Source organism: Heptranchias perlo, chromosome 15, assembly GCF_035084215.1.
Source record: "Heptranchias perlo isolate sHepPer1 chromosome 15, sHepPer1.hap1, whole genome shotgun sequence".
Taxonomy (NCBI): Eukaryota; Metazoa; Chordata; class Chondrichthyes; order Hexanchiformes; family Hexanchidae; genus Heptranchias; species Heptranchias perlo.
The window spans coordinates 30,577,296-30,687,984 of NC_090339.1; the positions used below are offsets into that span (position 1 = coordinate 30,577,296).

The 110,689-nt window shown below is 43.1% G+C and overlaps 1 long non-coding RNA gene across 2 annotated transcripts; it reads right to left on the reverse strand.

Annotated features, from left to right (window-relative positions):
* Nucleotides 1-827: 827 nt before the first annotated feature.
* On the reverse strand, nt 828-76,416 carry LOC137332715 (uncharacterized). 2 transcript variants are annotated; one of them, XR_010965724.1, is made up of 3 exons: nt 76,257-76,416; nt 26,043-26,149; nt 828-3,888 (listed from the first exon to the last, which is right to left on the reverse strand). It is a non-coding gene; the product is annotated as an uncharacterized lncRNA (long non-coding RNA). The 2 variants fall into 2 exon arrangements; XR_010965723.1 differs by lacking the exon at nt 76,257-76,416 and adding an exon at nt 35,827-36,045.
* Between the last annotated feature and the right edge of the window lie 34,273 nt (nt 76,417-110,689).

Here is a 110,689-nt window from a genome sequence, read left to right on the forward strand (position 1 = left end):
TATTGCCTGAAAAGGGCAGGCATTTTGGAAGGGCAGGTATCTTCCAAAATAGAGCCGGTCGCATCGCCAGCATTAATGGGGCGGTAAGGCTATCGACCCCACTTTGAGGCCGTTACCACCCTGTTAACGCCAAAGGGGGTGAAAATTGACCCCAATGAGTTCCTCATCAAAGCCACGTTAGAAGTGAGTTTCTAGGGAATTTCTACTGGACTGTAATCCCACCCCCTATGCAAAGCGACAAGTGACTTCCCTGACTGTCCTAACTATTCTGTCCATTCAGAAAATCCATTTTACTGTTGTCTCGGCCGTACTGGAGAAACCAATTGGAGAGGTTTGGAGTGTTGTTCATTTGTCGCCATTTCAGGTTTTATTTTACGCTGATCCTGAGGATAGGAAGCAGCACATATTGTAACATCTGCAAGCTTGGTATCTATGCTCGAGTCCCAGGGATGAAAGACGGGGGGAAGGGAAAGTAATTGATGTGTTGGCATGTGTACAAACGTTAAGTTACTAGTTACACTCCCGGTTGCACAGCGGAGAGGACTGGAGTGTAGGAAGACATCACGTGAAAGTGGCAGGATATAAGAATGAGAAAAGCCATTCAGCACATTAGGTGGCTCCATTGTATTGCTTCAACACTTGATTCACAATTGTGGAAGATGGGTGAGAGTAAAATGATTTTAAGTTAAATATGATCAGTAATCTTTCTCTGGAAATACAAGTTTATGAAGTCTAATAAATCAGCCAATAAATTACTGTGTGTGACTTTAGGGTATGAATGCTTACTGTATTTGTATGCTAATATTTCACATGGCAATTCCTGGGCTATGATTACCACAGAACTATTTCACACTTGTACTGCACAAAAAAGTCTCACACACTTGTATGGCATTAAAATGTTTTACAGTAGCATGTATAATATTGTCTGATGTTAGGTTGGAAGATACACACTGAGAACCTGTAGTTAATGAAGGCCACCAAGGGGCATCAGCCATATATGTACCTTAAATATGATTGTGTAATGGCAACCATAACATGAGTGATTTGTTTAGACTAAATCACTGGATCCAATTTGTACTCTATGACATGATACAGTTGATTTTTAATGATCTTTCTTAGAGAGTTTAATGACCTTTCATGCCTTTTTTCATCAATTTTAGGTGGGCTGAACAGTATGGATTTAGTGAGAATCTGTGGAGTGACATGCATGTTGACATCAAAATCAGCAAAAAAGTTAAAAGAAAGACTTCCATTTATGTAACAATGTAATACGTCTCTCGAAAATGTCCCAAAGTGCTTCACATACGGTAACTAGCTTTGAAGTGCAACGACTTCATATAGGCAAATATGGTGGCCATTTTGAGCATAGCAATCAGTAATTATATTTTAACATACACATATTAAAATACAAAGAACAAACCTGATTTTGAAAAATTAAACAGGTCCTATACTGAGGACTGGGTAATGCAATTTGTAAAGACACGGGCCTTTCACTTCTGGAGCTAGGTTGAAATATAGAGCAGACTGCTGGATTTCATTATTTCTATGTCTGCTGGCTGCAAGGGTTTTACATGAAATGACTTTTGGCTATCTCCATCCAGTTTCCAGTGAGCAAAAGCCTTCAAATCAAAGCTGGCACTAAATTGGCAAACTCACTCAGACAGGCCATGTGATGGCTGGTATTGGAAATGGAAAATGTCACGTTGGTGCAGTATGCAGTGTTCTTCTGAGATTGGGGCTGAGGCCCATTTCTGGGGCAAAGTAGAAAGAGCTTAAATCTTCATTTAATCAATTTGTAGCTGATTTAAGAATTAGCATGATGCTCGAAATGCAAGGGTTCCATTCAGTTTAATGAGCATAAGATTTTTCATTGGTTGGCTCTGAAAAATATACGTCAACCACTACTTACTGTTTTCTGTCCTTTAGCCAACTTCCTCCCCTTGCTGATTACTTTTGATTGTTTTTTAAAACTTTTCTCTAACTTTCTCCCCTTCTCTCATGAAGCAGTTGGTTCTTGCTGGGGTACAGTTCCACACGAGGCAAACTGTAAATAAAGAGTTGAGGAGTGTGTCGGACAATTCCGGGATCTGGATCAGGGAGAAAAGAGGGAGGCATAACACATGGCGAAATCGATCCAGAGGGGGTTTCCCTCATCCCCACCAGTGTTTGTATCTATGGTACCACAAGTAATGCCCCCCACCCCCTCCCAACCTGGAACCTCACCTGAGAACCTGTTCTTCAAGTGTGAGACTAGACAGCAAGTGTCAGCACCATTCAATCTCTGTGGGCTTTACATCCAAACCTGTTCCTGTTCTCACCTGTATACTTTCCAGTAGTACAGTGATTAGGAGCAGGAACCTTGGATAATTTTAACTAAAACGTTTCATTTCTTTTCTCCTGCCATCTGTGATTCTCATAGTTTCACAGCAGGGACGCTTTATATTTTTGTTCTGTATTTTTCCAATGTATTCCTTTTTCCTCCATCCTTTCCCAAAGGTGCTGGCTCATTATGGAGTGTGGATCTATGGACACCAGCAGCCCTCCAATAATTCACCCAATTGGCCATTCTTTATGTCAGAACTTAGACAATAAACATCAGCAGACTATTGGACTGTGGAGGGCATCACTGCCAAGCCCAACCTTGTTCTCCCCGATGTCCAGACAGACACTTACCAACAGGAGTTACTGGAAAGCAACCTAGAGTGGGAACCCTGGATAAATTTTCCCCTCAGCCCAGGCATGCTATAATGTCCTAACTGACTCAGCACAGACCAGAGATCTTCTGGTCTTCATGGCTTAGTTCCACGTGAGTAGATGTTAGGTCAGAATAGGATCATTCTTGGCCCTGATGCTCTCCATAGTAAAATAGCCTGCTGAGACTCACTGTCCGAACTCATGCATGAAGGATGGCTGCTTTAGCGAGGTTCCAGAGGGCTGCCAGACTGCCAGTCCTTGTGGAATTGTATCCCAACCAGAGTCAACACCTTCAGGAGAAACAGTGGGGAAAAATGAAGGTACTCCACATAGGAGAGATAACATCTTTACAAAGATTATTTTCACATGGCTTCCCACATCAGTTCAGAACATAGCATTCAACACATTTTTAAAAAATGTTATAGACTTCTTTGTACTTAATTACATTTATTTTTAAAAAGCTGTCCTGAGACAAATCCGTCTCGATTTCCGGTTGTCACTCAATTCATCATGCAGCTCCAAGGGCGCTGATATACTGACTCTGATCATCACCCATCCACAGTGGCGAAACACTGTGATGGGTGATTGCCAGGTCCCTCTTCTCATGCTGTGGTAAAATGCTGGAATATGGTAGTTTCACAACCATAGCTGTACTTACAGCCCACTGCATGAAACTGATGCAGTAATCATGCATTTTAATTCTGCACAGCTGCCCAAGCTTAAATTAATGAAACAAAAAATATATATTTATATTGAATTATGGAGTGAAATTCTCATTCTGGCTCAGTAGCTTATTGATCCATGTTTTCTAGACGATGCTTCTTCTTTCGTATGGCAGCTTGAAATGCAACATTAAAGGTTGATGTCCAAGTTCATCATCCACTCTATGGCCTCTGGTGATACGGAGTGAATAGAAGCTATTCTACCAAGGAAGGATCTTAACGAGCAATGGTTCACAAGATGCTCCATGGTTTGAATAGCCTCTCCACAGTCATGCAATGGGCTATCCTTCAACTTCCATTTATGTAGCAGGTGGTTGCAGTGCCCACATGAAGTTCTGATGTGGTTCGCAGCAACCCATATTTTGCGTGACCTGGTGAAGCCAGGTGGTTCATCCATGGGGTCCATGATCAGGTCCTGATTCTTGACCCTGCCAATCAAAGCTGAAGAGAGGCAAGAAGCAGCTCAGATGACCTAATGAGAAATAAAACCATGTTGTTAGAGTACTATTTTAACACTGGTGCAAAGCAGTTTTGGATGCACATTGAAAAATGAACAACTTGCAAGACATACATCTCAGTACACCGAGTATGAATTATAACAAAACATTTGTAATTATTAAAAGTATTTTATCAAGAATTGATTTCACAAGTAGATCTGTTAATGCACCACAGATTATTAACTACAAGACGACAGTACTCAAATAATATTTGTGGACATTTGCAGCCTGCCAATGCTTCATCTATCGACTTTGGCAGACTTGCTGTTCTATGTGTCTCTCAGTCTGCATTCATGACCAGTAGTGGGTGTTGGCTGAGCTGGGATTCATTACTGTTCCCTCTCCACTTTTTGTTCTCCAGCCGCGCCTTGAGCCATCTAGGCCTTAAGCTCGGGAATTCTCTACCAAAACCCCTCCGCCTCTCCACCTCCCTCTCCTGCTTTAAGGCCCTCCTTAAAACTCACCTCTTTGATCAAGCTTTTAGTCACCCCACCTAATATCTCCTTCTTTGGTTCAGTGTTGATTTTTGTCTGATTTCACTCTGAAACATCTTGATACATTTTTTATGTTGAAGGCTCTATATAAATGCAAGTTGTTGTTGATTAGGTACTATATAAATGCAGGTCTTTCTTTCTTGGCATATCCCCAGATCCTGTCTTTGAATGCAAAATTGCAAGCAGCAAGAAACATGGTGGAGCATAATGACTTCACTGTATTGGAAGATAATTGAGGGACCATGCCCAAGACATGAACTTTGCACCTACACCTTTCCACCCCAGCATTTTACTGTATAGGTGTAAAAATATTGAACAGGCATTAAAAAACACCAATCTGCCCTCTCAGGTGAACGTAAACAATCCCATGGCACTATTTTGAAGAAGAGCGGGGGAGTTCTCCCCTGTGTCCTGGCCAATATTTATCCCTCAACCAACATCACTAAAACAGATATCTGGTCATTTATTTCATTGCTGTTTGTGAGACCTTGCTGTGTCCAAATTGGCTGCAACATTTCCTACATTACAACAGTGACTACACTTCAAAAGTACGTCATTGGCTGTAAAGGCTTTGGGACGTCTGAGGTCATGACAGGCCCTATAAAAATGCAAGTTCTTTCTTTCTAGTGTCAGCTTAAATTTGTTTTACAAATTAAAGGCAAGTGTACATTGGATTGCATGGTGGTTTTACCTTGCTTATTTGCTGTTAGAGGCTGTCCTCCTATCACCACTGAAATTTGACAATGTAATGGAGCCAGATTCTGTACCTCTGACAGCGCCCAAGAGTTGAATCATGGTGGGTTAGGGTTAGGGATAGGGATATTGGAAGCAGTTCTGCTTTCCCAGAGCTCCGACCTATAACATCAAAACAGCCACAGATGCTGCAGTGAGACAGGACTATCTTTAATCACACCATTTGACCACAGGTATGGTAGCTCCGAGTAATGGGAAAACTGAAGAAAAAGATTAAAGAACAGGGTGGTGGCATGATAGCTCAGCACATGGGTACAACTGTAGAGTGTAGAACACAAGTGTGTGTCTGTAATTTCCCACATGGTGTGTTCCCATTCCTAACTGCTGCTTTAGGAAGTGTCAAGCAGTGATCAGATGCTTCCTCAGGGAAGGAGCAATTTATTGTGAAGGGCCAACTTGGGACAAAGTTTCACACCAAGCGTCCAGCTAATCAGTGGCATTAACAGAGATTTCCAGCTCATTCCTTCAGCCTGGCAAACCACATGGTATGGGAAGGTACAGAAGAATTGGGCTGAAAGAAAAACGAAGAAATATGAAACGTACAGACAAATATTGCAGAGGCACACCCGGGTGTAGAGTTGGGTGGAGGACGAGGGGCAATTCGGAATTTGGAGCGGTGCCAGGAAGACCTAACCACGGCAAAAAAAAAACAAATTTGGGCGCACATCACCCTCCTCTCCCTTTGGTTGCGCCTAAATAAAATGAGAAAATGTATGAAATACACAGCAGCTGCTGGGAGAAAGGGCAGTTCAGCGTTTCGAGTGGAGAGCCTTGGTTTGTTCGGATCTCTATATAGTGCTGGTCAGAGTGTTAAAAATCACTCACAAAAAAAATCAACTTCGTATTTTACAAGAAAATACAATTTTAAGATTCTTCCTGCTTTGTAATTTGGAAAATAAATTGAAGGGACAGTAAACCAAGTATTAAATAGCAGCGTCCCACAGCCAACCAATGACTAAAACTGGGTGGCTGCGCTGACCATCTCACCGCTCTTTCCAACACCACTCTGAATCCTTCCTCTATTTGGCGGAAGTAAAGCGACACACGAAATCTCCCGCACAAGCAGAGCGAGAAAAGAAAAGTTTACGATACGACGGACTTGAAACATTGGTTGCAGACTTTTTTTTTCAAACCACGGAAGAAAAGCGGGGCGGTATGCAAGCGGATGCGGGGAAGGAGAAAGGGGGCAGCGGGACCTGAGCCGGATTCCCATCGCCTCTGTTGTGAGCTAAGATCACCCAACTGAGATCGGACACCGATTCCAGATCTAGGTCCATGGGATTAGCTCAGGAAGAATCCACCCCATTCTTTTTTTTTTGTTGATGCATTATATATTGTATATCAATATATTGTATTTTATAACCACCATTTTGCATAGTTTTCTTTTTGTTAAACAGATTTATTTATTGGACTATTTCACAATTCGGACGCTCATCCAATCCTGCGACCCCAGACACACACGATATTGACACCTGACCATCTCAATCTGATCTGCTCAAAGCTCCGGCCCCAGGGTCCTAGCGCCGACCGAACACAATGAACGAACAAGCGAAATTAAACCAATGAGCTGAGCGATCATTCGACAAACCCCGACTCATCCTATGATTTTCTAATATCTGACCGACAGCAATTAAAATCCAGTTTCGAAGCCAATTGAAAGCATTTTTGTTCTTCCGGTATGTAGCTCAACACAGAAACTTGCTAGTAATAATTCGTGATATGGTATGTTGGTTTTAAAACACAATAAAATTTGCATTTGTGTAACACCTTATTACCTAAAATGTTTCAAAGCGTCGCCCCAATGAATTTCAGCTATTCTATGCACAGCAGCATCCCACAAACAACCACGATATTAGGTGAATGACCAGTTTGTTTTTGGTGGTGTTGGTTGAGGGACGGGTGTTCTCTAGGACATCTCTCTGCTTCTTCAGAATGTCATTGGGATCTTTAACATTCAGTTGAATCAGATGCAGTTGAAGTCTCAGTTTAACATCTCATCTAAAGAGCAACACCTCCAACAATGCAACACTTCCTCAGTACTGCACGAGTGTCCGCCAAACTCAAAACAGTTAGAAAGCTTGAATTTATACCCTTTTAAGCAGAGACAAAAGTTCTACCAACTTAGCCAATGATGCTGATTTTATGGTAAATACTAAAAGTTTATACAGTATATATCTTCAATGTAAGAACTTTAATATTGAAATCCATTCTGGATAAATCTGTATCTGTACTCGTACTATAGATGTAATGTGTTTCAATGCTACAACACTAAACTGCATCTTTTACCTATTGAGCTGCAAGCAAAAAAATAAAATGATATATACCGTCAGAACTGTTAAAATGGGCAAATCTAGGGCATGAGAATTTCAGTTACGAATCAACCATGTGCCTGAAGCATCATTTCAGACCAAAAACATAAACAGTGAGAATCAGCAAGCTGCATCCGTCACACGAAACACAAGGGATGGCCTGTTCACACTTTAATCTGAGTTTACTGTCCTATTACCACTGGTGCAGCTGCTTCAGGTCACTGATTTTCATCAGTTATCACTGGACTGACCCTGTCACATATCTGAGTAACTGTTTCAGCCAATTACTTGTTAGAAATCACCTGATAACGGTGGTCTCATCTCAAGAATGCTTGGTATTGTAGTAGTGTAAAAGCAGCTGTTGCAAATCTCCACCAAAAAAAAAGCTTTTAAAGTTAAAACAGAGTCCGATGACGCACAACACCTCCTCTAACATTTTAATTAACAAAAGTACCGACTAGCTCACCAGTTATTGTCAATCCCTAAAAATCACACTGGTGGAGGAAGGCCAATAAACAACTTTCCCTTCATGTATTGGAGTACTTACTGTGTGTGAGGCCACTGATGGACTCTCTCTGCACATGTTGGAATGTTAGGTGTGGAACCCTGCCTTCTCCAGTGATGTGAGCAGACAGTGAAAAAGTGGCTCCTGGTTGCACCACTGTGCATCTTTTAGTGCAGTATAAAAATGGTATTAATAGATTTTCTCTACTCTCTCACCCCTCCCTTTCCTTTTTTCTTATTTGTTTATCCCCTTTTCTTAATAAATATAGATGTAAAATAATGTCTTTGTAAATAGGGGCATTGAATACAAAAACAAGGAAGTCTTGTTAAACCTTTACAAATCACTGGTTAGGCCTCAGCTGGAGTATTGTGTACAATTCTGGGTCCAACACTTTAGGAAGGATGTCAAGGCCTTGGAGAGGGTACAGAGGTGGTTTACCAGGATGAGGCACTTCAGTTATGTGGAGAGATTGGAGAAACAAAGAAGGTTAAGGTTAGACCTAATAGAGATATTCAAAATTATGAGGGATTTTGATAGAGCAAATAGGGAGAAACTGTTTCCTTGGCAAGTCGGTTGGTAACCAGAGGTCATAGATTTAAAATAATTGTCAAAAGAACTAGAGGGGAAATGAACAGAATTTTTTTTACACAGAGAATTGTTAAGATCTGGAATGCACAACCTGAAAAGGTGATGGAATCAGATTCCATAGGAACTTTCAAAAGGCAATTGGACATGTACTTGAAGAGGACTAATTTGCAGGGTTATGGGGAAAAAGCTGGGGTGTGGAACTAATTTGGACAGCTCTTTCAAAGAGCCAGCACAGGTACGACAGGCCGAATGGCCTCCTTCTGTACTGTTAGAGTCAATGATTCGAAGTGGAAGGATTTTTTTTATTTTACTCAGGATGTGGGCCACATTTATTGCCCATCCCTAGTCCTAACAACTGTGTGGTTTTCTACAGCTCTTCAGAGGACATTAAGAATCAGTCACATAGTGTGGGACAGGAGTCATGTGTAGGTCAGACTGGAGGGTTGGGCGGGGGGATGGGGGGGCAGGTTCCCTCTCCTGAAGGACATTGGTAAACTAGTTGGGTTTTTATGACCATCTGGCAACTTTCATGTCTGTTTTTCCTGATGATAGCACACAAATTAACGGATTTATTGAATTTACAATTTGCCATGGTAGGATTTGAATTTACCATCTCTGTTAGTCTAGTAAAAGAAAAACAGCCCAAAGTGCTTTACAGCCAAATAAGTACTTTTGAAGTATAGTCACTGTTGTACTGTAGGAAACGTGGCAGCCAATTTGTGCACAGCAAGATCCAACAAATAGCAATATGATAATGACCAAATAATCTGCTTTTGTGATGTTGGTAAAGGGATAACAAATGGCTAAGACACCTGGAAGAACTCCCCTGCTCTTCCTCAAAATAGCGCCATGGGATCTTTTAGGTCCGCCTGCGAGGGCTGACAGGGCCTCGGGTTTAATGGCTCGTCCGAAAGACTGCATCTCCAACAGTGCAGCACACCCTCAGTAATGCACTGGAGTATCAGTCTAGATTATGTGTTCAAGTCTCTAGAGGGGAACTTGATCCCACAGCCTTCTGACTCAGAGGCAAGAGTGCTACCACTGAGCCACAGCTGACACATAACATAACCAGTAACACAGACATAACCACTACACTCCGATATGCAGATGAGGGATCAGTGCTGGAGGGCACCAGTCATTGCGATCCCAGCACTTACACCGGAATGGCGCTCCGTGGATTTATATCGAGTTACATCAAGTCTGCAGCACTGAAACAGGCCATTCGGTCCAACTAGTCTATGCCGGCGTTTATGCTCCACACGAGCCTCCTCCCTCCCAACGTCATCTAACCCTATCAGCATATCTTACTATTCCTTTCTCCCTCGTGTGCTTATCTAGCTTCCCCTTCAAGGCATCTATACAATTTGCCTCAACAACTCCTTGTGGTAGCGCATTCCACATTCTTACCATTCTTTAGGTAACAAAGTTTCTCCTGAATTCCCTGTTGGATTTATTGGTGACTATCTTATATTTATGACTTCTAGTTTTGGACTCCCCCACAAGTGTAAATATTTCTCTACGTCTACCCTATCAACCCTTTCATTATCTTAAAGACTTCTATCAGGTCACCCCTTAGCCTTCTCTTTTCTAGAGAAAATAGCCCCAGCCTGATCAGCCTTTCCTGATAAGTATATACTCTCAGTTCTGGTGTCTTCCTTGTGAATCTTCTTTGCACCTTCTCCAATGCCTCTATACCCTTTTTATAATATGCAGATCAGAACTGTGCACAGTATTCCAAGTGTGGTCTAACCAGGGTTCTATACAAGTTTAGCATAGCTTCTCTTCTTTTCAATTCTATCCCTCTAGAAATAAACTCCAGTGCTTGGTTTGCCTTTTTTATGGCCTTATTAACCTGCATCGCTACTTTTAGTGATTTGTGTATCTGTACCCCAAGATCCCTTTGCTCCTCTACCCCATTTAGACTCTTATTATCCAAGCAGTATGTAGCCTCCCTATTCTTCCTACCAAAATCCTACCACCTTACACTTATCTATATTGAAATTCATTTGCCAATTACACGCCCATTCTGCAAGTTTATTAATGTCTTCTTGCATTTTGACACATTCTTCCTTTGTGTTAACTACATCCCCTAATGTGGTGTTGCCTGCAAATTTTGAAATTGCACTTCCGATTCCAGAGTCCAAATCATTAATGTAAATTGTGAACAACAGTGGTCCCAGCACTGATCCCTGTGGAACACCACTTCCCACCTTTTGCCAATCTGAGTAGCTACCCTTAACCCCTACTCTCTGTTTTGTAGCCAGCTTGCCAGCTTTCTGGGGCCATTATATTTACTCACTAAGCTTCAAAAAACCTGTTAATTATTCTTAGTGAAACAGGTAGTGAATGAGGCTGTAACCATTTCTGGCTATGATCTCTTCAGTGGGACCAGAATGCAGATAGTGGTGGAAATGGTCTATATTCAAAGCATGGGTTGGCAATCTCTAATAGGCAAAATATAGATGATGCATCTTTGTCAAAATCCAGATCCAGTTTTGAAGAAGGCACTGGTATCAATGCCTATGCACACACAACTGGTTGTCCCCTTGTAAAGGAGTCGAACAAGTGGGACCAATTTATGCGGAACATCTACTCCCTCCCTCCCCCAGAATTGTCTGTTTCTTTGGGCTCTGGAATTTGTGTATCTCCCCCTCCCTTCACTCCACCATTAGAGATGGTGCCTTCAGCCTGAAATTCATTTCCTAAACCCCTCTGCTTCTCCACCTACTTTTGCTGCTTTAAGACCCTCCTTAAAGCCAACTCTTTACCCCTTCTAATATCTCTTTCTTTGGCTTGGCATCCATCTTTTTTGATTACACCTCTGTGAAGCACCTTGGGTAGTTTTCCTTTCTTAAAGGTGCTATGTAACTGCAAGTTGTTGTTGTTGATAACTCTGAGCAGCCACCCATCCAGTCTTCCTGGCTCTTCAAACAATGGTGACGGCATTGATTGCCGTAAAATAAAAGAATCGCGACTGCTACCAGGATTCATGTGTACATATAGTTACAAACCGGCTGCATTTTAATGGAGTGAAACTCCTTCTGTTCATGAAAGGGGTGAGATATGGAATCAGAACTCGTATGGCCACAGATGAGTAATCAATAATACCCTTCACTTTGGGGAATCCTGCCACATGGTAAATGTCAATGTTCTCATGTTGCCTGCTGGTTTGTATGGGGAAATTTATGTCGGAGTTTGGACTGGCAAACAAGTTATCGGTCACCTGCTGTTGCACTGCTGCACTGCAGGTTGTAAGATTTGGCAGATATCCCCTGCTTCGGTTAGAAGGGACCACTGGCGTACACGTTCAACGCACGTCACTTTTACAGCCACTGGCTAATCAGCCTCAAAAACATGGCCACAGGAAAGCAAAAACTAACTATAAGGGCTAGTATCTGAAAAACACATTCCCCTTTAAGAGCAAGCTCCAAAGTGGTTGAAGGGACCTTCCAGCCAGTACCTACTTTATATGGACGACAAAGAACATCAGCGCATTCCCAGCACTGATCATGTGTTACGGGTCAAGTAGCTCATTAATTTTTTTAAAAATTCCTAATTGAGGAAGTGCTTGTCAGGTGCACTCACCCACTGTTCCCATGACACTACTTGGCCACATGTTGATGTGCTCTCATTGCTTCAGGTGACCAACAGGCTTAAGGCCTGTGCACTCAAACCCCACTTGCCTGAGTGTACGCATCACAGAATAAACACCTTGATTCTATACGTGTCCAGCTGTTATGTGACCACAGCACAGCATCATGCAGGTGAACTTCTGCTTCCCCTGGAGCTCTCACAATACCTTTATTTTAACGTAATCATCTGTGCCACCCTTACTTGAAGGGAAAGGAAGAGTGGAAGGATGGCTGCTGGGAGACTTAGACTGCCCTCTGCAGGCCTGGCTCATGACAGTTTTGTGCCAGACATTAACAGAAGCAGCACAGGTTGAATGTGTATTGAACATTTGTAAACAATTTTACAACACCAAGTTATAGTCCAGCACTTTTATTTTAAATTCACAAGCTTTCGGAGGCTTCCCCCTTCCTCAGGTGAACGAAATGAAATCCTCGAAATGAAATCGCATTTATAATTCACAGAACAATGCTTGATGATTACAGACAGTTTTTTCAACTGCCCGTTGCCAAGGCAATCAGTGTGCAGACAGACAGGTGTTACCTGCCAGGTCTCAGAATATACAAATCACCAAAAAAAAACAACAAACAAAAAAAAACAGAAATAGAGAGGTAGAAACATTGAAAAGACAGCAACTGACCCGTTATATTAAAAACAGATAACATTTGTTCGCCGGTGGGGTAACGTGTAGCGTGACATGAACCCAAGATCCCGGTTGAGGCCGTCCTCATGGGTGCGGAACTTGGCTATCAATTTCTGCTCGACGATTTTGCGTTGTCGTGTGTCTCGAAGGCCGCCTTGGAGTACGCTTACCCGAAGGTCGGTGGATGAATGTCCATGACTGCTGAAGTGTTCCCCGACTGGGAGAGAACCCTCCTGTTTGGCGATTGTTGCGCGGTGTCCGTTCATCCATTGTCGCAGCGTCTGCATGGTCTCGCCAATGTACCATGCTCTGGGGCATCCTTTCCTGCAACGTATGAGGTAGACAACGTTGGCCGAGTCACAGGAGTATGAACCATGCACCTGGTGGGTGGTGTCCTCTCGTGTGATGGTGGTATCTGTGTCGATGATCTGGCATGTCTTGCAGAGGTTACCGTGGCAGGGTTGTGTGGTGTCGTGGACGCTGTTCTCCTGAAAGCTAGGTAATTTGCTGCGAACGATGGTCTGTTTGAGGTTGGGTGGCTGTTTAAAGGCGAGTAGTGGAGGTGTGGGGATGGCCATAGCGAGGTGTTCGTCGTCATTGATGACATGTTGAAGGTCACGGAGAACATGGCGTAGTTTCTCCGCTCCGGGGAAGTACTGGACGACAAAGGGTACTCTGTTGGTTGCGTCCCGTGTTAGTCTCCTGAGGAGGTCTATGCGATTTTTTGCTGTGGCCCGTCGAAACTGTCGAGTGTCATATCCCGTTCTTACTAGGGCGTCTTTCAGCGTCTGTAGGTGTCCATCGCGTTCCTCCTCATCTGAGCAGACCCTGTGTATTCGCAGGGCCTGTCCATAGGGGATGGCCTCTTTGACGTGGTTAGGGTGGAAGCTGGAAAAGTGGAGCATCGTGAGGTTGTCTGTGGGCTTGCGGTAGAGTGAGGTGCTGAGGTGCCCGTCTTTGATGGAGATTCGTGTGTCCAAGAAAGAAACTGATTCTGAGGAGTAGTCCATGGTGAGCTTGATGGTGGGATGGAACTTGTTGATGTTATCGTGTAGTCTCTTTAGTGATTCCTTGCCGTGGGTCCATAGAAAGAAAATGTCGTCGATGTATCTGGTGTATAGTGTTGGTTGGAGGTCTTGTGCAGTGAAGAAGTCCTGCTCGAACTTGTGCATGAAAATGTTGGCGTATTGGGGTGCGAATTTGGTCCCCATGGCTGTTCCGTGTGTTTGGGTAAAGAACTGGTTATCGAAGGTGAAGACATTGTGATCCAGGATGAAGCGGATGAGTTGTAGGATGGCGTCCGGAGATTGGCTGTTGTTGGTGTTGAGTATTGATGCTGTCGCAGCGATGCCGTCATCGTGGGGGATACTGGTGTATAGTGCCGAGACGTCCATCGTGGTGAGAAGTGTTCCTGGTTCAACTGGTCCGTGGGTACTGAGTTTTTGTAGGAAGTCTGTAGTGTCGCGACAGAAGCTGGGTGTTCCCTGTACGATGGGTTTCAGGATGCCCTCGATGTATCCAGAGAGGAGGAACGCGATGGACACCTACAGACGCTGAAAGACGCCCTAGTAAGAACGGGATATGACGCTCGACTCATCGATCGACAGTTCAAACGGGCCACAGCAAAAAATCGCATAGACCTCCTCAGGAGACTAACACGGGACGCAACCAACAGAGTACCCTTTGTCGTCCAGTACTTCCCCGGAGCGGAGAAACTACGCCATGTTCTCCGCAGCCTTCAACATGTCATCAATGACGACGAACACCTCGCTATGGCCATCCCCACACCTCCACTACTCGCCTTTAAACAGCCACCCAACCTCAAACAGACCATCGTTCGCAGCAAATTACCTAGCTTTCAAGAGAACAGCGTCCACGACACCACACAACCCTGCCACGGTAACCTCTGCAAGACATGCCAGATCATCGACGCAGATACCACCATCATACGAGAGGACACCACCCACCAGGTGCATGGTTCATACTCCTGTGACTCGGCCAACGTTGTCTACCTCATACGTTGCAGGAAAGGATGCCCCAGAGCATGGTACATTGGCGAGACCATGCAGACGCTGCGACAACGGATGAACGGACACCGCGCAACAATCGCCAAACAGGAGGGTTCTCTCCCAGTCGGGGAACACTTCAGCAGTCATGGACATTCATCCACCGACCTTCGGGTAAGCGTACTCCAAGGCGGCCTTCGAGACACACGACAACGCAAAATCGTCGAGCAGAAATTGATAGCCAAGTTCCGCACCCATGAGGACGGCCTCAACCGGGATCTTGGATTCATGTCACGCTACACGTTACCCCACCAGCGAACAAATGTTATCTGTTTTTAATATAACGGGTCAGTTGCTGTCTTTTCAATGTCTCTACCTCTCTATCTCTGTGTTTTTTTTTGTTTGTTGTTTTTTTTTGGTGATTTGTATATTCTGAGACCTTGCAGGTAACACCTGTCTGTCTGCACACTGATTGCCTTGGCAACGGGCAGTTGAAAAAACTGTCTGTAATCACCAAGCATTGTTCTGTGAATTATAAATGCGATTTCATTTCGAGGATTTCATTTCGTTCACCTGAGGAAGGAGGAAGCCTCCGAAAGCTTGTGAATTTAAAATAAAATTGCTGGACTATAACTTGGTGTTGTAAAATTGTTTACAATTGTCAATCCCAGTCCATCACCGGCATCTCCACATCGTGTATTGAACGTGCAATTGGAATCTTAAAGCAGCACTTCAGGTGTCTGAAACAACTGGGGAGCGTGTTGCAGTACAATCCTCCGGACTCTCACAAATAATTGTTCTCTAATACATGCTCCATAACTCCATTACGCAAAGAAGCTTTATTATGGAGATCGAAAAATCGGATGACAAAATTACAGCAGAGTAAGAAGGTGAAAGCGACAATGAGGAATTCGCTGCCAAACCAGCAATGCAGTAAGGAAAGTAATGCACCAAGCATTAATTTAAGATTCCTTCCAAAGAGTGCCAGAGCTGCTCCGTTTCTCAAAAGCTGCAAACCACATCTGCAAATTAACCTTTCCAAAACCACCTCCTGTGATACCACCTATTCTCATCTTTTGCTGAGCTCCTGCTTTATTCTTAACCAGTGACACATAATTACTCAGCACGTTTAAATTAAGTGTAGTGCATTTATTTGATTAATTGTATGTTGTGTGATTGTGGTTATTGTATTTTGTGACGGTGCTTCCCCTTTGTGGTGTTGGATTGTGTATCATGTCTAACACCTAACCTATTACTTCTTTGAAGTGATTCCCTAGTGGAAGAAGTAAGTTTGCTGGCTGACTGCAACATTTCACTGACAACCTGCTGGGATTCTGGTAGACCTTGACCTCATTTTGGTATGTATTGTCATGACCTTCCATCTGTCTCAGCCACATCTATTGGGGCAGCCTGGTCCTGCTTGCTTTCAGATACCTCTAATGTTAGTTGTGCATTGACACTTGATGGTCGAGATAAGCTGTTGGTTTGAGAGCCAGATCCCTGACCATTACAGACAGGCCACTGCTGGGCACTCCTTCAACCTTGATCTGTCTGAGTGCAGTTATAAAGACTGTGAACCTCTGCCTCATGGAGCCTTTAACTAATCTCCCATCATGTTGAAACTGGCCAAGTGCCGAAGGCCTCTATAGTAGCAGTGTCTGCTGCATCAGGCAGTTCCAGGGTTGGAGGTTGAAGCCATCAGTTCCATAAAGTCAGTACCTCCTCTTCCTCATTCCTTCTAGCAGAACCTCTGTGGCTATGACCTGCACCACTGGGGGCTCTGCTGCACATGTCACAGGAGTCACTACACACTCCATGGCAGACTGAAGTTCAGACAAGCATTCATCTAGGACTGCACAGATCCGGATAATGCTTTCCTCTGGATCTTTTTTTAAAAATTTGATCTCAGGATGTGTGTGATGCTGGCAAAAACCATTTTTTTTGCCCCTCCCTAGTTGCCCTGAGCAGGTGGTAGTGGGACTGTTCCTTGAATCACTACAGTCCTTATGCTGATGGTGCTTCGACAATGGTTTTAGGCAAGAATTTCCAGGATTTTAACCTAGCGACGATGTTGGCATTTGTCCAAGTCAGCATGATATGTGACTTTGAGGGGGATTTGGAGGTGATGGTGTTTCCATGATCTTGTTCTTCTTGTTGATAGAGGTTGTGGCGTTAGGAAATGCTGTCTAAGTAAATTTTGTGAATTGCTACAGTGCATCCTGTACACAGTACATACTGCAGCCACAGTTCGCCAGATGCAAAGGTGGTAGATACTGAGTCTAGTGGCATGGGTGTGAATCAGGCCGGTTGCTCTTGCGGTGTATTTTGCAAGAACACATGTAGACAATCCTGCTCAAACAGCAATCTTTGTTTTTAAAGATGCCTTGTGAGGTCTTATTCCCTAAGGCAGGAATTATGCTGCACCTCCGCATGCAGGTGACTGCTCTTTCGCACCAATTGTTCCTCCTCATCCATGCATTGTGACTCACCCTGTGTTTCCTCCTCAACCTCACTACCTACTTACCCTTCTGATGTGTTTAGCTATCCTGATACTTGGCGGAGATGGTGATGATGATTGTGATGGATGGTGCTGTGAGGTGCAGGTTTCCTTGGGCACTGGCTGTGGCTTAACTAATTTTTCCATTCCTAAGGAAACAGAAGAGAACAAAATGCTGCCTCAAATCACCATCTTCAAGTATTCTTTTCATTGCATGATATTCTCTGTGCCATTGCTCAAGCTCAGTGTGCCTGTATGACAGTAACTCAATAGGACAAAGTATATGACATGATATTATGGTACCAGCCAGGAGCTCAGAGGAAGCCTCCAGCTCACCATCCTCCCACTCCTTCGATGCTTTCCTAGTAAATGATGCCAAGGGTGCCTCTTCAAGACAGGTTAAAGGCTTGAATTGTTTTGGGACACCACGTGCACAGATATTTTTTCCAGCCAATTAGATGCTCTCTTGTCCTGCAAGTAGAATAGTACAGAAATATTGGAAGTATGTACAGAAGCGACAATGTCATACATCTGCACAGTCTCAGGGGAATACTACAAGCTATAAATTGCAGATGCATATTCCTTGTGTGGAGCTCTTTTAAGAATTGTTGGTGTGCACTCAGGTTGCCATATGCACCATCGAATTATAACTATAACAAACATCCTAAGCCTCTTCATTCATGCAAAGCATTTCTTGCCCAGGTTTTATTGTGCCAGTACTGCATTAGATGGCCTCCTCTTATTACTCAGTATCTTCCAGCATGAAAAGATTAAAATATTGGCATTCAGACTTTCTTGCATGTATACCTGTGGCAGTCTGACATTCTTTTCCTAAAATCCTTCCAGGTGCTGCAGGTTCTGGACACAGCATTAACCCTTTCTGTAACTTCCTCCCATGTCTGTTGCACTTGGCAATTCTGAGCTGGAGGGGGGATCTCATCAGTCCTATAAAGTCTGTACCTCCTCTCCTCACTTCTAGCGGGGTTTCCAGCATCTAGTCAGTGAATCATGCTTTCCTCATGTTCAGGAAAATTGATGTGTAAACAGTTGCTCTGAACTTCCCTGTGCTATTTGAGGGTTTAAATCGCTGCTTATTGCACTCAATGGGGTCGATTTTCACTGCTCTTGCCTGACATTAACCGGGCGGTAACGGCCTCAAAATAGGACCTGTAGCCTTACCACCTTATTAACACTGGCAATGTGGCCAACTCTATTTTGAAGGGGGCCTACTGCCGGGTGTCCAAAGCGCCTACCCGTTTCAGGTGATAGGCACCTTTTAATATGGAAATCAGGGTCCTATGATGTAAATATGACCCCACTTGTCATTTTTGGTTGGAAAGGTCAGAGCCTGATGATGGAACCAAAGAGGACCGCCAAAGGTAAGTATCAAATTGTTTTTGTGGGCTCCTTTTTTGGAGTTTAAATGCAGGATTAAACATGGTCTGTTGAAATATGAATAAAATGAAAAAGCATAGCTGTTGACTGACCTCCATTGAAGTGTGAACCCTGGGCAAAGGTATTAGTCCTTGAATTTTTCAGACACAATTTATATTTCAAAGCTGTACTATGAACATTGAGGATGTACCACTAATGCCTATAGCAAATGATTTGTCCATATTGTGGTGGAATACAGGAGCTTGAGTTGACTGAAAGAACTGTGTCATTTTTCTGGGGAGGAATAAGATGAGCGATTATGGTGACAGCTTAGAACAGCCTACATTGTTGTTAATGTTCAGCACTCAACATGTCTGAACATTTGTTTCCAAGATGGCAATGGTCTACAAATCTGCTTCATTCTTTTTCAGCAGTGCTATTTTTGAAGAGCTTAAGCAACCCAAGCGTAACTCTTTGTACAGGATCTTCCATGTGAAAGATTGTGCCATTAAAAATTCTTCAAAAGGAGTATTATTAAATGATCACACAACGCTAATGATCTGCAGCTCCTGTACATGGTATGAAATGAATATTTACATTCCGCATTTATTTACATTATTTACTTACATTTATAAGTAAGACAAAGAACAAATTAATAGATTGGAAAAAAAGCTAATTTTGAGGGGATAAGAATGGAACGAGAGAAGGTAAACTGGAAAAGAATTTGACAAAGAGAGAGAACAGCAGTGGGAAATATTTAAAACGGTGATCAATAGCGTTCAGAAGAAATATATTCCTCGAAAAAACAAGAACAAACTAGCCAATAATGAAACACGACGGATGAATAAAGGTAATTGTAAAATTGAAACTAAAGAAAAAGGCATACTCTAAGAACATAGACAATAAAGGAGAGGATGACAAAAAGAGAATACGAGGAGGTTAGGAAAGAAGTAAAAAAAAACAATTAGGGAAGCAAAGAGGAACTACGAAATCAATATAAAAAGAAATAGTAAAGTATTCTACAGACACTGCAGAGAGGATAAAACCCCTAGTCTGGATGGATTGCATCCGTGCATATTAAAAGAAGTTAGGGAAGAGATAGCAGAGGCACTATTACATATATATAAAAATTCATTAGAAAAGGGAATAGTGCCAGAGGACTGGCGGACAGTTAATGTTATTTCTAAAATTTAAAAAGGGAGATTGAACAAGTCCAAGGAACTGTAGACCAGTTAGCTTAACATAGGTGGTAGGAAAGATAATGGAATCTTTACTCAAACATGTAATAGAAAAACATCTAGAAAACAAAAATATAATAAAGAGTAGTCAGCATGGATTTCAGAAGGGAAAGTCATGCTTGACCAGCTTTATTGAATTCTTTGAAGAAGTAACAGAAAAAGTAGACAAGGGTAATAATAACATAAGAAATAGGAGCAGGAGTAGGCCATACGGCCCCTCGAGCCTGCTCCGCCATTCAATAAGAACATGGCTGATCTTTGACCTCAACTCCACTTTCCTGCCCAATCCCCATATCCCTTGATTCCCCTAGAGTCCAAAAATCTATCTATGTCAGCCTTGAACATATTCAACAACTCAGCATCCACAGCCCTCAGGGGTAGAGAATTCCAAAGATTCACAACCCTCTGTGTGAAGAAATTCCTCCTCATCTCAATCTTCAATGGCTGACCCCTTATCCTGAGACTATGCCCCCTAATTCTAGAATCTCCAGCCATGGGAAACAACCTCTCAGTGTCTATGCTGACTAAGGCAGTAGATGTTATAGATTTGGATTTTCAAAGGGCTTTAGATAAGGTACCGCGTTGTAGACTCATGACTAAGGTCAGAGCATGTGGAGTCAGGAGTCAGGTAGCAGAATGGATAGCAAGCTATCTACAAAACAGAAAACAAAGAGGGGTTAAGGGTAGCTACTCAGACTGGCAAAAGGTGGGAAGTGGTGTTCCAATAAAGATGTGTGAGGTGGTGCATTTTTGTAGGAAGAATAAAGACGCCACATATTACTTGGACAATAAGAGTCTAAATGGGGTAGAGGAGCAAAGGGATCTCGGGGTACAGATACACAAATCACTAAAAGTAGCGACGCAGGTTAATAAGGCCATAAAAAAGGCAAACCAAGCACTGGGGTTCATTTATAGAGGGATAGAATTGAAAAGCAGAGAAGTTATGTTGAACTTGTATGACACCTTGGTTAGATCATACTTGGAATACTGTGCACAGTCCTGGCCTCCAGATTATAAAAAGAATCCAGATGCATTGGAGAAGGTACAAAAAAGATTCACAAGGATGATACCAGAACTGAGAGGATATATTTATCAGGAAAGACTAAACAGGCTGGGGTTCTTTTCTCTAGAAAAGAGAAGGCTGAGGGTTGACCTATTAGAGATCTTTAAGATAATGAAAGGGTTTGATAGGGTAGACGTGGAGAAAATGTTCCCACTTGTGGGGAGTCCAAAACTAGAGATCACCAATATAAGATAGTCACTAATAAATCCAATAGGGAATTCAGGAGAAACTTCTTTACCCAAAGAGTGGTAAGAATGTGGAGCAGCTACCACAAGGAGTAGTTGAGGCAAATAGCAAAGATGCATTAAAGGGGAAGCTAGATAAGTACACAAGGAAGAAAGGAATAAAAGTATAAGCTGATAGGGTTAGATAAAGTAGGAAGGGAGGAGGCTCGTGTGGAGCATAAACACCAGATAAACCAGTTGGGCCAAATGGCTGTTTCTGTGCTGTAGACTCGATGTAACAACAACAACTTGCATTTATACAACGACTTTAATATAGTAAAACATCCCAAAGTGCTTCACAGGACCATTATCAAACAAAATTTTACACCGAGCCACATAAGGAGGTATTAGGACAGGTGACCAAAGGCTTGGTCAAAGAGGTAGGTTTTAAGGACCGTCTTAAAGGAGGAGAGAGGTAGAGAGGCGGAGAAGTTTAGGGAGGGAATTCCAGAGCTTAGGGCCTAGACAGCTGAAGACATGGTTGCCAATGGTGGAGCGATTAAAATTGGGGATGCACAAGAGGCGAGAATTGGAGGAGCGCAGAGATCTCGGAGGGTTGTAGGACTGGAGGAGGTTACAGAGATATCGAGGGGCGAGGCCATGGAGCGATTTGAAAACAAGGATGAGAATTTTAAAACTGACACGTTCCCAGACTGGGAGCCAATGTAGGTCAGCGAGCACAGGGGTGATGGGAGAACTGGACTTGGTGCGAGTTAGGATATGGGCAGCAGAGTTTTCGATGAGCTCAAGTTTATGGAGGGTGGAAGATGGAAGGCCAGCCAGGAGAGCATTGGAATAGTCCAGTCTCGAGGTGACAAAAGCACGGATAAGGGTTTAAATGAAGATGAGCTGAAGCAGGGGCGGAGACAGGCGATGTTACGGAGGTGGAAGTAGGCAGTCTTGGTGATGGAGTGGATATGTGGTTGGAAGCTCATCTCAGTGTCAAATAGGACGCCAAGGTTGTGAACAGTCTGGTTCAGCCTCAGACTGTGGCCAGGGAGAGGGATGGAGTCGGTAGCTTGGGAACAGAGTTTGCGGTGGGGACCAAAGACAATGGCTTTGGTCTTCCCAATATTTAATTGGAGGAAATTTTTGCTGTCGGATAAGCATTGTGACAAATGAGAGTCAGTGGAGGGGTTGAGGGAGGCAGTTGTGAGATAGAGCTGGGTGTCATCAGTGTACATGTGCAATCTGATGTGTTTTCGGATGATGTCGCTGAGGGGCAGGATGCAGATGAGAAATATGAGGGGGCCAAGGATAGATCCTTGGGGGACTCCAGCGATAACGGTGCAGGAGCGGGAAGAGCAGCCTTTGCAGGTGATTCTCTGGCTACGACTGGATAGATAAAACGGAGCCAGGTGAGCGTAGTCTCACCCAGCTGCACGATGGAGGAGAGGCATTGGAGGAGGATGGTGTGGTCAACCATGTCAAAGGCTGCAGACAGGTCGAGAAGGGTGGGGAGGGATAGTTTACCATCGTCACAGTCACATAGGTTGCCATTTGTGACTTTGATAAGGGCCGTTTCAGTACTGTGGCAGGGGCAGAAATCTGATTGAAGGGATTCAAACATGGAGTTGCGGGAAAGATGGGCAAGGATTTGGGAGGCGACAACACGTTCAAGGTCTTTGGAGAGGAAAGGGAGGTTGGAGATGGGGCAGTAGTTTGCAAGGACGGCGGGGTCAAGGGTGGGTTTTTTGAGGAAGGTTGTGATGACAGCAGATTTGAAGGGGAGGGGACAGTACCTGAGGAGAGGGAACCGTTAACAGTATCAGCTAACATGGGGGTCAGGAAGAGAAATTGGGTGGTCAGCAGTTTCGTGGGAATAGGGTCAAGGGAGCAGGAGGTGGGTCTCTTGGTCAAGATGAGCTCAGAGGGGGAATGAGGGGAGGTAGGAGAGAAATTAGAGAAAGGTATGAGTTCAGGGCTAGGCCAGGGGGGAACCTTAGGGGAAATTTGGCTTTGTGGGCTGTGGGAAGGGAGGGACATGGCAGACGCAGCTGAACGGATGGTCTCAATCTTAGTGACAAAGAAGTCCATGAGCTCCTCGCTCTTTTTGTTGAAAGTGAGGGTGGAGGGGGCAGGGGACAGGGGTTTAAGAGGATGGTTTGTAGTGGAGAAGAGAAGCCGGGGGTTATCTTTGCATTCCATGATGATCCTGGAAGAGTGAGCAGTTTTGACAGAGGAAAGCAGGACCCGATAGTGCTTTATATGGTCCAGCCAGATCTGACAATGAATGCTAAACCAATTGTCCGCCATAAACATTCAAGTCTGCGTCCCTTGGACTTAAGAGAGCGGAGATAAGGGCCTTACCAAGGGGAATGACCAGGGTGAGAGAGAGTAATGGTTTTAATGGGGACAAGGGCATCAAAGGTGGAGGTGAGGGTGTGATTGAGCAGATTGGTAGCTGCAGAAATGTTGTGGTGAATGGAGAGCCAAAGGCTAGACAGTTGGGAATTTGAAAATGACGTTTTACCTGGGGGAGAGTTTTTTCCTGGGGCGGACACAGAAGGAAGTAGGGTTGGGAGGGGGAAGGGCAATGTGGGTGGAGAGGGATACAAGGTAGTGATCAGAGATGGCCTTATCCATAATTGATACGATGGGAGTAGAGAGGCCACGTGAGATGGCAAGGTCGAGGGGGTGGCTGTGAATAAGGGTAGGAGAGTTTATATGGAAGGAAAGATTAAGGGAGGCTAGGAGGGCAGTGAACTCAGAGGAGAGACAGCAAGTTGTGTTGAGATGAAGGTTGAAATCACCGAGGATGAGAAGTCACTTGGTGCAGAGGCTGAGGGAGGAAAGCAGTGAAGATATCTCGGTGAGAAATGTGGAGTGGTACCTGAGTAAGCAGTAGAAAACGAGGATTTTAAAGGAGAGGTGAGAGGGGTGGAACAAGGTGAGATGCTCAAAGGAAGAGAAGGTGCCAGAGGAATAGGGGGACAGACCAAGGTGTGATTTGGTGATAAGGGCCACACCAACACTGCAGCAGTCTGGGCGGGGCAAGTGGTGGAAGATATAGCCAGGTGGGGAGGCTTCATAAAGAGGGAAGGTATCATTATCCATCAGCCAGGTTTTCGTCAAGGTCATGATGTCAATGCAATTATCCGCAATAAGCTCATGGATGGCAAAAGCCTTGTTCATAGGTGAACTGACATTCTGGAGGGAGGTGCAGAGAGGGGCGGTGATAGCTGATCCACTGGAAGAGTCCACAGGGTCAGTGCTGGGAGGGATGAGTGGGACATGAAGGAAATTGGCTAGATTAGCCCCTAGCAGCCGCGCTGGGCAGGAAAGTCGGTGAGAGAATAGGATGGGGCAGTTGGGCTTGCTGCTCTTAAGGAGGCAGCGATGAGTGCCTTGATGGGCCCTTCAGAGGATGCAAAGGGATGCACAAAGGGAAGCTGTAGACTTATCTAAAAGGGAATCAAGCCTGGGATGACGGCAGGGGAGTAGGAAGGTCGAGGAGTACTGAAGGGTTGGGGTAGAGATTTAGGGGTCGGGGGGGGAGCAGAGTACCTGAGAGGAGAGAAATGAAAGGTGGCACGGCAACAGGAAAGAGGGGCCTAGGAGGGGTAAAGAGAAAAGAAAAAAAAGAGGAAATAGAAGCGATGGGCTCGGGTCCGGAGCGGCAGCCAAAATGCGCACGTGAATGGACACAGGGAAACCCAAGTTACATAGGCGTGGTTACATAGCAAGATTGGGATAGATATGTTCTGGTAATAAACAGGGAATTAGAGAGGAGAAAATAGGAGGGAGTTTAAGGTTAAAGTCAGAGGTCCCATTGTGAGATAAAGTTGACGTAGATAGGGTGGCATCAGGAACTTCTGGTGATATAGCCCTTATCACATTGTCTCAACTCTATCAACTCTGTTCCCTTTCCAAGCATCTAAACATAACCGATTGGCAACACAAAAGATGGTAGTGTAGGCAAAGATCCAATTTGTTTGGGATTAAATTTTGTGTTCATCCATGTTAGCACTGGAGGATGGAATAGTTTACATTTGAGGCACCCAGTGTCAGCATAAACCACTCCGAGATCAGGTATAACACAGCTAGGTACAGAGTAAAGCTCCCCCTGCTTTTTCCATATATGATCGTGTCTACGTGCACATGGCCCCTATGTACATGTATGTTACCTCCTTACTGTGCCTTCCTACCGTGCTTACCTGTACCTGTGAGTCATTATTTCCATGTGCGGGTGAGTATGGTGCCACTTGTTGTGATTTACGTGCTCCTGTAGGTAAGGGACCAGAAGCTGAGACTGTTGTTGTTCTTGAGATTTTGTTTTTTCTCCGACTGGACTGGCAACTACCTTGATGTCCCTTACTTATATCAGAGGCTCCTGTCCTTGAGGTATCCCTTGAAGCCACTTGTGTAGTGCCTGGTGTTGGTAAGAGTTAATGCTGATATCTATGTCATCTGGCTGTCCCTGTGCTTGACTGATACTGCCACTCTTCAGAGGCACACTCATCAACCAGAGGAGTTGGAGGCTTGCCAAATCTTTCCCATTACAGATGGCAGTAATCTGTTATAGGCACATTCCATGTCATAGGCTACTCCAGTAGCTATCAGATCCCCCCCAACAGTAGGCTCAAATTCAGACAATGGTCCTTACATCCATCCTTTGCATTAAGTGATGGATGGACCCAAGGGACTTCTCCACACTGTCCATGCATTCAATCAGCTTTTTCTAGAACGCAGAAAGAGTAGGCACTGCAATCGAAGCAAGGGCAGCTACTGCAACATCTCTCTACTCTACACACCATGCCCCCAAACCAGCTCTTCTACTCCTTCTTCACCTTCTACTTCCTCACCACAATGCTGTGCAATATCCAGTGCTTCCTCCATCCTCTACACCCCCATAGATTCTGAGCGACTACTATGAGCAGTTGCTGTGCATCATTGGATCCTGCTTCATAATCTGTAAAGCAAGCAGAAGAGACATTTACAAGTGCATTAACACACCACGCCTATTCATCATTGCCTTTGAAAGTAATGGATAAAGGATCTTGTCAGTGTCATTGTCATAGTAGTGAGCCATTCATTTTAGCTGCTCCACAAATCGAGAGAATCTATCGTGATTTTGGAACATATCAGCTGGTGCATACTTCCTCAAAAGAGTGCCTTCCACTGTCTCTCTATTGATATAGACCTCTGATCATTGTGTTGCTAGCCCTACCATTGCCACTGTAGTCCGTACACCACCTTTTTCTGTGAAAGTGGCTTGAGTAGACATTATTACCTAGACCCATTCAGCAGGAACCATATGATGCTGCATTAGCTTTCACGAATTGTTGTGGCATGCACAATTCAAATATTGTGAGGTTCCCCTTTGAAAAAAAAACACTTTCACTGTGACATCTTTGGAGTATTACCTGTATCAATACAATGCTAAGTATGGCTTCCGATGACAACATTTGAGCTATCAGATTAAAATTTGACCGTTCGCAACCTTGGCGTCCCATTTGACCCTGAGTTGAGCTCCAACCACATATCCGCTCCATCACCAAGACCGCTTACTTCCACTTCCATAACATCACCTGTCTCCGCCCATGCCTCGGCTCATCTGCTGCTGAAACCTTCATCCATGCCTTTGTTACCTTTAGACTCGACTATTCCAATGCTCTCTTGGCCGGCCTCCCATCTTCCACCCTCCATAAACTTGAGCTCATCCAAAACTCTGCTGCCCATATCTTAACTTGCACCAAGTCCCGTTCACTAATCACCCCTGTGCTCGCTGACCTACAGTGGCACCTGGTCCAGAAACGCCTCGATTTTAAAATTCTCATCCTTGTTTTCAAATCCCTCCATGGCCTTGCCCCTCACTATCTCTGTAACCTTCTCCAGCCCTACAACTCTCTGAGATCTCTGCGCTCCTCCAATTCTTGCCTCTTGCGCATCCCTGATTTTAATTGTTCCAACATTGGCGGCTGTGCCTTCAGCTGTCTAGGCCCTAAGCTATGGAATTCCCTCCCTAAACCTCTATACCTCTATCCTCCTTTAAGACGGACCTGGAAACCTACCTCTTTGACCAAGCTTTTGGTCATCTGTCCTAATATCTCCTTATGTGGCTTGGTGTCAAATTTTGTTTAATAACACTCCTGTGAAGCGCCTTGGGATGTTTTACTACATTAAAGTCTCTATATAAATGCAAATTGTTGCTGTTGTAAAGTCTGTAGTGTTTGCAATTGATTTCCATATTATCTCTTTGTCTATCCTCATGTCCTAGTATACATATTGTTTCATGGCCTTGGGGTTTCTCAGCTGCAGTGATTTATGCAGCAATCCATTTTCATGTAGCCTGGACCTGAATTTGGTTTGTAACTGCCCTCTGATCTAAAAGAGTTCATCTCATTTCTCATGCTAAAGTTCCTCCTTTAGAACTTCATGCATTTATTTTTATGATGGCCACCTGTCAATCAAACCAGTTGCTGCACCTGGGTTTCCTCTTGTTGGACTCATGCTAAAGCTATGAAGAAGGATGGTGAACTCAGTCAGAAAACTGAGATTTTTGAATGTTCCAATGAACCATTGACTGAGCATTCTGATTTCCACACTGCACAGCTGTATTTACAGTCTGTTCGAAATACTGGTAAGTAAGCAGCTTGGGAAAAGTGAAAATGGGCATCAATGTAGATACCCAGTGAAATTATTGAATTTATGAGGCACGGGTCCAACAGGACGAAACCCAGGTGCAGCAACTAGTTTGATTGACAGGTGGCAGTCATAAAAAGAAACGCTTGAAGTTCTAAAGGAGGAACTTGTGACAGATTGTGTGGTGGTATTTAGATGTTGACTAATGGGTTGATCTCTATAGCTATTGTGGGATATTAAGGTACAAGACCAGTGAGTGCTTAAAGTAGGTTTGCACCTGAATATTTAAGAATTGTTGGAGTGGCCAAAGTCTGTTCAGATATGCAGTTTTAGGCCGATTACTGGAGAGCATTATCACTTGCACATTTTCCACATTGAAACCAATACACAACAGAGAAAATTGCAGTGAAGGCAATACACTTTAATGTTGTGCAATACTCTTAGCTCATCACCTCAAACTGCTTCCACCACAACCACTACCAGTGACAGACCCGTAGCCACCAGTACTTCACCCTAGTATTATATAGCTCAAAATCTTCTCTCCAAACACAACACAAGTTTGGAAGTGCAAAACCTATAATTATACTGCTGGGTGTAGAATTCAAGTGGGCACAGTATGAGAATTTCACACGCCCACCATTACACTTGTCTGAAATCTCAGTGACAACTCTGTGTAATCAACAGGGTGCTACATTTGGCTACTGTGGCTACTACTGTTCATGCTTTTGAATTGCCCTAGTTCAGCACTCTGGATAACGTTATGCAGTTGCCATTACTATGGTAACTGCTATGGCTGTTATAATCTGGTACGGACAGTATGTTGCCTATTCCTCTAAGTTATGTGTATTGCCTATTCATTACATTGTCTTTCATTGGAGAGTGATAAACATGACAGAAGCTGAGGCTCCCTTTTAATTTGGCATTTATTTTTATGCCTTTTAGCTGGATGGGAGCAACCTACATCCACTGGGCTTTATCTAACATGTAAAACGGGGTGTAGTTTACAGAGTTGTGGCTTACACACATGTTTCATTCATGTCATTACTGTTTTTATTCTTTGAAGGCTGTTTTAGCATTTCTGTAACAATGGGCTAATAGTGCTCACCGTTATTTATGCGCCAATGGTACAACAACTTCAGGCAAGGGGCAGATGCGCAGTTAAACGGGGATATCCAAAAGTTGGTGCCTGAGTTGTACCGCTCCACCATCAGCTTCATGAAAACGGCACCTCGCTGTCTGCCTCAGCATTGAAATACATTGAATGGGGTGAAGTTGCTGTATTTGCGCCACAGAAAATTATGTCTTGTCATTTCAAGTCTAAGTACACTTTTAATGATGTGATAAGTATTAATTACTGCCAATCAACCTCTCTGGCACTGAAAATTAACTATTACAACTGTGGAGTCACATTCCTTCAGGTATTAATTGTTGTTGGAGATTTTTAAATATGAAAATTTAATTTTTTTTTCTTTTCCTTTCTGTCTCTTTTTTCTCTCTCTCAATCCAGTCTTTCTTTCCCTCTTTATTTCTCTTTCTGAACCTGATTTGACATTGAATTCACCCATTCTAATTTATACTTCCTTCTCAGTCCTTGCGCTGTTTATTTCACAATCCTTCAATCTGATTGGTTAAGGATATACACAGTTGTTTGCCCTGTTCGCTCAGGTCCCTCGTTGCGATGTTATCAGCTCGCACTTTCAGCAACTTGCCACGCAAAAAAATTAGAAACCTAAACGTGCTAGGGCAAATCTAACTCAAGGCAGATGCCGTTATTTATGTGCATTAATAATTGCTGCCCATGTTAATGCACAGCCCAGTAATTAAAGAGATGGTTTTGCTTATTGTGACATTAATATTGAGCAATTAATGGGAAACATGCAAATTTTCTCAGGATTTACTTCATTCACATATCATGTTTTCCCTAATTGAAGCAGGTATAAAATGAGGAAGCTGGCAGAGTTTGAGGGATGACCAAGCAAGCGGTATCATACAGAAATAGTTAGAGGCATCTTTTAGTGAACACCACAGCATGGTTGCAGCATCAAGTTTGTCATTTCTGGATATGTTGAACGAGGAGAAACAGAACCATCGGGAGAGGACAGCTCAAGGGTTTTGAGGACATCTGAAGAAAACTATCAGGACTCAGTAGTACCCAATGCAGCGTGAAGACTGTAGACATGGCAACTATTTGGAGTTGAACAAGGAACAGTAGGTGCAGAGATTGAGCCACACCAGGAACACAATTAATGACCTGTGCCATCTTCTGGAATTAGACTTTCAGCCAAAGAGCAACATTCAGTCAGCACTACTAGTAAATGCAAAAGTGACTGCCGCACAAAATCTCTACACCACTTGGCCATCCAGATGCCAGCTTGGGACATGAAGAAGGGTCACCCCGAATGTATTTCACTGCTGCATCATAGAGATAAAAGGTCTATTTCATCATGCATCAGTATATATACAGTTCAGCAACAGGAGGGAGCAGCAGCTGAATAGCATGCCCACAGTACAAGGTACTCCTGATTGCATTCATATCACCATTTTGTGTACCTGTAGGCAACACCCTCCCCTTTTATTAACAGTAGCACCTCCATGCCCCTCAAGAAAGTGCCTACAATGAAGTAAGTTTGCAAGGCAGAAATGCAATACAGTATACATATGTGTTCTTGACCACTCTAAAATGCCTTACAGTATGAACCAGAATTAAATGGCAGAATAATTGTAGTATCTTGCACACTGCACAATACTGCAAACAAGGAGCATACATCTGCTTACAGAAGAGGTGCAGTAACAAGTTGAGATAAAGGAACAGTTTAAAGGTTAACATGAACCACCTGCAGCAGAGGATTTAGTGATAAAGCAGTACAAGTCAATTGGTCATTACGGGAAAAGTGTCGGCTGCGCTAAGACAAGTAGGAATGGAACCGAGCTAGAGCAGTGACACAGAGGTGGACCACAGAAGAGAAATGGTGTAGAAGGAATGGTTTAATTTGTCAAATGCTGCAGAGAGGTCAAGAGTGACAAGGAGTGACGGTGTGCCCCAGTCACATTCACAAAGGATGTCCTTGGTGACGTCGACAAGAAAGAAAGAACTTGCATTTATATAGCACCTTTCATGGCCTCAGGATGTCCCAAATCACTTTACAGCCAATGAAGTACTTTTTAAAATGTAGTCACTGTTGTAATGTAGGAAATGCAGCAGGCAATTTTATGCACAGCAAGTGCCCACAAAAAGCAATAAAATAAATAACCAGATCATTTGTTTCGGGTATTGGTTGGCGGATAGTGTTGGCCAGGACATTAGAAGAACTCCACTGCTCTTCTTTGAATATTGCTATGGGATCTTTTACCTGTGAGGGCATTAACATCTCATCTGAAAGCCAGTACCTCTGAAGTGTAGCACTCCCTCAGCACTGCACTGAAGTGTCAGCCCAGATTATATGCTTAAATCTCTGGAGTGGGGCTTGCTAACAACATGTTTGAGGACTTTAGTCAAGGGAGGCTCAAGATATGTGGTAGTTGGAGTGGATAAAGGGATCAAAGGAAAATAGATTATAATGATGTTGAGGAGGAAGCAAAGAATGAGTCAACAAGCACTCGTGATAAAGGGCTGACAGTGGGCTTGATGGGAGGCCTGAGGCTGCCATGAGGAGGTTGAGCATGCTGAGTGCCCCTCCTGAGTTGTACGCATATGCAGACCTTAACAAATATAACTTGGCTTTTTTTCTCACTTTTCACCTTTGTTTGCTAAGCCACTTTTGGAGGCGTAGCAACTCTCAAGAGCATAGACAAATAATCCATAGGATCCACTGACACAACACCACTTCTAATTTTTCACTAAAATTAGTGAAGGCAGGAATTCCACCCCATTGTGTTAGTTCAGAGCTAACTCTAGATGACAGGGGTAACAAAAATGAGCAAGAGACAAAAATCTTAGTTTGCTCCAAATTTTTTCTTTGTATTTTTTTATCCCTTCAATTTTTGTTAGTCCAGTTTTCACTCTCCAGTTATGAAGGTATTGACACTTGCAGATGTATAGTTACTGGGCACTGACCACTCTTAATGAATGAGTAGCAACAGATTATTCAACTGTGGAGGGCATCGCAGCCTAGCCTGATCTTGTCCTGAGAACATTCACATATATGCAATTTTTAGCATGGATCACTGGATAGCAATCAGGAGTGGAAACCTTGGCTAGATTTTTTCCCTTCCTAGCCCACAAATATTTAGGCCAATTATAGCACCTCAACTGTCACCCTGGGTGAGATCAACTAACTCAGCAGACTGGGTTACTTTCAACATATCTGGGTCTTAAAATATTAATTCATGGAGAGGAAGGAGAAAGAGTTGGCGAGACCTTCTCTATCCTTTGCCCTTCACACACAAGCGCACTCATGCACATGTACACACAGACATACACATGCATACTTGCACGTGCACTTCCACATACAAACACGTGCACATTTAGCAGTGCCACTGTTGTACTTTGTTAAGGCACTACTGTCACTGAGAAAGCTGATTGTCTGATTGTTTTTCCTGCAAAATTCCTACTTTGTAGTACTGTAGTGAGCATTGAAAGTTTACAGAAAAGCATTTATTGCAGATGTTGTTTGATCAGTGGCAGCACTAGATTTTCCAAACTGAGTGGACTTTTGTTCCGAACTGCTCAAGGCTTAGGAACAATGAGGTATTCTATGGAAGGAGTGAGTACATGGAGGGATCTCCAGTGACAAGCTGAGGTCATACATTCCATTTCAACACACTTGCAGCATGCTCCGCATTTAAATATTGGGGTCTGCACCAGGCAGATTACCCACCAGTTCCTGCCTTGGCAATTCCCTTGATTTAACCAGCAGAAAATGTGGCTTTATGCCAACATTAACAGATGGAAATAGTTGTTTAGAAAGAAATACTATGCTAAAAGTAAAAGTAATCACAAATAGGGGGGGGGGGGGAATATAAATATAGAGTCTCACAGAATTGCCAGGGTTGGCAAGTTACTTTATGAACAGCCTTATTTGGGAATGAGAGGACAATTCTATAACCTGTATTATTTCACCACAAGATGTAAGAAGTGAATAAGCAGGAATTTCACAGCAAGCCTCCTATACTTTATATCCCTCCCAGGTCAAAGGTTCAAAATAGAACCAGGTCTTTTCATGGTACAGTTCCACTTAATGAAAACATTTGTTCAATATTTAACCCTTTCCACAAGCCCCCAAACAGTCAGCCTTTTTTAATTCCTCAAAAGTAAAAATACAAGGAGCAACAGGCACAAGTTCAGTTGGGCCTATCAGGAGGCAGACTGGGTAGAATTTCCTGGAAAAGACCAGGAGCTACCCCAGCTGTGTCGCCTTGTGCATAGTTCCTTACAAGTGACTTACGAGAGGCACTGAAGGAGCTCTGGGAACAGTTGTCTTCTCGGCCCTGATTGATGCATGGCCTGGAGATTCCGCTGAACAGAAATCAGAGAGATTTTGTCCACTCAAAACTGGGAGATTAAAAATAAATTAAACCTTTCAAAAATGTGTTGCTAATCATTTTTAATTTCTTTACACCAGTAAAATAGTAGGACAATAGCCTCTTAACAAAAAATACTCAAATAAAAACGAAGTAATGAGGCCAGTTTTCTTTTAACTATGCACTGTGGCAAATTTGTAGGTAAATTATGCAATTGTGTGCTAAGGCCCCAAAATATAAAAGTCTTTAAAAAATATCCTTCTCTGCTGCCTTAGTGGAGAAATGCACTGTGTGGTATTAGTGAGGTACTGAGCCATATTTGATTCTCAGTCTGTGCTGCGTCAACTGATCTTAGCCAGAGCAGCAATTGCCATGCTAGAACTGACCTCAGCCCATTGGACTATAAAGATGAAAAATCAATCATGGTTTCCAATCCTGACTGCTACCTAGTGATCCCTGCCGGAAATTGCATGTGTGTAACAATGGGTGAAAATAGGATTGGCTCTGATGCAATACATTGCACAGTCAAATAGTCTACCTTAGCTCACATATTAAGGATGGCTATTCAGGCACGGTACCAGAAGGTGCTCAATACCTGTGGAACCGTACCGCAGCAAAATTCAGCCCCTTCAGGAGAAGAAAACTGCCGAATGAGCACTTTACAAAGCTGTAATTCAAACAGTCACATCTTCAGTCACAGGGATGGTTCATCTAAATCACAAACAGTTGCTGAAACTTCAAATGAAAAATCCATCAACTTGTAAGAGGATGTGGAATATTAATCCCAAGGTTTAGCGGGAATTGAGGGGATTCAATTTGCTGACATTAGAGAAAAAAAGCTGGGAGGCATAGCAGCCAGGAGAAAATGCAAACAGAATCCTATCTCAATTTCAGAAATCCCTGCAAGGCTATCTCATAAAAGGTAAGGAATCACTTCAAATATGTGAAGAGATACTTTAGTGACAGGCATCAGGAGTTTGCCTGAGCTATATTCCACATTTAGAGCCAATAGGAGATATAGGCACCCCAAGGACTCGGGGCACACAGCATGCATTGTAACAGCTGTTCAATGGCAGAACATCCTTGCATCAGGAAAGTTAGTCAAGTAGATTTGCTCTATAGTCAATGTTCTGATTGCATTGCTTCATAATCAGCCATGTTCCTCTGCACACTTGAGGGATGCTTCCAGTCTTAGCTCCTTGGTATCGTCTAATGGCTATTCTTGCAAGATTGAGCAGCTGAGACACTCCGCTCTAAAGTACACCTCATGGAGGTTGCTAATGCGATTTCAAGCTTGCAAATACTCTGAGCAGCTGATATGTTATCTCATCAGATGCATAGAGCCCACTAGGTTGGATTGAAAAAAAAGTCATAACTTTGACCTAATCTTGGATGTGAAAAAATAAAACTTCAATGTTCTACCTCTCTGTGGCCAACCAAACCAGCTTTTAGAACTTTTCATAAGATAGATATGGCTGAGGAAGGGTATTTAGCCTATGCAAGCTCATCCAATTAGAAAGAACCCACAGTCCTTCGCCACAGAATCTAGCAGTGTCTTAAATGATTCCTGAGTTTTTGCCTCCCCTACCTTACCTGGAAATCCACTTTAGGTGAAGAGAACTTCCTGACATCATTCCTAAATCTGCCTTTCAATGGTTAATTTTGAGATATTCAAAATCGAAATGTTAATTAATGTGTAAACCCACAGATTGACAGTTAACATGGGTCCCAGCTCCAGTCCAGAATAGATGAAGGAACAATGAAGGTACCAAAGAGCAAGAACGTTTATTAAAATAAGTAATAAAAATATAAAATGAAAGTTAAAATAGAAAATGTAGGAGAGAATATAGAAGGAAGCGTAGGGAAGAACAAGGAAATAGAGGTAGGGCAGAAATATAATTTTAAAACTTTTATTTACATCTGATTTGTTCACTGTTCAGCAGACCAGTACGCCAGGTAAGTCCTGGCCCGGCTGGTTTCCTTGTTTGGAGTGGGTGGATAATCCACCCTTAATAAGGCCCATTGAATATTGCTAGGGACGGCCGAGACCTGTCTATCTGGGCCATGGCCTTATTTGCGGCACTTCTACCAGAATTATAGCAGGAGCACACCAGAAGCTCTGTGGATTTTTGGCCCCATTAAGGCTAAGCTACTAAAATTAAACACAATTCTTGCCTACTACTATTTATTTAAAATTTTAGGTTTAATTTTACTTTTTTTAAACTAATATACTCAATTCTTCCTATTCAAATCTATATTTAAAATTTTAAAGCTTTCAGTGAGCTTTATTATTCTGGCTTTCTGCTCCAACCGTCCATCTGAGGGGGAGGGGGGGTTAAAGGTTTTCATTGCGCTGAAAAGTACTTTAAAGGCCAATTTCTCAGCCAATTAAAAGGCCAGACTCTGAAGACTAATATGGGATCAGATCATTCATGGTGCTTGAAAGATTAAACATTACTTTACTGTTGTGGTGACCTGCCATGATCGGTGGTAAACATGCAGTAACATTGCTCCATACAGGTCAATACAATTATTTTAACTGACCTCTGCTGGAGCACAGCGGGCGGTTGTCGGAAAATCTCCCAGGTTGCTCATAGCAGTGTCAGGGAAAATAATCTTCAAATCCTGAAGACGCCAGGACAATCCGGGAGCGTTGGCAACCCTAGTATCACTAGCTGCAACGTTACTGTGGCTTGTGACTCATCTGAAGGGCTGGGAATCTTTTTAAGATTTCCTTTTTCCTTCATCTCCACTCTGCAAATTAGTTATACTTGTTGGTCTAGCCAAGTCAAGGATTGAATTAACATTAATACTGAGCTCTGTTATTGAAGTTCACGCTGATCACTGGCCTGACAGGTCTTTATTGCACAGGCACCACCCACCCCCTGGCAAGCAGTATTCTGCATACGTGCGCAAAGCAAAGTTTACACGCTGTACGGAGCTGCTTTCCGAGCAGGGACTTTTCTTTGCCGCTGTGCCCCAGAGTGAAACTCTGCACCCTCCATAGACATGAGATCGCGAGCTCAGGTGACAGGCTCTCGTTGAATGTGCAGAGCAGCAGCCGGGCATAGGTGGAGATATACCTTATAAACTGCCGGGATGGTGAAAATCAGCATTGGTTGATAATCACCAATGAGAAAAGAGTAAAAGAAAAATCGAACAGTCAAATCACTCCTTTTTCTAACCGGCACTGAAGTAATAACTACACGTAAATGACTGATCACCCGCTGCTGGAAGTCACGAGATGCAACCTCCCGGAATACGGCCAACCAGAGTTGGTAACCCCTGGTTGTGGGTGCTGTCAATGCGGAAATCTACTGTTAAATTCTGATTCATCAGTCTGTCTGATTTGAACCTAGCTCCCAGAGGTGAAAGACTGGTATCTAACATATTGCGCCACCCGGTCCTCCCTTCGCAAAGCTGTGTTTATTAAATATGTGGACAATGTAAAATAGTATCATTAGGAGTAATGTTCTGCACCAGGATTAAATGTACAGTAAAATTCCAACAGTTAAAGATGTAGCAGTAAGTGTTTTACAAACATGTTCCACAGCTTTGTTTCAAATTCTTTTAAGTCTCTGATAAAAAAGCTACTTGTAATAATCACATCTGCACCAACGCCACTTTCTGCTTGTCACTCACGGCAGGTTTACATTAATATTGTGTCATTGGTTGTATGCGTGCAGTACTCCCTCCCTCAACAGCACCCTCTCGTGTGAAGGAGCCGAAGCCTGCAGCTCAGATGGTGCGCAGGACCTGACTTGTAAAAAGGTCAAGTCGGCGTACAATGCAAAATATTGGCCTCCACCGTATTGACTGTCCAGTGATCCCACGGAGATCAGAGGTACACTGCCAAAGCAAAATGGGGAGAGTTGCATTCATTGGGCTACGGGTCTCCACTTCTGCTCTTTTTTCCTGATGTCCTACTTTTAGGGTGGCGTGTTTATTTTGGTTCTAAACCTATGCAATTATTGCAAATCTGCATTTTGTAATTTTAATTATTTCATACATTCTCTACACTATTTCCCTAAAGGTACTGATTCAGTTCCAAGGTGCTGGCAGCCAGTGGTGAAAATGGACTATGTCACCCCCCTGGACCTATGCAACCTTTGACTGCCACTTTGTAACCCTTAATAATGTCATATTTCAATGTGGGATTCTTTTTATATAAATAAGGAGACTGTCATGTTTTTTTCTAAAGCCAAAGGGGAAACTTGAGTGAATTTTCTCATTGTTGACAAAACAGGCTTACCAATCCCTCAGATTTAGTGCAGAGAATTTACAATAAAGTTTGTTAACAAAAAACTTTAGTTGCAACTTTTCTTCGCTAACTGTTCAACGCAAATCTTCTCTTCATTTCTTTCCGTTTGGCTTTCCTCCCATTTATTATTGACTATGCCCATTCTGTTAGTTATACAATCTGTTGTTATCTAAGTCATTTATTTTAGCCCTACAGTTTTCTACAGTTCACAATTTGAAGATTATGAGCTTTAGGTAAAATTCAGCAATGACATTATTGCTGGAAGTCAAAATTTGAACTTTGGTGGATTCATTTTGTAATACAAAGATGTGGAATTTCTTTTATTTTTTATATTTTATATTTTGTCCTTCCCCACTTCACAGGTGCAGTCTGATTCTGGAATATTATAAAAGACACAAACTGTGCCCCAGTTGGTATTGCTCGTTGTCTCTGCCTCACAGATTACTCATGTCTTAAAAAAAAATACCCACTTATGCTCAAGCTGAATGAAGTCAGCAATGATAACAGGTAACAGGATTCGGCAGCAGTATCAGGCTGAAGCAGGATCTTGGCAGGCACATGCTGGACTGCAGATAGCAGTAAGGGAAACACTAAAAGACTCAAATGCTCAGATCACATACTTGTGTTGTGTCGTAGCTATCTATGGGTCCAGATTGGACCTGGCCCGTGGGGGTGGTCGCTCTGGCTGCCTGCCTCTCTTCCACGGTCTTGTCTGTGTCCGGTTGGCCCTGGAGAAGGTGCACATGGTGTCCGCCAGTACGCTTGAGGCCTTCTGTGACCAGTGGGCACTGCAGGGACTGGAGTGCATAGTGCATACTAGCAACAATATTATTATTTAAGTTTATAAGTTTCTCTTGTTTTTATGACTTAGTTCTTTATTAATTGTGCCCCTCTAAAAAGGAGGCAATTTCGTTAGGTTTTTTGTTTGATGACACTGGGGTCTCCTTATAGATTTTATAAGAAAAGGCATACTTGTGTCTTTTACCAAGTATCACATGAACATTGATGACCAATGGGGAGAAAAGGGCAAATTCATGTGCCTTGCCATAACAAGAAGAACTGAACGAGGCAAGATAGTTTAAGAGCCTAATACCTAACTAGATCATTCTGGCTCACTTTAAGCCCTGCCGGCAGGCTTTCAATACCTTGCCAAAGTAGCCATACTTCCTGTGTGAGCCTGGACAGTGAGTGTTGACAGGCTATTTTATTGCAGAAACTCTCACAGCTGAGCTCAATCCTTTCTTACCCAATGTCCACACACACTCACTTTCGAACAGGGGTTCCTTGATAATGATCAGGAGTGGAAACCACTGTTGTATTTTCATCACCTTAGCTCAGGGGCATTGACGCCAATTGTAAAAGCACAACCTCTGCTCCAGATGATATCACCTAAGTCAGTAACTGGGAATCATGCAGGCAACCTTCTGCTCTGTAAGGCTTAGCATTGCAGCAGACAAAGCCTGCCCCATCAGACTATTGGAGAAGCTAAACAAATCATTTAAAACTTTTAAAAAATAAGAGAAATGTTAAAATATGTAGAACAGATTATATTGGTCAGGAATACAAATTAAAGTTAAAATTGAAAAGGGCTGAGACAGAATATGGAGATATAGAGAGAATATAAGGGAAAATGAATGATTGGGTAAACACATGTTTAGTATTTAATATTTTAGTATTTAATATTTACTTTAGTAATTTAGGGTTACTAATTCAGCAATTTGATGTTTGGAGTATCTTTATTGTTGAACTATTAATTTTTTTCATGTCACAGCGTAGAGGTGAAAAGTTACAAAAATGTTTGGCCTATGGAGATAGAAATTTCTCTGGACTTGACTGCAGCTTAATGCACTCTGTTGGAGTATTACTTAGTAACAAAACTCCCACATGTAATGTGTTAACATACATATCTCTGAGTTACAAATGGAATTCCAATCCAGCCGCTGGCTGCCAATCCCTTTCCTCCCAACCCCCCAGTGGCGGCAGTTCCTGCTCAGAGGCTACCCCAACCACTTTATTAACCCTCTGACAGTATTTCCCACCCAAAGTATCAATTTCCCCCTCTCACTGGCTGCATTTCTCTCCCCCCCTCCCATTGGCTGAATTTTCTGATCATTGGAACTCCCTCCCCTTCCCTTGTACTGAGAGGATTTCCAAGGCACAGATGCCGTCTCTCCCCAGTGACTCCCCTACCCTTTTCCATTACCCCTCCCCTCTTCTCTTCTCTCCCATTCCCCTCCCCATCTCTCCTATGCCCTTCACCTCTCCATCTCCCTTTTCTCCTCCTGCCTCTCCTCATCCTTCCCCTCTCTCCTCCCCCGCCCTTTTGCCTTCCCCTCTCCCATCCTTTCCCTTCTGCCTCCATTTCCTCCTTCTCCCGCTCTCTCACTTCCTTCCTTACGCTTCTTCCCCACCCTCCTCCTTCTCCCACACCCCACCACATCCACTCCCTTACCTCTCCCTGCCTCCCCTCTCCTCTCCCTGTCCACTTTGCTTCCCCACCTCCCTCTCTTTGCCTCCTTTTCCTCTTCCACTCCCCTTCCTATTTGCCTCCTCCTTCTCCACCTCCTGCTTTCCCCTCCCCCATATCAGTTCCATTATCCTCTATTCCTACTTAACCTGAAAAATTCAAACTGGTCTTGACTACCCTTGTACAACACCATGTGTAATCAGCTAGTTATAGTATAAAGATGAGTCAAAGGGACAGTGCCAATATGACCCAAGTATCCAGCTAGATTTAAGAACTACCTGGCACAAGGTAAGCTACTGATTCTTGTATACAGCAGTGACTCAGAAGATTATTGTAAACAATTTTACAACACCAAGTTATAGTCCAGCAATTTTATTTTAAATTCACAAGCTTTCGGAGGCTTCCTCCTTCCTCATTTACCTGAGGAAGGAGGAAGCCTCCGAAAGCTTGTGAATTTAAAATAAAATTGCTGGACTATAACTTGGTGTTGTAAAATTGTTTACAATTGTCAACCCCAGTCCATCACCGGCATCTCCACATCAGAAGATTATAGCATGGCACATGTACCAGAACCCAAGAAAGTGAAAGTGCAGGACAAAGGGTGAACTATCAGTATAGATACCATTTCATTTTTAGTTGAAATGTAAATGGTTTTGCAGGATCCAAGAAGTGATATTACATTTTATTTGAATTATCTTCAATAAAAAGGATTATTTGAAAACATTGGGGAGTTTTCCTTCTTTTTTGTTGTCAAGTCCTTACTGAGATGCGGCTCCATGGGTACAGGTCATCCTCAAGTACAATGCCCAAGTGGCCATTCTTCATATGTAAGTCTCGACATGCCAGCAGGCTGTTTGAAAGTAAAAGATTTCACAGCCGTGCCAATTACATTCTCACCTGGCGTCCACACATACACACACACACACACACACACATGCACTTTCCAGCAGGGATCACTGAAGTTGAACCAGGAGCAGGGGTATCCTGGTGATTTTTCCCTCTCTAGTCTAGGATGCTGAGCCTAATTGTAGCACCCCAACTGAAGCCCATCTGAGACCAGTTAACTCAGCATGGACCAGGAAACCAACTTATATCTTTAAGAAAAAAAATCTTATAAGTAAAAATGATATATTTTCTCCTTATCCCTTTCCCAGGTTTCCAAATGAAATCCTGGCTGGAAGGACAGGCTGCCAACATTTCCTCAGGCCTCTGCCAAAGTCACTGTGTCACCGGCTACGAGGAATTGTGCAAAAGAACCATGAATTACCCTTTGAAATTCTCTCCTTCTCTCCCTGCAGGTCATCTCTATGTCTGTCATTTTCTTATGCGTTTTTATGTATTATATTCTTTGTGTGTTTGTGTTTCTGTCTTGTTTCTGTTCAAGAGACTACTTCATGTCCAGGCACAGCATATTGGGCAGGTGTGCTCTTGTGTAAGTCAGCATGCCTGTAAATTATGCATCTGAATATTTAGTGCGTTTCTAGGTGTGACTTAACTCACTTGTAAACCTGATTTATTTCAGTCCCAGTTCTGTCAAATGATTAGTCGGTTTGGCATTAAATTGTATTCACTAAGAAACAAGAAGTTTCTTTGAAATATGATTACAATTGTTCTGGAGGCACAGTACATTGATGCCAACAGGCTGTGCAATGGTACGCTACAATATAGCTTTGCACCTGCAATTACTCAGATGATGGGCTTCTCATCTCAGTGGGGCGGTCAGATTCACTACAGAGCGGAAGTAGGCTGGGAAAATTGAGAAGAAAACCTGCCTGTAATGCTTTTATGTATCTTCCTGTGTCTAGCTGATGGGTATCACAGGCAGAGTTTAGGAATAGGCCACCTGCATATCCGATCTGGGCTGGGGAATGATGTGTGATACAGGGGAAGATGTAAAAATATATAAATAGTAGCGGGAAAGTATAACCATACATATTTAAAATAGGAAAGAAAGAGAAGCAAAGATTTTAGGACATGAAAAGTGACACAACCTATTCACTGTAATCCCAGCCACCTCAGGCAGTGCATTAATTCCAGCAGGAAAGACAGCATAAATTACCTTAATGACACTTTGGGAACATCATATTGTATTTTGGTGGGACATTCAAAGACATGCAGCAGACCAAAGTTTAATGCAGGGTTACCCACTAACCTTCTGTGAAGGGCAACTATATATATATATCCATTCATCCATCCATCTTACTTATTTAATCAACATGACAGGAACAGACAAAAAAGAGGCCACATGAAAAGGAACTCTTCCAATATCAGCTTTTACAGGAGCCCATGGACTCACAAAGCTCTTAAGGGGCTGCTACTTGCAATTAAAGCTAAGCTGCACACTTTCAAATTTAAAGATTTCCTGATAGAACCTCATTACAGCAGCAGGAATGAGAGGAGCAGATCTGCCCCCTTCGAAGATGCCGCTCTGAAAGTGTTACTCTAGGAAATGCTTCAAAGGAGAGTTGCCCTCTTTGGAGCTGATGGGTATCCTTCAACCAAGAACACAGCTCAAAAGGTCTGGGTGGACAAAAAATAAATTTTCTGTAATCATTAGGATTGTCAAACTGAAAGTACACATACTTTGCTTAATTGTGCTATGAGTCCATTCTCACCCTGGTGCTGCTTCACTAAAGCATTATGCAAAGCCCTTAGAAAACCTTTTAGTACTTACATACCCATGTTGCTGCAGGACACATTTTATTACTGGCACAGAAGAATTCTTCCAATGTTGTACATGAACCTTGCAAGTTCAGACTGCCAAACATGCTGTATGTTTATGGACACACGTGTTTGTGTGTGTGTGTGTAGGGGGGAGGGGGGCACTGTCTGCACTCTTTAAATTCCAACATTGGTACATTTTGTATCTGCTGACAGGACAAGGCTGCATGTAACTAGTGGGAACAAAAGAAGACCAGAGGGACAGTCCGTTGCTATTTCCAGTTGATTCCCAATGAGATGCAAACCTCCAATTTCTCTAGGATGGAGCATGAACCTACAACCTTCTGATCCAGAGGCAAGAGTGCTACCACTGAGCCAAGGCTGACAACTAATAACAATTTTAAGGAACAGGACAAGGCTCAATATTCTTGTCCCTTTTTCAATGATCAACCCAAACTACTTCAAACCATTTTCCTCAGTCCCAGAAATGCATCAATTTGCCTCTTGAACCCGTTCATATTTTCTGATTCAGTGATCTTCCCAGATAACTTATTTCACAACTCTATTACCTTTTAGGTGAAAAAGTTCCACCTGGCTTTTCTTCTCAATCAAAAGGACTCAACATCAGAAGGTAATACCTGACTATGCAAGCACAAATTTTCCATTTCCAACTCTAGCCTTCTTTATATGCTCTCTGGGTAAGTACCAATTTACTGTAATTACTGCTCAGGGCAGAGATTCAGTCAGGAAGGAAACATGGTGGTTTTACTTTGTGGTGGGGGTAGAATGATCAGCTTCTTTTACCTTTCATTCGCATGTCGTTTTCTAGTCTTGGTTTGTTGCCTCAAAAATTAATTTTATAACCCATTTTATTTGATGGGCTGCCAGATTATCATTCCCACCGGTGATTCCACTTTCAATCAGGTACGTATGAAGGCCCATGCTGTCTTGTACAACTTTCTTTGTTTCACTAATACAACTGTCTCTGAAGTATTCCCCAGACTGTTACATGTATAATTCCCTTCTATTTCAACCCTCAATGCATCATTCATTTTTTTTCTCATATTTGCTTCCCTTATCTCCTGTAGTCACTAACTCTTGTTCCACGGTTGACAGCACACCCCAACTACTTTGCCCAAGTGACCATTCTTTGTGTATGAACTTAGACAGCGAGTGTCAACCATACAAGGCAACAAAACAAAGTCAAATCTTGTCCTCCTCCAACATAATACATGCATACTTTCCAGCAAAAATCCCGATAGTGATCAAGAACAGGAACTCTGGCTGATTTTTTTTCCTCCCTGAGAGGTACCAAAGCCAATTGTAGCACCTCTATCATCAAACCATCTGAAATCAGCCAATCCAGGCAGACTGGGAATCAACCCAGGAATCTTCTGCAAAGATAAATTCCATACTGGGCATTGGCTTTACAACTGGAGCTGCTTGAGGAGCTCTGCAGTTTACAGTTTTACAAGGGCATTCATATTTTATGCTTTCACTATGCTCAATACTACCTAATTTTGATATATTTCTACACACCTATCTCACTAACACTTACATCTGCAGGACTAAGAGTGGTGTGCCAAAGTGGAGGACAGAAAATCAGCAGCATGAACTGTGGCTATAGATGGCATGGTCAAAGGTCTGCCATGTGGAGTTGCTGCAAGGTCTGCCATGTGGAGTTACTTTATTTTTCTTTCACTCTCACCTCAACATATTTTCCACATTGCACCACTTGAAGAATTCTAAACTTACTTTTTAAAATGGGCAGTTGTGATCATTATTTATTTTTCGAAATGCTGACTTGCATTGCATGGTTTGAAATACTGCCAGTTTTCCCATGTTAATGTCTATACATATAGGGTGTGGAATGATATCTGCAATTTGTCCTAATTTGGTACTTGTACGCTACATGGTTCGAAATTGCACTGTGTGATATTAGTAACAAACACATTAACATGTTTGTCTGAAATTCCTGCTTATTATTTTAATCCAATGGGTTAATTCCTGTGTTAAAATAGCTGCAATGGAGTTTGCGTTTGTTGTTAATATCAAGAATGCAATTTTGCTCCACAAATGTCTGTCATTTGTGATATATTTGGCAGGTGATTTCAGAGAATGGATGTTATATTGTCTTCTTTCTGAGTGTTGTTCACTGCTGTATAATATTGCATTTATACTATAAAATGCTGTGCAAATGCCACTAGCTCCCAACACACAGGTCCCTCGCAGCCAGCAGCAACACAAAAGTAAAATTGCCAGATTTACTAAAGCTAGTGGTCGGGACGACCTGTTCTTTAATGGGTCTTCCTAGCAGGCTACCTTAGGGAATCTGGCAAGTTTACTTTGGGGATGCAGCCAGGTGCAGAAGACAGGTACAGGTTGGGAGCCAGCAGCACACTAGCACTGGTCTCACGCAATATGAAAGTAGCTTGTGATTACCTTGGCTCCCAGTACTCTGGAATCCATGTCCACAGTTGTTGGATACATAGAGCAGGTTAATGGAAGCCAACAAATGGGAAACTACATTGCTGGCGTATACAGATGGGCAGTGTTAAAAGCAGCCACTTATATCCTGCTCTAGAAATACCAGGGATAATACACCTCTTTAGGTAGATCTTTCATCTCCAGAGACAACAGCATTGCCTCATTTATCTTCTGTGGTGCCACTAAAGGGGGACCACCAACAACAGCATTGTAAGTTAAAGGGACCATCCACTAACTAACCAGTAATTCAGGGAAAGCTTTTGATAGATATTGGATGCCACAAAAGTTTTTCACTAGTCTGTTTCTTGTGTTTGTCTTGAGGGATATGCTAGATGTGCTACGGGATTACTTAGATCTACATAGAATTTACAGCATGGAAACAGGCTATTTGGCCCAAGCAGTCCATGCTAGTGTTTATCCTCCACACAAGCAGTAATCCTAGTCCTGTGTGCCCACCTTGTTGCCGTATCTGTTTATCCTTCTTTCCTTCAACCACCCTTCTAACCTATTCTTGAATGTTGACATGGTCTCTGTTTCAATCACTACCTCCGATATTACATGGCACAGCCTCACAACCCTCTGTGTAAAAAAAAATTCCTCCTCTCTGCCTTGTTCTAGGCCCCTCAGTCACTGGAAACAGTCTGTTTCTATCTACTCTGCCCCATCTCTTCATAATTTTAAACACCTCGATCAAATCACCCCATAATCTTCTCTATTTGAATGAAAACAGCCCCAATTTTCCAAGTCTTTCTTTATATTTGTATTTCCTCATACCAGGCAGCATCCCAGTGGATCTGCATTGTACACTATTGCTTTAACATTACTTCTTATATTGTATAGCCCAAAATTGCACACAGTACTCCATCTGTGGTCTCACTAAAGTTTTACATCTCGACATTTATATTCTCTACCTCTTGCCATAAAACCTAGTATTCCATTAGTTTTTTTTATGGACTTATCGACTTAAAATGATGCTTTTAATGTCTTGTGAACCTGAACCCCCAAATTCCTCTGCTCTTCCACATCATTTAACCTTCCCCCATTCAATATATAATTAGTATTTTTATTTTTTTTACTTAAGTATACCATCTCACATTTACTGATTGAATTCCATTTGCCACTTTTTTGCCCATTCCACCAAATCCCCTTGCAGCTTCCTCAGGTCCTCAGAGTGATAGCACTCTCGCCTCTGACTCAAAAGGTTGTGGGTTCAAGCCCCACACCAGAGACTTGAGCACATAATCTAGGCTGACACTCCAATGCAGTACTGAGGGAATGCTGCACTGTCGGAAGTGCCGTCTTTCGAATGAGACGTTAAACCGAGGCCCCATCTGCACTCTCAGGTGGACGTAAAAGATGCCACGGTACTATTCGAGGGCCAACATTTATCCCTCAATCAACACCTAAAACAGATTATCTGGACATTTATCTCATTGCTGTTTGTGGGACCTTGCTGTGTGCAAATTGGCTGCCACGTTTTCTACATTACAACAGTGACTACACTGCAAAAAGTACATAATTGGCTGTAAAGTGCTTTGGGATGTACTGAGTGTTAATTGTATCTATGTGACTTATATCAATTAGTGTTAATTGTATTCAGGTGGTGGGTATCAATGGGAGACTCTCTTATATCCATTTATAGGAGGGTGTGTAATGTTGAGCTGTGTGAATAAAGGCTTGGAAGCAACTGAAGACTAGGCTCTAGTATTCTATCCTTCACCACCAGGCTATCCAATTTATAACACTGAGGTCATGAAAGGCATTATAAAAAAATGCAAGTCTATCTTATTTTAGTATCATCTGCAAATTTGGAAACTATGTAAACAACATTCCTGATGCTGGGCTATTCCAGAACTCTCAATATTAGCTGTACAACCAATAACATTCCTTACATAGCCCATCAAAAGAGATAGGTGCCAATCTGCAGCAACCCAGTCACAAAAGATTCAACAGGCATCGACACTGTTGCCACAGCAAGCCACAGGAGTAAAAGCAATTCCACTCACCAAAACCAGCCTGCTGGCCATCCATAAGTCACTTTGTAAGGCTCATTCTCTATCATTGGATATCTCTGTTTCATGTACAATAAAACACATCTACTATATACTATATTAACAATGCACAAATGTGTAGATACCAGAAAGATTCCTCTAATTAGTATTTCTAGCTAGCTTGTAAACACATTCTTTAGAAATATGCTACACATACTGAACAGAGGAGATCTTCTACGCTACATGTTGCAATAACATAACATAAATAAACATTCAGAAAGCCTATGACATGATCCATCATGCAGGGCAATGGGGAAAGAGGAAGTGAGGGGGACTAATTGGATCAAAGATCTGGCACAGGCATGATGGGCTGAATGGCCTCCTTCTGTGCTCTACGATTCTACGATCTCACATTCATTACATTCAATTTGATTTCAAAATGAACCTTAAACACAAGTAAACCAGATTTTCTGGACCTAGTTACTCTTAGGAATATTTTAAATGTACCAAATATTCACATATGAGCATTCACATATGCAAAATGTAGATTGATCCCAGAGACTTTTTTAATTGCTCTGGGTCAGGAACAACAGGATTCTGCTGAGGTTAGTTCTAGGTCTGTTCTTTGTGGCCACAACTATTGGTAAAAGCCTTACATTTCAAAGCATTCAAGGTATAATCAGTTTTATCTAAATCTTCTATTTGGTTTACAAATGCATTGTCCCCAAGTAACTTAACCTGCTCCTGGAGCTCTTCTGCCCAGAATTATATTAGTAGCAACAGTTCACAGATTCAGACATGTGTCAGATTCATCCTAATTGTGTTGGCTTCTAATATCTCAGGTAGAATTATGAGCAGATAATCTTCAAATTCAATCATAAAGTCTTGGTCATCTCAACTCTCCCAAAACTCAAATAAAATCTCAACCTTTCAGTAGGTTAGAATGGACTGGCAGATAAATGTCTCTTCCCCAGGTTGGTATCCTCAGTCAGCATTTCTGGCTTTTCCTTTGTTCACCTTCCAAATGGGCTCCAGCACATTCCTAATCTAGTCCTCGCTTTTTCATTTGTCCCATAGAGTAGAAATCATTGATTTGAATGTTGGCTCAGTTCTGTAGTCGTTCAGGATCTGATTTCCTGTTCCTGGATTCTGTCTCCAAGTCCGATGATTTCCTTACATTATTTTTGATAACTAATTGTTTCTCGTTCCAATCATGGCCACCATTTGTCTGGACTTTCCCATTTTATTTGTAGGACCTTAATGTTCTTCCTGGATCCTGGGTTTCGTTGCCATGTCCTCAGTCTCTGAGGTGGAGAGGGTTCCACGGCTCAACCTTCAGAATATCGATTCTAATGTGGTTACATACCCAGGCTCTTCACCCTCTGCTTGTCCCTGTGATGGATCATGTCCCATTTTGATGTAACGCCATGGGGAGATGGAAAATAGCCTTAGCAGGAAAACTGACAGATACTGCTCTTATCACCTTCTATAGCTGGTTTGACTAGAACGTGTCATATCATAGAATCATAGAATAGAATCATAGAAGTTACAACATGGAAACAGGCCCTTCGGCCCAACATGTCCATGTCGCCCAGTTTATACCACTAAGCTAGTCCCAATTGCCTGCACTTGGCCCATATCCCTCTATACCCATCTTACCCATGTAACTGTCCAAATGCTTTTTAAAAGACAAAATTGTACCCGCCTCTACTACTGCCTCTGGCAGCTCGTTCCAGACACTCACCACTCTTTGAGTGAAAAAATTGCCCCTCTGGACCCTTTTGTATCTCTCCCCTCTCACCTTAAATCTATGCCCCCTCGTTATAGACTCCCCTACCTTTGGGAAAAGATTTTGACTATCTACCTTATCTATGCCCCTCATTATTTTATAGACTTCTATAAGATCACCCCGAAACCTCCTACTCTCCAGGGAAAAAAGTCCCAGTCTATCTAACCTCTCCCTATAAGTCAAACCATCAAGTCCCGGTAGCATCCTAGTAAATCTTTTCTGCACTCTTTCTAGTTTAATAATATCCTTTCTATAATAGGGTGACCAGAACTGTACACAGTATTCCAAGTGTGGCCTTACTAATGTCCTGTACAACTTCAACAAGACATCCCAACTCCTGTATTCAATGCCCTACCATTAACGGAGTAGGTCCTGGCCCGGTTTGATCTACCAAAATGCATCACCTCACATTTATCTAAATTAAACTCCATCTGCCATTCATCGGCCCACTGGCCCAATTTATCAAGGTCCCGTTGGACACAGGCCTCCAATTTGAAAAACAACCCTCTACAACCACCGTCTGTCTTCTGTCGTCAAGCCAATTTTGTATCCAATTGGCTACCTCACCTTGGATCCCATGAGATTTAACCTTATGTAACAACCTACCATGCGGTACCTTGTCAAAGGCTTTGCTGAAGTCCATGTAGACCACGTCTACTGCACAACCCTCATCTATCTTCTTGGTTACCCCTTCAAAAAACTCAATCAAATTCGTGAGACATGATTTTCCTCTCACAAAACCATGCTGACTGTTCCTAATCAGTCCCTGCCTCTCCAAATGCCTGTAGATCCTGTCTCTCAGAATACCCTCTAACAACTTACCCACTACAGATGTCAGGCTCACCGGTCTGTAGTTCCCAGGCTTTTCCCTGCCGCCCTTCTTAAACAAAGGCACAACATTTGCTACCCTCCAATCTTCAGGCACCTCACCTGTAGCTGTCGATGATTCAAATATCTCTGCTAGGGGACCCACAATTTCCTCCCTAACCTCCCATAACGTCCTGGGATACATTTCATCAGGTCCTGGAGATTTATCTACCTTGATGCGCGTTAAGACTTCCAGCACCTCCCTCTCTGTAATATGTACACTCCTCAAGACATCACTATTTATTTCCCCAAGTTCCCTTACATCCATGCCTTTCTCAACCGTAAATACCGATGTGAAATATTCATTCAGGATCTCACCCATCTCTTGTGGTTCTGCACATAGATGACCTTGTTGATCCTTAAGAGGCCCTACTCTCTTCCTAGTTACTCTTTTGCCCTTTATGTATTTGTAGAAGCTCTTTGGATTCTCCTTTGCCTTATCTGCCAAAGCAATCTCATGTCCCCTTTTTGCCCTCCTGATTTCTCTCTTAACTCTACTCCGGCAATCTCTATACTCTTCAAGGGATCCACTTGATCCCAGCTGTCTATGCATGTCATATGCCTCCTTCTTCTTTTTGACTCGGGCCTCAATCTCCCGAGTCATCCAAGGTTCCCTACTTCTACCAGCCTTGCCCTTCACTTTATAAGGAATGTGCTTACCCTGAACCCTGGTTAACACACTTTTGATAGCCTCCCATTTACCTGACGTCCCTTTGCCTACCAACAGACTCTCCCAATCAACTTCTGAAAGTTCCTGTCTAATACCATCAAAATTGGCCTTTCCCCAATTTAGAATTTTAACTTTTGGGCCAGACCTATCATTCTCCATAGCTATCTTAAAACTAATGGAATTATGATCACTGGTCCCAAAGTGATCCCTCACTAACACTTCTGTCACCTGCCCTTCCTTATTTCCCAAGAGGAGGTCAAGTTTTGCCCCCTCTCTAGTCGGGCCTACCACATACTGAATGAGAAATTCCTCCTGAATACACTCAACAAATTTCTCTCCATCCAAGCCCCTAATGGTATGGCTGTCCCAGTCAATGTTGGGAAAGTTAAAGTCCCCTACTATTACCACCCTATTTTTCTTGCAGCTGTCTGTAATCTCCTTACATATTTGCTCCTCAATTTCCCATTGACTATTTGGGGGTCTGTAGTACAATCCTATCAAAGTGATCTCTCCCTTCTTATTTTTCAGTTCTACCCATATAGACTCAGTGGGTGAACCCTCGGATATATCCCCTCTCTCTACTGCCGTGATGTTCTCCCTAATGAAGAACGCAACTCCCCCTCCTCTCTTACCTCCTGCTCTATCTTTCCTATAGCATCTGTACCCTGGAACATTGAGCTGCCAGTCCTGCCCCTCCCTTAGCCATGTTTCAGTAATAGCTATAACATCCCAGTCCCATGTACCCATCCATGCCCTGAGTTCATCTGCCTTGCCCATCAGACTTTTTGCATTGAAATAAATGCAGTTTAATCTAGACTTCCCTTGGTCTTTGCCCTGCTTTCTCAGACCATCTGGCCGGTCATGTTCTGTACACTCTCCCTTACTGCCTTTTGTTTCTGTCACCACTTTACTTCCCAACAGCACTAGCAAACACTCCCCCTAGGACATTGGTTCCAGTCCTGCCCAGATGCAGACCGTCCAATTTGTACTGGTCCCACCTCCCCCAGAACCGGTTCCAATGGCCCAGGAATTTGAATCCCTCCCTCTTGCACCATCTCTCAAGCCACGTATTCATCCTAGCTATCCTGTTATTCCTACTCTGACTCGCCCGTGGCACTGGTAGCAATCCTGAGATTACTACCTTTGAGGTCCTACTCTTTAGTTTAACTCCTAACTCCCTAAATTCAGCTTGTAGGACCTCATCCTGTTTTTTACCTATATCGTTGGTGCCTATATGCACCACGACAACTGGCTGTTCACCCTCCCCCTCCAGAATGTCCTGCAGCCACTCCGAGACATCCCTGACTCTTGCACCAGGGAGGCAACATACCAACCTGGAGTCTCGGTTGCGTCCGCAGAAACGCCTGTCTATTCCCCTTACAATCGAGTCCCCTATCACTATCGCTCTGCCACTCTTTTTCCTGCCCTCCTGTGCAGCAGAGCCAGCCACGGTGCCATGAACCTGGCCACTGCCACCTTCTCCTGGTGAGCCATCTCCCCCAACAGTATCCAAAACGGTATACCTGTTTTGGAGGGAGATGACCGCAGGGGACCCCTGCACTGCCTTCCTACTCTTCCTCTGTCTGTTGGTCACCCATTCACTATCTCCCTCAGTAATTTTTATCTGTGGTGTGACCAACTCACTGAACGTGCTATCCATGACTTTCTCAGCATCGCGGATGCTCCAAAGTGAGTCCATCCGCAGCGCCAGAGCCGTCAAGCGGTCAAACAGTAGCTGCAGCTGGACACATTTCCCGCAGGCGAAGGAATCAGGGACACAGGAAGGATCCCTGAATTCCCACATCCCACAAGAGGAACATGACACGGCTCTGGGATCTCCTGCCATGACTTAACCCTTAAGTTAGCTTAACAACAACTACAATGTCAAGAGAAAAAAAAAGGAAAGAAAAACTACTTACCACTCCCTTTAAGGAGTTTACTCCTTTCAATTATTCTTAATTTCGAGAATGTTAACTACACTAGGGACCTTGATTCACTAAAAAAAACGCTACTTGCTATAAGACCTGCAGACCTTACCTTTCTTTTTACTTTAGTTACTGTAGATAAGTAGAAATACTCACCTGAACCTACTCACCAATCAGGTGCCTCCCCTGTGTCGCGTCCCTTTCTGATTCCTGACGTCACTTCGAACTCCGTCGCAGCTCCCTCTGCTCCGATCCGCTCCTCTCAGCTGTTCTCAGCGCTCTGAAATCCCGCCTTTTTATGGGACGCTCCCTCTGCTCCGATCCGCTCCTCTCAGCTGTTCTCAGCGCTCTGAAATCCTGCCTTTTTATATACTTAGCCATTGGTAGACTGAGATCAAGGAAGTTACAACTAGCCATGATGGGAGAGTTAATGTATTAAAGGGATGGTCTTCAAATAGCCAAATAGCCTTTTCTGATCCCTGACTTTTTATGTAAGTTGTGAAAATGCATAATAATCATGGTGCACAATGCTCACAGAACCGTACTCCACTTATGAATATTGTGAATAGAACCATGTGACTGGGACTATTTGTTTTTTTGTTGATAAATCTGACCATTCTAAAGGCTTCAGGTCATTCAGAACATCTGAATAAAGTGACAAGTAGCATTGGTTATATCAATATGTGAGGTATTACACACACATTGAAATAACTAATTTATCTCGTCACTTCATTCAGATGTGTACATAAAACAATAAGACAGCCCGGGGAGAGAGATTTGAAGCAAGTGATTTCTGACGAGGAGTGGGCTGTTTAACCTGTTTTAACCAGTACTAGAGTGAAAGAGACAAGTTAGTACAACTATCTTCACATATTACACTCACCTATACAACTAGAACCCTAGTATCCCAGGCATTTCTAGAGAGGTTATGGTGAGGGAGGTATCGCATGATTCATATTCAGAGCATGCCTGCCTATTCAGCCATATTTGCATTTAGTATAAACTATAATCAAAATGATTACCCAACACCAAGAATGTCTCAAGCTCAGTCTCCAGTGTATGCTCTCACCTGAGTTGGCTATATAAGAACATAAGAAAGTAATGGGCAGGAAAAGACCAGCTGATCCATCAAGCCTGCCCCACATCATGATGAATGTAAGGAATCTTACAACACCAGGTTATAGTCCAACTGTTTTATTTGAAAATCACAAGCTTTTGGAGGCTTTCTCCTTCGTCAGGTGAGTGTGGGATTCCTCACCTGACGAAGGAGAAAGCCTCCGAAAGCTTGTGATTTTCAAATAAAACAGTTGGACTATAACCTGGTGTTGTAAGATTCCTTACATTTGTCAACCCCAGTCCATCACCGGCATCTCCACATCATCACATCATGATGGCCAGAGCATCATGACTAAACATTTCTTCCCTCCCTATCCCTGAAAATCTAGGCCAGTGTTGAGGAGAGGATGGAAAATTGAGGGGGTGTGAGGAAGGTTACCCAGACCTTCATTGAATTTGGCCTAGTGCTGTGTGTGCTACAGATATGCACAGCCTTGTTTAGGTAGGTTGTTGGGTGTTCCTTTCTAGCCTGATGGATTGATACTCAGGATAAACAAAAGTCTCAAAAATAAAATAGATTGATGCATCCTTTTAAATAGTCTGTCACTTTTCATGTACCTTGATTGTGCTCTGTACAAATAATCTTGTTATACTTTTCAGAGTTTATTTATTTTTAAATATTATGCGTGCTTGTTTAAGCAGCACGTGTAATGGTATCACCAGGAGAGTTGTCTTGGGGCAGTTCCTAATTTATTTCACATTTCATTTACAAGACTTATTATATAAAACGTGACACATTCTGTGGAATAGAGGATGTCTTGACCAATTGCTTATTTTTTCCTGTGAAGTCTCACATGTTTTTCATGCTGACAGACAGCAGCACAGGATCAGGCTTGGTTGTGATGCCTTCAAAGTTGACTAGCAACGCTATAGGATTGGCCCCGTGAATATTTAAAACTTTGTGGGAGATTCCCCATCAGGTACTTTTTATGACAAAGTCAAAAGTGTCTGTTTGTGATCTGACCACTGATATGCAGAGATAGCAACAATCAGGAGTACCGGGAGCTCTTTTTTTTTTATTCGTTCACGGGATGTGGGCGTCGCTGGCAAGGCCAGCATTTATTGCCCATCCCTAATTGCCCTCGAGAAGGTGGTGGTGAGCCGCCTTCTTGAACCGCTGCAGTCCGTGTGGTGACGGTTCTCCCACAGTGCTGTTAGGAAGGGAGTTCCAGGATTTTGACCCAGCGACGATGAAGGAACGGCGATATATTTCCAAGTCGGGATGGTGTGTGACTTGGAGGGGAACGTGCAGGTGGTGTTGTTCCCATGTGCCTGCTGCTCTTGTCCTTTTAGGTGGTAGAGGTCGCGGGTTTGGGAGGTGCTGTCGAAGAAGCCTTGGCGAGTTGCTGCAGTGCATCCTGTGGATGGTACACACTGCAGCCACAGTGCGCCGGTGGTGAAGGGAGTGAATGTTTAGGGTGATGGATGGGGTGCCAATCAAGCGGGCTGCTTTATCTTGGATGGTGTCGAGCTTCTTGAGTGTTGTTGGAGCTGCACTCATCCAAGCAAGTGGAGAGTATTCCATCACACTCCTGACTTGTGCCTTGTAGATGGTGGAAAGGCTTTGGGGAGTCAGGAGGTGAGTCACTCGCCGCAGAACACCCAGCCTCTGACCTGCTCTCGTAGCCACAGTATTTATATGGCTGGTCCAGTTCAGTTTTTGGTCAATGGTGACCCCCAGGATGTTGATGGTGGGGGATTCGGCGATGGTAATGCCGTTGAATGTCAAGGGGAGGTGGTTAGACTTTCTCTTGTTGGAGATGGTCATTGCCTGACACTTATCTGGCACGAATGTTACTTGCCACTTATGAGCCCAAGCCTGGATGTTGTCCAGGTCTTGCTGCATGCGGGCTCGGACTGCTTCATTATCTGAGGGGTTGCAAATGGAACTGAACACTGTGCAGTCATCAGCGAACATCCCCATTTCTGACCTTATGATGGAGGGAAGGTCATTGGAACCCCAACAGCAGTTCCTTCATATTAGATACTAATAACAACAACAACTTGCATTTACATAGGGCCTTTAGTGTAATAAAATGTCTCAAGATGCTTCATAGGAGCCTTATCAAACAAAATTTGACACCGAGCCACATAATGAGATATTAGGACAGGTGACTAAAAGCTTGGTCAAAGAGGTAGGTTTAAGGAGCATCTTAAAGGAGGAGAGAGAGGTAGAGAAGCGGAGAGGTGTAGGGAGGGAATTCCAGAGCTTAGGGCCTAGGCAGCTGAAGGCACGGCTGCCAATGGTCGACTAAAATCGGGGATGCGCAAGAGGCCAGAATTGGAGGACCGCAGAGATCTTAGAGAGTTGTAGGGCTGGAGGAGGTTACAGAGATAGGGAGGGGCGAGGCCATGGATGGATTTGAAAACAAGGATGTGAATTTTAAATTCGAGGCGTTCCTGGACTGGGAGCCAATATAGGTCAGCGAGCACAGGGGTGATGGGTGAACGAGACTCGATGCGAGTTAGGATACAGGCAGCAGAGTTTTGGATGAGCTCAAGTTTATGGAGGGTGAAAGATGGGAGGTCGGCCAGGAGAGCATTGGAATAGTCAAGTCTAGAGGTAACAAAGGCACGGATGAGGATTTCAGCAGCAGATGAGCTGAGGCAGGGACGGAGATGGGCGATGTTACGAAGGTGGAAGTGGGCGGTCTTGGTGATGGAGTGGATATGTGGTCAGAAGCTCATCTCTGGGTCAAATAGGTCGCTCAGGTTGCGAACAGTCTGGTTCAGCCTCAGGCAGTGGCCAGGGAGAGAGATGGACTCAGTGGCTAGGGAATGGAGTTTGTGGTGGGGACCTTAGACATTGGCCTCGGTCTTCACAATAGTTAGTTGGAGGAAATTTCTGCTCTTCCCGTACTGGATGTCGGACAAGCGGAGTGACAAATCAAAGGCAGTGGAGGGGTTGAGGGAAGTGGTTGTGAGGTAAAGCTGGGTGTCATTAGCATACATATGGAATCTGACGTGTTTTCGGATAATGTTGCCACGGGGCAGCATGTAGATGAGAAATAGGAGAGGGCCAAGAATGGATCCTTGGGGGACTCCAGAGGCAACAGTGCGGGAGCGGGAAGAGAAGCCATTGCAGGTGATTCTCTGGCTATGACTGGATAGATAGGAATGGAACCAGGCGAGCGCAGTCCCACCCAGTTGGATGACAGAGGAGAGGCGTTGGAGGAGGATGGTGTGATCAACCGTGTCAAAGGTTGTGGACAGGTCAAGAAGGATGAGAAGGGATAGTTTACCATGATCACAGTCACACAGGATGCCATTTGTGACTTTGATAAAGGCCGTTTCAGTACAGTGGTAGGGGCAGAAACCCAATTGGAGGGGTTCAAACATGGAGTTGCGGGAAAGATAGGCACGGATTTGGAAGGCGACAACACGTTCAAGGACTTTGGAGAGGAAAAGGAGGTAGTAAGAGTGAAGAACGAGTGAGACGCTGATTTCTTGATAGCTTGGAGAGGGTTGAGCATAAGGGTATGGGGAAGAAAGTTCTCAACCAGGGCAGCAGTAGAGGCACTACAATTGACCAGTGTTCCTGGGCTAGGGAAGAGAAAATCAGCAAGAGTTTCCTTTCTTGTTTGGTGTCTTATGATCCCTGTTGGAATGTCTGTTGGATCAGAACAGGAGAAGGTTCAACTGTAGTGCTTTCTATGGTAGAGTAGCTTGCAGGCACTTTGCCTGAACTTTCCTCTGTTACACCATCCCAAATTGGGTGGTATAGTGGTGGAAAATGTGGCCTAGCCCTGCCCCAACCTAGATTTTCCTCCACCCAGCCCCAGCAGAAAAGACCTCCAGTTGCCCCTTCACCACCCTGCCCCATGTAAATGATGGTGAGAAGAGGTACCCGGCAACCCACCTGATTTCCTTGGCTTCCACTGCTGATTTGTGCAACCCCAAGGACTACCAGAACTGAGGTGGCAGTAGTCCCTGGAACAGGAGCAGAAGGCCCACTGAGCCTCCTTTTGGAGGGAGAGGACCCAGTAGTGGACACCTCTCCCTCTCCTTTGGTGCCAACAACTCACTTTTTTAGGCTTCAGCCCAGTCTGAGGGCTACAACAAAAATCACTCCGGATCTTCAGGGATGTTCTAACACCTTTAAGTGGTCCCCACCTTGTCTGGTGCTGCATCGGCTGCTTCAACTCTTCAGGATCAGTGTACAAACCCTTTGTGGCTGTGATCTCGAGAGTTTGCCCTGCATCAGTAATGAGCCTTGACTGAGGAAACGGCAGCGGAATCAGTGTGTTGAGCGGAAGTCCTGCCCCGACCCTCCCCCTGCAGGAGGAGCTAAATCCAGGCTACAATGTCCAAGTACAACCATGGTGAATGGTCACTTGGGCGGGGTATTGAAGAGTGGCCGATATCAGTGGAATTGTAATACAGCAGACAAGCAGCCTTCCAAAGAGGAGGAGAGAAAATTGTAAAAAAAATTATTCCTGGTTTAATAGTCTCTGTAAAATAATCACTCTATGGCCTCGCCCCTCCCTATCCCTGTAACCTCCTTTAGCCCCACAACCCTCCAAGATCTTTGTGCTCCGCCAATTCTGGCCCCTTGCGCATCGCTCCACTATTGGCGGCTGTGCCTTCAGCTGTCTAGGCCCTAAATTCTGTATTCCTAAACCTCTCCGCCTCTCTACCTCTCTCTCCTCCTTTAAACCTACCTCTTTGACCAAGCTTTTGGTCACCTGGCCTAATATCTGCTTATATGGTTCGGTGTCAAATTTTGTCCGATAATGCTCCTGTGAAGTGCCTTGGGACGTTTTACTACGTTAAAAGCACTAATATTATTGTTGTTGTTGGTAAAAATTTCAGTCCTTTTTTCATATTTTACATACGTTTGTTTAAGCAATGTGTATTGATGATATCACCAGGAGAGTTCAGTTCAAGATAAAAAGGGAGCCAAATTAATCATCATTAGACATTAACTCACGATCTTGTCACTTCAATTGTGTTTGTGTGTGGTGTGTTAGTTCAGCTCCCTCTCACTGATAGGCACAGTAAAATTCCTTCAAACCAGTTTTCCCCAATGACATTATTCAATATTTAAGTAAGTAAGAACAATTTTTGTTGTACTGGTTGGATTCCCTTCCAGTCTTCTTCCTCCTTTCCTGAAGGCATCTTCTCTTACTGGGGTACAATTTCACTGGTGCTGGCAGCCTTCCTCGCCCAAGTGTCCATTCTTGTGTCCAATGTGTAAGTGAGATAGTGAGGTGGAGCTCAAAGGAAGTCAGGACAAAGCGCCCCACCTTTACATTTATTTTCTCTCCATAGGATCAGCAAGTAAGCTCTTGAAAATCTTGGTAGTTATACAGGTAGGTGGCTAGGACCCTGCGGACACTCACTGAGAATTAAACGGTTGCTGTGTCAGAAGCAAACCCAGCCTCAGCTCGCTGAAGTTTTTTTTCTGCACGCAAGACGATCGTGGCAGTTAAACTGTAAGAACGTGAAAGTAATTTCGTAAGGGGATGTGAAACTGAAACCTTAGATCTTTTTCTTTCATAGACTCTTTAAAAGACTAAGGCCTGCATAAAGAAACCAATGCCTGCTTAAAGGGATCCCTGTGATGGCCATGTCGCTACATATGCCAGAAGTAAGGGATTCCTGACACGGAGGCATTGAGTTCAAACCCCCAGTCTTGCAAATGTGTTTAATGGTGTGAGGTGAGGCCCTTCTGCACTAATCCCAGTGTAGTGATCCAGTCTCCCACTGCTGCTGCAATCTTCGTAGCAAATGTCAAAGAAATTGTAACAAAACCGTCTTTTCCCCCCTGCCCTATACGACTGTTATAAAGCAGCCTAATTAACCCGTTGAACACCAATGCACATATAATTTCTTCACAAACAGAATGCTGGTGTCTGCACGGACACCGGTTAGGTAACACAACTGGACTCGGTCCTTGGCGTAGAGAGTGAAAAAGATCATTTCTGATCGCTATCCAGCGACCCCTGCTGGAAAATGCGTGAATTAGGTCAGGACAGAATCAGGCTCAGCTGACATGCCTCCTGTGGTCAAATAGCCTGTTGAACCCATTTTCCAGGCTTACACCATCAGAATAGTCATTTAGGTGAATTACTGGAGGGCCGCTAGTGCTTGTGGAAGGAGGAGAAAATTAGCAAAATAACTCAAGCCACTGAATATTTTAGAAGTAAAGTATGGAAACACATTATGGGGGTGATTTTAAACCCCATGAACGGGTGGGTTGGGGGCGGGTGGGAGATGAAAATAGTTTTTTGGGTTGCGAATGCAACCCGACTTTATTTCCAGGTTTAACGTTGGCGCGTAAAAGTACAGGCTTCCCACTGGGAATGCAAAGTCCGAAGATTTTGCGGTTGCGACCCAAAAAATCAACTATTTTCAACTCCCACCCGCTCCCAACCCACCCGTTCTTGGGGTTTAAAATCACCCCCATGGGTCAGTTTTTGTAGAAAATGTAAAATTCAAATCTCAAGTTATTATTGATTAAGAATTTCACAGCGTGATTCCTAAAGGATAGACTAGGACAGCCTTCCCCACCAGAGACTTGAGCACACGTCCTAGGCCGACACTTCAGTGCAGTACTGAGGGCGCGCTGCACTGTTGGAGGTGCCGTCTTTCGGATAAGATCAAGACCCTGCCTGTTTTCTCAGGTGGACGTATTATTCAAAAAAGGGCAGGGTGTTCTCCTGGGCCAGAATTTCCTCAGAGTTGCTCCTAGTTTGTCGCTGTTACCTTGTTTACTTCTGTAAACAGGGTTACCAGCAAAGTTATAGCAGTGGAGCAGAAGCAGCTCCGAGGAAATTCCCAGCACTGGTGTCCTGGCCAACATTTATCCTTCAACCAACATCATTAAAACGGAATATCCAGTCATTTATCTCATGCTGTTTGTGGGACCTTATTGTGTGTAAATTGGCTGCCACATTTCCCTTCATTACATCGTCTGAAAAATACTTAATTGGCGGTGAAGCACTTTGGGACATCCTGAGGCTGTGAAAGGTGCTATATAAATGCAAGTTCTTCTTTCTATGTGTGAAGAAGTCTTTCAATGATTCACTTTTAACTGGGTTAGATTCAAATTTAAGTTAATGCCACCTTGTCCTGAATTCTCATATTAAAGAGAAGAATGATTCCTTCTCTATTTGTCAAATCCATGGCACAACTGAAAGGGCTTGAAACTTATAAGGTAGTAAGGGGAAGGGAGTGATTTTCTGCAGGGGTTCTCCTGCATATCCATCATAGCTTCAGTGGAAGAGCTAGGGAAACTCCAGAAGCATAAATGATTTTTCGGGGTTTCCGCAGCTCTTCTGCAAAAGTTACAGCAAATGAGCAGGAGATCCACTCCTGGGCTATTTATATTTTCAAATGCAGCAAATGTTGTCAGAACAAGGCATTTGGCACTGGCTTCACTTTATTAAAGGAAAAACTCCTTGAGTCAAAATAGAAATGGGATTTAGTACCGATCCCTGTCTAACACTGACAATTCTCTGATATTGCATTATTATTTTACCTAAATAGGAATCTGAGGGTTAACTCCACAATACTATTGCTGTAGCTCTATCTCTGACTCACGCTCCCTGTGGGTGTGACTCCCCATTGGGAGTTCTGGATTGTGGAATTATCCCTCCGATTTAAGTCGTTCATTGCAAAATTTCACTATCCCTCTCTATGATGCATTCGAGTTATTTTTTCCACTTTCTGTCCTGCCTTTCCTGAAGGCAATGACTTATGCTGCGGTACGATTCCATGGGCACTGTTAGCCAGTCAGTACCTTACCCAAGTGACAACTCTCCATCTGTGACCGAGACCGGGAGTGCTGGCTGACTATTACACCATGGCGAGACATCACAGTTGAGTCCAATTCTGTCCTCATTTAGTGTTCACACACACTCTCACGCACGCGCACACCCATGCCCCCACACGCACAGACTTCACAGTGGGAAACGTTTGTTAATGATCAGGAAAGGGAACCCTGGCTGACTTTTGTCTTGATGTGGAGATGCCGGTGATGGACTGGGGTTGACAATTGTAAACAATTTTACAACACCAAGTTATAGTCCAGCAATTTTATTTTATTTTAAATTGACTTTTGTCTTTTTAGCCTTTCGATGCGGCGATCAATAGCAGTGTCAACCTAGCAGGGATCGGCTAACTCAACACAAACCGGGGATCGAACTTAGGGAAGGGGAAAAATATCAGCTCGAGTTACTGATCACTGGCGAGTCACCATGTGTCCATCTGCAGAGAAGTGAGTGTATTTATGTACATCAGGTAAGGACACAACTGGACTGAACTGAAATGCCCCATGATCAAATAGGAGGCAAGAAAATTGGAAGTAATAAAAACAATTCAGAGACTATCTCGCTTAACATCTGGAGACTCTGCCCAAGTGGTTCCTTGGAATAACCAGTACAGATGCGCTTGTGCGCCATGTCCTTACAAAAGAATAATTCATGTCTTCAGGTCTTGATGTCCTGCATCCAATAAGAAAATGCTGTTTTTGCACAGGGATAAAAGTTAGATGCCTTTGTGCCCATGGGGCTTCTACCCCCACAGAGGGGAACACTGGGGATCTCATGGCATCAATTAATTGCATTTAATTATAAACCAGCTGCTCACCTCTGCAGTCTACTTAGCTACATTTAAGAAACAAGGTAATGAAGGGAGTACACTGTGTGTATTATATGAAGGAACAGATGGCCACGGATGCATTGTACGTGGTCCCCTTTTAGCTGACAACCAGCTCGGGATCACGTTCACCACTCTAATGCATCCCCTGCCATCTGTTAAGTATGAGATTAAAAATCTAAAGAGTTGACACCCAAATGCCAGAAAATATAATGTAATTTATATATGTAATATGATTAGAAAAGTGTACTCAGATGCAGTGAGGGTTATGTTTGGGAACAGGTTAGTTCATCAGGTTTTGTATATCGATGATCAGTTCTAGTTTTCCTACACTAACAGGTTAGTGCTCGCAAGAGTGCAGATTTAGCACATATTTTGAATAGGTACTGGGTTTTGTTACATGTCCATTAGTGATTTTATCTGTTGTTGTCCCTTCCAATGGCATTTCACAGTAGTAACATATATTACGTAAAAACAGCAATTCACTATAATAAGAATGCAAAAAATCATGGAACAAGAAAAGGCTATTTGGCCACTAATCCCATACCTTCCACAGACCATGTAGACCATCTATAATCCACTTTATCATGAACTCTGTCCAATCCATTTAATTTCCTGATGAAATGTCTGCTAGCTCCCTGCTTCCCCGAAAGGAAAATTAAGCAAAACTCCAGAGTACCTATCTAATCTTCTCACATTGTTCATCCTTGACTGGTTGCCTTCCTTGAACTGTAGCAATCCACTCTGATCTTGTTGTAATTGTGATTGCACCACAAATCTAACCTTTTAGTGAGGGATCACACTGAGCATCTGAGCTGTCAGTGTCCACCAAGCTACCCACTGCCAACTAAAAAATACTATCGTAAGTAGCACTATATATATATCATACTATGAGGGCAATTCTCAGGCAGTTACCTTGACTGGAGGTTTATGACATTATCTGAACCTCTTGATGGGATTACTGCATTTAATCGTCCCCAACTATCCATTATTCTATTACAGAAACCATCTAAACCTCTTGACGACATTATTGCCTTCCAATGACATATAACTATCGACAGTAAAGAGGATCATTTTTGTGGGACTACACTTTCAAGAGAGAAAACTTAATGTTAATTTGGCTTTAGTCCCCCAACCCCGGACCCCCCCACCCCGGCTATTTTCATGCCAGTTTGTAAAAAAAATCATAGAAAATTACCAATGGTTTAATTTTTTTGACAAAAGGGCAGATCTAAAATCTCCGACAATTAAGCGTGAAATTTTTTTTTTATTCGTTCATGGGATATGGGCGTCGCTGGCAAGGCCAGCATTTATTGCCCATCCCTAATTGCCCTTGAGAAGGTGGTGGTGCACTATTATTCTTTATATTACATTCATGCAAAAGTATGACCCATTGTCCACAACATGGACTGTTCTTTCCATATGCCGCACTGTTATAATTAAACACACAAAAATCTGTGACCCTCCCCTAATCTCTGTATATTATTCTTTACCACATCTTATTTTGTAGGTTCAACACGTTTTGGGACAGTGAATGATATTTCCATGTCCCTGAGCAGTTTTATTCCCAAAAGTGAAACACAAAGCTTGAGAATACATGGGTATCTATCACTCAACATTTAGTAAATGCAGTATTCTGAGATTAATGGGGGCACTACAATTGGCCTACAAATCAGGCAGGGTTCCTGCTCCTGATCACTGTTCACTGACCCCTGCTGGAAAATGTGTGTGTTTGGACTGTTACAGTCCAGTATTGTTCCCAACATCTTTCTGTGTAATAGATGATCTGCAGTTTCCATAAGCAGATCAACAGAAAATAAATTCAGGTGCAGTGTAAAATGGGCTGCCAATTCGCTATCAGCCCATTTTGCTCTATTGGGGTTTAGCAATTTCACCCCCCAAATCTTTTATGATCCAGTACCTGTGATTTTATTCTCTGCTTTCTCATCAACAAATAGAGGATTCTCAGTGGCTAACCACAGAACCACCATTTGATATTTATTATTAAGGACTACCACATCATTTATGGTGAGATAAAAATGGATTTTGGTGATGGCTCAGCTAGCAGCCTGAAGTAGTAGCTTTAGGAACAGGTACTAATTTTTGAATTAAATCTCACCCACATAGCCATGAAAGTGAATGTGAAGCAAGGTATAGTTCAACCACACCATTTTGACCAGGCGAGTACCAAAAAAAAGGACTCCCTCACCTCTAAACTTAAAAGAAAACAGACCCAGAAGCTCTGCTAACCAATCGCTTCACCACTACCCGCCCCAGACCAGCCTCCTGCCTGTGCATTCAACAACCATGGGACCTCAAGGGATACCTGTGCTCGCCCCATACCCAGCTCTACCAGAAAGAAGGGAAGAGTGCTTATCTCTCTAGTAACTGACTGTTGCTGGCTGCAAACCCAGGGATTGCACCTGCATCTAACGTGCAAGCCTCCAGCTGGTCCCCATGCTTCTCTGCCACAGCCCACCAAAACCAGACAAGTATGCTGCCTCCCATTTCTGGTACAAATTCCCTACTGACTAAACATCCCACCGGCATTAAAGCAAGCGTTAAAGTAAATAGCTGCCCTGCTGGTTGAGGAAGAGGAGGAGGCACTAAACTTTAAATCAGAGCTGCCTCCCAATACTGACGCAGACCCAACAGTAGGTGCTGTGAACAAGCAGTGTTCAAATGTCAGTGTCCAGCTAGTAGAATCAACATTGAAGAAAACAGCTGCCATGTCAGTGAGAGAAGGTGCAGAGGACTTGTAGAGAAGACCAGTGGCAGTAGGAGGGTTACAGATGGTGGATCTAAAGCCTGCAGCCGTCTCCCTACTTCCCCAAGTTGCACCCAGTGGTCACGTTAGAGAAGCTATAGGGTCCATAATCAGTAACAACTTTTCCTCCTAGATCAGCCCCTTAAATTTCAGGAACTCCTGACTGCAGCTCTCTCCTGAAGACCACCAACTATCGTGGTGCAGCACATTCAAGGGCCAGGACAGTCTGACAAACTGTGGCAAATGGAATTCAATGTAGACAAATGTGAGGTCACATTTGGATCAAAAAAGGATAGAACAGGGTACTTTCTAAATGGTAAAAAGTTAAAAACAGTGGATGTCCAAAGTTACTTAGGGGTTCAGGTACATAGATCATTGAAGTGTCATGAACAGGTGCAGAAAATAATCAAGAAGGCAAATGGAATGTTGGCCTTTATATCTAGAGGACTAGAGTACAAGGGGGCAGAAGTTATGCTGCAGCTTTACAAAACCCTGGTTAGACCGCACCTGGAGTACTGTGAGCAGTTCTGGGCACCGCACCTTCGGAAGGACATATTGGCCTTGGAGGGAGTGCAGCGTAGGTTTACTAGAATGATACCCGGACTTCAAGGGTTAAGTTACGAGGAGAGATTACACAAATTGGGGTTGTATTCTCTGGAGTTTCGAAGGTTAAGGGGTGATCTGATCGAAGTTTATATGATATTAAGGGGAACGGATAGGGTGGATAGAGAGAAACTATTTCCGTTGGTTGGGGATTTTAGGAGTAAGGGGCACAGTCTAAAAATTAGAGCCAGACCTTTCAGGAGCGAGATTAGAAAACATTTCTACACACAAAGGGTTGTAGAAGTTTGGAACTCTCTTCCGCAAACGGGAATTGATACTAGTTCAATTGCTAAATTTAAATCTGAGATAGATAGCTTTTTGGCAACCAAAGGTATTAAGGGATATGGGCCAAAGGCAGGTATATGGAATTAGATCACAGATCAGTCATGATCTTATCAAATGGCGGAGCAGGCACGAGGGGCTGAATGGCCTACTCCTGTTCCTATGTTTCCTATGTTTCCCAGGACTCCCAATCAGTTACTAGTGCCCAACAAAGTACCAACCCCCTCAGAAGGAAGCAGGGTGCATACCTCCTCACAAAATGACATCAAAGAGATTAGATCAATTGCACAGTTATTATTAAACAGACTTGACTAAAATGGCGATCTCCAGAATCTTCGATCATCATATATGGAAATTCATCACAGGACTCTGCAATATGCAAATGTTCCCCATCACCTGGCACCACCCAATCTGCAAACAACCCACAAAACCATACAGTAAACAATGAGGATGGACCCATACCCCTACTTAAGAAGTTTCTAAAGCTCAATTAGAACTTCACAACTGCAGTCAGAAATGTGCAAATGGAAATCTGCGAACACCCAGGTAAAGCATCACAGAAATGAGCTTGAGACCCTTGTCCATGAACTGAAAGTCATAAGAAACCTGACTGCTTTGATATCTTATCTGCATGAGCGGGATCAAGAAACATCCACTAAAGAAACATGACCTTAATAACGGGGGTGACATAACAACATATGCATTTTCAGAATTCTCAAAGGCCATAAAATAGGCAAGTATCCTTGGATGTCTCCTTGAGCTGTACGCTAAGTGGACCTGACACTGGACAGGGATTATAGATCCATAGCCTCCATGCCCTTGGACCCAATTGCCCAAGATACTTAGCATAGCAGTGGCAGCCTGTCAGATGGAGAAGAAGAACTATGGGCTAGCCCACCATTTGTCAGTCAAAGACAATATCATCCTGTTAATGCTACTACACACTCACAGATGTTGCTTGCCCACCGAAACATTGAGGTAACCAACCCTTTGACGATGGTGCACTACCCCAAGGATTAGGGGCCTGCACTATCCAGACAAAGACAATTTTGGACATTTACAGGCATGAAGGGAGAAGTTAGGAGATGAAGGAAAGCAAAGGCCCAGAAATCTAAACACAAAGTAGGTAACCAAGGGGTTCAAAATCAAATAGCACCCAGTCTACAGCGAGTGTGGATACAATATAATGAGGGGATATCATCCAATAAATGCAGAGTCTGGGTGAACAAAGGCAAGATAAGGGCTCCTCCCCTCCATCTAGATACCCCCACTAAGGTCAGCGACTGTGACCCTCCCTTCCCTTTGACTGGGTACATCAATGCTATTCCTACTTAAACTCCTGAAAGTGGACCAAGTCCATTCTGGATCTAGTGCCACAGAAGGCAGCAGCGCAGCCATGAAAAAACTGCTCCACATTCCACACCACCTTGGGTGGGTACCTTATCATAGTTAAAACGTTATGATATCCAGGTTTGTTCAGAAATTGGAATACATTCATCAAAATAATGGACTAAACTCTTACTGCACAGACCATGAATGTTACAGTGACCTTGTTTAACCATCATCAGTTCTCCAACATACTGTTTAACTATGATAAATAATTATCTAGGCTGAAGATGCATGTCATCAACGCTACACAATCTCAAAGGAGCATCAACCCCTGTGAGAGACAGGAGTCAGCAGATGGGAACCTGCAGTTCATTGGCTGTCACAGCACTCTTCGTGAAGTAGGCTTACCTGTCTAGAGTCCACAGTTGAGAAATAGGACTGTTAGCCATTCAGACCATACACCAATCACTTTGCACTCACTATGGCCCACCTCCTTCCCCAACCCCATTGCTGGCTCTTTAATCCTGCCTCTATTGTTACCCCAGCATTCCTAACTTTGCCCTGAGCACAACTTGCTCATTACATGTCAGAGAACAATGGACCTGGACTGTTCTCAATGCTCCTGTGGGAAAACATTAAGGCATAGGAACATAGGAACAGGAGTAGGCCATTCAGCCCCTCGTGCCTGCTCCGCCATTTGATAAGATCATGGCTGATCTGTGATCTAACTCCATTTAGCAATTGAGCTAGTATCAATTGCCGTTTGCGGAAGAGAGTTCCAAACTTCTACCACCTTTTGTGTGTAGAAATGTTTTCTAATCTCGCTCCTGAAAGGTCTGGCTCTAATTTTTAGACTGTGCCCCCTACTCCTAAAATCCCCAACCAGCGGAAATGGTTTCTCTCTATCCACCCTATCCGTTCCCCTCAATATCTTATAAACTTCGATCAGATCACCCCTTAACCTTCGAAACTCTAGAAAATACAACCCCAATTTGTGTAATCTCTCCTTGTAACTTAACCCTTGAAGTCCGGGTATCATTCTAGTAAACCTACGCTGCACTCCCTCCAAGGCCAATATGTCCTTCCGAAGGTGTGGTACCCAGAACTGCTCTCAGTACTCCAGGTGCGGTCTAACCAGGGTTTTATATAGCTGCAGCCTTGTACTCTAGTCCTCCAGATAAAAAGGCCAGCATTCCATTTGCCTTCTTGATTATTTTCTGCACCTGTTCATGAGACTTCAATGGTCTATGTACCTGAACCCCTAAGTCCCTTTGGACATCCACTGTTTTTAACTTTTTACCATTTAGAAAGTACCCTGTTCTATCCTTTTTTGATTCAAAGTGGATGACCTCACATTTGTCTACATTGAATTCCATTTGCCACAGTTTTGCCCATTCACCCAATCTATCAATATCGCTTTGTAATTTTATGTTTTCATCTACACTGCTTACAATGCCACCAATCTTTGTGTCTTCGGCAAACTTAGATATGAGACTTTCTATGCCTTCATCTAAGTCGTTAATAAATATTGTGAATAATTGAGGCCCCAAGACAGATCCCTGCGGGACACCACTAGTCACATCCTGCCAATGTGAGTACCTACCCATTATCCCTACTCTCTGTCGCCTTTCGCTCAGCCAGCTTCCTAACCAAGTCCGTACTTTTCCCTCGATTCCATGGGCTTCTATCTTAGCTAACAGTCTCTTATGTGGGACCTTATCAAATGCCTTCTGGAAGTCCATATAAATAACATCCATTGACATTCCCCTGTCCACTACTTTAGTCACCTCTTCAAAAAATTCAATCAGGTTTGTCAGGCACGACCTACCTTTCACAAATCCATGCTCGCTCTCTCTGATTAACTGAAAATTCTCGAGGTGTTCAGTCACCCTATCCTTAATTATAGACTCCAGCATTTTCCCCACAACAGATGTTAGGCTAACTGGTCTATAATTCCCTGGTTTCCCTCTCTCTCCTTTCTTAAAAAGCGGAGTGACATGTGCAATTTTCCAATCCAGAGGGACAGTTCCTGAATCTAGAGAACTTTGAAAGATTATAGTTAGGGCATCCGCAATGTGCTCACCTACTTCCTTTAAAACCCTGGGATGGAAACCATCTGGTCCTGGGGATTTGTCACTCTTTAGTGCTATTATTTTCTTCCTTACTGTTGCTTTAACTTATGTTAATTTTATCGAGTCCCTGTCCCCGATTCAATATAAGTTTTCTTGGGATTTCCGGCATGCTATCCTCTTTTTCTACTGTAAATACTGACGCAAAGTAATTGTTCAACATGTCTGCCATTTCCCCATTGTCAATGATAATATCCCCACTTTCAGTTTTTAAGGGGCCAACACTGCTCCTGACCACCCTCTTTTTCCTAATATAACTATAAAAGTTCTTCGTATTGGTTTTGATATCCCTTGCGAGTTTCTTTTCATACTCTCTTTTTGTAGCTCCTACTATCTGTTTTGTGACCCTTTGTTGATCTTTGTATCTTTCCCATTCGCCAGGATCTGTGCCATTTTTTGCCTTTTTGTATGCCCTTTCCTTATGTCTTATACTGTCCCTTAACTTTTTAGTTGTCCATGGCTGTTTTTTTTGGCAAGTAGAGTTCTTGCCCCTCAGAGGTAGAAACCAATTCTGTATCACGTTAAATGTTTCTTTAAACATTTCCCACTGATCATCAGTCGTTTTACCCATTAACAGATTTGCCCAGTTTACTGTGGACAGTCTCTGTCTCATCCCATTGAAGTCGGCCTTGCCCAAGTTTAGAATCTTAGCAGCTGATTCACTTTTTACCCTTTCAAACACTACATTGAACTTGATCATGTTATGATCACTATTGGATAGATGTTCACGCACAGTTAAGCCATTAACTAAATCTGGTTCATTACTCATTACTAAATCTAGTATGGCTTGCCCCCTTGTTGCCTCTAGGACATACTGCTGTAGAAAACTATCCCGGACACACTCAAGAAATTCGCTACCTTTCTGACAGTTGCGAGTCTGCTTTTCCCAATCTATGTGAAGGTTAAAGTCCCCCATTAAGACCACTATGCCTTTCTTACACGCTTGTCTAATCTCTGCATTTATATAATCTAGCACCTCAGAGTTGCTGCCAGGGCTCCTATATACAACTCCCACTATAGTCTTAGATCCTTTCCTATTTCTCAATTCAACCCATACGGTCTCTGTTGGCTGCTTACCTCTCGTTATATCCCCCTTTATCATTGAAGTGATTTAATCTCTAATCATTAAGGCTACTCCTCCCCCTCTTCCATTTTCCCTATCTCTCCAGTAGACCTTATAACCCGGTATGTTTAGTTCCCAATCCTCACCATCCTGCAGCCATGTCTCAGTAATCGCTATCATGTCATACCCTCCAATGAATTTGAACCTGTAGTTCATTTAATTTATTCCTTATACTCCGTGCATTTGTATATAGAACTCTTAGTTGGGCCACACACCCTAGCCTGACCTTCAGCTTTGATGCTGGGTTAATCACCTTACGCCTTCTAGTTTTTACTTTATCTGTCGTGCCTAAAGTACACTTTCTTTCCGCTGCTCTACGCTTTTCCCTTTCACTTGTTCTTGAACAACTGTTTGTACTATTTGTATTGTAAATTTCCCCTGGGTCTTCCCCTCTCTTGCTGCTCTCAACTTTACTCCCTTGTGACTCCCCGCTCAGGTTCCCATCCCCCTGCCACTCTAGTTTAAACCTTCCCCAAAAGCACTAGCAAACACCCCTGCGAGGACATTGGTCCCGGTCCTGCTCGGGTGTAACCCGTCCCGCTTGTACAGGTCCCACCTTCCCCAGAACCGGTCACAATGTCCCAGGAATCTAAATCCCTCCCTCCTACACCATTCCTGCAGCCACGCATTCATCCGGTCTATTCTCCTGTTCCTATACTCACTAGCATGTGGCACCGGTAGTAATCAGTCTACCGGCAGTCCTCAAGGGATTATATAATTAACTAAGCCATGGGCAAAAAGAGCCAAAGAAATCTTGGGGTTAATTTTAACTTTTAATGCTGGGCAATAGCAAATTAGCCGCCCGTTTTACACCCTGTCCGATTTTCTTTCCATTAACTTCAGGCAAAAATTAGGCGAGGTGTAAAATGAGCAGCCGATTCGCTATTGCCTGTTCTTTGCCCAGTGATAGAAGTTAAAATTGTCCCCCGAGTGCAAAATAATAGATCTAGAGATGCAACACAAGAGAAAAGATCATTTAGCATGGAATAGCTTGAATTCAAGCTAGAGGGGAGTTAAATAAACTGATGTCCATAGGTGCAGAGAGGCTATTCCAGTTCATCAGAGTATTACCAAGAAGGTGACAAGCCCAGAAAGTTTTTTGCATGCACCCTTGAGCAGCAGCTGCAGAATAGGACTGTTACAGCCATTAGAAAAGCAAACAGCAGCCTCACATCTGACCTCAATAAAATTAACAGGGAGTTTGCAGAATTGTGTAATTCACTGAATACCTCAAAATCTCACGGCACCAGCAGAAAGCCAAAGATTATTTGGCAAACGCCCCCCTCACTCAACTGTCAACTAAAGATGCCTTGTCATTGGACTCCCCAATCCAGGCAATGGAAATTCATGCTGCAATAAATGAGCTTCAGTCTGGCAAAGTTGACAGGTTCCATGATGAATTCTACAAAGTCCTACTCCCCAAGCTAACAACAAAGTTGTGAAAGCTATTGCATCACATACAAGACATAAGCACCCTGCCAGGCATATTCAGGTAAGTGACAATCACAGCGATACTCAAGAAAGAAAAAGAGCCCATCTCATCCGTATTCTACAGGCATGTCTCTGCTCAATACCTACAATTAAAGTACAAATCAAAATCGTGCCTGCCAGACTAGGTTTGATAGCTCTTGAATTAGTCTACTCAGACCAAACCGGCTTCATCTGGGGGTGTTTCCAGGCAACTATTTAACATTGTCTACCATTGTAATAGCCTATCCTCCTGCTCTCACTGGATGTAGGGAAGGCACTCAGTGAAATGGAGTGGGACTGTCTCCTCTCTCTGTTTGTGAGAATGGCACTTTGCAAGGGATTCATAAATTGGATTGGAACCTTCTATTCACACTCCACTTCTGTAGTATATATTAATGGCTACACCTTCTCTGCATTCTCCCTCCAATGTAGGACCAATAAGGAAGACCATGCTTCCTCTTCTTTTGCCTTGGTCATAGAACCATTGGCAACAGCCGAAAGGGCAAATTCAGATATTCATGGAATGCAGGTTAGTGGGATTCAACAAAATAATGCTGCTCACTGATGAAGTGTATGTGACCAGCCCAACTACTTCACCATCTTCCAAATCATCATGGACTTTGGCCAACCTTCATGTTACAAACTTATTTACATCAAAACATACGGCATGTCCCTCAGACAAGGTAGTCTGCACAAATACAGGAATCCTATCCCTTTGCATGGTCAAACACGGGGTTCAGATACTTGGGTATAACAGTAGCCCCTATGCTTTTGACCCTGTACAAAATAAATTATCCTAGACTCATAAAAAGTATATACACTGGCATGGGCAGATAGGACAATCTACCAATGTCATTCCTGGGGTGATAAAATACAATAAAGATGAAAATGCTGCCCTAACTCATATTCCTGCTCCGAGTTCTACCTATCCAAAAGTTGCATGATCTTGAGAGGTGCAAATTGGATTAGTCTGGGCAGGTAAAAGGCCTCATATATGACTAGAACATCTACAACTCCCAAGCTCGAGGGAGGACTGGGCCTCCCAAACCTTAGATGCTATTAGTGGGTCACCCAATTCAGGGACATTATGGATTGGACTACAGCCTCATCACAGAACCCATGGCTGGCTGTAGAGACTGAAACCTAACTACCCACCGTCTAATCTGCCCTTCATGCGTGCTCACAAGAGACCAGAGAGGGTAAGAAAACACCCTGTAGTTGCAATAACATTACTGGTCTGGAAGAAGGCATGTGTATGATTAAACATTCCACTGGGTCTGTCAGCCCTCTCTATAATCTGGCACAGCAAAGAACTCCCAGGTTCACAAGTGGATTCGGAGCCTGGCATGAGAAAGGCATCATCAGGCTTGGTTAAAGTCTTCACAAAAGTGAGCTCTTGTCCGTTCAATAATTAATGGAAAAATTCCACCTCAACAGGATGTGTTCAGGTACATTCCTCCAGGAGCCAGCAACATTCGGCAAACTTCAGCAAGTCCAGGAGCACACAATTAGGACTGATAATCTGTTGTGCGCTACCATGACCATGTATGATTGTCCATAGTGGTCAGCAATATAACCAGTTATATACCATTATTAATGAATTACATACAAAGATAGGCATATGTAATGACCTTGCCCTTTGACTAATGTTCTGAAGCAAAACTGATTACAAATGTTGACTTGTGTTTGCACATGTAGTAAATACATTTGGCTGCATGTAAATAGCAATTGCACATTCTCTTCAAGTGAAGATGGACTTGTCCCCAATAGCACCCATGTTACCATGGTGAAAAAACATTCACTATTCTGTTGCTTAACTTTTGGTACAGCATAAATTGTTAATGTTGAATTCAAACATATAACAGTTAATGTTGAATTTCTACAAGGGTTCTCATGATCGGCCATCACAACTTTGATGGACGATCCGCAGAAATCCCAGAGAAACGGTGTAAATGGTATTTCACTAGGGATTCCGCAGATCTTCCACCAAAGTTACAGCAGACAATCAAAAAGCCCCTGCAGAAACTCAACCCCTAAATACTGAGTTATTAAAAACTACTCTGCTATTGATGGAAAGGTTGTAGCTCCTTTTTTATAATTGTTTTTCCGTCCATTTTTCGCTCCTCGTCCTCCGAAGGTGCTAGAGCCAATTTTCCTCTCAAGGCCCCCATGGAATACCCAACAGGCGCAGTGTATCTGAGTGCTTTGACACCTGTGAGAGGCCCATGATTTCCTGCCCCGGGTTCATTCTGGGAGCAGGCCCACCCCTGAAAAGGCCTTGCATTGGGATTGGGGGAAGGCCAGAAACAGCATTGGGAGAACAGCAGCCAGAAGGGCCCTAGGCCCAGACATTGCCTTGAGCAGTGGTGGGATGGAAAACTCCGGTAAAAACTGAATTTCACCATTTTTCATGAACCATCTTTGGGCTGCTCCTGGGACCCTGACACACTCTCGGATCCACAAAGGTTGCCAGTGCAAGTCACTGTGCCAGGTTTCTTTGAGTTTCCGTAACCATTTCCACTTTACGTTGGAAACTGTGTATTACCCAAGCATAACAAGGAGGAAAATCTCCCCTATTGATTCTTGTTGGGTTACAGTTCCACAGATACTGGTCACCTAAGTACCTGTTGGTCAATGGATGAGTCTAGACAATAAGGGGTTGAATTTCCAAAGTGATTCTCCACCTCTGGCTCCACTCCTTGCAAAGCCGCAGGAAACTTCGGGGAAAGGTTCAAGCCCAATGTATCTGGGTCCCAGCCTAACTTGCGGACTTTTTGCCGCACTCCTGCCAGAGTTACAGCAGGAGTGTGTCACAAGAGCCGAGGAATTTCAGCCCCTGATCTCAGCTGGAGTGGCCAAAGGGCACTACAATTAATATCTCTCTCTCCCGTGTGGAAGAGAGGAAAAATCACCCATGATTTTTGATCACTGTGCACTGACTTCTGCTGAAAAATACACATATGGGAATGTCAAAGGTGAACAGGATTGGGCTTGGTTGCGATGCTCCCAATTGATACAAACCCTGCTGACAAACTGTCTAGGCTTACACACTAAGATTGGCTACTTAGGTGAGGAATGCTGCCAGCATCCATGGAACTGTTCCTCAGCAGGAGTCAGCGTGTACAGGAAAGAAATAGAGAAAATTGGAAGGAAAAAGAGAAAAAAAAAATGTCTTCCCTGAAAACCAGAACAAGACAAGCAGCACTTTCCCTAATTATCATATTGAGTTGTTCCGATGGTAACAATCATGACCTCCCTTGAGGGTAAATCTGGTAGAACGGAGCATCAGTCTCGCTATAATATGCATGGACATCCAATCAAATAGATACTAAGTCCATGGTACAACGCTATCTATAGCAGTCAAATGGAAGTTACTATCGTAAAAGGAACATTATGGACAGGTTTCTTTATGTATACTGTATTAATATGTAACAAATCCCCTTTTTGTTGAAATCAAGGCTCACCACAAAGTCTCCTATTCTATCTCATTCTTTTCTTGGACATCAAAACTATGTAGCCCCTTCTCTCTCAAGCGTAGATTTTAACTTCTGGACAGCTAGCCGAGGAGAGCCACCGAGCTTCCTGCCTGGCTGTCTACGTGGGAGGCTGACCAATTTTAACAGCTGGGTCTCATTAAAATTCCGTCTGCCGGCTGCCCGCCTGAAATGGGTGTAAGAAAGTAGCTGGCCGGCTGCCGGTAGGTAAAGAATGGGCAGCCTTGCTGGCATTCAGATAAGTCGCGGGGGGTGAGGGAAAGAGAAGTTCGGCAGGTTTCACTGGTGAGAAGGGAGAAGGGAGCTCAGACTCTCCTTGTGGAGCCTGGAGGATCACTGCTGCTTCTCTGGGCCCCACAAAGATAAACCTCTCAGGGCCTCCTCTGGGTGTCCGGCAGGTTTCACTGGTCACTCTGACTAGTAGGCCATTAAAATTGCCTGGAGTGATAGGAACTTGATTAGAATGAGATTAATGAGATGTCCGCTTCAGTCAATGGTGTTAAAATCACTGCGGGCGATATTGGAGCAGGAAAAAGAGACTCTCAATTTTAACTCCTATTCCGCCTGGTTTCCACCAGGTAGAGGAAGTTAAAATTTCCCCTTCGGTCTTCTCTTCCGCCTATAATCAACAGACTCCTAAATCCTGCACTATGGGTCTTGGTTCTTCACCTAGATTATGTAATTAAATTTATATTCATTAGTCTGATTTCTAATTATTATTATTATATTGTACCATATCATGTCAAAACATATCTAAGAGCTTCATACAATGAATTTCTAATTTGAATCCTTACCCACCCAAATAAGTTAAATGGGAATTGCTTTTCTGGTAATTTTGAATGGGAAAAAGTCCCTAAGATTTACTGCAGAGGTCATTAGAAGAACATGTTAACTTATATTGTACCTTCATTGTTTCCTAGTACTGTATTGTATGTCACTCACTGTTAACTCTAAGTCAGAACGGTGTAAGTTCAAGGCCCGCTCCATGTACTTGAGTACATAATCTAGACCGACTTCAGTGTAGTACTGAGGGAGTGCTACATTGTTGGAGGTGCCGTCTTCCAGATGAATTGTTAAATCAAGGCCCCATCTGCTTCTTCAGATCCCATGGCACTATTCAAAGAAGAACAGAGAGCTCTTTCAGTGTCCTGGTCAATGTTCACCCCTCAACCAACACTAGCAATAAATACAAATTGAATGGTCACTTATCTCATTTATTGTATGTGGAACCTTGCTTTGTGCACATTGGCTGCTGTGTTTGTCTGCAAAACAGTGACTACATTTCAAAAATAATTCATTGGTTGTGAAACGCTTTGGGACATCCTGAGGACTCTCCATGTAAGGAGCCAATAATAAAAAAAACGCTCATCTTTCTTTGGGGGACTAAGGCACTTCCCTGGCCCAGACCTCCCCCCCACCACCCCCACCGCCACCCAATTGCACCCTCTGGAGGCCTCATCTTCAATCTTATGCCAGGCCTCTGACAAGCCTGGGAAAAGGAAAATCCTGGCTTGGAAGTCCTTGGCCCCATTATCGGCTCCTGTTCATCAGAGGGGCAGCAGAGGGCAGATTTTGCAGGACATCTTCATCGTCTGATCAACTGTAACAGCAGCACCTCAACCTTACCTTCTTCTACTCACCCTACCAAGTGACACTAAAGCTGATCTCTTTGGCCCAGCAGATCCTAGTCCTATGTGAAGAAGTCTGAACCTACTGAATAGTTCATAGATAAAAAATTATGAGACAAAAATGATCCAGTCACTAGATATTCAAAACCCAGATATTTAAAATAAACATATATTGCTAAAAATAGAAAGTGATGCATTTTGCATGAAGAATGAGGAGAAGCAATATAAACTAAATGGTACAATTTTAAAGGGGCTGCAGGAACAGAGACCTGGGAGTTTACCTACAGAAATCTTTGAAGGTGACAGGACAAGTTGATAAGGCTGTTCAAAAAGGCAGATACGCTAAATCTTTATAAATGACTGGTTAGACCTCAGCTGGAGTATTGTGTCCAATTCTGGGCACCACACTTTGGGAACATGTCAAAGCCTCGGAGAGGGGGCAAAAGAGATTTACTAGAATGGTACGAGGGATGAGGGACTTCAGTCATGTGGAAAGATTAGAGAATCTGGGATTGTTCTCCTCAGAGCAGAGAAGGTTTAGGGGAGATTTGTTAGAGGTGTTCAAAATCATGAACGGTTTTGATAGAGTAAATAAGAAGAAACTGTTTCCAGTGGCAGGAGGGTCGCTAACCAGAGGACATGGATTGAAGGTAATTGGCAAAAGAGCCGGAGGTGAGAGGAGGAGAATTTTTTAATTATGATCTGAATGCACTGCCTGAAAGGCTGGTGGAAGCAGATTAAATACTAACTTTCAAAAGGGAATTGGATAAATACTTGAAGGGGAGAACATTGCAGGGCTGTGGGGAAGAACATGGGAATGGGACAAATTGGATAGCTCTTTCAAAGTGCCGGCACAGGCACGATGGGCCAAATGGCCTCCTCCTGTGCTGTACCTACTATGGGCATAATCTTAGAATAAGGGGCTGCTCTTTTAAAACTGAGATGAGGAGAAACTTCTTCACTCAGAGGGTAGTAGGTCTGTGGAATTTGCTGCCCCAGGAAGCTGTGGAAGCTACATCATTAAACAAATTTAAAACAGAAATCGACAGTTTCCTAGAAGTAAAGGGAATTAGGGGTTACGGGGAGCGGGCAGGAAATTGGACATGAATTTAAATTTGAGATTAGGATCAGATCAGCCATGATCTTATTGAATGGCGGAGCAGGCTCGAGGGGCCGATTGGCCTATTCCTGCTCCTATTTCTTATGTTCTTATATGATACTATGTTCTGTATAGAAATATAGAAAAATAGTTTACACAAATGGTATAAAACTCATAAAACATTAATTGTGATGTTGAAATTATGATGCCATCTTTGATTATACCAGGCCCTTGCAATAGGTATCCATGTATACAGCTGGCACCTCAGTGAGCATGTTGGTGCCAGTCTGAACTAATGTTATGGGTGAGAGATGCTGTCGAGAGATTGTGAAAATTGTCAGCTAAACCAATTGTCGGCTGCTTACCTTGCTGTTGGACAGTTCTGCTGCTGCTGGGAGTCTGTAGAGTGCTTTCAAAGAGTTGTTGCATGCAAGTTTCCTGGGAGGGGTTTCAGTAACTTACACAGTTTTTACACTCACGTTTGGAGTTGCAGTCTTCTCTTATTGAAGAGCAGCTACAACACACCGCACATTTGGCAGAAAAAGTAACAGACGTCTAGACTGATGAGCAGTGCTTTAATTCAATTATTCCACTTGTCAAATCTAGTTCCTCTCCTTATCCCACCATGCCTGAGTAAACATTAGCTCTCTGCCTCTGGTATAATAGTTATTTTACACAAGACCAGTGGGGATGAGAGGGAGGGGAATTGCCACCAGTGTATTATGACTGGTGGTTTATATGTTTGATGAGACACTACTGGAACTGGTAACAGAGAAACCACATAAAATGATACTGAGCATGGGGGTGTGGTTAAAACCGCAGGACACCAGCATTTGTGTTTCCAAAAATAATAATTAGACACTAAAAAGATACTGAAACCTATGCCTAAATTTTCCAAAATAGCAGCCTCAAAAATATCTGTTGTTAGCAGCCGTCCTTCATTACACTTTACCAAAGAGGAGTTTCCCTAGTCCGGCGCAGACACGATGGGCCGAATGGCCCCCTTCTGTGCCATAAATTTTCTATGATTCTAAATTTCCTATGATTCTAACTTCAGAATTCATCAAATAAATTTACAAATGTGTGCCCTGCACTCAGTTAAAATATGACTAAGATTGTGTCAAATACCTGATGGTGTGGACAGTTAAGAAGGAAAAAGTTATATTTTTTCCTCTAATTTCGTATGTGTCAACCTAGAAAACTAGAGAAAGCTGAACATCTGTTTCAAAAAAGCTGACAGGGTTCCAAAAAAACCTCACAGCTCAAAAACAGCGCTGGATAAAGGCCTCGTGACAAATGAAGACAGGGAGCTAGGCTATAAATGCAACAGAATGCAGGTTTGTCAGAAGTTAAGCCACGATATACCCAACATTCCATCACTTTTATTGCAAGTACACAAAAGTTTGCAGCAGTGGTGGATTCAGAAATTACTGAAGGACAATGTGAGTTCTGAAGCTCTGAGATTTATTTTTTAGATGGGTCTGGGGGCATCCCTTCCCCCAAAATTTTGATTTTTGACACTTTAGTTGGGACATTTTTAAAGCATTTTTTGAGCTTACTGTAATTCTGCCTTTCAAATCAAAAATAAGTTCATATGGAATGGTTACAGATATTGTAAATATGAAAATAAAAGTAATTGTAAGGACTTCAGCTCTACAAAGTCCAGTTCCTTTCATTGAGAATCTAATCCAATACATCATGTTAATTTGTGAATTGAAATCTTTTAAACATGCACCTACAATAGTATCAAACAGTAATGCAATCATCACAGGACAAAACTGGCTCACTATTATATCTTGCTCTTGTCCCCATGGCAGACTAGAGTTGGTGCTGGGGGTTACCTGGGAAGAGGATATGCTGATTTAACTATTTTAAATAAATAACTTTTATTTTTAAGTAGCTTCAAGAGGAATAAAGGTGAGTCAAAAGCATTGAAGCAAAACCTTTGAACCGAGTTTTGATTAAAGGTTGCATGCAAACATTAACCTGTCTTTTCTTTGAATGTTGATCAACCTGCCGCGTTTAAACATTTTCTCTTTTTAAAACCGTAAAACATGTAACGCTCGAAATTACAATTGGTGATAATGACAGACGAATGCTTAATATGTTCGTAAGACAGTCCTCTGTCCGCTTTTTTAAGAGGTGTTAGCCCATTTAAAATAAATAGGGAGCAACTCAGAGGTAATTCCCGGCCGTGGTTTGCAGGAATTTTGTGTTCTTAGGTGGAGCTGACTGAGTGCCTCCAGTGTGGGGTTTGCAATCTCTTACTGATTATTGTTAATTTTCACATTTTCCCATGAATGCTGATCACTCTATTAAAGATGGTGTGGGTCGTCTCCCCCGTTACTGCACAGTAACAAAGGAAATGGCCCAATGAACATACAAACAAACTGTCATCAGCTTGCAAAGTCATACAACATAACTAAACACTACATCACAACAACAAACAGGACAACATGCTGGCTCACACATCGCAATAGTACACTGTTGTTAAATCCCAAACATGCGAATCTCAGTATAATTTTTACATTAAGCAAAATTCGTCACTACTTGAACCCCATCCCCTCTTTTATTTCCAAACCAGGTAATTTACTAGTAATTGACAGGAATGTTCTAATAAAACCATTAATGTATTCACACCTTATCGCAATAAGTGTCTGCAACCAGTCTTTCAGAAAGTAAATCTTCATACGGAACAACAGCCGATCATTGCCCAGAAAGTGCATTTTAGAAGTTTATATTTGTTATATAAATTTCGTTGAAAGCCAACACAAAATAAACACTCTCAAAAACCAACTCATCTTAAAACTTTTCTGCCTCTAGTTGCACGCTCCAACTAATCTGATTGGTTCTGTTAGCCTCTAGTTCTACCTTCAACTGATACGATGGGTTGATACTGATAACTCCAATCCCAGTAAATAATTCAATAGATTTGGTGAAATGCTAACAAGCTGACACATGGGAGATAGTTTTTAGCCTCACTGCCTGCCTGCCGGAGCAGTTTGCCTGCCCATTGCAGAAGGATTTTCCTTCCACAAATATCACGGGGTTCCGCAATGGGCAGGCGATCCTCTTCACCAGGATTGTCCTGGAGTCTCCAGGATGGAAAATTAATCTCAAGAACACTGCTCGGAACACCTGGGAGAAAAATCATAGCGGCATTTAAAACAAATGGCGTTTTTTTCATTTTCTTTGAACGTTTACATTTATTAGTTGTGAAAATATTGGCAATGAGGAAAAATGGCTCTTTGTCTGACAGTCAAGATGAATCCAATTGGGTAACAAAGAATCTGTTCCCTTTCTAATTGGCGTGGGAAGGCAGTGTGCCAGGAGAATGGACCAATGGCAGGAGTTGGGGGGTGGGGCATTCAAGGCGGGAGGTCAAGTGATGAAATCTTCAGGAATATATCCAACCAGAGTTGGCAACCCTAGCCCTGGTGACAAAGTAGAAAATTATCCTCCGGTTTGAAATGCTGACTGTGAGTGTAGAACGCTGCTAGCCAGCATGTGTGAAATGATCTTCCTCGCTCTCCTGACAGCACTGCCTGATGCTGGGGTACAGTTTCCTAGGCATTAGCAACCTTCTGATACCTTACCTAAGTGGTCACTCTTCATCTGTAAACTAAAAATGTCAGCAGGCTATTTAAGCATCGTTTAAGGAGCTTAAGGAGTTTCTGATTTTTGCCTTCCCTGGTGTAGAAGTGCTGAGGCTAATTGTAGTGTCCTCCCATGGCCACAGTTCGGATCAGCTAATTCAGCGCAGACCAGAGATCAGATCTGAGGTCTTCCTGTTCTGTGTGGCCCGGTACCATGCTATAAAGTGCATTAACCTACTGATCGATGAGGGTACACACGATATAATCGCATTAAAAGTAAACTTGTTCACATGAAGAAGGAATTTCAGTTAGTGTTATTTTCATTATGGCATCATATGGAAACACTATAATGACAGAACTGCCATGGTAACATTTTAACAATGATGCAAATGGCATAACCTTCTTGGGTGTTTATAAATAGAACTGAGAAGCTTTCCCAAAATCTTTAGAAGGTGATAACATAAGAATATAGGAAAAGACCATTCAGCCCATCAAAGTTCACCTCACAATATCCTAACTCTCCCATTATAGCTTCCAGTCTCATTTTGAATGTCCTCAACATTTCCACCACTACTACTCACGCTGGCAGATTTTTTCAAACATATAACACACTTTAAGCAAATAAATTCTTCCTAATATCTGTTTTAAAACTATTACTCAGTAATTTAAATTTATGACTTCTGGCAGTAACCCCTTTAAGTAGCAGATGATGTCACGATTTAACATTAACCATTTAGGGTTTCACGGTTGATTTGTTTTTTCAATAACAATATGGTCTGATAACATCATCGGGAAGATAAGCTGGGAGGAATTACGCAGTGTGTGAACCCTCAACATGCACAGTTGAATCTAAATACCAGTGGGTTAATGTGAAACCCATTTGCTGCTGACCAGGGACAAGGTGATACTGCATAAAAAAGTAAATCTGAGTGTCTTGCCAGTCCATTAGCAGCAGCACAGTATCCCCCCATATATTTAAAGATATGTAAGGTGCTTTTACACTGCCTATTTGCCACTGTTCCTGACTAGAGAGTGTGACGTCCACATGCCTCTCTCTCCCTTTTTATTTTTTAGACAGATGCCAGTCACCTTGTGCTCTACGCAAGTGTAGGGACCCAATTGCTTATTAGAGTGTAAACAAGGAGACCGTCTCCTGCATTTATTTTACTGAAACCAGCTCTTTTAACCTTACAGCTTTTTCACTGATGCACATTTTCAAGAGTCTACGATGCTGTTGTTTGCCTGAACATTAGATATTTGTACAGCTGACAGAAGGAGACCTGCACCTGAAATCATGGATTTCTGGTGACAGTGAAATAAGTGGAGGTGTCTGAGTGAGGGTGGAAAAAATGTTTGGGCTGGATAATTCTTTCCGGAAAGGGCAGGAAAAAATAATGTTCTGTTCACAATGACTCCACACATGCACATGGCCAGCAGGATTCACCACCATCCTAAAGGTAGGCCTAATGATCTGATATAAATTTAGGGATACCACACCACCAGGCTCAGTAACTCCTCCAACACAGATTCCATAATTATTTTATCAACAGTAGCTAAAATGTTAAAAAAACAGAAATAAAAGTGATGTGGGCCCCACAAATGCGCAGGCTGTGATCCTGGCATTGACCTCACCACAGTTTGTTGGATCACTGGGAGGGCATCTCATTCATATGGGGTTAGCAGGCACCTGTGCCACTATGGACACGTCTTGAATACCCGCTTGCCCCATGCTGCTGGAAACTCCGGTGCGCAGGTATCATTAGGATGGGTGCCCAGGCCCCCCCAACCCCCAAAGACCTCATGCATTCCCCACTTGGCCCCTTGTCTAAGGGAGCTGATCCATAAAATGTTCATTTTTAATTCTTACCTTTTTTGGGGAATTCAGTTCCCTGACCTGGACATCACCCAACCCATAAATTATATCTTAAAAATTTCTACTTTAATGTTTCAAAAATAAAATGGACTTGAATCATGATTGTTACAGCAATTGCTTATTTTCTTCAATATTATTGATTTCAACAACAAAACATTCTGGGCTGTTCCTTTTCAAGCAGATGAATTCAAAGAGTTAACAAATGACAGTGGGCTGCATTTCCCTGTGGGCTGTACATTTACCACTTCTTTTGATATTAGCTGGCTCCCACTATGTGGCATCACGCAGTGGTGCACCAACATGCTGTCTCACAGAAGCTGGCTACAGTATAAGAAGCTTATCGCTAACTGTGCACAGTACTCATACCAGAATTCCAGCACCAACCCCCATGTTTTCCATAAAAGGTTCATAGATAATGGAATGATAACAAGACAGTCATTTAATCAAGGCGTGCAGATGACATTAGAATCTAGAATTGTTTTATCCTGCTGAATGAGCCAAGAGATTAGATGTGTCTTTAAGCAAACCTGGTATTTGTATTTTCTTTACTTTTCTCCTCTTCTGAAGGTACAGACTTATGCTCTCACACAGTTCCCACTGGTCCCAGCAACTCTCTGATACCTTGCTCAAGTGGCCATTTTGAGAGTGAGTGTTGGATGGTTGTTTGCCCGCGGTAAGCCTGATTCTGTCTTCGCTCAATATACATATGTGTATATATGTCTTTCTAAAAAGTATCATTGGATAGCAATCAGAAGCAGGGACACTGGCCAATGTTTTTCTTGCTAAGTGAAAACCGGGCAGGCAAGCAGTTAAAATCCATTATGTGACTTACCCACTGATGTCCCATTTGGATCCCGCCATTTCCTATATTTACCCAAACTTCTGGACAGGTAGCCTAAGCCACCTGCCCAAAGCGGCGGGTCCTTCTTTCGAGGTCCTCAGCAGCAGACCGAGAAATGTCATGTGACATCATCAGGCCCCGATTGCAATTTTAACTCCAGCCTGAGTGGGGAAACCACTGTGGCTTTTCCACCAAATGAACACCTGTCAGTAGAGGCCGTGCAAGGTAATTTTTTTGCTTTCCATTGTAGTGCCAGGAGGAGCAGAAGTGCTCATCTGGGCCCCACAAGGAAAGTTTAGGCCTCCCCTGTTCCAGACCAGGAATAAGAACATAAGAATATAAGAAATAGGAGCAGGAGTACGCCTCATGACCCCCGAGCCTGCTCCGCCATTCAATAAGATCACAGCTGATCGTCTACCTCAACTCCACTTTCCTGCCCTATCCCCATATCCCTTGATTCCCTTAGTGTCCAAAAATCTATCGATCTCAGTCTTGAATATACTTAACGACTGAGCAGCCACAGTCCTCTGGAGTACAGAATTCCAAAGATTCACAACCCTCTGAGTGAAGAAATGCTGGTGGGAGGCCCAAGGCCGCCATAATTTCCACAGGCGAGCAGCCGCTTCCCGCCCACTTCCTGTCCATTTCGAGCAGGACGTGGCCAGTGGCATGTGAATGAGACCCGGTGGTTAAAATCGTCGTGGCCTAATTCTGCCACGGGCTGGTGGGAAATTAACTCACCAGTGTGGTTTCCCATCAGAAATCTGCTGCAAGTTAAAATGCACCCCTCATGAGTCACACCATCACACATGAAAATTTCTGTGTCACATTTTTAAAAAGTAAAGAGAAAAGCCAGTCTTTAATTGACCCGACAAGCTAGGACTGCTGAGAGCAATCCGCCGTTAATTAATTTGAAGGATGCAGGTGCCTACACCTTTTAGCCTGGAGGGACTCATGCCTGCACATTAACAGCACTACATGGTCTTGTTCTCCTAAAACAGAACATCATCCAATTTACCAAGATTAGCACCACTGGGACACCCCTAGTACTTAAAAGGTCTTTATCCCTTCCAAGATAAATTATTATTGGCTTGAAAGGCAGAATACAGTTGATTCTAAAATGGTAGAAAATGCACCAAATAAAGTGTCAAAATCAGTGTTTTTAGAGAAATAAGCTGTCCATAGTCTGACCAGAAAATAAATCTAATGCCTTCAGCACTCACGTCCCCTTCAATAATTTCTAAATTCACCACTGCTGCAAACTGAGCTTTTGTGTACTTCAGATTTTTCTCCTGCAATACCTGTATTGTATATCGACTGTGCAATATACAATTAGCTCGTATTCTGCTCACTTCCAATCTAACTCATAGTTTCATAGTGTGATACAGCACAGAAGAAGGCCATTTGGCCCATCATGCCTGTGCCGGCTCTTTGAAAGTGCTGTCCAGTTAGTCCCAGTCCCCTGCTCTTTCTCCATAGCTCTGTAAATTTTTTCCCTTCAAGTATTTATCCAATTCCCATTTGAAAGTTATTATTAAATCTGCTTCCACCACCCTTTCACTCAATGAATTCCAGATCGTAACAACTTGCTGTGTAAAAAAATGTTTCCTCGTGTCGTCTCTGCTTCTTTTGCCAATCGCCGTAAATCTGTGTCTTCTGGTTACCGACCATTCTGCCACTGGAAACAGTTTCTTCTTGTTCATTCTGTCAAAACCGTTCATGATTTTGAATGCCTCTATCAAATCTCCTCTTAACATTGTGTAGGCATTTTGAAACAGTTTTGAAGCAGTTGATCAGCATTTGCAGATTATCTAGGTTGACATAGATACATAGATAGTAGTTACTATAGTTTTGGGGCCTGTTTCTACACCATCAGCAGCTGTTAGTGTGGATTCTGACTTGTCCATGTATTTTTGTGTCAATGATGTGTAATCACATTCAAGTGCAATTAAAAACAGCAACATCATTACTGCAGGTTTAGCAAGTTGGCTACTCAGGAGGTTTATATCCAGTGTATATTAGAATATTACAGGGTGGACTTTCCAGGATTTAATACCGAAATTGCAATTGAAAAATAGGTGCTGTGCACAGGAGAGTTGTTCGCTAATGCTTTTACCACTTTTCTTCTCCTGAATAGCACTGTTTCCCCAAATTTCCTGTATGGCTTTTCTGGTGGCAGTACCTGGCTGTACCAACATTACATGAAAATTGATGTCAGATGGCGCTGCACAAAGATATTCTGTAATAGCGCCAGGTGTAAATCAATGGCACACTGCCCCCATAAAAAACAGGTGCTACTGCTACCAGAGCTGCCATTTAGGTGCTCTTTGTGTTAAGGGACAGACTGGTATTGTCAAAAAAGGACTTCATTTTTGATTTTCTGAATAAAAAGTGTTTTTGCTGCTTCAGAATGTTGTTGTAGAATGCTGTTAGTCTTCACATTTAATCCCTTTAGAGTCATAGAATCATAGAAAGGTAACAGCACAGAAGGAGGCCATTCAGCCCATCGAGTCCGCGCCGGCTCTATGCAAGAGCAATCCAGCAAGTCCCACTCCCCCGCCCTATCCCCGTAGCCCTGCAATTTTTTTCCTTTCAAGTACTTATCTAGATCCCTTTTGAAGGCCATGGTTGAATCTGCCTCCACCACCCCCTCGGGCAGTGCATTCCAGATCCTAACCACTCGCTGTGTAAAAACGTTTTTCCTCGTGTCACCTTTGGTTCTTTTGCCAATCATCTTAAATCTATGTCCTCCGGTTCTTGACCCTTCCGCCAATGGGAACAGTTTCTCTCTATCTACCCTGTCTAGACCCTTCATGATTTTGAATACCTTTATCAAATCTCCTCGCAACTGTTTCTGTTCCAAGGAGAACAACCCCAGCTTCTCCAGTCTATCCACGTAACTAATGTCCCTCATCCCTGGAATCATTCTAGTAAATCTCTTCTGCACCCTCTCTAAGGTCTTCACATCGTTCCTAAAGTGCGGTGCCCAGAACTGGGCACAATACTCCAGTTGTGGCAGAACCAGTGTTTTATAAAGGTTCATCATGATTTCCATACTTTTGTACTCAATGCCTCTATTTATAAAGCCCAGGATCCCGTATGCTTTTTTAACGGCTTTCTCAACCTGCCCTGCCACCTTCAACGATATGTGTATATATACCCCCAGATCTCTCTGGTTCCTGTATCCCTTTTAGAATTGTGCCCTCTAGATGAGATTGCCTCTTCTCATTCTTCCTACAGAAATATATCACTTCGCATTTTTCTGCATTAAATTTCATCTGCCACGTGTCCGCCCATGCCACCAGCCTGTCTATATCCTCTTGAAGTCTATCACTATCCTCCTCACTGTTTACTACATTTCCAAGTTTTGTGTCATCTGCTTGTTAGTCTGCCGTAGACCCGGAAAAACTGAAGAGAGCATTTTTGTCTAATTTGGCGTTGGGGTCCTGAAACAGGCATTAGGCTACTGATTACCATATTAGAGGGACCTAACGCCTGTTTCAGACGGGTGCCTCGGTGACTAAAAGTCGCACAATCCAAAATGGCAGATGCCAAACTTCAGGTGTAGATCCGCATGAGAGATCCTGGCCCAATTTTGGTGAGTGTTTCCCTTGTGTGCCCGAAAAACAGCAAAACAAGCTCGGAATTTCTGCCCCAATGTCTTTCCTCTTTTTTAAAAACACGTTGAACAAAATTCAGTTATCACCTATGGTTTGTTGACATTTAGAAAATGTAATCATTCTACATATTGACACTTGTCAGACAGAGAGAGAGAGTAACGGAGGGGCAGGTACTGTCTCTATCTTCACCCTAATTTGGAAATTAAATTGTCAAAGCAAACACAGCCTCTTTAAGAAAAATGGATAGGAGGGCAAGGTGGGGGTCAGGGGAGAAAAGAAGATGAGGCAGAGGGTGAGAGGACCTCTGACTTGTATTTATATGGTGCATTTATGTAACGTAGGAAACGCGGCAGCCAATTTGCGCACAGCAATCTCCCACAAACAGCAATGTGATAATGACCAAATAATCTGTTTTAGTAATGTTGGTTGAGGGATAAATTTTGGCCATCTACACACCCTGGTCCCAGTGATGGAGCTAGGTTTGACCGACTGGGGTGGGGATCAAGCTGGGAACTAAGGAATGCCGACATACCTAGTCCGAAGACACTACTAAAAATGTATGTCACTCATTTTTCTTTTCCAATTTGCAATATCTTAAGTATATCTGTATTAAACTTCATCTATCACTGTTTTGCCCATTTTTGTAGGTCCCCGGCTGTTTCCTTTGACTCAACGTAACCCTTAATTTGGTATCACCACTTTGCATTTATTTTTTAGGGTAATTTTTACAAAATTTCTCTAACCTTGGTGAAACTCGCCTGCTGCCAACGTGCGGGCACACCGCCCATGATTTTCTGATTTGCACCGGTGGTAATTGATATTCCCTAACACCAGGGAGTATTCAAAAAATTACCCATTCAGAGTTTGTTGTTGATGCAAAGGTAAGGATCCCAGCAACGTCCTCTGCTGCATTTCACTCAGTGCTTCCCCCTCATTTCGACATCACTCCCTTAACAAATACCAACTGCTTCCTTTCATTCATCCAGTTTCTTATCCAACTTTCAAATATTACCTCAAATTCTCACTGGTTTAAGCTAATGGAGCAGCCTGAGGAGCTTAGTTGAAGGCATTCTGGAAGCCCAGATACACCATGCCATAAAGTTTACCTCAGTGCACTTGGGATGCATTTCCTTGAAAATTATATTCATTTGGTAAGCTGTTGGATGAGATGTAGGTGATCAGAAAGTTAGAACATGTAATGCTGAACTAAAGGTAGAGATCTTTAAAAAAAATTTAGAGATCTTTAATTGTATTCAGAACCCTGTTCCATTTAAAACCTGTTTCATTAGAACTTGATTACATAGTACATATTATAACTTGGTTACAAACAATGATTACTACTGTCGTCAAGTTTTTATCAATGAATGTGAACAGCCCATGTTTGCCACCGTTTACCCAGTACAAAATTGAATGAGGGCCAGATAAGTATGTCGCAGGCAGTGTGGTAGTGGCTTGAGATTTAATGTTTGCTTTGCTATTAAAAACTTTTAAACTCATACCTCCATGCTAAAAAAGATAGAAATAAGTGGGAAAATGGACTTCCATTTTTAAAAAAAACAGACTTTTGGAGCTAGGCTTACATTTTAGATATTTCTAGACAGCCTGATCAATAAATAAACTGTCAAAACTAAGTGAGTAACAATGTTGAAACAATGTCCTGCCCGCAAAGCTAGTGCTTTAGTGAAGCAACTAGGTATTTCAGCCCTCTGACAGTGAAGGAGATATGCCACAATGACCAGACCACATGAATATCAGGCTTGTTCTCAGCCTGTGTGTTGACCACACAATCAATTATATTCTTGGTAAGGCTTATAATGCAATCCGTCATGTGCTCATAGTCATTGAACAAAAGTTTGTTACTACCACATTGCAGTTGTAGTACAGGAGACAACTACTAATGGGATTCTTTGATTAGCTCTTCCTGCACCAATCACTCCAAAATCCAATGGGCTTTTTTCTTTCCAACTTTCTCTCCTTGTCTCCTGAAGGTGCTGACTCAGCAATCAGTGCCCCTCTCTCCCAAATGAATGTTTATCATGTGTGACCGTAGGCAGTGAGTGTTGGCAGGCTATTTGACCTGGGGGCATCACTGTCAAACTAAACTCTGTCCTCACTAGACATCAATATACATGCTCTTATTCAGTAGAGGTCACTGAGGAGCAGGAACTCTGACTTATTTTTCCCCTTCCTGAGACCATTTGTAGCTCCTCTATCGCTAGCCTGGCTGAGATGTTATCACCTATAATATTATAATTGGAAAAGTGCCAATTTACAGGATTAGACTGGCTTGCTGCTTTAGACAGAAGTATAAACAAATATAGCAAGCCCTCACTATAGATATATAATATGTATATATTATGTGTTTGTGTATACTGGCGCCATCCACACCCTGTGTTCTAACAAAGCGTACATTTCAATAGACTTATTGTTCCCCAATATCAAACTAATGTGTTTCTATCATGAAATCCAGCTCAAAATCAATTACTACACATAAAGGCATGTAAATCTGTAAATCTGCCATTCTTAGATAGTCTCTTTTGTGCTGAACAGTTCTTTTTAATTGAACAACTCTTAACTGCCTAAAGAGTCCCAAGTCTGTCCAAGACTTGAATACTGCTCCCTTATCTGGGAAGGCTTTTCTAGCACCTCTCTTGTACTCCTGGACACATTACAAGAAAATCTTGTCATCTGACAAGCAATTCCTCTCTCACTTCATGAGCTCAAAATTCCAGGGTCCCTGCTCCATCCCCAGAAATGCAGTAGAGCAGGACCGTTCGCTATCCATAGGAGAGGATGTGATCCCCTTTCCGAATCTCAGGGACAAAGTAATTTAAATAATTGAAGCAGGCGGCCCACACTGCAACAGAGGTACCGACTTCAAGAAAGTACAGGAAACGTGGAGGGGGTCCATGCCGCTCAAGTTGAGGGAGGCAGAGCCTCTAATGGGCCATAGAGGTCAGTAAAAACATTTTATTTATCTCTGAAGGGAAACAATGGTCTTCAATGTCATTGGGGCCTTAGTAAAGAACCCACACCGCTGTCACCTGGCGTGGGAACCACTGGGCTTGAGTGGTATCCCGCTTAGGGATCTTCAGACCACTTTTTCACCGAAAGGAGTTGGATAAAGAGCCACTTTAAACATTGGGTTCTTAAAAGCACAGTGTATTCAAACAAGTTAAAACAAAAAGGCTGGGATGAAAGGTAGTTATGATGCTAATGAGCCAGTGTTTATGTTGTTTCCCAATAGACTACAAATAATAAGCAATTTGTTAGACTGTCTCAGAAATCAGAAAGCACATCACACCCATTGTATTGGAAAGTCTTTGATCCCTCATTGAACTGTGACTAAAGGGAGATAAGACAGAGACTGGGACATAGGCTGGCAGAGGGGCTTTTTGAAACAAAAAGCCTGCAAAGACAATCAGGTTTGTCAAAGAGAAAACGGTGAGAACTTTTGGAAAGGCAAAGAGATTAGACATGCTGGAGGATAATTAGGACCCATCTTCTTTAAGCCAAGTAAGATGTAGGGTAGCGTGACGTGTTCTTTATTTTGTATTAGGTAAGTTGTATAGAGTCATAGAAGTTTACAACATGGAAACAGGCCCTTCGGCCCAACATGTCCATGTCGCCCAGTTTATACCACTAAGCTAGTCCCAATTGCCTGCACTTGGCCCATATCCCTCTATACCCATCTTACCCATGTAACTGTCCAAATGCTTTTTAAAAGACAAAATTGTACCCGCCTCTACTACTGCCTCTGGCAGCTCGTTCCAGACACTCACCACCCTTTGAGTGAAAAAATTGCCCCTCTGGACCCTTTTGTATCTCTCCCCTCTCACCTTAAATCTATGCCCCCTCGTTATAGACTCCCCTACCTTTGGGAAAAGATTTTGACTATCTACCTTTTCTATGCCCCTCATTATTTTATAGACTTCTATAAGATCACCCCTTAACCTCCTACTCTCCAGGGAAAAAAGTCCCAGTCTATCTAACCTCTCCCTATAAGTCAAACCATCAAGTCCCGGTAGCATCCTAGTAAATCTTTTCTGCACTCTTTCTAGTTTAATAATATCCTTTCTATAGTAGGGTGACCAGAACTGTACACAGTATTCCAAGTGTGGCCTTACTAATGTCTTGTACAACTTCAACAAGACATCCCAACTCCTGTATTCAATGTTCTGACCAATGAAACCAAGCATGCTGAATGCCTTCTTCACCACCCTATCCACCTGTGACTCCACTTTCAAGGAGCTATGAACCTGTACTCCTAGATCTCTTTGTTCTATAACTCTCCCCGACGCCCTACCATTAACGGAGTAGGTCCTGGTCCGATTCGATCTACCAAAATGCATCACCTCACATTTATCTAAATTAAACTCCATCTGCCATTCATCGGCCGACTGGCCCAATTTATCAAGGTCCCGTTGCAATCCTAGATAACCTTCTTCACTGTCCACAATGTCACCAATCTTGGTGTCATCTGCAAACTTCCTAACCATGCCTCCTAAATTCTCATCCAAATCATTAATATAAATAACAAATAACAGCGGACCCAGCACCGATCCCTGAGGCACAACGCTGGTCACAGGTCTCCAGTCTGAAAAGCAACCCTCTACAACCACCCTCTGTCTTCTGTCGTCAATCCAATTTTGTATCCAATTGGCTACCTCACCTTGGATCCCGTGAGATTTAACCTTATATAACAACCTACCATGCGGTACCTTGTCAAAGGCTTTGCTGAAGTCCATGTAGACCACGTCTACTGAACAGCCCTCATCTATCTTCTTGGTTACCCCTTCAAAAAACTCAATCAAATTCGTGAGACATGATTTTCCTCTCACAAAACCATGCTGACTGTTCCTAATCAGTCCCTGCCTCTCCAAATGCCTGTAGATCCTGTCTCTCAGAATACCCTCTAACAACTTACCCACTACAGATGTCAGGCTCACCGGTCTGTAGTTCCCAGGCTTTTCCCTGCCGCCCTTCTTAAACAAAGGCACAACATTTGCTACCCTACAATCTTCAGGCACCTCACCTGTAGCTGTTGATGATTCAAATATCTCTGCTAGGGGACCCGCAATTTCCTCCCTAACCTCCCATAACGTCCTGGGATACATTTCATCAGGTCCCGGAGATTTATCTACCTTGATGCGCGTTAAGACTTCCAGCACCTCCCTCTCTGTAATATGTACACTCCTCAAGACATCACTATTTATTTCCCCAAGTTCCCTAACATCCATGCCTTTCTCAACCGTAAATACCGATGCGAAATATTCATTCAGGATCTCACCCATCTCTTGTGGTTCCGCACATAGATGACCTTGTTGATCCTTAAGAGGCCCGACTCTCTCCCTAGTTACTCTTTTGCCCTTTATGTACTTGTAGAAGCACTTTGGATTCTCCTTTGCCTTATCTGCCAAAGCAATCTCATGTCCCCTTTTTGCCCTCCTGATTTCTCTCTTAACTCTACTCCGGCAATCTCTATACTCTTCAAGGGTTCCACTTGATCCCAGCTGTCTATGCATGTCATATGCCTCCTTCTTCTTTTTGTCTAGGGCCTCAATCTCCCGAGTCATCCAAGGTTCCCTACTTCTACCAGCCTTGCCCTTCACTTTATAAGGAATGTGCTTACCCTGAACCCTGGTTAACACACTTTTGAAAGCCTCCCACTTACCAGACGTCCCTTTGCCTGCCAACAGACTCTCCCAATCAACTTCTGAAAGTTCCTGTCTAATACCATCAAAATTGGCCTTTCCCCAATTTAGAATTTTAATTTTTGGGCCAGACCTATCGTTCTCCATAGCTATCTTAAAACTAATGGAATTATGATCACTGGTCCCAAAGTGATCCCTCACTAACACTTCTGTCACCTGCCCTTCCTTATTTCCCAAGAGGAGGTCAGGTTTTGCCCCCTCTCTAGTCGGGCCATCCACATACTGAATGAGAAATTCCTCCTGAATACACTCAACAAATTTCTCTCCATCCAAGCCCCTAATGGTATGGCTGTCCCAGTCAATGTTGGGAAAGTTAAAGTCCCCTACTATTACCACCCTATTTTTCTTGCAGCTGTCTGTAATCTCCTTACATATTTGCTCCTCAATTTCCCGTTGACTATTTGGGGGTCTGTAGTACAATCCTATCAACGTGATCTCTCCCTTCTTATTTTTCAGTTCTACCCATATAGACTCAGTGGGCGAACCCTCGGATATATCCCCTCTCACTACTGCCGTGATGTTCTCCCTAATCAAGAACGCAACTCCCCCTCCTCTCTTACCTCCTGCTCTATCTTTCCTATAGCATCTGTACCCTGGAACATTGAGCTGCCAGTCCTGCCCCTCCCTTAGCCATGTTTCAGTAATAGCTATAACATCCCAGTCCCATGTACCCATCCATGCCCTGAGTTCATCTGCCTTGCCCATCAGACTTCTTGCATTGAAATAAATGCAGTTTAATCTAGACTTCCCTTGGTCTTTGCCCTGCTTTCTCAGACCATCTGTCCGGTCATGTTCTGTACACTCTCCCTTACTGCCTTTTGTTTCTGTCACCACTTTACTTCCCACTGACTTCCTGCATCGGTTCCCATCCCCCTGCCACATTAGTTTAAACCCTCCCCAACAGCACTAGCAAACACTCCCCCTAGGACATTGGTTCCAGTCCTGCCCAGATGCAGACCGTCCAATTTGTACTGGTCCCACCTCCCCCAGAACCGGTTCCAATGGCCCAGGAATTTGAATCCCTCCCTCTTGCACCATCTCTCAAGCCACGTATTCATCCTAGCTATCCTGTCATTCCTACTCTGACTAGCCCGTGGCACTGGTAGCAATCCTGAGATTACTACCTTTGAGGTCCTACTCTTTAGTTTAACTCCTAACTCCCTAAATTCAGCTTGTAGGACCTCATCCCGTTTTTTACCTATATCGTTGGTACCTATATGCACCACAACAACTGGCTGTTCACCCTCCCCCTCCAGAATGTCCTGCAGCCGCTCCAAGACATCCCTGACCCTTGCACCAGGGAGGCAACATACCATCCTGGAGTCTCGGTTGCGTCCGCAGAAACGCCTGTCTATTCCCCTTACAATCGAGTCCCCTATCACTATAGCTCTGCCACTCTTTTTCCTGCCCTCCTGTGCAGCAGAGCCAGCCACGGTGCCATGAACCTGGCCGCTGTCACCTTCCCCTGGTAAGCCATCTCCCCCAACAGTATCCAAGACGGTATACCTGTTTTGGAGGGAGATGATCGCAGGGGACCCCTGCACTGCCTTCCTACTCTTCCTCTGTCTGTTGGTCACCCATTCACTATCTCCCTCAGTAATTTTTATCTGTGGTGTGACCAACTCACTGAACATGCTAGCCACGACTTCCTCAGCATTGCGGATGCCCCAAAGTGAGTCCATCCGCAGCTCCAGAGCCGTCAAGCGGTCAAACAGTAGCTGCAGCTGGACACACTTCCCGCAGGTGAAGGAACCAGGGACACAGGAAGGATCCCTGAATTCCCACATCCCACAAGAGGAACATGACACGGGTCTGGGATCTCCTGCCATGACTTAACCCTTAAGTTAGCTTAACAACAACTACAATGTCAAGAAAAAAAAAGGAAAGAAAAACTACTTACCAGTCACCAGCCAATCACTTACCTGTTGGCTGTGACTTCGTGCCTCCAGCAGCTGCAGTAGCTCGATCCTCCTCCTCGTCAACTTGCTTGCCCTCCTCACAGTGCCTCCTTTTTTTTTTGGTTAGAGGAGGATTGAATTAAGTGATTAACACCTGTTCTGTACGCTCAGCTAACTGTGAAATAAAGCATTTTATCAATTAATATCAGGCCTCCTCTCACCAAGTGTTTGTTCAGTCCACCTTCAGAGAGATTGAAGAAGTACACGTATAAAAGGCACAAATATCTGGTCCGGGTCACAAGGAGGTATTTTGTTACATTCCTGGGTTATGCTATTATGCAAGTAGATATAGGAAAGTGTGAGTCAACCGTCAGAAACCTAAGATTCTCAGGCCGCTTATGGGAGTGACTGATACTACTGAACCTGAGGTGGTGTATTTGCAGACCTGAATTTGAATCAAGTGACATGCTGGGCAGAACTCCCAAAGTAATCTGGGAATACCCGAGATACAATTTCCCCAAACTGCTGCTGGCATGTGGGGGAGGAGCAAGCAGAAAACTCACCCACATGCCCCCCGCCCATCGGAATTTCTACCAGAGGGCAAATGGGACAGAAACCCAACTCATTCTGTACTTTCTGGACTGCCTCCCCCAATTCCACTGCCCAATCAAGTTTGGTATTACTGCAAATTTGACCACTTTGCATTGAGTTTTTAAATCCTGCATTCATGTAAATTAGAAACAGTAATTGTCCCAGCGCCAAGCCTTGAGGCATTTTTAAAATAAAAGCTGATTTTTCCACTTACCTCTGTGCCTCATGATCTGCAGGTATTAATTATTGTGGTTATTATGTTTTTGATACATTTTCTTCACCAGCAAAGCAAACTTCAAAACTCAATCCACGAATCCCCTGCTCCACCACTCCATCCCATCCCATTCACTTCCCGATTTTAGACTTGGCAAAGGGTGACAATTATAATGTTACATTGTTTACACTGAGACCTGACGCTAGAACCTATGTCTATTTGATCATAACCACCATTTCCTGATTTAAACTGTAAAACAGCTTTGCAAACAGGAAGGGAAAAGTACACAGCTGCCAATAGATTGCCTGCTTCCCATTCTCATACAACTATTCTGCCATCTCTCTTAGTGTTTACAGTAGCATCTCCCTTGACAGTAACGTTTCTTTTTACTATATTAAAACCTTGCTAAAGTATTATTATTTTTTAATGATGCATCCAACACGCAGCATGCTACCAAGTGTGCAACAAAAGAATTCCTGCTTCTTTAAATATGATTTTGAACATGGCAAGAAGTGAAGGTAAGTGTTCCTAAAAGATAATGAGCCAAAGATTCAAGGGGAGGCAGTCATAAGGCTGGTGACAGCCGTGTTTGCTCATCCCGTCAAATTTGTTTGTGGATCTCACTAATATTTTTTGTTTTAAAGTTTAGGATTATTTCCCTAATTTGTTTTCCTCTTCTAAAGTTGCTGAGTCTTACTGGGTGTCAGCATCCATCTGCCACCTTTGATATGTGAGTTTTGACAGGGAGTGTTGACGATCTGGATTCTTTCCCCTCAGTCTGGTTCAGTAAAAACTGAAGTCGAATACATTTTAAAGTTCATCACAACTTTAATAGCAGGGTTCTTAGTCTGCAGCATTGATTTGGACTCCTGATAGAGTCCCTCTATGCTGGCAGAGCAAGAACAAGAAACATACAGAAATCCACACGTTTTTATACAAATCAATAGGGGTCGGAACATACTTAACGAGGGTCAACACCAATCATAAGCCGGGCATAGGTTGCCATGCGAGGTTACATTATTTCCGGCCAATCATAAATCGTCCATGTGCTGATCATGCTGCTTTTAGACATCAAAGGGGATATTTCCTCACCTTCCAACTTGGAATGTTCTTCCCTGTTCCTTCTGTTCCTTATCTCCCAACCTGGAATGTCTTTCAACTTTGGCTAAGCTCGTTACCTATATTGATCTGCCATAAACATGGAGACATTCAGACCAGTCCTTGAATCACATCAAAGACTCTACATTGCTAAGACCATGCAAACCTGCTGACTACGCAAACATATGGCCCAGCAGGAGGCCAGGCCACCTGTACCAATCTCAGTTACTAACTAATTAACCCTTTCTAACCATTTTGCATTCTGCTTCTTTGCCACGTAGGCATCTTAATATTTTACCGAAAACTGACCACGTAGGGATTCTCAGTGTCAGAAAGCTGTTCAACCTTAGGGAACACCAGAGCCAAGTCATATCCTGTCCTTATCCGATGCCCTAATACATACATGTACCTAATAGCAGGGCTCAATGAATAGCAATCGGGAGCAGGAATCTGGGCTGGTTTTCTTCTCTCTAGTCCATGGATGCTGAGGTTAATTGTTGTAATCCTCCTGCTCTCATGGATGAGATCCGCTAAACTCAGCACAAGAGCACCATTATCAGTTCACCATTATTTAGAACAGTGGGTTCTCCACATCTATTTAAATCAGAGGAAATAAACCCCTTCAAAAGGGCAGTTTAATTTATTTCAAATAAGCTGCATTTGTAATGTTTAGAGTTTCAAACTGCAGTCAAATCGTGTCTCTGAATTTTTTGATGATTCAGTTCCTGTTTGCTACTCTGGCTGAAATGCTATAAAACTAACAAAGAGTTGAATTGGTACATTGGGTTCAATGTGTTACAATTGTTCTTTCACAAGATCAGAACATCCATCAGTGCTACAGACTCATGTCTGAAGGTCTTTATTCATGAAAGAACATTAGCAACACGCAACTAATGGAGAGAGTAATGGGTACCTATTATTTGTATCTTATAAAGTTGTATACAAGAGAGTGTAATACTGTACATTATGTTATATTACTCTCAAGTGACAGTCTTGTTCTGGTAATCAACTGCACATCTTCATAGAAACAGAAAGCCTCAAGGTTGGAAGAGACGATGGCTGCAGAATCCCATAATGTTTTTGGGGCAACAGGGGCACAAAGCCGGAGGATAGAGTTAGGTTCGGGGGTAGGACACTTCCATTTTGTTACAGCAGCGCTGGGATTTTCTGGGGTGGCAGGGGTGGGTGTTCCTGCATCTGCGCCCTTTGACATTGATGGCACAGATGGAAGTGGGACTGGGGGGTTGACATCACCTGCCACAATTCCCGCCAGTCCCTCAACATACCGTATGCGTGAGAGAAGCAGGAATACAATACTTTAAAGAAGGTGGAAGTGGGATCCACAAGATTGTTTAAGGTCAGTTTACCTTACAGTAGCTAAATGCAAAGCTGTAAGGAAAGTGTCCTTTGTAGAATATGGCCAATCTATTCTTCTCTCTACTTTCTTTTGTCAGCTCTGTGACCCAGCTCAACAAATGCTTCCCAATCCCATAATTTCCAGCCCCTCCACCATTGGGTGCCCTAGCTGCACCAATACTGAAGTGGGTACATTCCCACTGTATGTAAGTTGCCTGACCTGGAAATTCTGATGGGGTCAGGCACGTAACTGAGTGGTGTGGAAAAAGGCCCACTGTGCCATTGTTACAGCCACGGAGCAGGATCACTGATTTTCAGTCCCCATAGGTTCATCCAGTCCATCTTGCTACTGCCCCTGCAGTTGTATCTAATAATGTGTTTCTCTTCAAGGTACTTATCCAATTTTATTTTGAATAGATCCAAAATATTTTTCATAATAAGGAAGAATGAGGAGAGACAATATAAACTAAAGGGCACAACTCTAAAAGGCCTACAGGGACAGAGAGATCTGTGTGCACAAATTGTTGAAGGTGACAGGGCAGGTTTGAGAAAGCGGTTAAAAAAGCATACGGGATGAGGTAACAGAGAGGGTTGATGAGGGCAATGCTGTTGATGTAGTGTATACGGACTTTCAAAAGGTGTTTGATAAAGTGCTGCATAATAGGCTTGCTATTAAGATTATGGCCCATGGAATAAAAGGGGCAGTAGCAACATCGATACAGAATTGAGTAAGTGACAGGAAACAGAGAGTAGTGGTGAACGGTTGTTTTTTGGACTGGAGGGAGGTGTACAGTGGTTTTCCCAGGGGTTGGTGCTGGGACCACTGCTTTTCTTGATATATATTAATGGCTTGGACACAATTTCAAAATTTGCAGGTGACACAAAACTTAGAAGGGTAGTGAACAGTGAGGAGGATAGTGATAGACTTCAAGAGGATATAGACAGGCTGGTGGCAAGGGCAGACACGTGGCAGATTAAATTTAACGCAGAAAAATATGAAGTGATACATTTCGTTAGGAAGAACGAGGAGAGGCAATATAATCTAGAGGGCACAACTCTAAAAGGGGTACAGGAACAGAGAGATCTGGTGGTATATGTGCACAAATCGTTGAAGGTGGCAGAGCAGTTTGAGAAAGCGGTTAAATAAGCATACGGGATCCTGGGCTTTATAAATAGAGGCATAGAGTACAAAAGTATGGAAGTCATGATGAACCTTTATAAAACACTGGTTCGGCCACAACTGGAGTATTGAGTCCAGTTCTGGGCACTGCACTTCAGGAAAGACGTGAAGGCCTTTGAGAGGGTGCAGAAGAGATTTACTAGAATGATTCCAGGGATGAGGGACTTTAGTTATGTGAATAAACTGGAGAAGCTGGGCTTGTTCTCCTTGGAACAGAGATGGTTGCGAGGAGATTTGATAGAGGTATTCAAAATCATGAAGGATCCAGACAGAGTAGATAGAGAGAAACTGTTCCCATTGGCAGAGCAGTCAAGGACCAGAGGACCTAGATTTAAGGTGATTGGCAAAAGAACCAAAGGTGACATGAGGAAAACTTTTTTACACAGCGAGTGGTTAGGATCTAGAATGCACTGCCTGAGGGGGTGGTGGAGGCAGATTCAATCATGGCCTTCAAAAGGGAACTGGATAAGTACTTGAAAGGAAAATATTCGCAGGGCAGAGGAGTGGGACTCGCTGGATTACCCTTGCATTGAGCCAGCTCGGACTCGATGGGCTGAATGGCCTCCTTCCATGCTGTAACCTTTCTATGATTCTATAAAAAGAGGAAAAATGAAATAAAACCCAATTCCACAGAATATAAAGAATAATTGACACATCGTAATAATACAGTACTTGTGTATCTATGTGTCTTATCACATCAAAATGTCTGAAAGCACTCAATACTCTGAATTATTTTTAAAGTCTAGTGAGTATTGATAAGTAGGCAGACACAGGAGCCATTTTTCACCAGCAATGCCCCATGATTAATACTTAATTATTTTGCCCTAAACAAAAAGTATTCTTAGGTAGTCTCTTAAGAAACTACTAACCAGGTCTGACTCAGTTTAGCTTCCAAGATCAGAAAATATCAGGCAACTCAAGAGCAATGTAGTTACAAGCATGTTAAGCCCATTTACAAACTCTCAGAAGCCATTGTTTTGTTGTCTCCATTATCGTGACAGCAATTAACAAATATAATATTAACTACGGTGACATCTGCCCCAATGATATATTGTATTATATCTAAAATTCCTGTGCAATATTCATTACTCAATGTTACAAACATCCACTAAACATTTGTAAGATGGAATTTGTTCAGTGATTTCTGCTGCAGTCTTGATTAAAAAACACCCCCTAAGCAAATGCCAATTAAAAAAATCATGTCATCATAAATCAATGCTTTGTATCTCTACAGATGATTATTCAATGTCCTCCACCTATTCAACTGTCTAAATTTCTTATTTTGAACGTGTTTTAGGGCTCTTTGTAATTCAGCATTGAATGAAAAAGGAGTAACTTTATCAAGGTATAAAACAGTTTTATACACAATAACTTGACATCTGCTTGCAAAGTCCATCTTGCAGACCCCTGGCTTGCATTGTCTGGATTTAACCAGTTGCCTTACTGCTACATTTGTCTGATACTGATTGTTAAGGGAATTCTATTCAAAAGTCAAATACTCTACTGAAATGAAATATTGACATGACTGAATTAAGGGAACTTCTATAAGTGTTCATTGTATGTCATTACATCCTTGTCTGAAGATTCTATACTCTTATAGGAGGAGGAATATTTATGGATTTTTTTGTGCAATATTTGGTGTAGTTAATTGTGATAAAATAAGCAATAGCACTAAAAATAAAACACAACTATCAATGGTAAGTGAGTACTAATGATAACTAATGGATTTTGGAAAATAAGCCAAGTAATCCTTGACAACCCATCATTTCCTGTTACCTGTCAGCAACAGGGCAATGGCTGGCGGTTTCAGGGAATAGATAGAAGCAGTAATGAAAGATATAAACTCTGTAACAACAAAACTTAAACAGAAGACTTCAGAGATAAGGGGAGAAAAGAAAACTGTTTGGATAAGGAATAGCTTTGGGCCGTACAAGGCGGTCTCTTTACTACTTGGCCATTTGGGGAGATTCTTCTTTTCTTGACTTATGGATATATAAGTCTGAGGGATGCACTGTCTCAGGATCTTGTATCTAAAGTTCATCCCGGACATCCATTCCTACACTAATTTCACTGCAGTGTACCATCACCCAAGAATGGAGCACAGAGGAAAGGCAATGGAGGGGAATGGAGTGGTCAACCATATCAAAGGCAAAAAAGAAATCAAGGAGAAAAGGAAGGGATGTGCCACAGTCGCAGTCACTCAGAATATCTTTTGTAATTTTAACCAGGGTGGTTTTTGTGCAGTGGACAGGTTGGAATCTGGATTAAAGGAATTTACATAAGGAATGGTAGGAGAAGTGAGTATGGAGTTGGGAGGCAAGGATATATTCGATAAGATGTATTGGATAAGAAGGGAATGTTGGAAATGGAGATGTGGCTGGCAAACACAGAGAGGTTGAGGTGGGCACTTTAAGAAGAGTTGTGATGAAGGGAGATTTGGGGTCTGAAGAAGGGGAGAAATTTAGAAGGTCAGTGAGCACTGGGCCAAGGGGAGATAGTTGAGTGTTTAGGGCCTGAGTTGGGAGGAGGTTGAGGAAGCAGGCAGTGGATCTTATGGAAGAGCTGATGAATGAGGATGATAAGAGAACAGCTGCAGAGTATTCTGGAGTGAGGGCTGGGGAAGAGGGAGACTTAGGGGACTTGGAGGCAACAGAGATGTTGGAGCAACAAGAGCCTGAGGCAACTGAGCAGATTTTGATCTCAAATTTGAAGTTGAAGAAATCGAAGTTGAACTACTGGCACTGTCATCAAAGGTGAGAATGAATTGGGAAGGGGATGGATGTTGATTAGGGTTGCAAACTCGTTGGAGGTTTGAATTCTCAACATCCAATCACTTGCCGTCCGATCACATGACACTTGCCCACAGTTTGTAAATGTTTCTGCATTTACCTTATAAAGGTGGGTCCCCTGTAGCTGAGTGTCTTTGTTCGTGGTTTTGTTGCAGCAGTTGTCACTGGAGAAATTCTGAAACCTGGAAGGCTGCGAGCAGCTGAAGAAAGTGCACGGGTGCAAATAACAGGCATGAAGATCTACTTTTCTCCGGGTTCGCCAGCAGCAGTGACGTGTTTGATTTGAAAGATATTATGCTGGTAATCACACTTTGGTTAACGCCAGTGAATCACCACCACCACCACCACCACCACCACCACCACCACCACAACAACAACAACAACAACTTGCATTTATATAGTGCCTTTAACGTAGTAAAAAGTCCCAAGGTGCTTCACAGGAGGGTTATCAAATAAAATTTCACACCGAGCCACATAAGGAGGTATTAGGTAAGATGACCAAAAGCTTGGTCAAAGAGGTAGGTTTTAAGGAGCATTTTAAAGGAGGAGAGATGTGGAGAGGTTTAGGGAGGGAATTCCAGAGATTAGGGCCTAGGCGGCTAAAGGCACATCCACTAATGGTGGAGTGATTAAAATCTAGGATGCGCAAAAGGCAAGAATTGGAGGGGTGCAGAGATCTCAGAGGGTTGTTGGGCTGGAGGAGGTTACAGAGATAGGGAGGGGCGAGGCTATGGAGTGATTTGAAAACAAGGATGAGAATTTTAAAATCGAGGCATTCCTGGACCGGGAGCCAATGTAGATCAGTAAGCACAGGGGTGATGGAAGAACGGGACTTGGTGTGAGTTAGGATACGGGCAGCAGAGTTTTGGATGAGCTCAAGCTCATGGAGAGTGGAAGATGGGAGGCTAACCAGGAGACCATTGGAATAGTCCAGCCTGGAGGTAGCAAAGGCATGGATGAGAGTTTCAGCAGTATATGAGCTGAGGCAGGGGCAGAGACGGGCAATGTTATGGATGTTACTCAGCTGTACAGGGGGGGAGGAGGAAAGTCAGGAAAGCAATAGTGATAGGGGATTCAATAGTTAGGAGAACAGGCAGGCGTTTCTGCGGCCGCAGACATCATTCCAAGATGGTATGTTGCCTCCCTGGTGCCAGGGTCAAGGATGTCACCAAACAGCTACAGAACATTCTGAGGAGGGAGGGCGAATAGCTGGAGGTTCTGTACCAATGACATAGGCAGAAAGGGGGATGAGGTCCTGCAGGCAGATTTTATGGAGCAAGGAAAGAGATTAAAAAGCAGGACCTCAAAGGTAGTAATCTCCAGATTACTCCTGGTGCCTCACGCTAGTGAGTATAGAAATAGGAGGACAGTGCAGATGAATGCATGGCTGGAGAGATGATGTAGGAGGGACAGCTTTAGATTCTTCGGGCATTGGGACTGATTCTGGGGGAGGTGGAACCTGTACAAGCCAGATGGGTTGCACCCCAACAGGGCCAGGACTAATTCCTCGCGGGGAGGTTTGCTAGTGCTGTTGGAGAGGGTTCAAACTAGCTTGGCAGGGGGATGGGAACCTGAGCATAGATTCAGAAAGGAGAGAAGCACAGCTGGAAATGGAAGCAGAAAATTAGTAAGTGAGTTTGGAAGGCAGAAGAAACAAAGGTCAGATAAGAACATAAGAACATAAGAAATAGGAGCAGGAGTAGGCCATAGGGCCCCTGCTCCGCCATTCAATCAGATCATGGCTGATCTTCGACCTCAACTCCACTTTTCTGCCCGATCCCCATATCCCTTGATTCCCCTACAGTCCAAAAATCTATCCATCTCAGCCTTGAATATATTCAATGACTCAGCATCCACAGTCCGCTGGGGAAGAGAGTTCCAAAGATTCACAACCCTCGTGAAGAAATTCCTTCTCATCTCAGTCTTGAATGGCTGACCCCTTATCCTGCGACTATACCCCCTAGTTCTAGACTCTCTAGCCAGGGGAAACAATCTCTCAGCATCTACCCTGTCAAGCCCCCTTATAATCTTATATGTTTCAATGAGATCACCTCTCATTCTTCTAAACTCCAGGGAGAACCTTCACCACATGGACTAGCAGTTCAAGAAGACGGCTCACCACCACCTTCTCAAGGGCAATTAGGAATGGGCAATAAATGCTGTCCTTGCCAGCGATGCCCACATCCCATGAACAAATTTAAAAAATAGGCCCATTCTACTCAACCTCTCCTCATAGGACAACCCTCTCATCTCAGGAATTAATCTAGAGAACCTTCGTTGTACCGCCTCCAAGGCAAGTATATCCTTCCTTAGATAAGAAGACCAAAACTGTACGCAGTATACAACTGTAGTAAGACTTCTTTACTCTTGTACTCCAACTCCCTTGCAATAAAGGCCAACATGCCATTTGCTTTCCTAATTGCCTGCTGTACCTGCATACTAACTTTTCGTGTTTCTTGTACTAGGACACACAAGTTTCTCTAAACACCAACATTTAATAGTTTCTCACCATTTAAAAAATATTCTGTTTTTTTATTCTTTCTACCAAAGTGAATAACCTCATATTTCCCCACATCATACTCCATCTGCCACCTTCTTGCCCACTCACTTAGTCTGCCTATATCCCTTTGCAGACTCTTTGTGTCCTCCTCACAGCTTACTTTCCCACCAAGCTTTGAATCGTTAGCAAACTTGGATACATTACACTCGGTCCCTTCATCTGAGTCATTAACACAGATTGTAAATAGCTGAGGCCCAAGCCCTGATCTTTGTGGTACCCCACTAGTCACAGCCTGCCAACCTGAGAATGACCCGATTATCCCTACTCTCTGTTTTCTGTCCTTTAACCAATCCTCTATCCATGCTAATGTATTACCCCAACCCCATGAGCCCTTATCTTGTGTAACAACCTTTTATGTGGCACCTTATCGAATGCCTTTCGAAAATCCAAATATACTACATCCACTGGGTCCCCTCTATCTACCCTGCTAGTTACATCCTCAAAAAACTCTAATTAATTTGTCAAATATGATTTCCCTTTCATAAATCCATGTTGACTCTGCCTAATCATATTATGATTTTCTAAGTGCCCTGTTACCACTTCCTTAATAATGGATTCCAGCATTTTCCCGACGGCCGAAGTCTGGCTAACTGGCCTGCAGTTTCCTGTTTTCTCTCTCCCTCCCTTCTTGAATAGCGGGGTAACATTTGCTACCTTCCAGTCCACTGGGATCGTTCCAAAATCTAGAGAATTTTGGACGATCATGACCAATGCATCCGTTATCTCTGCAGCCACCTCTTTTAGAACCCTAGGTTGTAGGCCATCAGGTGCAGGGGATTTGTCGGCTTTTAGACCCATTAGTTTGTCCAATACTTTTTCTCTAGTGATATTAATTGTTTTAAGTTCCTCGCTCTCATTTACCCCTTGGTTCCCCACTATTTTTGGTATGCTTTTTGTGTCTTCTACTTTGAAGACAGATACAAAATATTTGTTAAACGTATCTACTATTTCCTGATTCCCCATTATAATTTCTCCTCTCAGCCTCTAAGGGACCAACATTTACTTTTGCTATTCTCTTCCTTTTTACATATTTGTAGAAGCTCTTACAATCCGTTTTTATATTTCTTGCTAGCTTACTTTCATATTCTATTTTCTCCCTTTTAATCAAATTTTTGGTTGTCCTTTGTTGATTTCTAAAACTCTCCCAATCCCCAGGCTTATTACTCTTCAACATTATAGGCTTCTTCTTTCAATCTAATACTCTCCTTAACTTCTTTAGTTAGCCACAGGTGGATCACTTTGCCCATGGAGTTTTTATTTCTCAATGGAATGTATACTTGTTGAAAATATTGAAATATTTCTTTAAATGTTTGCCAATGCTTTTCAACTGTCAAACCCTTTAATTTAATTTGCCAATCTACCTTTGACAACTCGCCCCTCATGACTATGTAATTGGCTTTATTTAAGAGTAAGACTCTAGTTTCTGACTTAAGTACGTTACTTTCAAACTGAATGTGAGATTCTATCATATTATGATCACTCTTCCCCAGAGATTCTTTTACTGCAAGATTACTAATGAACCCTATCTCATTACATAATATAAGATCTAAAATAGCCTGTTCCCTGGTTGGTTCCATGACGTATTGATCTAGGAAACGGGCTTGAATACATTCCATGAACTCGTCTTCCAAACTACCTTTGCCAATTTGATTTGCCCAGTCTATGTGAAGATTAAAGTCCCACATGATGACAGCATTTCCTTTGTTACAACAAAAGAGTTTGGCAGTGCTTAATGGTATACACTTCAACGCAAGGAGTCTAGTGAATAAGGCAGATGAGATGAAGGCACAGATAGACATGTGGAAGTATGGTATCATAGCTATTACTGAAACATGGCTTAAAGACGCGCAGGAATGGCAGCTCAACATTTTTGGTTACGGGGTATACAGTCGCGATAGAGAGGGGGACAAAAAAGGAGGGGTGGGGATGGCAATATTGGTTAAAGAAACAATTACAGCCATGAGGAGGGATGATATGTAAGAAGGATCATCAAATGAGGCCATATGGGTTGAGCAAAAAAGGGGTAATCACTCTGCTGGGAGTATAATATAGACCCCCAAACAGTCAGAGGGTGATAGAAGAGCAAATATGTAGGCAAATTTCTGAGAAGTGCAATAACAATAGGGCAGTAATAATAGGGGATTTCAACAACCCTAATATTAACTGGGATAGAATCAGTGTGAAAGGTATAAAGGGCACAGAATTCTTAAAATGTATTCAGGAGAACTTTTTTAGCCAGTAGGTAGCAAGCCCAACAAGAGAGAGGGCAGTTCTGGACTTAGTTTTAGGGAATGAAGCTGGGCAGATGGAAGTAGTATCAGTAGGAGAGCATTTTGGTGGTAGTGATCATAATTCAGTTAGATATAGCATGGTTGTGGAAAAGGACAGAGATAGAACAGGAGTAAAAGTTCTAAATTGGGGAAAGGCGAATTTTAATAAGCTGAGAAGTGATTTAGCAAAAGTGGACTGGAACAGCTACTTGAAGGTAAATCAGTGTCAGAGCAGTGGGAGGCATTCAAGGGGGAGATTCAAAGGGTTCAGAGTAAACATTGTTTATTTGCCGATGATACAAAAATTGGCCGTGTGGTTGATAGTGAGGAGGAAAGCTGTAGACTGCAAGAAGATATCAATGGACTGGTCAGGTGGGCAGAAAATGGCAAATGGAATTCAATCTGGAGAATTGTGAGGTAATGCATTAGGGGAGGGCAAACAATGCAAAGGATTACACAATAAATGGGAAGATACTGAGAGGTGTAGAGGAAGAGAGGGTCCTTGGAGTGCATATCCACAGATCCCTGCAAGTAGCAGGACAGGTAGATAAGGTGATTAAGAAAGCATACGGAATACCTTCCTTTATTAGTCAAGGCTTAGAAAATAAGAGCAGGGAGGTTATGCTAAAACTGTATAAAACACTAGTTAGGCCACAGCTACAGTACTGCGAACAGTTCTGGTCACCACATTACAGGAAAGATGCGATTGAACTAGAGAGGGTACAGAGGAGATTTACGAGGATGTTGCCAGGACTGGAGAATTTTAGCTATGAGGAAAGATTGGATAGGCTGGGTTTGTTTTCTTTGGAACAGAGGAGGCTGAGGGGAGATTTAATTGAGGTGTATAAAATTATAAGGGGCCTAGATAGAGTCGATAGGAAGGGCCTATTTCCCTTAGCAGAGTGGTCAATAACCAGGGGGCATAGATTTAAAGTAATTGGTAGAAGGATTAGAGGGGAGCTGAGGAGAAAAATTTTCACCCAGAGGGTGGTAGGGGTCTGGAACTAACTCCTGGAAGGGTTGTAGAGGCAGAAACCCTAATTGCATTTAAAAGGTGCTTGGATGTGCACTTAAAATGCGGTAACCTACAAGGCTACGGACCAAGAGCTGGAAAGTGTGATTAGGCTGGATGGCTCTTTTTCAGACAGCACAGACACAATGGGCCGAATGGCCTTTTTTGTGCTGTAAATTTCTATGATTCTATGATTCTAGGTGGAAGTAGGTGGTCTTGGTGATGGAGCAGATATGTGGTCGGAAGCTCATCTCAGGGTCTAACACTGAACCAGTCATTTAAGGGTGAAATAAATTTGTTTACGTGCATTTGCTCAAACTGTAGTGCTACAATCTATTGAAAGAAAATGGTCTGATCAGATTTCATACTAATTTTAAAAAGCACTAATCACTCATGAAGGGCAGAATTATATACATTATTCTTACATTTTCAAGTCCTCTTGTTCCCCTTGGGATTCATCCTGGCACTGGGGCATGAAAGGTCGCCCATCTTGCTGTCTGCACTCACTTTCCTTGGTTCATGAGGCTGGTGATGTCAGGGCATGAAGGTCAGCAAGAGGCGGCAGCGGGTTTTGTGAAAGGAACAGATTTTGTGGAATGGGGAGTTCTTTTCCCAGCATCCACAGTGGCAGGGAAACCGCTCTATCCCCGGGGTTTAATGCCGCACATGTGCATTTGGGTGCAATGCTGAAAGTGATGGGCCTGAGAGACAGTGCCAGACTACTCTCCCCACCCCATCCCACCCCCTCCCCCTGGAGGGGCAATAAAATTCATCAGCTGTTGTATTTAATTACAAAAAGGAAACACCTATTATTTCAAATGTGTTTCTCTCTGCTTTTGACTGGAGAGCTTTTTCCATTGGTACTGAGTGGGCTGGTTAACTGAACCCTAGAAGCTGCCTCAAAGTGCTGAAGATACCTGATATGCCTGGTCTTCTGATTTCTGCTGAGTCTCATAACCTTACAGAAAATATCACTGGCATAAAAATATTCATTAGCTATGCATTGTTTTTTGGTTTTAAAACATAACCTTGTGTTGTAACTTACCATTTTCTGTACTGCGTTACAAACAAAATTGTGTACAATTCAACGATTTCATTACAAGACCATCCTAAAGTAAGCAAACATTGATAGAATCATAGCAAGGTTACAGCATAGAAGGAGGCCATTCTCTGATGATTGCACAATGTTCAGTTCCATTCGCAACCCCTCAGATAATGAAGCAGTCTGTGCCTGCATGCAGCAAAACCTGGACAACATCGAGGCTTGGGCTGATAAGTGGCAAGTAACATTCGTGCCAGGCAAGTGCCAGGCAATGACCATCTCCAACGAGAGAGAGTCTAATCACCTCCCCATGACATTCAATGGCATTACCATCGCCGAAACCCCACCATCAACATCCTGGGGTCACCATTGACCAGAACTCCCCATTGGACCAGCCACATAAATACTGTGGCTACAAGAGCAGGTCAGAGGCTGGGTATTCTGCGGTGAGTGACTCACCTCCTGACTCCCCAAAACCTTTCCATCATCTACAAGGCACAAGTCAGGAATGTGATGGAATATACTTCACTTGCCTGGATGAGTGCAGCTCCACCAACGCTCTAGAAGCTCGACACCATCCAGGACCAAGCAGCCCGCTTGATTGGCACGCCATCCACCACCCTAAATATTCGCTCCCTTTACCACCGGCGCACCGTGGTTGCAGTGTGTACCATCTACAGGATGCACTGCAGCAACTCACCAAGGCTTCTTCGACAGCACCTCCCAAACCCGCGAGCTTTACCACCTAGAAGGACAAGGACAGCAGGCACATGGGAACAACACTACCTGCATGTTCCCTCCATGGCACACACCACCTTGACTTGGAAATATATCGCCGTTCCTTCATCGTCGCTGGGTCAAAATCCTGGAACTCCCTACCTAACAGCACTGTGGGAGAACCTTCACTACACGGACTGCAGCGGTTCAAGAAGGCAGCTCACCACCACCTTCTCAAGGGCAATTAGGGATGGGCAATAAATGCTGGCCTTGCCAG